General features: G+C 37.8%; 1 protein-coding gene, 1 long non-coding RNA gene and 2 other non-coding genes across 9 annotated transcripts; 1 reads left to right on the forward strand and 3 right to left on the reverse strand.

Moving 5' to 3' along the window:
• The first annotated feature begins 24,430 nt into the window (after positions 1 to 24,430).
• EPB41L4A (erythrocyte membrane protein band 4.1 like 4A) lies at positions 24,431 to 116,511 on the forward strand. Of its 3 annotated transcripts, none has more exons than XM_032213079.1 (23): positions 24,431 to 28,315; positions 28,939 to 29,262; positions 58,871 to 58,975; positions 68,075 to 68,126; positions 68,636 to 68,714; positions 75,364 to 75,461; positions 78,672 to 78,792; positions 81,242 to 81,329; positions 82,366 to 82,454; positions 83,288 to 83,351; positions 87,607 to 87,698; positions 89,556 to 89,633; positions 93,559 to 93,680; positions 97,959 to 98,049; positions 99,521 to 99,604; positions 101,962 to 102,072; positions 102,722 to 102,799; positions 104,137 to 104,256; positions 110,269 to 110,316; positions 110,401 to 110,469; positions 113,796 to 113,906; positions 114,837 to 114,915; positions 115,005 to 116,511. In XM_032213079.1, exons 2-23 carry the CDS (start codon positions 29,164 to 29,166, stop codon positions 115,131 to 115,133), a joined length of 2,007 nt encoding a protein of 668 aa, XP_032068970.1. In that variant the 5' UTR covers positions 24,431 to 28,315; positions 28,939 to 29,163; the 3' UTR covers positions 115,134 to 116,511. The 3 variants fall into 3 exon arrangements, with proteins under 3 accessions (XP_032068970.1, XP_032068971.1, XP_032068973.1); XM_032213082.1 differs by lacking the exon at positions 24,431 to 28,315 and adding an exon at positions 46,369 to 46,555 and having other exon boundaries at positions 29,175 to 29,262; XM_032213080.1 differs by having other exon boundaries at positions 24,431 to 29,262.
• A 3,786-nt stretch (positions 116,512 to 120,297) lies between these two features.
• On the reverse strand, positions 120,298 to 128,113 carry LOC116505999. Of its 4 annotated transcripts, none has more exons than XR_004254999.1 (4): positions 127,626 to 128,100; positions 127,025 to 127,223; positions 125,546 to 125,597; positions 120,298 to 124,271 (listed from the first exon to the last, which is right to left on the reverse strand). It is a non-coding gene; the product is annotated as an uncharacterized LOC116505999 (long non-coding RNA). The 4 variants fall into 4 exon arrangements; XR_004254997.1 differs by having other exon boundaries at positions 120,298 to 121,119; positions 121,459 to 124,271; positions 127,025 to 128,099; XR_004254996.1 differs by having other exon boundaries at positions 127,025 to 128,113.
• LOC116506897 lies at positions 125,327 to 125,453 on the reverse strand. The gene has a single exon (XR_004255105.1). It is a non-coding gene; the product is annotated as a small nucleolar RNA SNORA13 (small nucleolar RNA).
• On the reverse strand, positions 126,309 to 126,450 carry LOC116506896. Its single transcript, XR_004255104.1, has one exon. It is a non-coding gene; the product is annotated as a small nucleolar RNA SNORA13 (small nucleolar RNA).
• Positions 128,114 to 144,179: the final 16,066 nt, after the last annotated feature.

Here is a 144,179-nt window from a genome sequence, read left to right on the forward strand (position 1 = left end):
AAAATCATGTGAAGCATTAGTACCGCTTTATAAATCTCTAGTAAGACCATACCTGGAATACCATATCCACTTTTGGTCACCACATTACAAAAAATATGTTGAGACTTTGGAAAAAGTACAAAGAAGTGCAGCTGAGATGATGAAGGGCTTGGAGACAAAAACATATGAAGAACAGTTGCAGGGCTTTGGTGTGGCCAGTCTAGAGAAAATGACTAGGAGTGACATAGCAGTATTCCAGTATCTGAGGGGATGCCACAAAGAAGAAGTGTCAATTTATTTTCCAAAGCACCAGAAGGCAAGACAAGAAACAATGGATGGAAACTAACCAAGGAGAGAAGCAACCTGGAATTGAGGAGAAACTTCCTAACAATGAGGATTGCTGGCCTTCAGAAGTTGTGTGTGCTTCATCACTGTAGGTTTTTAAGAAAAGACTAGACAGCCACCTTTCTAAAAGGGTATAGGATCTTCTGCTTGAGCAGGAGATTGGGCTAGAGGACCTCCAAAGTCCTTTCCAGCTTTATTCTAATTGAAATAAAGCTGATGACAGAAGAGTAAGTAAACTAACCTAAACCTAACTACACTTTTAAAAGCAAGATGCTATGTTTTCTTCTTTTGAGCTTCTAAAAAGGCTTTTGGATTCATATTGCATTTGAAATGTGACTTATGCTGATTAACAATTTAGAAATACTATAGAGAAGGGGAGCTGATGTCACGATGACATGGACGTGCGATCTCGGAGCTCCGAGATCGCAGCCGATACTTTTACCGCTGGGTGGTCCATCTGGACCTAGACCGTCCCGAAGAGACGGTGACAGGAAAGAGTACGTCTTGCTGATCTCTGGGACATCGCAAAGTCCCTGATTGATCCAAAAGAATCTCTTCTAGCTGGTGATAGAAGCGCAGCCCCAAGCTGCTGAAGTCGGGACAGCTCCGCAACCAGAGGAAAGCGGAAAGAGAAAGTGTGTCCATCTGGTGAGGAAATTTTATTTTTACAAAAGAGACTGCCCAAAAAAGATTAAAACCAAATTAAACTTGTAAAGAAAAGAAAAGAAGCGGCAAATTTTAGCTATTTTGGACAGTGTGTTATCCTTTTTATTAATTGTCTTCTATGGATGGAAGTTTTGCAAACACTTCCTACTTTTTAAAGTGAAAGTATTGGTTTTTCTTCTACTTTTTTTAAACCTATGGATTAAATCTTTTTTTTTTCACAATACTGGCTTGGATGGGTTTTTTTCTTTTTATTTTGTTCCATTTAAGAGCCTTGTTTCTTTTAAGCTTGGAATATAAAGAGGATATAAAAGGAATATAAAGAGAGCAGTAACATCAGAGTTACACTTTTCTTACAGGAAAGAAGCTACACTGCCACTTGGAGGTTGGAGGCTGAGTTATGGAAATATTTTTCTCTCTCTTTTCTTTGATCATTTTGACCTTGCACTTCAAAGGTTTTAGCTTGCAAAGAGATAAGGGGTTATTTATGCAGGTACCCTTTGGATGTCTCTTTGGCAGCGGGAGAGAAATGAAAAACAAAGCTTTGTTTTCCAACCAGAGTGACAGTGTTTATAAATTGGACAATGACACAATACCAAGAAGAAACCATAACATTACAACAGATTATGTTTGAAAATCAAAAATTATTAGAAACATAAGAGAGAGTTGAGAAGAAATTGGAAAATATAGATGTAATACAGCAAAATTTGATGAAATTGAAGATAGCAATAACAATAGCAGTTAGACTTCTATACCGCTTCATAGGGCTTTTAGCACTCTCTAAGCGGTTTACAGAGTCAGCATATTGCCCCCAACAACAATCCGGGTCCTCATTTTACCCACCTTGGAAGGATGGAAGGCTGAGTCAACCCTGAGCCGGTGAGATTTGAACAGCCAAACTGCAGAACTGCAGTCAGCTGAAGTAGCCTGCAGTGCTGCATTTAACCAATAGCAATAGCAATAGCAGTAGACTTATATACCGCTTCATAGGGCTTTCAGCCCTCTCTAAGCGGTTTACAGAGAGTCAGCATATTGCCCCCAACAATCTGGGTCCTCATTTTACCCACCTCGGAAGGATGGAAGGCTGAGTCAACCCTGAGCCGGTGAGATTTGAACCGCTAAACTGCTGATCTAGCAGTAGCCTGCAGTGCTGCATTTAACCACTGCGCCACCTTGGCTAGATAAGCCAGCAAGTGGAAAAAGCGGAGGTTAGAGTCTCAAATACGCAAGGGAAAAATAAACAAAGAGGCAAGATAACTGAGGATATTGACAGTGATCTGAGCATGGTTGGAAATGGAAAGAATGGAACATGGAAAGGGAAGAAAGATGGAAAGGAGCTCTACCCCAGATTTAAAGGTATAGAAGAAAAAAGAGAAGAATTGATGGATTTAAGGAGAGAAACTTTGACAAAAGCATTACTGATAACCAAAGATAAGCTGATTAAAGAAGCTGATGGAGGGTTTCGAGAATTTATAAGACATGCAACAAGCAACAAGGTGCGAAGAGAAATCCACACAAAGTTGATTAAGGAAATAACCAGAAGATTAATCCCACATAAGGCAAAAGAAATAAGACTGTACTACTACTGGAAAGACACAGGTTGAGATATGAAAACTATTAACAAAATACTAGCTAAATAGTTAAAATTAGAGCATTATGTTAAAAATGAAGTGATAATGGATATAGCTAGATAGACAATTGATGATATAATGTATACATATGTATTGGTTTGACAAGAGAAAATTTGGTATAAATTTTTAAATGGTGACCATGAAAGGAAGTTTTGAAACTTAGTTATGTATGAAAGCCTATAATATTGAAATTGGATATAAATTGTAAACAGTGATTAAGAAAGGTTAGAAACTTTGTTATCAAACATAATTAATTTTTATTTAGAACGTTTCACAAAGATAGAATGTTGTTGGATGATATTGAAAATAGACAATGGAATGCCATTATGAGGTTTTGCTTTGAATTTTGGAATATTTGTTATGAATGGATATTAAAACAACTATAGTCATATGAAGGAAGAGGTATAAGGTTATATATATATAATTTGATGTAAAATATATAATTTGATATGGATTATAGGTGATGACTGTGGAAGGGATGCATGAAAGTTCTTTGCAACCAATTGACACACTTTTTATAATTTGTAATGGAATATGTTTTTATGGTGTTTGTTGTGTCTTGTTTGTGTCTATTGAAAAATAAAAAAATAATAAAAACAATTTAGGAATACTATAAATTATCTGAACTTCATTCTGAATAAAATAGAAGGGAATCTTGAGGAGGTACTTCACTTATATAAACAGATCCCAACCAGGTGAAATTTTAGTAATTTGCAATAAGCAGACTGTGGAGCCACATAAAGTACCTTAAGCAAATGTACTAAAATATAAATACTAGTAAATTTCTATTTTACTTAAAACAGGTTTTTTTCTGGGGATCAGCATTTGTTGGTGACAATGTTTGGACATGCTGTAAATGTATTGCATTTCTTTTCTTAGCATTCATTTTCTCTGAATTACAGGAATTACATCATCTGTTTTATGAGGATGATTTATTGTACTTTGTTTTGAGGTTGATATATCAGCCTGTCAAAGACAGGCAAATTATTGCTTCCTGTTAAATATGGCAGAGAGTCTGAAGAGGTGTTGTCTTTTTGCTGCAACAATTTCATGGGAGGAGAGAGGCATACTGACATTACAGCTTAGCATCATTTTCTTATAATGAAAGAGAGATCTTGAAGAATACCAAAATCCAAGAAATTATTCTCAACAGGACTGCAAAAATGTGGACAACTACATGATAGCAGCAATGATACAGAGAAAAACTTTTTAAAGTTTTACTATCATGAAGTAGTTGGACTGTTGCAGCTCATACTTGTAGCTCTGGAGCACATAAGCTTTAATACACAAGGGACAGTGACTGGGGATCTCACAATTATACTTAGCAGGAAGCCATAACGCATGAAATCTTGAAGATAACATTGGAATGGATTTAGGTTGACCAGGACAAATTGTTATAGTTACGATAACATAATCTTAGTTTTGTAAAAATATTAGCTAAAACGTGCTGTGTGATTCGGGACAGTCATTATCTCTTAGTCCACTGTAATCCCAGAGATAAATATTGTTAAGATAAAATGAGAATTGATCCCCACCTAAACTGCTTTGAATAACTTTGCTATTTAACTATGATAATAAAATAGAAAATGCAACATACCACTTGTTTAATTGTTCTGCAGAACCTTTTTTTAAAAAAAATCCTTTCTATCCATTTTCAGAGACACAATGCCTCCGCTACACAGGAAGTTCTATTCTTGAAAATGCATTCTCAGCATATGATGTTAGTCAGTCTCTTGGGTATCTGAATTAACAAAGCTTCCTTCCTGAACCTCTCCAATGTCTATTTTTCTGGACAAGATTAATAACAGGAGACAAGTTATATTTCAGCAGCCCCCAATTAAACTTCCCAAGGATTTCCCTCCCCTCTGTAATTCCCAGGAGAAAATGAAAAATCTGTCTGCATGAATTTGCTGCTGATTTCACCGAGCACAATTTATCTCAGGCACTTTGAATTTATGGATCTTGCACTAAAAATGAGTGATAGTTTACATATTGGCATTGATTAGCTTCTTTCTTGAGCTCATAGCAATTTCAGTGATAATCATACCACCACCATTCAACCAAAGTGCATTAAATTGAGATATACCATATTGTAAATATATTCAAGTGTAATATATGAAATATTTCTTTTCATGTACATGCGTTATTAAAAAAAACATTGATAACAGAACAAGTCCTAAGGCAATTTATAGCATGCTTTTCCAAAACATATAGCATTAAAACTAGCATTATGTTTGAAAGTAATTACAAACCACGGGAAATGAAAAAATAATTTTAAAAAGTTTGGAATTTTTATCACATTTGTAGCATTGATTATAATTCTATATGCATTACTATATAAATCTCTAATAAAATTATTCTATTCCTTCAATTGTTTCAACCCAAATCATTTCATAGCTTTTTAAAATTCTTTTGAAGGCTTCATGTTTACTCCTCTTCATATTCTTTCAGCAAAGAGATATTGGAATAGAATTCATATCTTAATACAGAAGATTCTTAAATGAATATAAATATAAAACTGGGGCCTTTGTTTTGGGTCTAACAGACAAAAAACTTGAAAAATGGAACTTTGATGTTATACAGTATATGCTAATAGCAGCAAGAATGCTCTATGCATAAAAATGTAAAGTTACTTTAATTCCCACAATGACTGGCTGCAAAAGCTGATGGGGTTAGCCAAGATGACTAAATTGACTGATTAATTAAAGAAAAGAATACAACTAACTTTGCTTTTACTTGGAAACTACTTTTTAACTTCATGCTTAAAGGAGAAAAAAATGAAAATTCAACTTTGAGTTTTGTAAATTAGTTACGTTTGTTGTTATACAAATGGCTAGTAACATATTACAGGTAGTCTTCAATTTACAACCACAATTGAGCCCAGAATTTATGTTGCTAAGTGAAACATTTAAGTGAGTTTAGCCTCATTTTATGATTTTTCTTGCCACTGTTGTTAAGTGAATCATTGCAATTGTTAAGTTAGTAACATGGTTGTTAAGTGAATCTGGCTTCCACATTGACTTTGCTTGAGAGAGGCTGATCATATGACCCCAGGACACTGCAACCATCATAAATATGAACCAATTGCCAAGCATCTAAATTTTGCTCGTGTGACCATGGGGAAGCCACAATGGTCATAAGTGTGAAAAATAATCATAGTCACTTTTTTCAGTATCATAACTTTGACTGATCACTAAATGAACTGTTGTAAGTCGAGGACTACCTGTACTATGTAAAAATAAAAAGTTGAGCTTGTATGTTATTACCTTATTCTACTGCACTAAAAAGAATTGGAAGTCAATGTTTTTGTTTTTCTATCATTCATTTTACACATTTTTCTATTTCCTTTTTCCTCTCCTACTTTCCTATTATTTTCATTTTTCTTTGTATGTTATATTTTGATAACTAATAACATTTGTAAGATAACACACTTCCAAACAACTTATTTCCATCAGAATTGCTCTGTATTTTTTCTGTCACTGTGCAGCATTTATTCTCATGCAACCTTTTTTCGATCCACCACTTCCTTAATTTTATCGTTATTCCATGCATCCTTTTCCTTATTTCCCATCAGCACAATTTTCTGCATTTCAGTGGTGCTAATATAATTATTTCCAATTATGTTCCAAGCAACTTCTGCATTCTTTTTCATTTTGCTCATTTTTCATTCATTCTATTAAGAGATTAATTTTAACTTCAATACTTTGCATACAGAATATATGCACCCTTTGCCTGCAGTTACAATGCAATACCATAGCAGAGTTGGAAGGGACCTTGGAGGTTTTCTAGTCCAACCCCCTGCCTAGGCAGGAAACCCTATGCCATTTCAGATAAATGGCTATCCAACATCTTAAAGACTTTCAGTGTTGGGGCATTCACAACTTCTGGAGGCAAGCGGTTCCATTGATTGTTCTAACGGTCAGGAAATTTCTCCTTAGTTCTAAGTTGCTTCTCTCCTTGATTAGTTTCCACCCATTGCTTCTTGTTCTACTCTCAGGTGCCTTAGAAAATAGTTTGACTCCCTCTTCTTTGTGGCATCCCCTGAGATATTGGAACACTGCTATCATGACTCCTAGTCCTTCTTTCTATTAAACTAGACATACCCAGTTCCTGCAACCGTTCTTCATGTTTTAGTCTCCAGTCCCCTAATCATCTTTGTTGCTCTTCTCTGCACTTTTTCTAGAGTCTCCACATCTTTCCTACATCGTGGTGACCAAAACTGAATGCAGTTCTTTCATTCTAATTTCTTTCACTTTCCCCCTGTTCTTCCATGCTCATTCTTTCCCAAAGCCTAATACCACAAATAATGGTCTCTCCCACATTCAGAACCATTATATCTTTGTGCTCTTCACTAATTATCTCAGCCCTTCATAATAAATGATCAATTCTATCTTACCTTAAATTAATAGTCATTCCTTTGCCATATTTACATACGAATATATAATACATGAAAAGACATATGTTTATGTATCAATAGACTTTCTTTTATGAAAGAAGCAAACCTTTATTTAAACAAAAATATACCAAAATGTTATCTATTCTCATTTGTTCTTGGGTTACTGAATGGAATAGTAACTTTTTCTGTGTGTTTTCCGGAGATATAAAAAAGACTTTGTTCTGTTTGATGGCATAATTACAACAGACAACAGATTGATGTAGAAATGAGACCATGATACTATCAAAGGAAACAAATGGTAAACAGCATAGCAAAATAACTGAAAGTAAACACAATAATAAAGGGATGTTGATGACAGTTTATATTTTTTTCTCTTTTTGTTACTCAGTGTTTGGAATACGATTGTTCGTAATAACAGTCAGAAGATCAAACTCTTTATACAGTCTGTGAGCCTCATGCATATTTCTCTGTTAACTTCTAGTAATATCAATATCAATTTTAATTAATAATCTGGTCATAATAAAATCTGACCAATTCTTCATTTTGTAATTTGAGGCAAGAGTGACATCTTGTGTGCAGAATGAACAGTACAGAACAGTGATTTTTGCTCCTTGTTCTGAGCATTACAAATCCACAGAACTGCTTTTTGGGAGAGATAATGGGAAACGTACTATCAGTCATTCATATATATATATATATATATATATATATATATATATATATATATATATATATATATATATATATATATATATATATATATATATAAACAAATTAATGAGAATAAATATTTTTAAGCATCAATGCAACTACAAAAACACGAGTGGCAATGTAAAGCATTTTGCACTGCTTAGTTTTATTTGTAGTGACTCTTGCAATAAGAGTAACATCTTCAGAAAAATTACTCCTTCCCTAAACCAGGAAAAAAAGGGGGGGTATTAAAAACAAGAAAGGAAAAAGGGGAAAAAAGAGGCAGTATAAAGTACAGTGGTAGTAGAAATAATAGGGCTTTAAAAAATAAATTACACCCCCAAATGAATAAATCTCAAGCCATGATAGGTAAACTATTTGAACCAATGGACCCATCTGGAATTTTGAGAGCATGTTGAAGCACAACTATGGGGAGTTGCTATAATGGTTAATTTTACCATAGGGTTAAATTTCTTAACTCTTAGCAAAATGTCAAAGAGGGAAATGATTGTAAAAAAAAAAAAATAGAAGGGAGAGAGGATCAGGATGTGTTCTAGCCCGGGGAGAGATTTAATCATAAGATTTTAATGAAAATAAAGAATCAAAAATGTAGACTCAGTGAGCAACTATTTTTAGGTTGGTTCATTAATATGTCGGTGTAGTTAAGTATGATAGCTTCATCTCTGGCTTTTACATGCTTGTAAAAACAAACACAGTAGCTATAATGATTGACACTTAGCAGAGCATGCCAATGCTGTTTTTAAAGTATGTCATCAGTTAGATCCAGCAAGTTTTTATAATTTAATTTTACAAAGCTAGAAATCATATTATTTGGTTTTTGCCTACAGAGAAAAGTAAAACGACAGCTAAAATACGACAGTCTAAGCATGAAGGAGAAAGCTGCTGTATCAGGAAGATGCTGCCTGGTATTTTTGGTTGGTACCTGGCCTGGGGGGAAAAAGGGAGGGGGGCTTTTTTACCCAGCAGCCTTAAACAGATGCACTCCCATGCATACACCAGCTGGAAATGAAGCCATCTTAACATTTCCAGTTTGCTGCTTTGACCATAGTGGCCTGATTTCCTGTCTGGATCCCATTTACTGTGGCTTTGATCGGTTGATTTGTTGTCTTGTTTACCCCTCTTGGACTGGCTGAAAATAAAAAAGAAGAAAATATCAAAGTTTAAAAATGTTTGTTCCCTCAGTGAACCTGTAAAAAAAAAATACACACACACAAAACCTGCCAGCTGTTTGCAGTTTCACTGATGAACTTTGTCCAAAAATGAGGAAAAATATGCCATGAAGGATAGTGACTAGTAATCAGGAGACAGGGAATGTGTCTTCCACAGCACACACAGTAGCCAACAGAGTTGACGGTTTTTCTATAATTAAATAAAATGAAGTAAAGAGAATTAGTTGTGTTGGTAGAAGTAACCCCCCCCACTATTACTGACATATAGGTAGTACAGGTAGTCCTTGATTTATGACCCCAATGGAGCCCAAAATTTCTGTTATTAAGTAAGACATTTGTGAAGTGAAATTTGCCCCATTTTGCAAACTTTCTTGCCACAGATGTTAAGTGAATCACCGCAGCTGATAAATTAGTAACCTAGTTCTTAAATGCATCTAGTTTCCTCATTGACTTTGCCTGTCAGAAAGGCGCAAACATTGATCACATGACCTTGGGATATAGCAACGTTCATAAAAATGAACCAATTGCCAAGCATCTGAATTTTGATCGTGATGGATGCTGCAAAGGTCATAACTGTGGAAAATGGTCAAAAGTCACTTCTTTCAGTGCTGTTGCAACTTTGAGCGGTCACTAAATGAACTGCTGTAAGTTGAGGACTACCTGTACTTAACTCACAAACATTTATTAAGTGACCGTTCAAAGTTACAACAGCACTGAAAGAAGTGACTTACAACTGGTCCTCACACTTAACAACCATTGCAGCATCCTGGAGTCATGTGGTCACCATTTGTGACCTTCCCAGTCAGCTTCTCACAAGCAAAATCAATGAGGAAGCCAGATTTGCTTAATGACTGTGTGATTCCTTTAACTATGATTGGAAAAAGTTTGTAAAATTGGGTGCAACTCACTTAACTACTTTGCTTAGCAATGAAAATTCTGTTCCCAATTGTGGTTGTAAGTCGAGAACTTCCTGTATACCAGAAAAATAGGCAAAATTGTTTTCCCCAAGGGTCTGATGTGGGCAAAGGATTACACTGCATATTTTTACCCTCAAGAAATGGTCAGTGGCCAAAACTCACTCTAGGACAAGTAGGTTCTACAAACCAGACTAAGTGCTAAATACTATATGTAAAAGAGGGAAGATATGGGTGGAGTTAACTCCTTATACAGAAGTTAAAAACAGACTGCCATGATGATGTGCCCAGTTGCAAGGCAAAAGATAGGCTAATGGGATTGCCTCCCTCCCCTCCTGACTCCAACTATCCCACAGTATTTTACTTTCTTCTCTGAAGCAGAAAGACATATGGCCAAATCTTGGGGGTGGGGGCTTTTAAAGACTTTTTAAAGACTTTTTCCAGTTCAGTTAGCCATCTGATTACCTAAATTAGCCAGGAAAATCAGAAAAAACAAGACTAAGTGTTTATGTGATTCCCATAGTCTTAACAAAAAAACACAAAACTTGTAAGAAAAAAGTATGAATATAACTAACATAGCTTTCCTCTGAAAAACAAAAGAAAACCACAAAAAGACTGTTGGTGATTTTTATCTACACATTTTTGCTAATCTACACGTTTCCAAAAAAAGATCACATTTCCTTAGTATTATCAAGTTCTTCTTCAATAATCTAGATTTTAATTTATAAGTACAGTGTATTCTTTATTGTCATTGTACTTAAATAAAATGAAATTGGTTAAGAGTCTTTCTACAGTGAGAATTTACAGAATGACAAGAATGGCTTTGCAACCCTAATTTACACACTCACACTCAGCTCCTATGTGCTGACTATGTCTTTTCTTCTCTAGGCTATTATTTTAAAGTCCTTATTCTGTACTACAAAACACCAGCCTGTCACAAAATTCAAAGAAGAATGAGGAGAGTCAGGACAATGGCCCAAAGAGAAAATGATAGTACATAATGAACCCAAGGACTGGGTTCTGCTAAGGATTACTAATGAAGAAACTTTTGTTAAGCTGACATTGAATGAATGCAATTGGTTTGGAAAAACAGAATTGTTTTTCATATTGATTTATTTCATATATTTCCCAGCTTAGGCAGATGGGTTGGTTCCTTTTGTGAACCCTACTCTCCACACAAGATTTTCTGAGACATTACTTTTTTATGTATGAAGTTCCTAATGATGCAAACTCCCTTCCTATGCCAGTCCACAGGAAATAAAGTTTGCACAGAGCTTTGTATCTGAGGAAACACTTGAAGTTCACCAAGGAGGGGCTCCTTGGATTTTGGCCAAAATACTTTTCTCTGTTTTATTAATAGCTTTCAAAAACAGTGGTTTAGCTACAATTGAACATTTCACCTTTGCATTTAGCAGAGATTTTAAAGGTGTTCAAATCCTTCTCCATCACAAAGAGAAGGTATATATTGGGTTCAGAACAAACAAACAAACAAAAAACAACAAACTGAAGCATTTAGAAAATGTGAATACCTCCAAATTATCCTGGAATGTCATTTTTGTACCTAAGTAATCGCATAGGAAATGTCAGTAATCTGCGTAAATCAAAATAATTGCATGAATGTTACAAATCTGCTAACAATGAGTAAACTAATGGTTATCGGCTATCAATTATTAACCCCAGTTAAAATCTCTTTTTATACTGCAATATTTAGCTTACATGGTCTCCCTCCTTTTTTTTATTTTTTTGGAACAGTTCTGAGCTGTTCAGTGTTTTACAGGAAATGCAAATAATCCAAACTAGAGAGACCACAGAAAAGCCAGTTATCAATTCTTTTAACCATAGTTGACAGACTGCCTTGGTTTGCCACTTGTATATACATTCTTATAATGTATGTGTCTGTTCCTTTCTCTCTCTCTAGGTTTCTTTTTTCAATCTTTGCATTCATTTGACCTTGGGGATATAAATCAAAGTTTATGCACATAATCTTTAAAATCCTGCTAATACGCTTGTCTAGCTGTTTGTCTGTCTATTGTACATGTGCACCTCTGAATTCCAAGCAATGGGATGCAATTGCTGATGGGAACTAAGTCCATACCTGCAGTATAGATTTTTTTTATTAGCTGTTCAAAGCACAGAAGATAAATTAACCCTTTTTAAAATGCTTTAAGGTAGAGGAAAGTTACATCTCTCCACAATAGCCAGTATATCACCTTCTTAAAACTAGAACAAGTAAAGAAATGCTGGTTTTGATATATGAACACTCCCACATTTTAAAAATGACTGTTCAAAATACCACAATAAAGGGGATGGGAAGAAAAAGTATGTTTATCTATTGTGACATTATATTCATTAGTTAGATGGTCATGTATTTATGTCAAAGCAATGGAAACACATTGCCAAAGGAAGCATATAGTAAATACAAGCTAAAGTATTGCTTTGCAAAAAGAAATCTGGTTCTCTTCCACTAAGATTCATACTGTATTGAAATGTATTGCAATGTGTGTGTATAATGGATCATACATGCTGTTTTATACACATGAATATGCTTTTTTGTCCATCTATGGTCATTCTGGTTTTTTGTTTAGATAAGGAAATACATTTGAGAGGATGGCCAAGTTCTGTAGTTATTCAGTAAAATGAAACTTTTAAGTGCTGATAAGAAAAGCATACCATGTGACAAATTTCATAATTTTGCATCTTCTAATATTGTCCAAGTCAAGTGTTGGTAAAGTATTTTTTTAAAGAGGGGCAGCCAGATGCTGCCTCTCTTCCATGGGCATGACTGGAACATCTACATAGCAAGTCATGTGGTAGACACTGCATAGTGTTGGATCACAAGTAAGCAGGCTGCTGATAGGATACTGCCACAATTCAGGGTAAACCCCACCTCTGGCCTTCACCTCCACCTTCCATCCCAGTAATCGATACCATTCTTAGCAAAAACAGGTGAGGGGGCAAATTTGGCCCATAAGCCAGAGTTTGCTAACTTCTACTCTAAGAAGTAGAATGTTAGTCAGAAGATGTAAAATGGTGTTAGAAGTATCCCTTGTAACATGTATTATCATTTTCTACTTTAAGCACATCTCAGTGTACAAAACAACTAAAATTTAGAAATAGCATTAAAATATCAACTATTAAAAATGATAAACATGAAAAAGAGAGATAATAATGGATCAAACTGAATAAATATATAGCCCACAGAATGGTGGGGCTGGCAGAAAGGACTTAACATTTGAAAGACTTCGCTGATATTTCCTAAACATCCAAGTAGAAAGAATTTCAAATAATGGGTGACACAGCAATTGGCCAGAAGGCACTCTCTGATGCTTACCTTCAAGGATCTTCCAATGATTTTAGAGAAGGTCACCTAATAACCAAGATTGGGGGCTGAAGGTAAAAGGTGATGACTCTCTCATTTCCTCTCCCAGAAATCCTTGTACACACTCTGCCCTGCTTTCCTGCTTCAGCACAACCACTTTGTATATTACTACTTTTGCTACTAACACTCACTATAAAAGAGTATATCCTCCAGCCAATACCAAATCACCAAACTGATAAAAATAAACTAAAATCTATATTCCATTCTGTAACTGTGGCATGAATGTGTATAATTTACACAATTATATTATAAAACTGTATTACAAACAAGTGAATGACACAACAAATATTCCATAATACTGCTAAAATAGCAGGCAGTATTCTAAAACAATCTCTCATAGAATGGTATGTAGTAGAAAACTTCAGAGCAATCATGATTAGTAGCTTGTTGTTTTTTTTTGGAAGCCCTCTGGGGTAATGAGGCCCAAATGCACAAAAGGAGAAGGACTATACAAATCACTCCATATATATATGCAGAGAATATGTCACCGCAGACAATAACAAACATTAAAATTTTAGAGACGTTAGCGTGTATAATTAGCAACACACATTGCAATAAAATTTTAAAAACCTGAATTTGGTTACAGATGAATTTGGCTACCTACATTTACCTAAACATCAATCTCTTTTATAAATCTCTTTCTGGTTCAATATTACCTTGTCTTGCTTTTTTTGGAATATCCTAGTTTATGTTCTAAAGTTCAGGATAGATTATAAAATCTCATTTCTTTCAGCCTTCCCTCCAGGATCCTTTTTTCAGCGCTGCTGCCGAGCTCGCTTAGGGGTTTAAATGCCCCTCTTTTTCCTTTGGAGGAGGGAAATGCTGACGTGCTTCCTTTTCGCAACAAGTCAAGTCTGAACTTGTCTCTTTGGCTGTCTGCACGTGACCAGCCACTGCAGGAGGGCTAAAGATAAAACTGCAGATTCCAGGTCTAGGTCTCTGTCAATCTTGAGATAGTTGAGTGAAGGTGGGGGAGGGAAAGGTTTGCCCCGCCTTGGCTTGGAGACTGGGGGTATGTATGTTTACATACAGTCTTCCAGCCAGTCTTTGATTCCTGACGACTCCCTGAAGGTTTCTTCACAAGGTTTTTCAGAAGAAGTTTGCTATTGCCTCCTTCCTAGAGCTGAGAGAGAAGCAGTAACCCAAGTGGCTTTGAGCCTAAGGTGGGCCTAGACCAGGGGTCTCCAACCTTGACAACTTTAAGCCTGGCGGACTTCAACTGCGAGAATTCTGGGAGTTGAACTCCATCAGACTTAAAGTTGCCAAGGTTGGAGACCGCTAGTCTAGAACACCTAGTTTCTAGCCTGATGGCTTAATTACTACCTCAAACTGGCTGTCTTCGTGGCAGTTCGCTCTCCCCAATCTCTTAGGGTAGTGATAGCGAACCTTTTCGCCACTGAGCACAACTTCATGATATTCACCATGTATGCCCTCCTGCCAGTTTCCTAATTGACTTTGCTTGTTGGAAGTCAACAGGGAAGGTTGCAAATGGTGATCACATGACCACGGGATGCTGCAACTGTTGTAATTGGGACCCGGTTTCCAAGCAGTCAAAATGTGATTATGTGACTGCAGGCTGAAACAATTGAGGACCAATCATAAACCTCATTCAGCAATGTCATAACTTCGCATAGTTGTTGAATGCTGAATGAGTGATTGTTGAGACTACCTGTATCAATGTGAAGGAAAAGATAAGGTAAGGTAAGATAAGCTTTATTGTCATTTTTTTTCCATGAACCACTGGCAAACATTAAAAAAGGAAAGTTTGCATACACATACACAAGTTTGATATTATATCCATGATGGCGAACCTCTGGCAAATGGCACGCGTAGCTGTCGCCCAGCTCACCTGCACCTGCCGCCAGCCAGCGCATGCGGGAGAGGCACGCGCATGCATGGGGGAGCATGCACATGCGCAGGGGGTGGGGAGAGCATGGGATGGTGGTGGCACCCTGAACCTCATTTTTGGTCCCAGGAGGCTTCAGGGAGGCCTGCTAGGCCCAAAGGGGCCCCAAGGGGGGTGGCATGCATGCACAGGGGAGCGGAGGGTGTTCATGTGCATGCATGGGGTAGGGTTGCACAGAGACACATGTGCATGATCAAGGGCGCAGGGCACATTGCATTATGGATGTGGGCATGCGTGTGTGATTTCAGCACACAGGGACAAAAATGGTTCCCCATCACTGTACTATATGGTACAAAGCTATTTCAGAATGTAGTTGTTTTGCTTTGGATACCAGAAAGCTTCCTTCCAGAAGATAACAATAAATTCACATCAGTAACCCTGAGAACATTCTTGTGTATATTTGCCTTCTTTCTATATATTACTGAAAATATATTATTTACTTCTATTTTTCTTCCATTGTGAGGTGCTTGGACAGGTAAAATGTTCCTCCATTCTAGCTCTACTCTTCTATTAGAGCTTCTGTTCTATGATTTTTTCATTCTGTTCCTTGAATCTCTGGTACATGAAATTGGGCTGCAAACATGGACACAGCCTTACCCCATTTTTAATTCTCTATATATTCAGGCAACTGTCTGAAGGAAGCTTGTATGTGTATCTATTTCAGGTTTTGTTTTTCCTGACACCCATACTGAACATTCACAGGATGTAAGAGCCATTCTGATACCCAGCAGTGGCATATCTCTTTTGATACAGCAGTATAAAAGGCTGCTTTATAAAGATATATAATCTTTCTTGGCTATTTCTGTCCTCAGGGGTAAAATAACCAGGAAATGTGAAATGGTCTGTATTATCCATAGTGGTGCCTAGTTGTAAAATGTCCACCTTCAAAGAAATGAAAACTAATCAACTTAACTAAACTTTTAATGAGCAATAAATCTTACCCTATCACCACTCTGATGTATAATTACCATTTTATTGATACTTTTATCATTATTATTTTGGCTTAACTTTTAAAAAGATATTAAAGGTTAATAATGCTGTATTGGGTTTTAAAAATAATTTAGAACTTTTCTCAACATTAAAATATGTGCCATAAATATGTCAAATAAATAATCAAAGATCTTGATTTAGAAGAAACATCTCTTAATCTTGGTAATTTTTCTTTAACAGAAGTGGAAAGAGTAGCTTCTTTTCATTTGCTTTTGGCATGCAATACTGCACTGACAGCTCATCATCAACCTCTTTCATATAGTTGAGGGCAATCAGCAGCTTTGAAAATAATGCCTCTTTTGTCAGCTAGATAACAAAGACTACAGTAGCTAGAAGCATCAATTGTCTGACTAGCTTTTGCCCATCTGGATGTTTGGCATGTATGCATATACATTTCACATGCTGGAAAATATTAATGATTTACTGTGATAATTTAATAGTCAAGAAGCACATGTCTGAAGCAGATATTAAAGTGCAGCTTCTACTAATAGGAGTGCCATCTGTACTTTGTATATATACCAAACTTCACCAAAGTGAGGAAGACAAGTTTTGTGACATTATCTATGATAGTTAATGAATCAAATATTTTGGAGCGATTTAAAAAAAATTATACTGGTGTTACAGGTAGTCCTTGACTTACAACAGTTCGTTTGGTTCAAAGTTACAACAGCACTGAAAAATGTGACCTATGACTGTTTTTCAGAGCTATAACATTTGTAGCATTCCCACGATCATGTCATTCAAATTCAGATTGCTTGGCAACTGGTTCATATTTGTGACTGTTGCTGTGTCCCAAGGTCGTGTGATCACCTTTTGCAACTTTCTGACAAAAAAAGTCAATGGGGAAGCCAGATTCACTTAACCAGGTTACTTATTTATCAACTGCAGTGATTCACGTAATAACTGTGGCCAGAAAGGTTGTAAAATGGAGCAAAACTCACTTAAAAATCTCTCACTTAACAACAGAAATTTGAGGTTCAATTATGGTCATAAGTCAAGAATTTATGGGTTGCCTTATCCATTATTGCTTATCTATAACATGAATTTCTAAGGAATTAGTTTAGATTTTTCTCCTCATATGATGATTTTTTTCTCATTATCTGTAGCTAACATTACAACCACATAACTCATCTAATCTGTTACATGCTCAAGGCAGCATCAAAAGACCCTCTTTCTTAATATTCCAGAAATTATCAATTCAAATGTATTACCTGTTTTAAATTTGCAATTGGCAACAATATAATATTCTTTTTGAATGATTTTCCGAAAGGCAAAAAATATACCAGTTTGTGTACATTTTGATACAGTTCCACAGAAAACACAAAATGTGGTTTTTTTCCTCATATGATGAATTTTTTCTCACTATATGTAAGCGTAACAAAACCAACAAAAATATTATAACAAAATTTAGCTAACATTACAACCACATAACTCATTTAACATGCTCAAGGCAGCATCAAAACACCATCTTTCTTAATATTCCAGAAATTATCAATTCAAATATATTACCTGTTTTAAATTTGCAATTGGCAACAATATGGTATTATTTTTGAATTATTTTCCAGAAGGTAAAAAATGTACCAGTTTGTGTACATTTTGATACAGTTCCACAGAAAACACAAAATGTGGTATTTTGTACTCTACCATATCCAGCTAAATGTTTAGTTGCCTCAAAGCAGCTGTGGAGAAAAGATTAGTCTGAGCCATAATAAACATTGATTATATTCCCTCAGATGTACAGCATAATCACTGCTGTGAGAAAAGAAATAATTTATTTGCAGATGTACAAGGTTCTTTGGCAGTGCAATTACCACACAATCTGTATGTAGGCAGTACTCAAGGCGAAGAGTTAATGTTTGCTTTCAAAGGTCTGTTTCAAAATGATTGTAGAAGAAACGAAAAGCATTTTATTTTAGAGACTGGCAGCAGATCTACTTTTAGGATATTCTGGAGGAGGTGAAATCCAAGAAAACTTATAGGAAGCCATTCTAAATGAACTTTTCTAACTACGGTATGTAGCTGTACAGCCTACAAAATTAATTAGAACATTTCAGATATTATAGACTCACATCTGGAAGTTAAAAAGATAGTGGAAAAGGAAAACAATTCTGCAAAAACATGATCACAAAGAGAATTGGAATATTACTGATTTTCAAATACCATATCAAGTATTCCCAGTACTAAAAAAGTTACAGGTAATCCTCAGTAACCACTCATTTAGTGGCTGTTCAAAGGTGTAACAACATTGAATAAATGGTACAGGTAGTCCTCAAGTTATGATCTCAATTGAGCCCAAAATTTCTGTTGCTAAGTGAAACATTTGCTAAGTGAGTTTTTCCCTCTTTTACAACTTTTCTTGCCACAGTTGTTAAATGAATCCTTGCATTTGTTAAGTTAGTAAGATGGTTGTTAAGTGAATCTGGGTTCTCCATTGACTTTGCTTGTCAGAAGATCCCAAAAAGTGATCACATGACCCCAGGACACTGCAGCCGTCATAAATAAGAGCCAGTTGCCAAGCAGCTGAATTTTATGACCACAAGGATGCTGCAACAGTTATAAGTATGAAAAATGGTCATAAGTCACTTTTCTCAGTGGTGCTGTAACTTTGAATGGTCAATCAATGAACTGTTGTGCTTATAACAGGTCCTCGATGTTCTAGCTGTTGCACACTCTCGTGGTCACCTGATAGTGATCTGGGTGCTTGGCAACTAGCTCACATGACAGTTGCCACACCCCACAGTCATATGATTGCCTTCTGTTACCTTCCCTTCCAGCTTCCCACAAGCAAATGGAGAAGCCAGAAAGGAAGGTTGCAAGTTGCTCCTGCAATGTTTTCTCCTGAGGAACTCCCTACCAGGGATCTCGTGCTCTGTAATGAACTTGTCCCACAGGACCACCTCCATAGTCTGAATGCATTTGCATGGCAACGCAGCCTCCACACACGTGTGTGACACAGCAACAATTCTCCCAATCCAAATGCATTACACAACAGCAACCCCTCCTGGGCCTGCATGCACTTGCAGTAGCAGCTGAACCCCCCAACTCCAGAGACTTCACCCACCTTCCAGCCTGCTTGGGTGCCATCTGGGGTTTGTCGGAAGCCTGCAAGAAGTTTCAAATTATAGTAATATGAGATCTTCACTTAACAACCCACTCTTTTCGATACAGGTACTGCTGGGATTGCTGTCACTAAGCAGTGCGGTAATCTGATGTCCAGTTTTATTACTGCATCACTTAATGACATACAATTCAGTCCCAATTACCTTCATTAAGTGAGTTCTATCTGCAATCCACAACTGTAAATCATGTATAGATTTGGGGGGAAAACGATTGAGGTACAGCAGTATCTGCAGCTGGGCCACATCAGTTCACATGAGGCTGTTTGTCTTTGTTCCATCCTTTGGATGGTGTCTTGGCTATATACCACTGCTCCCAAGCTGTAGAAATTTGCCTTAGATTTTTCTCTCCAAGAACACTGAAGACTAATATTTCTTTCTGTTTTGATTCATACGTATGATAGTGTCAGCTATCTTTAAAAGAAAAGAGGTTTTAAAATTATATTCTAAAAATATTTCATAGTAGGACTATTTTAAAAAAAGAAAATATAATGGAAATTCCTAAATACATTACAGCTAAAAGTTACTTATGATACCAGTTTGTTGTTTTTTGCAAAAGGATCTCATGCAGCCTTGGCAAAACACACAGCTAATTAATCTTTCCATCATTCTCCCACATAAACTAATCATGTGTTACTATCAGCTTAATACAAATACCATTTAAGTGGAAATTAAACATTAGGCAATAGTGCTTTGGTGGAGAAATAAGGTTTTCCCCCATCCCAGAACAAATACAAGAATTTGATAGTATCAGTCATTATCTTGCAACTCTATTTTCCACAAAATCAGTTAAGAAAATATTGGTGTTGGGCCAGTGTGAGATTGGTATTTTGATATACCAAGGGAACTACAATATACAGTAGAATACAGACAGATTCTTGCTTATTTCATTGGCAGTGAAAAACTAATCAGTTATGGGTTTAAAGAATTCTTCAAATTCTGCATGACTGCAAATACATTTAAATTAGTATTAGGTTGGCAAAACAGTTATAGTGGTAGACAATTTGCACAATAACCACAAGGACTAAGCAAGAATGGATTGTAAAGTTTTAAGGGACTTGTGAGCGATATGACAATGCAAGCTTAACTACACACACTGTGTATTATATTTATTTACTTTTTATACTGCTTTATTTTACAAACTCTGGGTAGCTCACATAAATATTATAAATATCTCAAAACTATCTATTGAAAAAACAAGTATAACTAAAATAGGTAAAAACAGTGCAGTAAAACAAGGTCCTCAGCCAATTAGTTCAGCAAAGAAACAGTTTTTATCACCTTCCTGAATTCTGAAAGAATGGGAGTCATCCAGACATTGGTGGGTGGACTATTTTAGAATGAATGATAGGGTTACTACAGAAAAACCATGCTGTCAGGCTCCCATCTAAGCAGCTGTGAATTCAGAAAGAATCCTCAACTTACACTGGTACTCCTTCAGGGAAACAGTGGAGATATTTAACAACAACAAAAAGAACCTTTTATATTTTAAGAATACAAAATAACTTCAAATACATAAAAACATGCTTTGAGAGCCAATTTGGTCTAGTGGTTAAGGCATCAGGTAGAAACCAGGGGATCTGCGTTCTAATTCCCCCTTAGGTATGAAAATTGGCTGGGCACTTTCTCTCAACCCACAACAACAGGCTTGGGTAGTAAGCTGGTCAATCAATTCCTGTTGCAGCCAATGAATCAATACATCATTGATCGGGAAAAAGTAGACCCTGTACTTGGAAGAAAAAAAGGCAGAATGTTCTAACATCTTTACTTTATATATTCTTAGCATTCATAATGGCGCTGAAGTGACCAGCGGTTCAACTGGTAATTCAAATTATCCATCCTATTATGGACATTTGACCAACTCTATTGTATATGTTAAGTTTTGTGTTTAAATGGCAGATTTTTTAAAATCTTAATTCTGTTCCGTATACATTAACTTATGAATAAATCCCAATGGATATATTTTACTCAAGTACTCTCATATATTAACAGTCTATTCATTGATACAATTCCTTGCACTATGGAAGATTTCTGATTTTGTTTTTGAATTATAATTTCACATTATTCCTTATCAGGAGAGTTTAACAACAATTAATACTTTAAAAGAAAGAATTCATTCCCAAATTCTTAACAAATAAAGCAAATTTGTAAAAAAAGTTAGAATTTATAGATGCTAAATAATTTAAAAATCTGATTGTATCACAATTATCAGTCAATATCCTATTTTCAGAAGGATAAAATAAAACATGTCACTATTCATAATCCTCTGTGTTTTTAGACTTCGGTTATTCCAGTTACAAAATATAGGAATTTAGTCTAAAATTCACATACATAGTACAGTATTAATTTATCTCATGAAGAGTTTAATAATTGGATGGTTAAACTGAAAAATTAATGATATTTTAGCTCTGTGTTTTTACAAGGAAATAATGTGCTAAAAGGTAAGCCTGTTAATAAACTGAACACAAAGGACATCATAAAGTATTCATTGCAATGTTTTGCCTCCAGCTATAGTTTAAACATCCATTCAAGTGACAGGTCATTTTAGCATTAGTATGAATATGTGAAAATGATAAGTAAAGTGCTTCACTTTGGGAATAATAATTGAAGATAATATCTCACCAATGAATAGATGCCTACTGACTTCAAAGAGTAGCCTCTTGAAATAGTTGAAATTAATCCACTCTGATTTCCTCTTGGCTAATTTCTGCAGCCACTAGAATGCTAACTATGCATTTTAAGTACAGAGGAGAAGTTTGTTTGTAAGACTAAACCTACAGATTAACACTCTCCCTCCCAATATGGAAAAAATAATTACCATTTTATAAATTAATTGCTGTCAATAGCCAATGTCAAAACTCTTGTTCTAAACATAATATAAAGGTAAAGGTTTCCCTCGCACATATGTGCTAGTCATTCCCGACTCTAGGGGGCAGTATTCATCTCTGTTTCAAAACCAAAGAGACAGCGCTGTCCAAAGACGTCTCTGTGGTCATGTGGCCGACATGACTAAATGCCAAAGGCGCATAGAATGCTGTTACCTTCCAACCAAAGGTGGTTCCTTTTTTTTCTACTCGGTGTTTGAACTGCTAGGTTGGCAGAAGCTGGGACAAGTAACAGGAGCTCACTCCATTATGTGGTGCTAAGGATTCGAACTGTTGACATTTCTGATAGACAAGCTCAGCATCTTAGCCACTGAGCCACTGTGTTCCTGAAAAACATAATATAACTACCAGTAATTAATCTTGAGTGGAGCTTCATGATGCCTCTACATTACCTGAGTGCAGTGGTTAAGGTGTTGAAACAGAAACATGGATGCTATAGGTTTTGGCCCTCTAGCCCTTCATTAGACACAGAAATTGACTATAACTTGGGACCAGCTTAAACTCTTCATAGGTTCTCTTGTGGGGAGAGCACCAGGAAAAAACTGCTTTGAGCTGTATATAATAAAGCTGGGATATAAATCTAATCAATCAATAATCAAAAAATCAAAAACTACTTGGAATCCTATCCCACATAAATTTTATTAATGACGCACGCAGTGGAGGCATTCATAAAGCTGCTATATTTTCTGATATACAGTATAGTTTTAAAATTAATCACATAACTAAATGTGCATAATATTTTCACAGCAAATAATTGGATAGAACTTAATTAAAATTGTATTAACTTGATTGAATACAGAATACTTCTCATTAATAATTAATAATTTTGATAGCATTTTTGAAGTACCTCTAAAAGGATCACATAGGTTTACAGAAAGACACTTAAAATATATATATTACATTTACCTCTTAAAATGGTTGCAGCCCTCAGCATCCCAGATTGTTCTCCTGATATTTGGGAGAAAAATACTGATTTTTCATGGTATGATTTCTTTGGCCTTTCTGCTAAATACAGTAAGAGTGGTAAAGAAAGTGAGATACACTGAGAGCTAAATTGCTTTCCTTTTCACTCCTAACCTGAAATTTCTGAGTCCCTCTGGGAATAGGGCGGCATACAAGTCTAATAAACTAACTAACTAACTAAATTTTACTTTTGAAATTTCACTATTTTGCCTAAAAATTTACTTATGGCATTGATCAATAAATCAGAACTATTTCTGATAGTGCATTGGTCCAGGTGAAAGATTTCAATGTTTAGCGACCTCTCTTTGCTAACCTAGCAATAAAGAAGTCACTTCTTTTTCTTTTTAAAACTAAGGTTGAGCAGAGAAAAAAATGCTTAATTCACACTTATGAACTCAAAGAATGAAGTTTATTATAAATCCCTTAGCCATTTCCTACTTTCCCTGGAGGTAAGGTGAGGCAATAACTATATCTCTCAGTGGCCTGTTAGGTACCATCTTCACAGTCACTCCCCTTCAGAAATGCAAATATTTTAATACAACTGCATAAGGCAAGCTTGTTGTGGACAGGTCATAGCATGCTTCTACAAAGCATAAACTTCATTAGTTGTATGTGAGCCAAATTTCTAGAAGCCTTTGAACATTTCACTCGTGCTTGGTGGAACTTCACTGTGTACTTTTATAGTGCAGATTTAAAAACCAAAAGGCCATTTTTCTACTATAATTATTAGTGGATAAATGAATCAGAATGAGATTTCCAGTTGAGGAAAAGAATATACATTTATTTTAAAAATTTGTCATATCATGTTTCTTTACAGGAGTTTCCAGAATGGTACCGCATATAATTGATTTATGGGTTGATTAAAGGGTATCTATATATTTTAGTTTCAATTCTGTTGGTTATATATGTTTTATTGGGTTTGACTTATTATTGGATTTATTATTGCAACGTTGAATTTAATGCTTCACCACCACTTGTCTTTCTTTAAAAATATAACAACTAAATGTTTAACATTTATTGTAGTGGATAAAATATCTTAGAGCAACGCTATAATTTTAAAATAATAATCAAAATAAATTACACATAGTCCTCAACCTACAACAATTTATTTTGTGACTGTTAGAAGTTACAAAAAAAGAGTAACTTATGACCATATTTTTACACTTACAACAGTTGCAGCATTACCATGATCACATGAGCAAAATTCAGATGCTTTGCAACCATTCATATTTATGATGGTTGCAGTGATCATCTTTTGTGATCTTCTGATAAGTAATGGGGAAGACAGATTCACTTAGCAACCATATTACTAATTTAACTGCAATAATTCCCTTAACTGTGGCAAGCAAGGTTGCAAAATAGGGCAAAATTCACTTAACAAAGGTGTCACTTAGCAACAGAAATGTTGGGCTCAATTGTAGTCATAAGTCAAGGATTACCTGTATGAGCTGAAAGGTGCCAAAAATAGTGTCAAAATTATTGTAAATTAAATGTAGCATTTTAGGGAGGGCATTTCAGAAACAGACAGTCCTGTTTTGAAAAGAATTTAAAAATAAAAGTGTACTGATTTAATACTGATTATTGAAACAAGTCTTTGGGGATATCTTGTTCACATGCTTTTAGAATAGTTCCTTTCCCTAAGAAGTATGATAACAAATGCTTTTTTAGGTTCTTAAAAAGCCATTTATTTAAAGACTTATCTACCAGTTTTCATTACTGATCCCAGGAGAATTCATCACAGACCAATGAAACGATTCCTGGAATAAGTAAAAGACCAAACCCTCAGCAATACTTTGAAATATTTTGTATTCTGATTGCAAAACCACCAAAGTATGTTTAAATAATGTCATATAAAAAAGAATGGAATTGGCTATGGCCCAAATTCTTTCATTTGTGACTAAGAATGTAGTTTCAGAAATGTACATTGCACCATGCCCTGGAAGAAGTATGAGTCAGTCAGTCTCCCCCTCCCTCCCTCCTTCTTTCTCTCCCTTCCTCCCTCCCTTTATCTCTCTTACAGGAGTCAATTGGATGAGATTCTACGTAAAATTATTGTATTTTGAAATATAAATGTTAATATTTTAAAAACAATTTCAAGTCTGTACATTGAACTGATTTGTAGCTTATTTCATAATTGATTGTTGAATTAAGGACTATTCTAGATCATTGTGTTATACTGCTACCTACCAGTCTCTTACATTTTCAGGCAAATATGCTAATGTAAATACTGTGGCCCTCCTATTTTGCCATAATAGTGTTCTTAAATACTTGTCACGTACCAAACTGAGAAGCAGGAGAACTGAATTTGCTTGGCTTCATTTTCCCTTCTATTTCCGAGTAGATAAAAAACCAGCAACTACTATCCGCAGTTTGGGATATGGTTGGGTGAACGGAGATGAGTCCTTAAAACAACAAGTTTATCCATCTGTCAAATTGTCTGACTAACACATTGCAAGGGCAAAGGGGTACATGAGGTGGAGTGGGGGGGAATGCTCCCACTGTTCCTACTCATTGCAGCCCCTCATCTGTTCCTCTCAGCCCAGCTATTACTGAAGAGTGCTAAACTCATGTCAAAACAATCCACCTGACAGATTACAGGTGGAGAAGATGGATATGGAGTCAAATGGATGGTAACAATAACAACCATGCTCTGTTGTTGACTAATGTAGTAAGATTGTGAATTATCAGACAGTTAAGTTCTGCCTAGTCACCAGTGCCAAATTTGAATTAGAATGGGCAAGATAGTGTCACCTTCTCCACAGAAGCTCATTGTTGGTAGAAGCGGCAAAACTATGGTTGCAGCAACAGTTGGAAAAAGAAGCTCTTTTTCATGCTTTAAATCAACTTTCTCTGCAGTTTAAAAATGAAGGGCTGCTTAGAAAACAAGTCTAACACTCTTTCCAAAAGGTACTAAACCCATGTTTGTAAAGAACCCATTGAAAGCATGTCAGGCGTTTAGCAGGCAGATATCTCTACAGGGGCAGGTGCCTAATCTTTCCCGTAGACCAAGCCAATATGAGCACAGAAAGCAGCTCCCAGCAATGGGAATGGATGAAACATGTGTGCAGCAGCATAAAGTAGCCACAGAGAGTTAAGTTAACCCTTGAATTACATCATTAGTGTAATGCAGTATTTCTTGGTATTTCCTTGGCATGCTGGCTGGGGAATTTTTGGAATTGAAGTTCGCACTTAAAAGTTGCCAAGGTTGATAAACAGTCAAGTCTACCAGATTGTATTCATACCTAAAATTCTATTTTAAAAGGGAAAATGCTTCTTTTTTGCAAATTGGAGCCACAGATGAAAATATTAAGTTCCCCACTATAGCATGGGCTTAGGGTAGCTGAGGAACCATCTCACTCCAATGGCACTAGCCTGCCCCATTTTCTTTTCCAGTGGAAAGGGCCTATTTTGGATCCCATCTGCCAAAGAATTTTGACTGGCAGGGTCCATGAGAAGAGCATTTTCTGCTGTGGCCCCCGCTCTGTGGAATATTCTCTTGTTGGAAGTGAGGTCGTCCCACATATTCCTGACCTTCTGGAAGAGCCTGAAAACTTTTTTCTGCTGCTTGGCTTTGACCCTAACAAAGGGCTGCTATGTTGGGGGTGGCTCACCATGTAAAAAAGATCTCCATCCCCAAACTGTCCATCACCTTTGTTTTTAGATTTTCTATTTAATTCCTCTAATTTAAGTTTCTTGCAGGACTTTGTAATATTAAAAACCATCAAGAGTTGCTGCACCATATGATGTAGAATAAAAATTTAATAAAAAAAGAAAAAGATAGGCTACCAATGTGTCATGGATGTTGGATAATGTCATGAAGAAATGAAGAAAAAGATGGTCACCAAGCATATTAATGCTATATTTCGGGATGGGAGAAAGAGCCCTTAATCACAAACAAACCGCATCATGACAGTGTAAAATTGAACTCAGCCTAAAATTAAGATTGAGGGGGATGACCTTGTGTAGCACAAAGCACATTCATAATTACTTTGTTAATTTTGCAGCATTTTGGTTACCAGTTGAATGCTATGCTGTCTGGTAATATCTGGTTGCTCCATTCCCTGCAGTAATACAGGCGTACAGTACTGTACAGTTGAAAGGTGATTTAAGTGGAATGTGCACAGGAAAGGCCTCAGGCAATTTTTATAAATTGGAAGCAAGTTCAAATCCCTTCTTCCAAACATTTAGGTAAAGGGCTTGTAAGAACATCTATGATAGACATTTTTAAGATGTGTTTAAATCCATCTAAAGCAAGCAGCAGTCTCCAGCAAATGATGCCTCTCTCCTTTTGCCAAGACAACTCTTGATGACAGACGTCTGGCTCCATAAGAAATAGTTTGCATGCTAAAGCCCTCATGGAGTGGTTATTCATCTAAAAACACACGGTACCGTTCCCTCTCTGAATCGTCACGTTCAAGTCAGGCTTGGCGGAATCGGCCGGTAGGGGTCACTGCTGTCCTTGCACAGTTAACGCCTCCTCCGCCGGTGCTGCTAAGGCAGGGAAGGTGAAAGGTTGGCGGGAGCAAAAAGGCGGAGGGAGACAAAAACGCCGGTTGGACAGCCCAGCTACAAGCCGGCATCGCGGAGGTGCCGGAGGAGGAGGCACGCCGGGAGCTTGAGCGGAGGCGTTGCTCGCCTTGAAGGTAGCGTGCGCGGGAGCCGCGGCTGCCTCTGGGCTGGGCAAGGAAAGCGTTCGCCGGTCCTCCCCGGCACCATCCCGGGCCATGTTGGCAAAGGTGGACCGGGAACCCGAGCCTCACCCGAGGAGAAAGACGAGGAAGCGAAGGTCGGGCAAGGAAGCAGCGTTGACACCTCGCACGCTCAGCTTCTCCAGCTGGGAAGGAAACTAAGCGGCTGGACCCACCCCGGGGCAGGTGGCGTTTGTTAACTGCTGCGCCCGGGGCTCGCTCCGCTTTTCGCGGGGAACTTTGCCGGTGGAGTTGGGCGGTAAGAAGAATCCTGAATTCTTCGCGGTTTCCCTCCGACGGGAAAAGCTTACTCGCGGGGAATGGAGAAGGCCGGGAGAAAACGGCAATAGGAGCCGTACGGTGTGTCTCTGCCGCCGCCGCCGCCCCCTATTTCAGCGCCGCGGAGAGAAGGGCGTGTGTGTATGTGTGTCCGAGGTACACGGGCTTGCGCCTGACTTGGAAAGCGCAAGCTGGTTTGTGCTTTAAGCCCGCAAGAGTGAACGGTCCGTACCTGCCAGCCCGCCTCTTTACGCCCTAGCAGGAGCAGCGGCTTCTTGGTTTGGCTTTTCAGCTCGTCCAGGTAAGCCCCCGTATCCCCTTATTTCGGGTAGGAAAAGGCCGGGGGTGGGGGTGAGGGTGCCCGCTGAAGGCGGGGCGGTTTCCCTTCTGCCCGGATCCTTTCTTTTCTCTCGTCATACAAAAGAGCAATCCCCGAAGGAGGAGAGGAAGGGGGAGGGGAAACGTGGGTAATTATTAATCCCGGGGACGCGACTTGGAGGAGCTTTCGCTGGAGCGCCCGGCGTTATGCAGCCGAGAAGGAACTGGAGCTTTTTCCCTGGTCCGGGTGCTTTTCTTAAGTTCTTTTGCGCTTGAAAGGGCTCGGCCCCTAGTAGGCCTTGAAGGATGACCTGCTTCTCTTGCGGTTGCCTCATATTGGTATCCAGAGCAAGCTCGCTAACTACTCACTCATCCACAGCACCCGTCTGCTTCAGAGGCCAAGGGAATCTCCTAGCTGCATTGTGAACAAAGAAGCCTATAAGGGCTGAGGAGTGTGTGAAACTTTATCATGGATTTGCCTCTGACAACTTTCTTCTTTCGAATTCACTCTTGCAGCTTGACAATGAATGTATAGATATTCCCCCCCCCCCCTTACAAGGTGGTTAGAAGGATTTGGGCTCTTTTCCCTCTTTTTTCTTTTTGCAGGATGCCTGATGAAGACTTAACCTTTGGTGTAAGGCACCCTCTTTAGTAAGCTGGTTGAAGACAAAGACTAGTCCACTTTCCTTCTCCACCTTTGATCCTTTGAGTGAAATTAAAAAAAATTGCCTGATCAGAACAGAGTTATTTGGTTTCCCCCCTGCTGTGCTCGAAGTTACATTCATCTCTTTTTATCATTTGCAATCTGACATCCAAGACACTGGAGCAGCCATGGGCTGCTTCTGTGCAGTGCCTGAGGAATTTTATTGTGAAGTTCTGCTTCTGGATGAATCCAAATTAACCTTAACCACCCAGCACCAAGGGATAAAGGTAAGTGCTGCCTGTTCTATTTTTACTACCTTGTCAGTAGTGCTTGAAATGCTTTGTCTAGTGTTAAGCAATAGGGGGCAAATCGACATGGAAACCCATTTCTGAAGAGAGCACTTATCAAAACAAAGTGGTTTCTAATTACAGGGATAGGGCCATGTCAAGTGGCATTTAACTTTACATCACATTCCATGACCCAGGAAGGAGTTGTAGTAATAACAAACAAAAAGCAGAGGAAAGTGTTAAAAATGAGCACTGATTTGCTTTCCTTAAATCACGTATTGTGTATAAACGAGACACTGCAGCAAGGGAAGAAATTCTCAAATTTTAGTATGTCTCAATTGTATAAAGTTTTATATTAAAACACCTTTTTTTTAAAAAAAAAATAACCTCATTTATTTCCCGTAAGTTTTAACTATCCAGTAAGGTCAGTGGAGGTAAGGGTGCTTAATTTTCCTTTGAAATACCTCCGGGTCAACAAAATGATGAAAAATATGAAATTGACATAACTGAGTTTTTAAAAGGTGTAAAGACTTGCAATCCCATATTCTTGAAAAATTCTCATTAAGTTTAAGGGAATTGTGATTTATATACATATGGGGTAGAAAACAATAATACTAGACTGACTTGCCAGTTATATGGGTGCTATGAGAATTAGTAGTATAATTAGGTTTAAAGATATATGTAAGATAATTTCAGTCCAGTGAAACATACAACTTTTCAACTACTATGTTTGCAAACAAATGGACTTTTAAATAAAATTGTCCAAGGAATCAAACTTGATAAGAAAACTGAAATTGCCATTTTGTAGTATAACTGAAATAAATTGAAGTAAGGTACATAATAAGCAATAACAGTGCAAACTTCTGAATGTTTATATCCTAAGGGTTTCATTGAAGCTTAATTACAGGTCAATATGCAGGGATTTAAATAAATTCTATATGTGATAATGGTTTTGATTGTCACTAAATTAAAGGAATTTATTTTTAAGCATTCTGAAGTTTGGTGAGACACATAGAATTCACTGGAGATCTTTTTTTGTCTAGTTAGGAGAGTTTTGATAATTTAGTAGGCTAGTAGTTAAGGTGTATAAAGTGGGAGACTGAGTTCAAGTCCTGCCTTAGCCACGAAAACCAGATAGAGAACTTTGGGCTGGTCCTTTTCTCAGCCCAAATTACAGGGTTGCTGTGGGAAAATAGGAGGAAAGGTGTGTTTCATATGTTTTCTGTCTTGAGATGTGTAAAAATAAAGGTGGGAGATAGATAAATAACTAAATACATCTGATCAGGTATCCTAAGCATGTTCAACAGAATAAATTTTACATATTTTTTTAAAAAATGTGCAAAGACTAATTCTAAGTGCAAAGACTAATAGCTTTTGTTACAATTACTTTTTACTAAATATAAAAATAATATAAATAGTTAAAAGCTAATTGTGAAAACACTGTATAAAATAACTTTTTAAATATAATTAGTCTTGCACATTTTATTTTTTCTTTGCATTTTGAACATAATGGCTATTAGAACTGGGCAGTGTTTTAAGTTCAATTCCAAAAAACTGCTTTGAAGTGCACATAAATGTGATTTGCAATACCTGTTTGAAATACTTTCAAACAGGTGCATTGTTTATCCAGGATTTCATGGCTGCTCTGCCTTGTGATCTAGATAATATCTGCCATGTTAAAAAAAGTTGGAAGTTGTTATGCTTATGACCCACATACGCCAAACAACTTTTCAGAATTGAATCCAAAGTTTTGTACAGGACCATACCATAATAAAAAACGTAAAGGGGATCTAAATGATATCATAGCCGAAAATGGAGCTCAGAAGCCCATTTTTGCTGCCTGAGTGCTCAGACCACCACAGATGTTCCCAACACGAGTGACGTCGAGCTGGCCATGACCAGCTTGGCCATGTCCACCCCAGCCCCCCAAAGTCAAATACAACCCTTGGCCCTCAATGAAATTGAGTTTGACACCCCTGGTTTAAGTTTTATATTCGCAAGTAATAATTCCATCAATTCATTAGAGAAACAGTTTTTTCTAAACTGGTTTAGTTTGTTTAATATTAGAATATTTCTGAAGGTTTAATGTCCATAATTCTAGTTAGGAGCTGTTATGTGAGAGCTTTAATGGCTTATTGGGGATAAAATAATTAATCCCTTTACCGTTCTTTAGAAGAGACTGTGGAACCCATAACATTTTTGATCTTTAACTTGCATCTATATGGTTGGTGAGCAGCAGTGGTGGGTTTACAATTTTTTTACTACCGGTTCGTTCGCATGCAACATTTCTGCGCATGCGTCCAGGTGGGTGGGCGGAGCCTCTCACCACTGCTACTACTGGTTTGTCAGATCCGTGCTGAACCGGGAGCAACCCACCTCTGGTGAGGAGGAATTATTAGAAATGCAGTTAAGAAATTGTAGTGTGCCAAAGCGTTTCCACCTTTGCCAATATTTCTGTCATGTAGATGATTCACTTCCTTTCCACTTTGGAATGTCGTAACATTCACTTAACATACATGTAAATGGATAATGACAATATATATTTTCACACTACTAGAAAACATGCACATTTTTTTGAGCAATAGTAAGACTTATATCATGATGATGATGTCATCCATTCAGTCAAGTACAATTCTTGGTGATTCTGTGAACCAGGTCTCTCCACATCTTCCAATCTTGTAGTACTCCTTTGAATTTTTCTATGTCCTGGATGGTGTCAGCTTTGATAGTGTCCAGCTACCATATTATTTGACAGCCTGGCCTCCCTTTTACCACTAACCCTTTCAAACATTGCTTTTTCCAGTGAATTCCTCTGCATGACATGGCCAAAGTAAGTGAGACACAGTTTTGTGATTTTGCTTTCTAGTGATATGTCCGGTGTTATGCATTCTGGTACTTGCTTATATCAACAATATATCAATATAATTGCTTATATCAACGAATAATACAGACTTACACCAATGATCCCATAAATGTATTTGCTTAATTACCACCCAGATCCATAGTGCTACTGTTTTATATACTGTATTTTTCGAGAGTATAAGACACACTTTTCCCCTCAAAATCTGGGTGCGTCTTATACACTGAATACAGCATTTTCTGTCTCCCGAAACCCCGCCCCTTCACCAAAATGGCGGTGCAGAGCTTTCAGAGAATCCTGGGGGCTTGGAAAGGCAGAAATGAGTGAAAAACGGACTGTTTTTTGCTCAATTTTGCCCCCCCCAGCCCCCAGGAGTACGCTATAAGCCTCCTAAAGGATATGCATGCAATTTTTTTGATGAAAAATGGGCTGTTTTTTTTTCTTGTTTTGGGGGGGGCACCCCCCAGGTGCACTCTGCAAGCCCCCTAAAGGCTATATGCCTTTTTGGGGGAGGAAAAAAAGGGTCCATTTTTGCACTTTGGGGAGTGCAAAAACTTTTTTTTTAATTTGCCTCTTCAAAACCTTGGTACGTCTTATACTCCCAAAAATACGGCTGTGTTTTCAAGTTTATCCACAATTTTGTCAATAAGGTTATCCATATTATACACCACACAACTGTCTAGATTCATACTAGGAATCTTAAATTAACTATATAAACTGAGTTTGCATGTTCTAGTCTATAAGAGGATGATTATTTAATATTTCATTGTGTTATGTAAATACAGAAATTGAAACAGTTTCTGTTTTGCAAATATGAATGAGGCTTTGGTCTACTCATTTCCACAGAACTTTCTTCCATTAGTTGAATTTATAGGTTTTGATAAGTGCAGAATTAAATCTGAATCTAAAACCAGATTATATTTCAAGCATAGTTTATAGGTATAATATACAACCATTCATTTACTGACCATTTGAAATTAAAGTGGCACTGAAAAAAGTGATTTATGATCATTTTTCACACCAAATTAACTTAACTGCAGTGATTCGCCTAATAATCAAGGTAGGAAAGATTGTAATATGGGTCAAAATTCACTTAACAGAAATTTTGGGCTCAATTGTCATTGTAAGTTAAAGACTACCTGTATAAAAACATAATGTTTTCCCCTTATGTTAATAACAATAGCCTTGGGCTTTGACATTCTATTCAGGTATGCTATTTTTATTTATTCATTTACATCTTGTTACTTTATAAGCTGAAAGTGGCACATATAGGAGTCTTCCCTATTTTATTTTTGTAACAATAACCTAAAATTGGAGGTTGAATTAATAATAGGTTGGATTAACTGAGACATTTTGGTTGAAAGTGACTGATAGAGTTCTGTGTCATTTGAACAGTATAGCACAAGCTTCAAAATGCATCACTGGAAAACTTCGAGCAGGGGTGTCAAAACTCAAGGCCTGGGGATCCACTCCACAGGGTGCTTAGATCTGGCAAATGGAGCCACCCTGGAAACAGCGAAGGACTGGCCTGTGATGTCTCTGCCAACAAAAACGGAACTCCATTTTTGGTTGCAGGAGACCAACGTGGAGCACAGAGGCCCGTTTTTGCTGTCAGAGTGCTTGGGCCACCACAGTTGCCCCTGACATGAGTGATGTCAAGCTGCCCATTCCCACCTTGGCCACGCCCACCTCATCCCCCAAAGTCAAATACAACCCTGATGCAGCCCTCAATGAAATCGAGTTTGACACCCCTGGTTTAGAGAGTCAGTCTCAGAAAACCTGGAATAGAGTCAGTAACTCTGTTTATTGTTGTTGCATAACAGGGGTGTCAAACTCAAGGGCTGCAGGCTGGATCCAGCCCATGAAGTGCTTAGATCTGGCCCACGGGGCTACCCTGGAAACAGCAAAGGACCAGCACGCGGTGCCTTGGTTCTGCTCAGGCCGAGTGGGTGCTGATCTACAGCCTGATGGCATCCATTTTCATTGGCAGAGTGCTGCAGGAGGCCGTCTCAACTGAAAATTTTCTTTATCTGAAAGAAATATCCAAGGGCAGCCAGTGAATGTGGAATTCATAGGGCAGATTGATACCATGAGAATACTAAGAATTTCATGCAACAACTTAGTTTTCTCAGTCAGAAATTTAAGGGATGAAGGAATCTTATATCGTAACAATATGGAACATAAGCTTTTATAAAATAGATTATTAATGTGGATATGCTTATGATGAAACAGAAATGTATGTCAATGTATGCGTATACACACACACACACAAAGTATATACCATAAATTCTCTTCATATTTCTGATACTCATTTATAAAAAGCTGAAAAGCAGAAAAGATTTTGCAGAACTTTTCATAAATTAACCATTCTCTAAAATCCGTCTTTATTTTGCACAGATTACTAATTTTTGCTGCATCTTTACAAATGAGACCAACCATTCTGAATTCTCAAAGGAATTACTATGTAATGAATGAGTATTAAGTCATGTTATTTTCCCAGAATGCCTCTAACTAAATTAATGGAACTGGCATGACAATGCGGTAGAAATCCATTAATTTTTAAACCAAGTTACCTCCTGGCCAGTCTGAGGTTTGTACAATCAACAATCAAGTCTATTATTGAATAGACTAAATTTCTGGCTTCTTAATGATTGTAGACAATACTGTATTTAAAATTTTAAGTAATTTTCCTTTAGCAGGCTTTATTTGGACATTTGTTGTAGAAGTTGTAAGTATAAACTGGAACTGTGGGACTTATTCACTTTACAATACAATATGCTTAGCTTTGTCTCATAAAAATTACAAATGGTAAAGAAATTACCAAATACAGCATTGTAACAGTTGGGAAACAAATTTTGCAATATTTTGTAAAGTGAATTAAGTGTAGAGTGAATTAAGCCAAATATATCTCTTAGTTGTCAGTAAATTGCCAATTCAGTATTTGATTATTATCTGTCCCTTGCTTAATAGGAATCAACATAATTAGTAACAAACTGACCAGAGATGTCAAAAGTAATCAAATGAAATCTGCATGTTTACAGCCAAAAAATGTAAAATTGAGAAAGAAAAATTCATCAACATATTACCTTAGTTCATTCTATAGCAGGGGTGGGTTCCTGCCAGTTCTAACGTCTTCTGTAGAAGAGGTTCCACAAATCTACAGAGCCATTTAGAACCAGTACCAGTTCCTTCCCCCCGCCCGTCCACACATCACCAAGATGAAGACTAAGAGGAGGAATTCTGGGAGATGAAGTCCCCAAGTTTTAAGGCTGTCAAGTTTGAACACTCCTGGGTTTTTTTTCTAAAGAGTTAGGGATGCAAGGGTCTTGTAACTTGACAGCTTTAAGACTTGCGTGCTTTAAATGCCAGAGTTTCTGAGCCAACATTTTGGTTGCTAAGCAAGAGCGTTGTTAAGTGAGTTTCACCACATTTTACAAGTTGGCCACATCCACCCAGTCACATGGCTGGCAAGCCACTCCCACCCAGTCACATGGCTGGCAAGCCACTCCACAAAGCAGGCCACACCTACAGAAGAGGTTCTAAAAAAAATTGAAACTCACCACTGTTCTATAGCCATGATGCAGCGGTAGTAAATGCTCTACTTTGAACCTCAGAAAGAAAAAACTAAGATTCCTACATTAGCTATAATCCTCAATTTTTAATTTTACTGTTATTTATTCTTTTGGGGAAGTAGATTCCATTAGTAGGATTGTTGAATAATCGAATACCTGGATAAGAAAATATAAAAAAACAAATGGAATTGAAAATGAGAACACGAGAGATATGGGATTCTGTGATTGCAACTCCTGTCATTTTTAAAATTCTTATAACTCAGTGAACTATTAACAAAATACTGAGTAAATATTCATGGGATTACAGTATTTTGGGGAGTATAAGACACACTGGAGTATAAGACACAGCAAGGTTTTGAAAAGGAAAATTAAAAAAAAAGTTTTTGCAATCTGCAAATCACCCACAAATGGCCTGTTTTTCGCAAAAAATGGACCCATTTCCCTCCCCCAAAAAGACATGAGTAGCCTTTAGGGAACTTGCAGAGTGTATCGGGGGGGGGGTGCCCCCCCCCAAACAAGCAAAAAATGGCCTGTTTTTTGCAAAAACATGCCCGTTTTTCATTTAAAAAGGGCCTGGATAGCCTTTAGGAAGCTTATAGAATGGGCCGTTTTTTGCTCAGTTTTGCCCTCCCCAGCTCCCAGGAGCTCTCTGAAAGTTTCCATAAGGCTATGCATGGTCATTTTGGTGGGCAGGGTTTCAGGAAGCAAAAAATGCTGTATTCAGTGTATAAGACGCACCCAGATTTTCAGCCTCTTTTTTGAGAGAAAAAGGTATATACTCCGAAAAATACGGTACATCTGCCCAAAATCAAGAACATTCTTACAAGCTAAAACAATATGGCACCAAATTTGGAGTGGTGGGAGAAACCAAGAAAAAAAAAAGTTTGAAAATGGGCAGGAGTCATCTGAGTGCTGTGGTGGAAAAAATCTAGAAAAAACGTTTTCAATACATCAGTGCAGCTAAAGCTGTTGGCTAGCAATTTAGAACCTTGCTGACCAATCTATTCTATGCCCCAACCTTCCTCAGATGACCTCAAACAGAGTGTATATAGCCTTGTACTTCCTAGTTCCTGTATGAATCAGACACAGAGATAAGCACTATGAGAGAATAGCAGAAACACATAAATGATTATTATATGCTACAATGGACACATTCTCCTGATTAGATCCACCCTTTCCTCCAAGAGATGGAATGCATGCACTTAACTCAGAGGCATACAGGCACATGCATACATAACAAATAAACCAAGATAATATGATTAATCCTTGGAGAGAAAGTGTGTGTGTGTATGCACAAGCACAGAGGATGTTATTTTTAAAAAGGAAAATGAAGAGTATTTCTTTGGTGATTTCTAGTAAAAACACTAGAAAGAATTCAGGCTTTTCCCTTGAATTAAAGAAAGCAGCAAATGGGTGCCATGGTGCAGAGGTTTGTGTCCTTTTTGTATTAGTTACATGATTTTTAATTTCTCTCCTTTTTATTTCTTCATGCTGTTTTAGCTTCAAGAAGCAAAACATACAGACCTAGCAATTTTTGAGAAGTCTGTTATCTTTCAGTATTTTTAAGAAAAAGTTTTAGATTCTTATGTGAGGACAAAAGATGATAATAAATCTGGTTCCATTATAATTTATATAGTTCTTCTCTTTCCGCAACTACTCTTTCAGTAAAAATGTATCCAGAATCCTGCCACAGATTATTCACATCACATGTACTCCTTAGTTACACAGTGGATCAGTATAAAGGGAAAAGTCCAAAAAGTCACTTAACTTTTAGCAATTAACAAGGTTAATTTGTATGCATGCTTGCTTCCTTGGTTTTATTTATTACATTTAAAGAAAAACATGCTGAAAAGTTACCACTTCAGTCTGAGTATAGCCATATAATGCTGCCAAGTCGAATGCTACTATTTAGTGAAATCTATCTTGATCTGCATCATTATTGAACACACCCAACCTTTCCTAAATATTTTTGAAACTTACTTGGCTTCCTTCCTGACTGCTTTGTGGAATTTCGTTTCTGTTAATGTGTAGCAAAACTTGTGTTTTCAAACATAACAAGGATATTTCACTGCTGCTAGATCACAATCAGATTCTTTTCATTGAATCTTGTGAGGAAACCTTATTGAAATGAAAGACCATAAGCCAATGATGGTTTCATATATTATCTCTAATGCTGTGCAAATGTTTGAATGTCTAAGAAAAGTATAATTCTTCTAGATGCATGTTTTATTGGCAGCCCAGATATCATACCCCCAAATGGTACACCTTTTTTTTTGGCCTTCAGTTTGCAAAGTTCATGCAAAGGCTTTCTTAATTAATTTTATTCTCCCCAACAAAAGGATTGAAAATACTTGGGCATTTTTTATTTATTTATTGATTAAATTTATATGCTGACCATTTTGCTGTCCAAAAAGACATTGGGAGTTTAGAATATGTTTAACAAGTCTGTTAAATGTCTGAAGGAGAAGGAATATCAATGAGAGATCATTCTAGAAGAGGTGACATCAGTTTTATATTTTATGTTAAATCATTGTAAGAATATTTGGCCTAGTTATCTGTATGACAATTGAACAAATAAAATCTAGTTATCTCAGTGATAGTGAAAGGAATTCACCCAAGTTCAGAATCATAGCTACTATATATATTTTGAAAAATAGTAATTGTGGGATGTGCTGTGGCCACAGTATTTTCCTATTTACCTTGTCAATCCTCTGCTAATTTTGGGTGGAGACAGTTAAGACAAGTCTTGAGTTGTTTCTCCATTTGTAGACCTACAAGTTTGACTCCTGTCGCTATTACATTCATTTTCAGCATGCTCATATTCTCCTACTGTGGTGTACAAATTTATACTTGCTGTGGGAAAAAACTGCATGCAGTATCCTAAAAATTAGAGGGAGCATTGTTTCAGAATCTAAAAATAAATAGTTGTGACACTCTCCCACACTTTCTTGGACTGGTACAGTCCTATGCAAAATAGGCTTTCACTTTCCTATTGAGAAATGTATCTCTGTTTTGCTTGGTTCTAATTCCAGCTTGCTTACCATTATCCAGCCCAATATTGTGCAGGCCCTGGCTAAATATGTTAACTTTTCTTTGGGGATAGATATCCAAAACAAGCAGTATTAACTGAGTTTAAAAATTAAATTAACTGGGCAATCATATCTCCTTTGTTAGATATGCTACAGGGATTTTACTTAATGCCAGAAAGAGTCCAGCTAGGGAATACTATTACTCCATCCTATGCATCATTGGTGGGTTCTGGATCCCGGTGCAACGGGGCCGGGCGTCCACCACATGCATGCACACAGCACGTGCGCAGTGTGCCCATGGGTACTTACCGCCCGCGATGCTCCAGCTGCTTGGCAGAGCATCGCGCAGGCCCTGTACGCTCTGTGCACGTGCGCATAGACCCTGATCGGCTCAAATACAGGTAAGGAGGACAGGCGGGCAAGTGGGCCCTCTGGAGCACTATACCGGAATGGTACCTGGTGCTCTCAGCAGGCACTGGTATGCCCGTACCGGGGCATACCGGTTATATCCCACCACTGCTACGCATCCACACTATATAGAAGTTACAGGACTATTTTGTTTTGGAAAATTTTGAGTTCAGAAGCAATTTATTGATTCCTCTGGAGTAGAACTTTATAATAATAGCCATCTAATATTGAGTGATAAAGATTGTATTAAGTTATAATTCTAGAATAAACACTTCTGAGAAGAACTGCTGAAGTATTAGTGGGTCATTGCTTTGTTAATTGGGCATTAATTAGCTACCCTTGGTTCTGCTTTGATTAAAGATCACCATTTTGATTTTAGTGTAGCAGAATCATGTACATCTAGAGGTTGAAATAATGATTCAGGAGACCCTGATTCTCACCCCAGAATAGATGTCTTGACATCTTGGAAAAGGAAAAATAAGCCAAAATCTCAGAGAGAGGGAAAGAGCACACGAGAGACACAAACCCCAGACATATGGATTCAGACATTTGACACTTATAAGATCATTGTGGAAAGAACCTATTTTCTGTGATTGCTAAGAGTCGACATTGATTTGGTACCACATAATCAGTCAATAAATTAGTTATTAGCCTGACATTCCCCTTGTTGATATTTCTTATAAAATCATCTCATGTTTGGCTGTAGGAAGTTTAGAGAAATTTGTCACAAGTATCTTGTCTTTCCCCTAAATTTAAAAAAATAAAAAAAATAAAATAAAAAAGCCCTTCTGGATTGTAGTCAGTACGGATAGTCTTGGGGTTATGTCATGTGACCATATTACTTAGTGATGACAATCCAGGTTGTCTAACTCAAGGTACTTGGATTATTAAGTGAAAAATGGAGGAGCACAGGAGTGCTGCAAGGGAGTGGGGGAGGCCCAGTGTATGCCATTTGTGAGTTGGGATGCTGCAGTATAGTATGAACTTAGGAAAGCCATTGAAAGTGTGGGTGGGTGAGTGAAAGGTGTGTGTGTGTGTGTAGGAAGTCTACAGAAAGGGGATGGAGTTTGTGCAAGCTAAGAAGCTGGGGGGAAAGGTGGTGGGATATATGTGCATACTCAGGGAGCACAGGGAGGCTGGGGAAAGGGGACAAGGTGTGTGAGCACAGGGAAGCTTAGGGAAAGAGCATGCTGGTGTGTATGCTGTGAGCAAACACATGTTGGAAATGAAGGGCACTCTTGGATGTGTGTCTGTATACAAATGCAGGGAGGCCCAGGGAAGGACAGCGTTTCTGGGTGTGTGCAGGTGTGTAAATGCTAGAAGGCTCAGAAAATGAGGGCGCTGTTGAGTGAGAAGGACAAAGAGCAGAGAAAGGCTGGTTGGGAGACTTACCCCATTATACCCCCAGTTTGGAGGAAATTAGCAGAGAATGTCAGCAATGGGTGAGTCAGTCAAATTTTGTTCACATAACCATTCAACAGCCAGGACTTCAAAGACTGGTCCTAAATCCCTTCATTCAGTGCCATTGTAACTTTGAATAATCACTGAATTAATGGTTGTAATTTGAGGACTGTGTTTTGAAATGGTATGTTCTACATTTTGTATATATAAGTTAATCAAAATAATAGAGTGGATAACTTGAAAATTGATGGCTAATAGGTGAGCAGACAAGTTATATTTTGTTGAACACAAAGAAAAGAAATCTGTTTTTCGTTCTATTTGCTTCTTTTTACTTATATGAGCTAGCGGCGAAAATGGCATCTGAACTAACAGCTTCTATCTTCTTGCAGGCAAGCGGGAATAATTTTAATTTTTTGTTTTTTGCTATATTCAGTGAGGATAGAAATGCACATATTGATAATATTCTTGTCTTTGATTACTTTAGCAACTGATTTTTTTGTAACATCCAAAATCCCTTTCTTATTCAAGGGAGAGTTTCTAATAGAGAAGTTTACTTCTCTATTATATTGAATGATGGTTTTGATTGTGAAAAGTTATTTTTTCCCCAATAACTTTATAATTAGTTGCCAAGTTTAGTAGTATAGCAGATGCTTGTCATTACAGTTGTAAAAACTATTTTAAGCACTATTTTTAATTAAGTTTATATTAAATATATTCATCTTAATTCTCACTTTAAAACATGGTTAAGCTGTGAATGCAGTATTGATTTTAATGGAGGTACTCTTTACTTTCAGAGAGTAAGGCTGGGAATTTTATACACTTTCTATTTTTGAATGTCTTGATTGTTTTGAAAAATAATTGTCATCTTTTCTGTGAGGTGGTTGTTGAGAGTGACATCCTTTGACTTACGGTTAAATAGAAGTCTTTCAAAATTTGCATTCTAGTACCTTTATATATCAGCTTGGTTTAATTTTACAATTTAGTTTGAATTTGTACTGTCATTTGTTTAACCTTTCTTTAATTTAATATTTATCTACATAGAATTGAAGTAGAGACTATCAGAATTAATTTTCTGAGTTCTAAGCCACTACTATATTTTCTCAAATTTACTTCTAAAGTTTTATAATTGGTTTGACACTTCTGACTACTCAGTGGTATGAACAGAAATTAGGCACTATAATTACGCCTTTGCTAATGTTTCTATTTCTTCCCTGATTCAGAATGCGTTATAAAGTCTCATAAACTTGCAAATTGGAGACATTACATGTTTAAATACTGTAATAGATTATCTCAAGAAATACATTCAATTGCTATTTTTCTCTCATATTCTCACTTAAATTGCTTACAAATTACAGTAGTTTATGATCCTGTATTGTTTCTTAGGTTATCTTTATGTTAATAAGGCAGTTGACTAATTCTTGGTTAAATTAGAAGCATAAACAATTTGAGTTTTATCTATACCTATAAAATGAAGTTTTAGATTATTAGTTGCTTATTTGCTTCCTTATTAAGTGGTTTATTTAACAACGTGCTGATTGTTGCAATTTACAATGGAATAACAACTGCTAACATAATTGCAATCAATTATTATAGTCCTATAGTTCAAATCCTATAGTAGTTCAAGTCCATAGTATTACATTAATATGTATTAATACATTTATTTAGTAAAACTCTATATCAGGTATAGATAAGAGCCAAGGTGGCGCAGTGGTTAAATGCAGCACTGCAGGCTACTGCTAGATCAGCAGGTCAGCGGTTCAAATCTCACCGGCTCAGGGTTGACTCAGCCTTCCATCCTTCCGAGGTGGGTAAAATGAGGACCCAGATTGTTGGGGGCAATATGCTGACTCTCTGTAAACCGCTTAGAGAGGCCTGAAAGGCCTATGAAGCGGTATATAAGTCTACTGCTATTGCTATTGCTATGTGTGTATGTGTGTGTATGTATGTATGTATGTGTGTATGTGTGTATGTATGTATGTATATATATATATGTTGTATTTGTGCTGATAAATAAATAAAGGGAGACTAGTATCGATCTATTTCAAGCTATTTAGCTCTCATCAGCTTGAAATAGATCTAAACTAGTCTCCCTTTATTTATTTATCAGCACAAATACAACACAAATGTAACAAAAGGCAACAGTAAAAATATATACATACATACATACATACATACATACATACATACATACACACACATATATAGATAAAAATATGTTCACTTTGTTTTACTGAGTTGAAGAACTGTAAAATTTTCCACCCAGGTTAGTGATACAAAATGTGTGAATCCCTGTCACTCAGCTTGTGCATTGTAATAACAAACTATTGTGAACAATTTGAAAAGATATTTAATATAAACTTTCTGTTTTATATTTTCATATGTGAGGTAAAGAGATAAATATCATATGCATACATTTCCTTTTGCTACATATTAAAGATGTTAGTATCTCTTGGAAAGTACACTTGGAAGTATTTTTGTATTTTTATTTTGTAATGCCATTTCTGATGTTATTACACTGTGCAAAATCATTCTTAGAAATATTTGTACCCAAGGGGTGGGTTCTGCTCACATTTGCTCACACACGCACTGGATGCACACTGCGCGCACATGCGCAGTTCAATTAAAATTAAAAAACCTAAAAAACAAGATGGCGATGGCAGTGACGAGGGAACCGGTTGGGGAGGGCACCATAACACTATCGGTTCAACTGAACCTGGCCGAACTGAGAGGAACCCACCACTGTACCCTAAATTTAAATGCTGAATCAACAGTTTGAATAATTTGTTCCATACAGTGTTTTAAAGAACATTCTACAACAAAACAATACATTGGTATACTCCCAATGTTCACTTATACTTTCATTCTTTTGTTTGTTGATATTAGGGCCTCAATATTAATTAGCAATATCACCTAATAAAATAATGTCTAGGTTTATCTAGTCAGTTAGAAATGTTGTTATTTAATTAATAAATTTTGCCATATACTACAAGTTTTTCTATGATTTGAGGAAAAAATATACTTGCCTAGAGCTTTTTATTAATTGATCCCAAGTCTGTTGGTTTGAACATTGGAAAGTAATGAATTTTTCATTAGTGATGTCTGTGCAGACAATAAATTTGAAGAAGTTAGGCTGACTTAATTGTGTTGCAAACGAATGAGCCTGAGATAGCAGTACAAAGTTAGACAATTACGTTTCTCTTTGCTGCCACTTGGTGATCATTTAAGTTTTGCATCCCAAATATGTAACACAAGTTAGGTAATATTTTAATAGTTGCTTAAGATAACCGTGCATGTCCAAAGACATTATGTTATGCTTCATTGTTAATTATATTAACACGTATTTTTGCTGATATTTTTTATGTAGTACATTATTTGAAATTTCTCTCTCAGCATTTGCAAAATATTTTTATATACCTCTACTTGGTATATTATCTTTCAAGTATCATGACACTGTATCACAGAATTATTTGTCTGTGTTTTCACAAAAACAGTTTTAAAACAGATAATTGCATGCATTGTATCGTTCACTACTGTAATATTTTCTTTTCTTTAGGAATTATCAGATTCTTGTATTGCCTACACTTTGAATTGATTTATTCTTTATTTTAATAGATTTGTATGGCTGTCCATCTAAACAGAACTATGGGAGGCTCACAATAAAAATATGAAAACTATAAGGATAAGGAGAGGACAGGAGATCACCTACATGTATTTTGGATGATTGCTCATTAGAAAGAGACTGCAGGACAGAGGTTTTCTGCAGATTTGAAGGCCAGAAGATGAAAGGATTAGTTATTTTGCTTGCAACAGTGGTAGCAATTTTAAAAAGACGCTATTTTTACAAGTTTCTTTTTCTAATCACTTTTGGAAATAGTCTTTAATCATCTTAAATCTATAAGAGATCTTTAAAATGACAAGTTTGAAAATTTGCCAAGTGAGTTTAGTTTCAACTTTGAACAAAAGGAAAAGTGCAAGCTTAAGAATTTAAACAATTTGAAGTAAGCAGCAACAGCAAATAAGATTTTGATCTAAGGAATAGATTTAAGGGTCCAGTTAAATTTTGAATATTGATTTTTACTATGAGATTTTGGAATCACAGATTTCAGAAGTAATGATGCAATATCAATAACTTCTCATGAGAACCAGTTATTTTAACTATCTTGGTTATTAACAAAGATAAATGACTTTGTGATTTTAGAAATTGGATATTAAAGGGAATGGAACATTCTAAGAAGGAAAAAAATACAAACCAACTTTAAATGTCAGTTAACTGAGACTTTAAAAATGACACAATCATTAGAAATATTAAAAGAAATCATTGAACAATAGCGCCGGAAATTAGTAGAAACAGTATCAACAGTGTCAGTAATGATGTCTGATTCTTTAGATAGATTATATCAGATGACAGATGTGAAGCAATTCTGTCTGACAAGACAGAGAAAGTACCGAAAGGGAAATTACAAAGAACAGGCCAACAGAATTATTTGTAAAAAGATGATTTATTGGATATACAAAAGAAAGTTGGATGAATGACAAGCCAAGAAAAGGATCCATACATAATTCTAAAATTATTCAGGAGAGGTGCTTTGGAACACATGAGTATACTACCTTTCTGAAACAGCTGCCTCCTTTTTTTCAGGCATTGTAAAAGCCTGAAAATCGACACAGATGTTTTAAAGAGTGATAATATAGTGTTTTTTTCTATGAGTTAACTTCTGGTCTGAAAAAATGTCAGCTGTTTTAAAGAGTCATGCTTGTAGTGCTGAAAAATATTATTTTCAGATAGTTTTTAAACCATACACCGCTATATAAATCAGGTCTTTCATAATTGAAGAATATTCTTACCCTGAGATTGTCAAAGGATCACTTTTATATAGAAGGCTAACAAAATGAAAACTTAGAAACTACAAAGCTAGTGAGAAATCCCAGAAGAATTTCTATCTATTTCAGTAAATAGGCCATATAGTCCAAAGTGTAACCAAAGGAATAGGTTGATGGATAGGCATGGGAGAGGAAAAAATAATAACTTATGTAAATAGGAATAAACAATGAAATAAATTATATTTTAGTATCAATAATGTATGATGTCAACAATAGGAAGTAAAGTGTGCTTGGTCATATATATACGTACATGATATGGAAGGATTATATTACAGGTATGTCAAGTTTAGCTATGGTGCTGAGTTTATTTTATGGTTTTTTTTGTTGTGGGTCCATATTCCCTCTTGGAAGTAGAAAACAGCTCTGCTAACACAGCAGGAGTACCATATGTATATTAGACATGAGAAATTTTACATTAATGTTGTTATTTCTTCTGTTAATCTGATTCTAATCATAAATATATTTTAGACAAATATGTATTTGTATTGTCTTTGCTAACAGTTATAAATAATCTCTGTAAGTTTTGTTTATCAGGTTAAACATGTAACTCACTAATGTTTGTAAGTTTTGTTTATAAGTTTAAACATGTAACTCACTAATTAAGTTCTACCTGTTTGTCTTGGTAAATATTTGCAGAAGCGTCCAGTTTTAAATGAAATCTATTTGCTTGAACATGTATTCTTCAAATTGAGATCTGCTTAGTTGTTGGCCTTGGAATCAAACTTTGATGTTGCTTTTTTAAATATTTGCCTGTGGCATTATCTGTAGTTTGAAAATCTGTAATATTTGAGTCAGTTCTTTCCAACAGTCTCAAATATATGACAATGAAAAGTTCAGTCTTAGGTATGATTTCTGATATGGTCTGGATTGCCAAAAAGTAGAAAGCTTCAGCAAAATTATTAATTTTCATTTATATTCGGTGAATAATACAACAAAAATTGTTTTTTCCCCTTAGAATGCTTCTGAGATCTTTTAAAGCATCATGAGAATGAGTGCCATTCTCCAAAGAGCACACCCATTTCACAAGACTTAGAGAAGACCTCAGAAGCTTTGCAACGTATTGTGAAAAGAAGCATCACTCTTTGGAGAGTAAACCGCTCATGCAATTTGAAGAATGGCATAATTTGGCCTTGGGAAGAAAGGTTGGCATGATTAGCAGTTGCCTCACATACAGATACATTACAGTCAAACTGGGCATGCCATATCAGCAGGAGGAGGAAAATGACCAGATCAGCTGGGATGATGGAGTGCAGAGCAGTGAGGGTAACTTTGTTGGGCTGCACTGCACCACACTGCACCACATTACTAGGCTTCAGCTTCACACTGTTGGAGCTTCCTGGGCATTTGGCACTTCCCAGAGTGCAGCAACAGTGGCCCAGGCTGGGACAGCGGAGACTTTCAAAGGTGGCTTTGCACTGCACCGCAGGCTTTGCACTGCACCGCAGCTCAGGAATTTGTGTATTCTTTCCCTGTGGTTGCACTGCAGCAACCCCCCCCCCCCCACTTACATGTGGCCTATGCTGGACCTTTTCGTGTACACACACACACACACACACACACACACACACACACACACACACCAGTGGCATTCCTGCAGTCCATTCACTTAATGATGCACACATCTGAAGTTATGGAACTGTTGGTATTGTGGTTGCTGAGTGATTTGATCAAGTGATGTCTTATTTTATGACCATAGTGATAGAAATTCCAGTGCCAATTGTGGTTGTCAGTTGAGGAATGCCTGTATTGATAAAAATGTTACAAATGTAACAAAGGACATATATGAGCAATATAAGTATTCTTAATTCCGATTAAAAGAATGAAGGCGTCTTTAAAAAACACACACACACACACACCACTCTCTCTCTACTGTTGTATTAACAGAATCACCTGCTATAATACCACATTATACTTTCAAAGGGAGGTTGCAATTACTATACAATTGGTGGTGATGCTGGCTTAAATTGACTTGGAGTGGGCAGCTTTCCTAGTAATTGGATGACAGATGACTCTTGAAATAATTGGCTTTTGAATGTTTGGAGGATTTAGTGATATTCTGCCATTTGGCACTGGGAAAGAGGAGTATGATCACGTCACTGGTGAATGACTTGTAAATTCTACTTAAGTATTTTAATTAGTGATTGTGTTTAGAAGATAAATCACCAAAGAATTATAATTTGTAAAAGCAGTTGAAATTAGAATATCAGCTGGTCTTTTCATTTTTTTTCTCAGATAAATATTTCTGTTTCTGACATCAGAAATTCAGCAATAGAATTTTCCTTTCAACTCAGTATATATGCCACAAAAAGTTTCACACTTTATGATTGCCCAATATCAGCCAGTTAGAAATGTGAAGCTGCTGTCAGGAAACACATTTGGCTGCTTTAATATTTTAGAGATTTGCCATATTTCTAAATACTTAAATGCTTAGCCTAGCAAGCTTGTTTTATAAATTTTTCCCCTTTTCAAAATATTTTAAGTATGTTGCCATATTTTACTGTACAATTTTACTCCTGTCAAAGGAAAAAAATATGTCTCTTTTATGAAGGTTCTAGCTGTCATTTTATGAAGCTGGTAGAAACCTGCCTTTCTGGTTTTTACTGCTGCTGCATTATAAAGCATAACTTTATGACTCATTTTGAACAATTTTTTGTTTGCTGATGATTTTTCAAATCTTTCCCTAATCATAATGTAAGCCTTTATCAGATTTAAAGATAAAGCCAGCTCTTTAAATTTTAGAAATATTCCCAGTCCAAATTGGTTATTCACTATTTTTCTCTTCTCCCACTGATGGAGTTTTCCACCCGAAGTGTGCGTAATGATCAGGATTGGACTCTGTTTGGAAGCAGGATGTCACATTCTTCTTTAGTTTTGCTTTTGAGTCAGCTTTCAGCAAAGCAGGGCACTCTCAAAAATCTATACAGCCATGTTATGCAGTCAGTGACCTTGTTTATATAATTTGTTTAACTCCGTCAAAGTGGGGGAGGGATTAATGTGTCATGTGCGCACTTGACTGCAGTGATAGAGTAGAAAGATTAATAGAGATTTCATTGGTCAACCCTGTTCATACAAAGTTAGTGGATCTTGAACCCTTTCTCTTCCTACCACTCAAAAATAAGATAAGCCTTTGGATAGTGCCACAAAGCTGTGGTGTCTCTAGACACAGTATAGCTCTGTTCTAAACCCATCACACACAACCAAAGAAAGTGGAAGAAGAGCAGAAAATGTTTGGGATAGGTATAGTGTTGATTCCCATTGAGCCACTAGTGATTTGCATATTTTTTTTCACTGATTCTAAAAATAATTAGAGGAAATCCTTTTTGTAGGGCCTGGGAAGATACCTAAAACAAGCAATTCCTGCTTGACTTCATCATTGCTGATCATGCTGGTAGTGTTGAGTTTGTTACTTTGAGAAATTGATGACTGAGTCAGTTGTGTTATTCAAACCAGTCTAGGATTTTTGCAGAAAGAAAATATCACACCTACGCAAATGTACACATATGCTAATTATATTATTACATGGTTCTTGCTATCTACTATCTATGCGCGAGCGATTGTGGGTGCACCTCGGTACACCCACGTTACACCTATCCTCCGTGAGCTGCACTGGCTGCCTATTGGTCTCCGGACACTCTTCAAGGTGCTAGTCGTTACTTTTAAAGCCCTACATGGTATCGGACCTGGGTACTTGAGAGACCGCCTCCTGCCAGTCACCTCCCAAAGACCTATTAGATCCCACAGACTAGGCCTCCTCCGAATTCCATCTGCCGGCCAATGTCGGCTGGCGCTACCTCGGGGGAGGGCCTTCTCTGTGGCTGCTCCGGCCCTCTGGAACGATCTCCCCATGGAGATCCGGACCCTTACTACCCTCCTGGCCTTCCACAAAGCAATTGAGACCTGGCTGTTCCAGCAGGCCTGGGCTGTTGAACCATCCAGCCCCATTCAAGGTTACGGCTGTTGTATAATTTTAAATTGTTGTTTATTTTCCTTTTTTTTGTATCCCTTCCCCTTTTTTACTATGAGCCACCCTGAGTCTCTCGGGAATAGGGCGGCATACAAACCCAATAAAATCCCCAAAAAATCCTAAAATCCTTGCTGGGAATTCTAAGACGTTATAGCCATCAGAGGTCTATCTTACTATGTTCAGACATGTGCCTTACTCTTTTATGAGTAATGCAAACTATAACAGTCTTAACATAGGGCGAAAAAAACTCTGGTACTGGTTGAATATGCTTTGCATTACAATGTCGACTTGATAGTCATCATGACTCATTTCTGAAGTAGCTTTAATTTCATGTAATAATTTCACTGATTCCTGTAAGTGCAAATCAAGTGAGAGGTTCTGAATACCAATAGAAACATTGAAAAATATAGGATACCAACATGGATTGCATATGAAAAGTATCTTTGTAGCAATTATTATATTTCTATTCTACTAATGTAGAATATGTTTTAGTTGATTTTCCTTTAACTTATTAAGGAAATGGAACCTTATAAAACACAAGCTCTACTCATAAAGATAAGTAAAATAAAATATTGGTCTACTAAAATAGATTCAGAATTTTCTTTTCCTCCTCTTTGTATCTGAACTGTTTTACAAAGATAGAATTTTATAGTTATTTATATGCAGAAGCTATAGCTTAGTGGAGCAATACAGTATAACTGCACAGATAAGAATTAAGAAGTATTAGTGTCAAAGATTTCTTCCTGGAATATTTGAAAGCTATTGTCAGTCAAAGCTAATCACACTAGGTGGCATGGGAAAATAAGGCATCTTTCTACAGTAATAATTAATGAGCTTATGGTGATACTGCTTCTTCAGAAAGTATAACCTAAATTCAATACAGCCACAGTTATACTAATAAATATAATTACTGCAAACTTGGGAACAAATGCATGTTCATGACAAAGAAATGAAGCAGTACAAGTTGACTTAGGACCATAATTGAACCTGGAATTACACTTATAGCTTGTGGTGGTCATTAGGTGGACCAGCATTTGAACAGGCTTCATTTTATGACCTTTTTGTGATGATCATTAAGCAAATTCATTTTCCCCAATGGGCTTTTTTTTCCTGCCAGAAACTGGACGTAAAAGGCAGAAACTAGCAAAATTGCAGTCACATGACCGTGGGATGCTGCAATGACTAAATGCAACCAGTTGCCCATTGCCCAAACTGTGACCACATGACTGTAAGGGGTGTGGCCATTGGAACTTCAAAAATGGGTCATAAGTAGCTCTGGGGAATTCAATTGAAATTTTGAATGATTGCTAAGCAACCGGTTATTAAACAAGGATTACCAGTAATATTTTTTTGCCCAACTTATTGGCCTTGTCATTTTCTGACTCTACTTGGGCATGGATTTACTAGGTTCAGCTTTGTCTCATGGCAAGACCAACAGAAAAATCAGTTATTGTGAGCAAGCAAGGACAGTTACAAATGCAAACAGTGAAAAAATATTGTAGTGGAAGTGGTTGGTTTGTTGCTCTTCAGTTGTTCTGGACTGAAAGCTACAGTGTAGTCAACTATGAGCAGTCTTGAAAATTTTAATTAGAAAATCTAGAGGGCATTTGATTGTATACCACAGATGTAATTCTATGGTATAGCTGCTGCACTTTTAAAATGTTATATTGTATATGCACATATTGGTTAATACTACTACATTTTGGTACAGGCATCCCCTATTTACAAGTTTCCAAGTTAAAAACTTTCTCCTATGTGAACAAGCTTTTCTGCATTCCCAACCTAGAAAATTGCACAAGGTGGGAAAATATAGGAAAAGGGTTTGTTTGTGGCACACTGCAGGGAAGGACAGTTGCGCTCCACAGCCAAGGAATGCCTTGGCCATGCAGAGTGGAGGTGGGCTTGACCATGCCTGAAAGAGAGCCCAAGTACCCTAAGGATGGGGGTAGAGGGTTGCTTAGGCAGGGATGAGTCTGCTCCAACCTAATGTCAAACCTGGGACGAGGGTCAATCAGGGGAGAAAAAAAGTGTTGAGACATGAGCCCGAAGAGGTTTGTGGTAGAGAAATGTGCTGCAAGAACAGCCATTGGAACCTGGAGTCTGGCATTCCCTGCCACTGTGAAGCCTCCACCAAATGTACTCCTACTTATTCCTCTGGAGAATGGAGTAGTGCACTTCAATCCTCCCTCAGGTTATTTGTGGTGGCAGCACCTGATTGTCTTTCCCTAAAAATGGTCCTAGTAGCCTATGGAGGGACACGATAGCTCAGTGGCTAAGATGCTGAGCTTGTCGATCAGAAAGGTCGGCAGTTTGGCGGTTCAAATCCCTAGCGCCAGGTAACGGAGTGAGCTCCCATTACTTGTCCCAGCTTCTGCCAACCTACCAGTTTGAATGCATGAAAAAAATGCAAGTAGAAAAATAGGAACCACCTTTGGTGGGAAGATAGCAGTGTACCATGCACCTTCGGCATTTAGTCATGCCGGCCACATGACCATGGAGACATCTTCGGACAGCACTGGCTCTTTGGCTTTGAAACGGGGATAAGCACCACACTCTAGAGTTGGGAATCACTAGCACATATGTGCGAGGGGAACCTTTACCTTTTTTTTTTAATAGTCTTTATTGGTTCTACATTTTTTTTAAAGAATAAGACATACAAATACAAATACAATTTTAAACATACAACCCCCCCCCCCCCCCGCGGTGACAGTCATTCACAGCCCAACTTTTTTTTTCCTTCCTCATTGTTTAGTCTCTAAGCAGCATCTTCTTGTTACAAAGTTCAGGTCTATTACAATACCCATGTTCACTTTTAGTTCCCATTGTTAACAACTGCTATTTAACTTTCCCCATTTTAAGTCCCTGCTGTTCTCCTTGTCGCCCTCATATACCATAGGTTCCGGCTAAGATTATGTTCCGTTTCTCCTTTGTCCCTCAGCCAATCCGTCATTCTGTCCATTTCTGCACATTCATAAATATTTTTAATTATGGCATCTTCCGGTGGTATGGTAGTAGATTTCCAAAATTTGCATAGGTTATTCTTGCAGCTACAATTATATGTAGGCTCAAATGCCATATAGATTTACTCATGTTTTCTGGTTTTATGCTTAGTAAAAAATTCTCGGGTTTCCATTCCATGCTTGTCCCGGTCCACGTCTTTTAGCCGTTTTTGAATCCTTCTCCAGTATTTCGTGGCCTCAGTACAAGACCACCAAATATGGTAGAATGTGCCATCCCTTCTTCCACATTTCCAACACAGTGGAGATAACCCAGGAAACATTTTGGCTAACCTCATTGAGAGGAAGTGCCATCTATAAACCATCTTGTATATGTTTTCTTTAAACGCTGTAGATATTGTAAGTTTAATAGTCTTACTCCATAGATCCCACCATTTGCCCATTTCAATCTCATAACCAAAGTTTCTCTCCCATGTTATTAGAAGGCTTTTATCCATCTCTTCTTTAGCATCTTGACAGGTCAAAAATTGATAAATCTTCGATAACATTTTCTTATCTCCGCCAAACAAAATCTTATCTAGCCCCTGAGGGTTTGGGTAGATCCCAAACTGTACCTTATTGCTTTTAAACCTATTTCTAATATGTAAATATTCCCACCATTCCAGATTCCTGCCCTGCTGCTCTAATTCCATCTTTGTTTTCATGTTGCCATCTTCTATCATAATGTCTTTATATGTTATGTTTCTTGTCCAATTAAATACACTGGGATGCGTTAAGGCCTCCAACGGTGCCAACCAGCACGGAACCCTAAGATAGTACTTTTTCCTCATCTTTTCCCACACCCCCATCAAAATCTTCCAAATATAATGTCCCATGAAGTACCTATGGGGGGTATCTCTTTCTTGCCAGAGGGAGACATGCCATCCCTGGGGGAGGACATGTCCCTCTATAGCCAATAGGCGCCTTCTACTCAACGTCACCCAGTCCTTCGCCTATGTCATAATTGCTGCATTATAATATGCTTCCCAGTTGGGTACTCCGAAGCCTCCCAGTTCTTTACGTTTTTGCAACGTTTGAGCTTTAATTCGTGCTTTCTTGCCTTGCCATATAAATCGAGCCACTATTGTCTCCAAGGATTTAAAAAAAAAAATTGTCCAATTTAGTCGGTGCCGTTTGAAACAAAAACAAAAATTTCGGTAGTACATGTCTTAACTGTCGCAATCCTGCCCATCAAAGACAGTTGTTTACCACTCTAATTAGTCATATCCTTAGATACCTGTTGTAGTAATTTCATATAATTATCTACCTTGATAGAGGAACATGTCTCCATGAGCCAAATTCCCAAGTATTGTATTTTATGGGCCATGTTAATCCCTAACAGGCTTTGTACTTCCCTTTTCTGGTTCAAAGTCATATTCTTAATTAACAGTTTTGTCTTCTCTTTATTTATACGTAGCCCTGCTATCTTACCATACTCCTCTATTTTACATAAAAGTTGTATCCCAGAAGCCATAGGATCCTCCAGGATAAAAACAAGGTCGTCAGTAAAAGCCTGGACCTTAAATTCCTGAGCTTTAGCTCGTAACCCTTTAATTTGTGTATCACTCCTCACTATTCTAAGGAGGGGTTCTAATGTAAAGATAAACAGTAGGGGGGATAATGGGCATCCTTGTCTTGTGCCTTTACCAATCTCAATATCACCCGCCTCTTCTCCATTTACCAATAATGTTGCAGTTTGTCATACATAAATTGCCCAAACTGCGTTTAAGAACTTTTCTCCAAACTTCATATTTTCTAATTGTGACAACATAAGCTTCCAATTTACCCAATCAAAAGCCTTTTGTGTGTCGAGAAACATAAAGGCCACTTGTTCGTCCAGCCGGGCTTCATAATATTCTAAGGCATCCAAAATAATTCTAACATTATCTTTCAAATGCCTTGATGGCAGGAAGCCATTCTGATCAGGGTGTATAAATTTGCTAAGGAAGAATTTAAGTCTATCTGCCAGGATAGCTGCAAAGATTTTATAATCCACATTCAAAAGTGAAATGGGCCTATAGTTTTTAATTTGGGAACCTTTACCTTTAATAGCCCATGGGAAGACTGGCCGTGCCAGCAACCAAAGCCACAATGGATCAATGTGGTAGAGATCCTCTGTATCCAAAACCAGGGTTTGCGTTAGTTCTTGATTGATTGGAGAAATGTAACTTAATTTATATAAAGTAGGAATTGTACTTGATATGGGTTTTTTATACCTGTTTATGAAAAAAATGGACTTACAAACAGCTTTGTAAATAGAAAGCTGGCTGTACAAATGTACATTTTTTTCTCCAAAATATTTATGTTCAATATAGGTTGAAATTGATCTTATACTCACACTTTTAAGTCTTTGTTGTTTCATGCTAGTTTTCTGATTACATGTTTTAATTTTGTCTTAAAGTAATTTAAAGTAATTAAAAACAGGTGTTGAAATTTATTTTATATTACCTGCTAGCTTTAAGATTTTTGAACATTAAATTAAAATGACTTTGAGAATTCTCTTTTTTTTTCTTGGCTATTTTACATTGAGATTTTTCTCTGATTTTTTTTTTTTACATCTAAACTGTGAGGGTGCTTGATTGTATATTCAAAGCCTATATTCTCTTTTCATGTTGTTGGCACATTAATTACTAAATACATGATATCTCTCATTTCTTCATGTTTAATTCTGCTGTGCTTTAGCCTTTTTAAAAAACTTGTTTATGAATGTATCATAAAGAGAAACAAATGTGTTATACCTATATTTTAATTATAAAGCATCATATAACATACTTCTTCATTGTTTAGGACATATATTTTTTTTTAAATTGTACATTTATAGGCCGCCCTTTTCCCTGAGGGGACTTAGGGCGGCTTACAATAAAAGGGGAAGGGGAGTGTAGGACAAATACACAAAGAAATGTGAACAAGAATAAATTAAATAGTAAAACACAACATTCACTCAACATTCGGGAGGGGCGAAAGTAAAACTTATCCCCAGGCCTGACGGGCTAGCCAGATCTTGAGGGCTGTGCGGAAGGCCTGGACGGTGGTGAGGGTACGGATCTCCACGGGGAGATTATTCCATAGCGTCGGAGCCGCAACAGAGAAGGCTCTCCTCCGAGTAGTCGCCAGTCGGCACTGACTGGCGGATGGAATACGGAGGAGGCCAACTCTATGCGATCTGATGGGACGCAGGGAGGTAATTGGCAGAAGGCGGTCTCTCAAATAGCCAGATCCACTACCATGGAGCGCTTTATAGGTGGTGAGTAGGACCTTGAAGTGCACCCGGAGATCGACAGGTAGCCAGTGCAGCTCACGGAGGATCGGTGTTATGTGGGCGAACCGTGGTGCGCCCACGATCACTCGCGCGGCCGCATTCTGGACTAGCTGAAGTCTCCGGGTGCTCTTCAAGGGCAGCCCCATGTAGAGCACATTGCAGTATTCCAGCCTGGAGATCACAAGGGCTCGAGTGACTGTTGTGAGGGCCTCCTGATTCAGGTAGGGCCGCAACTGGCGCACCAGGCGAACCTGGGCAAATGCCCCCCTGGTCACAGCTGAAAGATGGTGGTCAAAAGTCAGCTGTGGGTCCAGGAGGACTCCCAAGTTGCGGGCCCTTTCTGAGGGGTATAAATTTTGTCCCCCCAGCCTGAGTGATGGTACGTTGGTCAAATTTTTGGGAGGAAAACACAACAGCCACTCGGTCTTGTCTGGGTTGAGTATCAGCTTGTTTGCTCTCATCCAGTCTTTAACGGCCTCAAGACCCCGGTTCATCACGTCCACCGCTTCATTGAGTTGGCACGGGGCGGACAGATACAACTGTGTATCGTCCGCATATTGGTGGTATTTTATCCCGTGCCTCCGAATGATCTCACCCAGCGGTTTCATGTATATGTTAAATAGTAGGGGGGATAAGACCGACCCCTGCGGCACCCCATAAGTTAGGGGACTCAGGGACGATCTCTGCCCCCCCACCAACACCGACTGCGAACTGTCCGAGAGATAGGAGGAGAACCACTGCAAAACAGTGCCGCCCACCCCTATCTCCCGCAGTCGTCGCAGAAGGATACCATGGTCGATGGTATCGAAAGCCGCTGAGAGGTCAAGGAGAACTAGGATGGAAGCATGGCCTCCATCCCTAGCTCTCCAGAGATCATCGGTCAATGCGACCAAAGCGGTTTCTGTGCTGTAACCGGGCCTGAAGCCAGACTGGAAGGGGTCAAGATAGTTAGCTTCCTCCAAGGTACGCTGAAGCTGGAGAGCCACCACCTTCTCAACAACCTTCCCCACAAAGGGGAGGTTGGAGACTGGACGGTAGTTATTAAGGACAGCTGGATCCAAGGACGGTTTCTTCAGGAGGGGTCTCACCACTGCTGTCTTAAGCGCGGTGGGGAAGTACCCTCCCGAAGAGAGGCGGTAACAACCGCCTGGATCCAGCCTCGTGTCACCTCACTGCTGCTGGCAACCAGCCAGGAGGGACACGGGTCCAGTATACAGGTGGAGGCACTCACAGCTCGCATAGCCTTGTCCACATCCCCAGAGGCAACTTCCTGAAACTCAACCCAGAGATGGTTTGCCAAGTCTTCCCCTTGTGTCCCGGCTGGATCTACTGGAGTGGAGTCCAGGTCCGCTCGAAACCGGGAAACTTTGTCCGCCAAGAACTGGACATACTCCTCAGCCTTACCCTGTAAGGGGTCCCCCGTCTCCCTCCTATTTAGGAGGGAGCGGGTTATCCTAAACAGGGCAGCTGGGCGGGACTCGGCGGACGCTACCAAGGAGGCAATATATGTTCTTTTTGCTGTTCTTAGAGTCCGAATATACTCCTTGGTGCATGCTGTTAAAAGTGCCCGCTTCGACTCGGACCTATCGGACCTCCACGAGTGCTCTAGGCGTCTCCTCCGGCGCTTTATCTCCCGGAGCTCCTCAGTGAACCAAGGAGGCCTCCGGGGGCCGCTGACCCGGAGGGGCCGTAGTGGCGCAATCCGGTCTAGAGACCCCGAAGCTGCCGAGTGCCAGGCAGCGACGAGGGTCTCCACCGAACTGTGGGCGAGGGTATCAGGAATAACCCCAAGCTCCGTCTGGAACCTAACAGGGTCCATAAGTCGCTTGGGGCGGAACCAGCTGATCGGTTCCTCCTCCCTACGGTGGGGGTTTGGCCTCCGGAAGTCTAGCCTCAGTAGGTAGTGGTCTGACCACGAAGGGGTATGATCTCATTACCCCTCAGACCAAGATCGTAACTCCACTGCTCCGAGAGGAATACGAGGTCAAGTGTGTGACCCGCTGAGTGAGTTGGGCCTCGAATTACCTGAGTCAAGCCCATGGCTGTCATGGAAGCCATGAACTCCTGCGCTCCATCAGAGTGTTCACCGAGCGAAGGCAAGTTGAAGTCCCCCAGAACTATAAGTCTAGGGAACTCAACTGCTAGCTCGGCTACTGACTCGAGGAGCGAGGGGAGGGCTGCTGCAACGCAGTTGGGAGGCAGGTACGTAAGCAGCAGACCCACTTGACCCTTGAGGTCCAGCTTCACCAGCAGGGACTCACACCCGACAAGCTCCGGAGCAGGGATCCTACGAGGTACTAAAGACTCCCGGACTACGATAGCCACACCGCCACCCCTTCCCTGGGCTCTCGGCTGATGCAGCACCTGAAATCCGGCTGGGCACATCTCAACGAGGGGGACTCCTCCCTCCGTGCCCAGCCATGTCTCAGTAATACATGCCAGGTCTGCGCCCTCATCAGTTATCAAGTCCCGGATGAGGGGAGCCTTATGAACAACAGACCTGGCATTTAGCGACAGCAGCCTGAGACCAGGGTCCTGATTACTCGCGCCATCTGACCTTGGAGTGGGACTCCTAGGGCCGGAAGGAGGGATCTCTATGACACAGCGAGCCCTCCTTCCCCGATGATGGCCTGCCCTAAAGTCCCCGCCATATCTGCCTCTCCCTGTTATGACCATTGTTCAGCTAACAATGTATACTTATACAGTACTACTAGCAAAGTAAAATAAATTGCCTTTTTCCTACAGGTAGTCCTTGCTTTTGTTGTCTAATAGCTGTTACCACTGTATACTAATGCCCTTACAATAAACCACAGTATTACTGGTATCAACTAGCAATGCATGCATAAATATGCGAAAGTTGAATTCATTAAATCATGGATTTGCCTGATGTTTTCACTTCCCTTAGGGAATCTGAAATCATAAAGTGTTGAGGAGAACGTTTGAATATGGGAAAGAATGAATAATGAGAATTACTGCAGATCACAGTTTGAGTACATAATTACGTGACCTCATGATATTAGAGAAAACTTGTCAATATAATTGCTCAACCTTTTCTGTAAAATGACTGGTGAATATGAGAAAAAAAACCTTTTCTTGTCATTGCAATTTTTGTTAAAGACAGTTCTAATAATGCAGTCTCCTCTGGTAGACTTATCTAGCTGAATGCATGAATGCCACTGTGTAGCTAACAAAAGAATGAACATTTGTATGAAAAGTCTCTGCACATTCTTTCCCACAGAAATCAACGAAAGGGTCGGTTGTCCTGGGCTACGTATTCCGGCATTTAAACCTCATTGAGATAGATTATTTTGGACTGCGGTACTGTGACAGAAGTCACCAGACGGTGAGTAAAGCTACAAGAGATTAGATATTCCAGAATAGATAACAGAATGACCTTTTTTTAACAGTTCTGTTTTACACTGTCACATGCTGTCTCAGCAAGTTGTTAAACAGATAAAATCTATATCCCATTAGTGCATGCAAATTAATATTAAGTCAGGAATTCTTTTAGAGAGGAGGGTTAGTCATTAACTGTATAAAAATTGCCTTTCCTAGTCAGAGGAATAGATCCAAGTCTCAAAAGACTAACATATCAATAAGTAAATGTTCCTAAGAGGAAGCTCACAGCTGAAATAAAATTTATATTAATGCTGAGATTATTCAGTTTCCTGCATGTTATTTTTGAGTATCTCCAAAGTCTCAGTGCATAGTTAGATTAGACATCTTTTAATTTCATAATTTTTGATGCTAAATATGTGTGGAAGGATAGCATGTATGGGGCTTTCCCTGTTCAACAGATAGTTGCATCAGTTAGGTTTTTATGGCAATGGAAGTCAAAAGTGCACATCCTGTCCTAAGTTCAAGGCTTTTTCTAGATGAAATACTGGTACTTGACAATAGGGAAATAAATTTCATATGATGCAATTTATTTTGTGAACTTTTTAAACTGGGACAATTGTCCATATATATTACAATGACGAAAAGGAGTCTTACAGTTGGAGCGATGTGAACATGATTGTGCATGTTACACATGATTAACCTAAAAATTAAGCATGGGCTTTCCAAATTCTAAATTAATGGTTTGATACTTTCCAGTTAATTAAAACTTCATTATTCAAAAGAAATCTCCTCAAACAGTTTTAACAGCATGATTGGAATATTGTATTAATTACTGGAAGAACAGGCCTAGTTTTGATTTCAAACTGATTTTATAGGCTAGATTTAGATGTTACAGTCAGAGGTGGATTGCTCCCGGTTCGGCTGAACCAGTAAAGGAATTCATGCCTGGGTCATAGAACTGGCAGCAACCCAGGCTTGCCATGTCCCCGAATTGGTTCCCTCGCCGCTGGGCCACCACCATTTTGGTTTTTAGTGACTGCGTGTGTGCAGCTCACTGTAAATTGTTCTGCGCATGTGCAGTGCACGTCTGGCGCGTGCGGGGATTGCGAACTGGTAGTAAAACCGGCAGCAACCCACCCCTGGTTACAGTGTAGGACATCCAAATTAATATATGTTTATGCTGCTGTTCATCTGTTAATGCAGTAAAATGTTCATAGTTTTCTCCCAGAAAATTATTAGAATAGCTCCATATTTTTTGAGGAAATTGGTTTAAAATTATATGACTGATACTTGTAGTCTTGCAGAGAAACAAATATATTTGTATCTGACTGACAGAACTAAATAATACTAATATTGATGATAGTTGTCATGGGGAAAAGAAGCAAAAATAAAAACTGATCTTGACTTTCAAGTTATATAAACAACTGAAAAAAAAACTGGTTAAAAGACATTTATTATATGCATTCATACCTGGATATTATATGTTGAAATGAGTTATGCGTTCTAATGAAGATAAAGACTTTTGTGATTAACATACATAAGATTAAAATGGAATATTCTATGAAATCAGATGAAAAATTATGGAAGTATAATATACAGATCTGCAGTTTATAATTATGCACCTGGGAAAGTATTCTAGTAATGAAATAGAAGCTCATTGGGGTGTGCAGATAACTTCTACTTGTCTACCTATAGAAAAACCCCTATATGAAATAATTATAATTATTATATATCCCATTTTTGTGTGCATACATCTGTTTTTATTAATATATTAACTACACCATGGTAATTGAGAATCTTTCTTATAGAATGGGCAATATTATATGAATAAAGATATAGGAAATAAATAATTGCATAATAAGGAAACTACCCTTTAAAGTTGGTTACATCCCCTGCTCTATGAATGGCATATGCAAGCATTATTGTAATCAATACATATGATATTTTCTTTAAAGTTTAGTTGAAAAATTGTGGGGTAAAATCGTTTTATGTCTTTGATTAAAACAGCTATTTTCTTACTCACTTTACCTTTTACATGCATTCTTTTATTGCATAATTTTTAAGCTGCATTTCAAAATACAATTAAATATAGATCAAGAAAGTTGATTGAAGTAACTAAATGATTTTAATGAGATACGTGGGCTGGGTTTAGCAATATCATGTTGCTCATATAAGAAGTCTCTGTGTGTGTTGAAACTAGTTTAAATCCCAAATAGGGTATATAAAAAAAACAAAGGTGTATTTGTATTTTGGCTTCCTACAGCAATGTTCTAAATTTGTAAGAAGTCCTACCTGGCCCTTGAAAACCATCTGGAAGCTTCAAATGATTCAAATTGTAATGATTCAAGCAATAACAATAATAGCTACACTACTGTGTCATCACCGCTACATGAGGTGCATGGGGTTCTAGTTGACTCTTGGGTGCAGTTCAAGGTGCTATAAAGCCCTTCATGGTATAGAGATTGCCATTTGAGAGACTGCCTGTCTCCAGTTGTTTCTGCCCATCCTGTGCTTTCAGGATGGTGTGTTTCAAGTCCCATCAATTAAATATTATCCTATTGGGGATAAGACAGTGATGGTGCATTCTTTCTCTGTTGATGCCTGGATCTTCAGGAACAGCAGAAGACATAGCTCCTACTCTCCTTGGTTTCTGGAAGTATCAAGATCTGACTTGTTCCAAGACTGCAGTTAGAGACCCTATTAAGTTTTTGTATGTTGGGGAGTTTTGTTTGGTTTAAATCTATGTATTGGAGTTATTGGATGCTGCCCAGAATCTTCTGGGAGTTGGGCCACTTTATCAAATCCAATAAATCAAATCATATTCTTTTCCTGCTTTAATGGGTAAATAAATTGGACATTACAAAAAGATCAAGGGGAGAAAGAAAGGAGGGTTTGTATTTATGAGTACTTAAGTGATAGAACAAAATACATTTTAATTATGACTGACATGATTAAAGATTTTTTTTTATCTTAACTAAAGGTCTATTATAAACATGTTTAATATATTGAGTTTACATTTGAATTAATAATCATAATAGTGAGTCTCTACATCAGGAATGTCAAACTGATGTCCTGCAGGCAGGATACATCACATGCAGGCCACACTCACTCCAGCTCTGTGAAGGGGAAAAACATTGCGATATGTCTTGTGATGGCAACTTGATGCCGCGAGTTTGACACCTGTGATCTACACCATAAAATAATCTACTATAGCTAAATATAAAATGTTTCAGTGATTTAGATTGGTCATGCAATATATTAGAAAGTTAAAATCTCACCTACATATTAAAATCTGGCCTATTGCACAATTCTGTATTCCATTAAAAACGACGTTCAGAATGACATTGTACTGTATTGTCTTCCTTTTGTCAGAATCCCATTGCAAGATTGGTTTGGACTGTTTCATATACTTTGACCTTTGATATGATGGGTAAAGTGAGAAATGTAAATGTTGGACATTTCTATATTTTCACCATATTGAACCATTTTTTATTGATTAGAGGGGGGGAGATCATAATTTGTATCTTTATTACAGTTAGATATATGGGTCTGCATGGTTTTATTGCTTTTACTGTTGTAAGCCACCAATAGTTGTCTTCTAGAAAGATGGGCGGCAAACAAATATAATAAACAAATAAATAATTGATATTGCACAATGACATATGAGTCTAAGATCTGATCCATACGATCAGTGAGTCCAGTGGTGGTTTAGGCTAATAAGCATTTTTCAAGGTCAGGCATGTGCAATACTGTCTTCTATCTCCCCCCCCCCCCCCGGGTATCAGGTAGGCAATTTTTTTTCTGCTACACACATTAAGCGTACTATGCATGTGCTGGTACAAATGACACTGTTCAATTTACCTCTTATACTTCATTTTATAGTAAAGAAATATGTCCAATACTGTACTCTGTGGCAAGAACAACCCATCTGCTCCAATGACTGGTTGCTCACTTCCATGGCCAATTTATGTTGGGCTGCCTGCTCTCTTCCAAAAGAACTTTGATCAGTGAATCTATGTTTATATGCTTGCTTTCGTTCTATTCCTGATGCACTGATGAAATGCTGGAGTTTATTTCCTTTTATTTTTATATAAACTCACACTGCAAAAGTGGAATGCTAAGCCTTTTTGTACACATTTCCTGATTTTTAAAAAATGAAAAGATGGACCCACTTTTTTTAAAAAAAAAACCACATAAAATTGACAAGAATTCTGGCAGTTTCTTCTTCAATCTAGGCTAAATATCAACAAATATCGTTAAACTGAATTTTATTTTTCTTCCTTCCTTTTCTTTGTTTTTTTTTATAATTTCACTGATGAAATTTTGAAATGGTATATCTTTTTTAACCAGGTGAAATTAACAAAATTCTGTCAGTTTCATCATCCCAAATGATAAGCAGAATTGTAAAATAATAGGAATTTTTTTAAAGAAGGGATTTCTTAAGTCTTTTCCACCTCAAGTAGCTTAAAGATGCAGTGCAGAAAAGTCCCAAACATCTGTTGAGATAAGGCTGTGATGGTGAACTTGTGGCATGCGTGCCCGAAGTAGAACAAAGAGCCATGTTGCCTAGCATGCGTGGCGTCGCTTGTTCCTTTTCTGGGTTTCTGCTTTGCAATATGCATGCGATGATCAGCTGGCCTTTGTGCGTACAGCAGTGTTGGAAACTGGAAGATGTGGTCTTCCATTTTCTGGCATGAGCAATGTGCTGGCCAGCTGATTGGCACATGCACAGAAGTAACTGGAAGATTTGCTGGCGGACGTTCATTTTCCAGCATGTGCATGCCCCCGGGGCAGCTCCTCTTCTGGGTCGCATTCCAGATGAGCATGCGCATGAAGCACTCCCTTTTCAACACTTGGTGCCAGCTGTGCGCACTCACTCCCTTTTCAGCACTCAGTGCTGAAAAGCTTTGTCATCACTGAGATAAGGAATACTACTGGAAATCTATCCCTTGTGACACCAAAGGATGAAAATGTTTATGGTCAGATTCATAACCTGATCAGTTATAGATTCTTCTGCTTGAAAAAATCATCTGACATTTTAGTCAAATGGCTCTGGTTTGCTATAGCTATATTTTGTCTCACCTCTTCGGTACTCTTTATTTTATTTCTATCTGTTTACTGAAGTTTACAGCCGAAGAAGCTCTTTTTAAATTAATCGGTATGGAATATGCTCTGCCTCTTTTCTTGCTGAGGATAAAAGTCTGTGTTAGGATTCTGTATATGATATAGGTAGGCCTGCAGTTACTCATACAAATTATACAGAAATGCCTTATTGAAGCTGCAGTGTTGGTAAATGTATTTTGGTACGCTTGAGTATTTGTTTGAGAGGCATGTTCTTTCATGTTTCTACTCTTGACTGAGCTCTCTAATGATTTGGCATCTATATTATTTATGCATTATTTGCCTGAAACAAAATGTATATCCATATGTATTTAAACAGTATGCTTGGAATCTGCAATTTGATGCAGGAAAGAGCTCAAATATATATATTTTTTTAATCAATGTTTTGCTGAAGGCTGTTCTAAATTTGCTGTATCTCTTCTAATTTTTTTGCTTGGTTTCAGCCAATATGGAATTATGATACATTCTACTAATTTGCTAGTAGTGATATATTTTCTAATATAATTTGTAAGTTTTTCTTGCAATTTTGAGAAATAAGTCATACTAGTGATTATTATTGGCATGAAGATAATCACAACTGCCACTTAGAATTATACAGAAAAATATTTGGCTTTTACAAATGTACCTATGCACATACTTAATTGATGAAATAATGAAATAGCAAATATGTTGTTAATTTGTATTTTTAAGTTTATTTACTTCTTTGAAATATTTCAACTCTGTATTTTCCGACCATGTTTCCTTTTTTGGTGGGGTTTTTTTTTGGACTCGTTTATTATACAGGATAAGTTATTATTTCGCATTCAAGAACAATTGGTAATTTTAACTCTGATTAGCTCTGATTTAGCAATATTGATTTTATTACCCATGAATTGATACAAATGAACATTAATTGGCAGATAATTTTACTTTCCCTAAAATACTATTGTCAGAAAGCAATTGGGAAGTAAGGTCAGACCTACTCTAATTATAGTTTATGTTAAAAATACTGTTTCATTTATTCATATAACTTATTTTTCTATATTTTTAAATAATATATGCTCTTCAATTCTCAGTCAACACTAATAAATATTGAGACACAAAATGCTAAATAGAAGGCAATCTGATGAATAGTTAATGAAAGTTGTAGTTTAGCAGACACTAGGTTGAAAAAGGTTGGACCTAATGAGTTGAAACGCAATGTGTGCAAATATTCTTAATATCTGGAGAACATTTATTTGCAATAGTTGCAAATATCTGGTAGCTCGGGTAGAGGATGAGGTGAAAGTTATGGGTTGGTGTCCAAATGTTTTGTTAGCATGCTAGGTAACATCATCAACGGAGTTTAGGGGATGTCAGTGTTCTTTTGTTTATAAGGGCTTTGTGTGGAAATGGGTCTTACAATGAATGTGGGTGTGTCAAGTATGGATGTTGTGATGGGTCAGGTGTGAGTCATCTGTGAGAGTCTTGTGATGGGGAGGTTACATGAAGTGAGGGTCATTGGGAGGTGAAGTGCTAGTTTGGGGGCAGGGCTTGCATGGGTTGGTTGAAGGTCGGTGCTGTCTCTAATTAGTTGTGTGGTTGATTTGGATTCTCAGAAGCTGTAAGATGTTTGTTGATGGAATTGTTTATGGAGTGCCAAGCTTCAATGAACTCATAGTTCGGGTGGTATTGTGGCCAATGAGCTTTGTGTTGCTCCAATCAAACTGGTGCTATTTGGTGTCAGTGAGAGTAGAGATTAAAAATTTGGGGTTGTGCATTCGACTCCCAAACAGTGTTCATGGATCCTGGTTTTTAATTGATGTCCCATATAGAATTGATTGCAATTATTACAGTTGATTTTGTAGATTACATTGCTTCTTTCATCCTTGTATATCTTGTATTTGGTTCTGGATAATTCCTGATGGAGTTTAGCTGTGGGTTTGTGGGCTTGTGCTATTACTAGAGGTGATGGCTTGTGTGGTGGTTGGCTGTGTGATGTGTTGTGGTTGGTGCTGTGTTCTGAACTCCCCCCTCCGACCTGCAAATCACCCAGACACAAGCTTGGCTGTTTGTCACTCTTCTAATCATAGCTTTATCAACTCCTTTGGCTGAAGGCCCAGACACGACTCACATGCAAGACTAGTTGAAAATCCAACAGGCACAGATACACGACAGACAGATTATTCCAATACAGTTTCAAATGGTTGTGTCTTGCAAATGACTCCTCTCCACTTCTTTACTTATATACTCTCTTGGGAGGGGCCAAGCCACAACCACCTGGGCTTAATTATCGTCTCTGAGTCTGCCTCCGCAGCTGTTGCTTCCGTTTTGCCGCCCTTCTTTGTCTGGTGTCAGGAACAAACTGCCTTGAGTCCTCCCCACTGCTCCATGCCTCAGGCGCCTCCTGGTGGCCAACCAGCCTCTCTGGCCCCTGCTCTGAGTCTGAACGCTGCCCAGGGTCCTCCACATCTTCCCTGGCAGACTCATATGATTCCTTGCTATCTGAGTCCATCAGCAGCTCAACCGGATCCTGCTGGGCCACAACACTACCCTTCCCCCGGGATGCGGCCTTGAGGGATATCGGGCATGGTAGGCCCGCATCAAAGCGGGGGCATGCACGACTGTCACATCAGCCCAAGTCCCCCCATCCGACCGATTGTCCTTCCAGTCCACCAAGTACTGGAATCGTCCCTTTAGCTATCTCGAATCCCGAATCCGGGCCACTTCATGCATTAGCTGCTTCTCTGCCTCACACAGTGATGGCTGGGGTGGAGACGGTTGGCAGAGAGGACAAGCCGACCGCTCAGGGATCAGGAGCGAGCAATGGAACATTGGGTGCACTCGCATCGAGCGTGGCAGGGTCAGGCAATAGGCCACAGGGTTGATGACGGTCTTCACCGGGAACAGCCCAAGATACTGGTGGTCCTTAGCCAGCCGGTGGGATGGAAGATGCCGTGTGGACAGCCATATGCGATCCCCCACAGCGAACTCTGGCACCGCACGCTGAGACCTATCCGCCACCCTCTTTTAGTCCTCATTAGCTTGGTGTGCTTGATGCATTGGAGAAATTGTTCTGGGCAGTTTATTAAGACGATTGAGTTGTTGTCCAGGTGTCTGAGTTTCCTCTGCAGGCTTTTTGCTAGCTTGTATGTCGGTATTCCAGGTAGAGACACAATTGGGTGTAAGGGATCCCATTCTTGTCTATTTTGGGGAGTTCGTAGAACCTGGGTGTGGAGGAGTCTGGTGATTGCATGTCCTTTCTCTCTAGTGGTGTTAGCTGTTTTTCTTTTTCCATTTTTCTTAGGTGTCTTTTATATTGTTATCACAAGACCCATCACAAGACACTCACTTGTCACACTCATACCTGATCTATCACAAGACCGACTGACCACACAAAGACCTTATAAACAGAAAAACACTGACCATGATATCCCCTAAACTCCACTGAAAATATTAATTAGCCTGGTAATGAAATGTTCGGAAACCAATCCACAAGCTCAGACAAGGAACCTTCACCCTTATTTATTTATTTATTTGTATTCCACTTTTATTATCTTTGTAAATAACTCAAGGTGGCGAACATATCCAGCCCACCTTCCTTTTTCTACTTTCTCCATAGCAGCAACAATCTAGTGACATGGGTTGAGCTGAGAGAAAAGTGGCTGGTCTAAATCACCCAGTTGGCTAAAGTGAGACTGGAATTCACATCCTCCTGTTTCTTAGCATAGTGCTTTAATCATTAGACCAAACTGACTAGTGATAGACATTACTGATTTTGGTGCAGTTTTCTATATTTTTAACATGGGCAGAATAGAGGCATTATTTTTTTAATCTTAAAATACATATATTGCACCAAAATCTCTTCAACAGCAATAAAGTAGTGGGGAAAACTTATAGGAAATTTTGTATAATGTTTTGATTTATTTTGTCTATGACAAAATCTTTAAAGTTTTGAATTGTAAGTAGCATATATGTTGATATATATTTTTAATAACTTAACCATTTCTTTATATAATTACAGTTCTGGCTGGATCCTACAAAGACACTTGCAGAGCATAAGGAACTCATAAATAGTATGTATATAATTTGAACTTTATAAATATTGTTTAGCGACACAGAGGCTTAGAAAGAACATCTATAAATCCAATCTTTTTGAGAAATCTGACACAAGTTTATTTTGTATGTAGAAATATTGATCAATCTCAAAACTGAACATACTGATTTAAGTGCTAAAATGTATTTTTCAACCTGTGTACAAGCATTCTTATTTCAATCCTGTTTCTGTTTTATTCTGGTATGTGCATGAATAAGTTTGAAAGCTTATGGTTCGTGCTGAAAAAATTCAGTGGGGATATTTAAAATTTTAATATCTGAAAATTAATTGAGGCACTCCAATGTAAATTATTTTGAATTGTGTTCTAAGAAAAAAAGGAAAGAGCTGTTATATAACTAAAATCACAAACAAAAGCGGGTGAATGCTTGACTGAATAAGGTATCAAAGAAAAACAAGGTATCAAAGTATATTCAGATATACATTATATCCTTATGATTTAATTTTATATAGTTTTCTTATTTCTAACAGCTGGTCCACCTTATACATTGTATTTTGGTGTTAAATACTATGCAGAAGATCCATGCAGACTAAAAGAAGAAATCACCAGGTATTCTTAACAACATTAACAAAAAAGACTTAATGTGATTTTAAGTAGATTGAAAATTGACTATATTTCAAGGCAAAGGAAAAGTAGTGAAGCTTTAATTTATTCAGTATTAAGCAATATGGTATTTTAAAAATAGTGAGAAATAGCTTACTCAAATCACTTGAGCCTTAGTGAGAGTCAGTAATGTTCAATCTAATGTGTCTTAACTTTATATATGCACAATCCAACATTTTGTACTGCTTGTTTTGTGTGTGTGTGTGTTGGTTGGATACTCTGATGAGAAAAATGTTTGGGAAAGGGAGGAAGGAATTTACAAAGCATAAAATGGAAATAAATGGGGAATCCAAAAACTCATGTTTCAGTATATGTGTTCACAATGTGTGAAAAGCTGGCATTGCATATAATGGAAATCTATAGAATGTTTGTTTGTTGGTTGGTTGGTTTTGTCAAACATGTATGAGATAACAGATATAAGTATAAACATGGACATGAACACAGGAAATAGGTATGAATAAATGCGGACAGTAGGACAGGGATGGTAGACACGCTGGTGTGCTTATGCATGCCTCTTTACAGACCTCTTAGGAATAGGGTGAAGTCCACAGTAGACAGTTTAAGGTTAAAACTATGGAGGTTTGAGGATGTAACAACAGTCAGGTAGTGCATTCCAGGCATTGACTGTTCTGTTGCTGATGTCATATTTTCTGCGAGTTTGGAGCGGTTTACCTTGAGTTTGTATCTATTGTTTGCCCGTGTATTATTGTTGTTGAAGTTGAAGTAGCCATTGACAGGTAGGACATTGTAGCAGATAATTTTGTGTACTACGCTTAGGTCAGACTGTAGGCGGCGTAGTTCTAGGTTGTCCAAGCCCAAAATTTCAAGCCTAGTGGCATAAGGTATTCTATTGGAAGCAGAAGAGTGGAGTACTCTTCTCGTGAAATACTTCTGGCTCAATTGTATTAAATTTGTGAAGATTATATGCGAAGTATAAATTTCCGTGTTATTTTAATATGCTATATATTTTCCCTAGGCATTGTATATAATACCTACCTAGGCATTATGCAGAATAACAAGAAGTATTTAGGCAAAGTATGAAAAGAGAGTCATGAAAAGGTTTGGGATTATGATTAGAGTTAGGATTAGCCTAAAACTAACCTTAACGCTTTCTAGAAAAGATGTATATGAAAATGTAAGAAGAAATGCAAAATAAAGTACAGGACTTTCTTAATGGAAAAAAAATAACCAAGAGAAAAAGACCAGTATTGACCTACTCGTTGCAACAAGGAAAACTAGATGGCATTTTAGTGGAAGTATTTATATTTGGGCAGTTTGCCTTTTGGTATTGCATAGAATTGTGTGAAATATTAAGCATTTTATACTTTGACATCCCATTTTGATATTCTATAGTTAACCTAGGCTTTCTATAAAATGTCTAATTTCACATATTGAAAGTAACATATACATCATTTTTCTTTGACAAAAATGTATTAAGGGCAAAAATAATTAATTACATTCATAGCATTACTCACTATCCTTCTAGAAGCAAAATTGACATTTCAGATTTATATTTTATATATTTTATTTTTGTATTTTATCTAAGAAATATTTTAGAAACATTTTATATATTTCTGTAATGAAAGATCAAGTCATATAAACACTTGTAAGTTATTTATAAAGAATGTTTGATCATCAGATTCTGTATTCATTTTAAATAGACCTGTTCAAGTGTGATGCAACTTCCACCTTTGTTCCAGTAAACATAACGTGCATGATAATTTATTGTTCTGAATGCACAAAAGCAGGTTTCATGGATGACAGTAGATCATGTCAGAGCAATGTAAAATCCAGAATAATTGATGTATTTCTATATTTATTGCCTATCTACCCATTTACAGCTTTTCTGCCCCAGCACATAGATTTGATGGAGGAAAATATGGCTGTTGTTGCATTTTATATGTGTCCTCTCTGTAACATAATGTGACCTTTTGCATTTTATAATTATTATACTATTATATCTGGTTTAGTAGCTGATAAATGCAACAGAGTGAGAAATATTCTACATGAAAAAAGTATTTGTAGGTGAAATTTATTAGCCCATATAGCCATCTGTTCTGCTTTAATTAAGAAAGATGTTAAACAAGAAATGTTTTTAAATGTACTAAAAGATGGAAACATGTTCTGTTGAAAGAAACATGGATTTCAGAAAAAGAAACCAAGCATTCTTTGCAATAAACTTTACAAGATTTGCCAGGATTCTAAATGCTAAGTCATTTTAAGATTTGATCCTTTGTTAAGTAAATCCAGAATACTCACTAGATGAGTATATACAATGAATCCTATTCCTTACAGCATTATTCAAACTATGTTTGGTTTCTGCAAACAGTTGTGATTTTTGTGCAGGTGTTTAGTAAGGGAAAGCCTTTTATAATGTGGTGTGGTTTGAGTTTAGCATAAGCCTTGAAACTTAGCATTATCAGGGTCAACAACCTCACAAATGAAGATTTTTATTCTGCAGATAGTTATGGTTGAATGCATGAATATATGTAGGAACCAGTGTCATTTTAGTCATCTTAATTGAAGTTAGGCTTATATGGAGCAGTGACGTGCGGTGAGGATTACCATTGGTGAGGCAAGACCGCAGCAGCGGCGAGAAGCAATGTCCCTGCCACTGTGTCCGACAGGCGTCTTGCGTTTATGGCGGACATAAACGCGAGATGCCTGTTGGACACAGCGACGCGCTCCACCACCTTGCCCCCCGCCTCCTCCAATGAACAATCCTGCTGCCCTGGCCTGCAGCCAGCCCCCCCCCCCGCCCGACCTGCTCCCTGCCTGGACTCACCGCTCTTCTCCTCCTCATCCTCCCCGCTTGGTGCTGGGCTGGCTGCAGGCCGGGGCAGCAGGATTGTTTGTTGGAGGAGGCGGGGGGGGGGGCAAGGCAGTGGAGTGCGACAGCGGCGAGAAGCATCTCAGATGGAGCCGGGACACCCGGAAGGCAAGCCGGCACTTCAGCATGCCTTTAAGTGACGGCTTGCCTTCCGGGTGTCCTGGCTCCATCTGAGATACTTATCATTCTCGCTGCCGTCGCGCTTCACCGCCTTGCGCCCCCGCCTCCTCCGACAAACAATCCTGCTGCCCCGGCCTGCAGCCAGCCCACCCACCCCCTGCCCGACCTGCTCCCTGCCTGGACTCACCACTCTCCTCCTCCTCCTCCCCGCTTGGTGCTGGGCTTTAAAGGGCTCCCCCCTCCCCACCCAGCCAGCCCACCCAGCCCATTCCTACCCCCGCCACCACTGTGTCCAACAGGCCAGGCGTCTCACGTTTATGGCGGACATAAACGCGAGATGCCTGGCCTGTTGGGACACAGCGGCGAGAAAGTCCCTGCCGCCTCCGCGCTCCGCCACCTCGCCCCCCCTGCCTCCTCTGACCTCACTGGACCGCTGTGAAGAAAGAAACACACACACATACACTCCACAATAAAAAAATTACATATTTAATTACAATAAATTTGAATCCCCCCCCCTCCCACCGTCCGATCCACATACCTTTTCCAGCTGTGGAAACTCTCTCAACTCTCCTCTTGTCTGCCCAATGTAAGCGTGCTCAACGTAAGCGTGCTCATAAGTCATGATTCGCTGCTCCCCGATCAGGAGGCGGGAGAATCAGTGCCTCTTTTGCATATGAAAGTTTTCGCTTTTTAACTCTTTCTTAACTTTTAAAAGGCGAAAAATTCCTTATGCAAAGGAGGCCCCGAGTTTTCTGGCCGCCTCCTAGTTAATACTGAGAGCAGACACCAAGCCATTGTGACTTGAAATCTGGTAGCAACTACCCTGGCTTTAATTATTTTTTTAAAAAAAATTAAAATTCTTTCCTTTCCCTGAGGAGACTGGTGAGGCCCCGCCTCCCTTGCCTCTAGTGACTGCACGTCCCTGATATGGAGTGTGTATTTTGCAAATGTTTCAAACTTAGTAATGCAGACATGTTTCAAAGTGATCTAAATCGGTAGATGCTTTTTATGGCTCTTCTCTATATACACAACTTTCACTTCATAATGTTAATCGCATGGTATTCATAGCATACAATACCATAGTGCCATATCAATCAATCAGTCAGTTAAATCCTTACTTTAATCATAGACCAGCATAAAATATAATAAGGAAAGATTACACCCATTTTAATAACAAAGCTGAAACTTATAAGACATAAAAGATCACTAAAAGCTAAGGTTGTCAACACAATGCTATATATAATACTATGTTATAGTTAATATGATACTATAATATTAAAATACTAACATCTCTCTATAAAGATTCTTAATACTAAGACTATGGACTGATAGGAGCACTCCTGAGCCACAAAAAAGATGTCAAAGCAAATAAAGATTTAAAATTAATAACAATAAAAAAGAATTCTCAGTAAGTATACCCAATATATAAGTAAGTATGTAAGTAAGTATGCCTGTACATTTGAAAGGGGAAAATAATTTGAATCTGAACTAAAGATAAATAAACCAAGCATTCATTAATTGTCTACAATAGATGAAATATGACCTTTAAATAGGCATATATAGTATAGATTACAAACAAAAATTTTTCATTTGGTCTGTGTTTTCTGGTGGCAATATCAACGTTTGTCTGTCTTATGGCCTTGGTAAGGACTCAAAAGTAGACAAACATTCCAAATCCAGTCCAAAGATTTGTCTGATTGGGTGACCAACCAACCATAATAGTTTTTTGTAGGTCCCACTACAAAAGACTCTCAAGTGGTTTAGAATATTCATTGTACAATTTAAAACAACAGCATTTTGGATCGGATATTGATTCAGGAAGGTCTTCAAGAGCAGTCCCATGTAGACAGTTTGGTCCAGTGGTTAAGGCACCAGGCTAGAAAGCGGACAACAATGATTCCACTCTTGCCTTAGCCTTGAAAGCCTATTGAGTGACCTTGCAGCAGTCATTCTCTCTCAGCTCACCTCACTTCACAAGGTTGTTATTGTGGGAAAAATAGGTGGAGGAAGGTAGGTTGGATGTGTCTGCTACCATAAGTTATTTGTAGCAATAGCATTTAGACTTATGTTCGACTTTACAGGGCTTTACATCCCACTCTAAGCAGTTTACAGAGTTAGCATATTGCCCCAAACAATTTGGGTCCTCATTTTACGTACTTCGGAAGGATGGAAGGCTGAGTCAACCTTGAGCCTTGTTAGATTTGAACTGCCAAATTGCAGGCAGCTGGCCTGTAGTACTGCACTTTAACCACTGCGCCACTGAGACTCAACAAAGGTGAAATAAATACATTTTAAAAAAACATTCTATTTGTCCAGTTGTGAGATGACTAGAGTGAGAGTAACCAGCTGAAGTACTCCTGGTCAAGGAGCAGGCACAACTGGTAGGTGAGATAACGCTGTTCATGGAGAAGAAACTATGTGTCCAGGAGGACAACCACATTCTGCTTTAGTTCTTGCATGAAGTGCAACCCCATCCAAAACTGAAAATAGAAAAAAACATCCAGAAACCAGGGGGCACAAATAGCCATAGCCACTCAGTTTTGTCAGGATTCAACTGGAGTATGTTCTTCATCCAGACCAAAACAGCCTCCACAGATTGGATTAGTACATTAATAGGTTCAGCTGTGTATCCAGGGTTGAGATATACAGTCAGACATCATCCACATACTGATGATACCCAACTCTACACTTGACAATTGATTTTACCCAGTTAGTAAAGGGCGAGGAACGCAGCGAAGCTCTGGTAGCGCTAGGACGCACATCTCGCTTCTCCCCCCCCCACACACACCTGCCACCTCTCGTTAAAGAGACGCGGGGAAGGGAACCAGGCAGGCTGCCTTTATCATTGGAGCAAGGTGGGTGGTGTTGGGCCGCGAGGCGCGCCTCTTACCTTTCCAGCTCTGTCGCGTTCCTCGTCCTTTTGCCCATTGAATCCCCTTGTAAAAAAAACCTCGCGAGTTGAATTAATGAGGTTTTTTTTTTTGTACAAGTGGATTCAATGGGTGAAAGGGCAAGGAACATGATGGAGCTGGAAAGGTAAGAGGCGCACCTCACTTCTCCCCTCCCCACCTGCCACCCCTCGCTAAAGGGACAGCGGGGGAAAGAAACCAGGCAGGCTGCCTTTACCATTGGGGTGGGCGGTGTTTTTTTGCGCGAGAAGGAACAGGCGGGAGGGGGTGATCGCATTGCTAGCCTGCTGCTGTTTTTGTGGTGAGCCCTCTTTTTGAGTGGGAGGAAAGGGCAGGGGTTGGAAGCACTTTGCTTTGCCTGCTGCTGTTTTTGCGGTGAGCCCTCTTTTTGCCCGGCAAGGTGTACCGGTAGGTGGTACAGTGGTAATGGCGGGGACAGGTTGTGCATGCGCTTAAATAGTTGGGGGCGGGCTTATTTTCAGGGGAGGGCTTATTATGGTGCATGGTCTGAAAAGCCCGATTGAGCTTATTAACAGGGCATGTCTTATTTTGGGGAAAACACGGTACATTTGAATAAACGTGGAACTAGCTTAAAACACAATCCCATCTCAAATTTAAATGAACAATACTAGTATAAATTAAATAGTATAAATAAATAAAACTGTTGCATAGAAAAATGAGCATGTTAAGCAGTTTACAATTGTATGTGCTAATGCTCATTTTGCTTTTGTTTCAGGTATCAGTTCTTTTTGCAGGTAAAGCAAGATGTCTTACAGGGGCGTTTGCCTTGTCCTGTCAACATTGCTGCTCAGTTGGGAGCTTATGCAATACAGGGTATGTCCTAATACAGTATTTCCCTTTTTAATACTGCCTTTTATTTGCAGTACAGGGTTGATTATATCTTAAAGCCTGTGTTTCTTTGAGTTGAAAGTAGTGGATTGTTATGAATTTCTTCTCCTTCAAGAGGCATTCCAGAGGGATAATAAATGCATGCATTGGGTACCTATATACTCAGGGAAAAGGGCGGCCTATAAATGTCCAATAAATACAAAATACAAAATACAAATATATTCACACAGCATTTTTAGTCATGGTTTCCTAAAAAAAATATTGATTCTTGTTTCAAACATAATGGTTTAGGTTCACTAAACCTAATGCACTAGATTAGCTTTGGGGCAATGTTCAAGATTATCAAAACTTGCTGGTGCATGTACTTTTGCACACTAAAAATGGTAACTTTATCAGAGATCCACTCCATATGAAATTTTCAGTGGGGAAGGGAATGTCCACAGATAAGTTAGCCTTTAAAAGAGCTGTGTCTTCTTTAGTATTTACTATGCAAAGTGAATATATGTACAGTTTTAACTCATCCAAAACTGGGTTCAGTTTATGTAGGACCACATCACAAAATGTTCAACTATATTGAACTTGTATATCTTATGGTAATAGTATGTTTCCAGACTACCTTTGTAATGATTTCATTTTATTTAGAGTCACTTGATGGAGAAATGGGCAGGAGATAAATTTAATAAATATATAAATAAAACAAATTTATTATTTTATTCACTTACAAAATTATATAACCATCCAATTCCTTCACATTCTTTTAAATGAATTAGGCAATGGTATTTTTGCTTTTTTAATATTGTAACTTTTGGGCTTCCACTTAATAAGACTTAAGAATCATCACATCACTCTTTTCTGTCTTCAATCTAGAATCCAATATTCTCTTTTCAAAGTATCATTCTGAAGAATTGCAGAACTGGGGGAGATATTGAAGATAATCGGGGATCGGGAGGGGGGCAGGAGAGGCTCAGGCAAAGATTGCCTATAGAAATTGCTTGCTCTACTTCCACCAAGAGATTGGAGAGACATTTCAAGAGAGTTCTGTAAGCTGTTTGCATAGCCTGCCTGCACCTCCCAGTACCAGTTTGCAGGAGTAATTGCATTGCTTTTGATATGTACAAGACAATAAACAGGCACTTGAGCATTCCAAAGGGTGAAGGGAATGGTTAGTAGGTGGGGGTGGGTTCTGGCAGAGACTACTGCCAGTTTGTCAGGGATGTGGCTCGTGCATGCGTGCTTGATGCGTGCGGTGTGCAGTAAAGCGCAGTACAAGTAAAATTGCTCTGCGCATGCTCAGAAGCAAAAAACAAGATGAAGAACCGGTTCGGGGCGTGGTAGGCTGGGTTGCTGCTGGTTCCAGCAACCCAAGCTGCCAAGCTACAATCGGTCCGGGCGAACCGGGCCGAATTGATCGGAACCCACCACTGTTAGAAGGCAGATTAAAGCCAAATGTGAAACTGAGCAGTTATGTCTCTTTCCAACCAGAAAGCACATGTGCTTTGCTTAGTAGTCTGTTGCCAGTTTCAATTAGGGTTATTAAGAGAGGACTATCATTACTAGGTTGCCACCAATCTTGGTGGAGTGTGACTTCTCCCTTGACTGTTTATCTGCTGCTATTTCCTGTTAATCTGGGTGTTGGTTGCTAGAGAGGTTATATTCTAGGCTATTTCTTTCCTTCCTAGACTTGGTTGTGTCTTAAATAGTGTGTAAATGAGATTTATCTCTATGTGTCTATTGATGGTGGAATCATCTGAATGCCAAACTCTCAGGAATCCTGTAGGATTGTTGGAATTTGGCTTGATCTAAAATGTTGTTTCCCAGTTGAAAATGATGGAGGCTGTCCATGTGTCATCATTAAGCGAAACAGTCACTAAGTTGGAAACCATATGACTGTGACTGTGTTTTCCTTCTCCATCCTTTGGAAAGCTCATCCCAGCAATGGGATAGCCAACTAGAAGCTCCTATCTATAACGGACCAGATTAATTAGTTTCATGCTTTAAGCTTTTGTTTGCCACCTAATAATTTTATTTCTGAGCCGAGGTGGTGCAGTGGGTAGAGTGCAGTACTGCAGGCTTCTTCAGCTGACTGCTAGTTCAGCAGTTCAGCGGTTCAAATCTCACCGGCTCAGGGTTGACTCAGCCTTCCATCCTTCCGAGGTGGGTAAAATGAGGACCCGGATTGTTGTTGGGGGCAATATGCTGACTCTGTAAACCGCTTAGAGAGAGCTGAAAGCCCTATGAAGCGGTATATAAGTCTAACTGCTATTGCTATTGCTATTTCTGCTTTCTCCTCCCCCCCCTCCATCATTTGGAATGCTCACCACAGCATTGGGATAATTAATAAGGGAATTAATGTTGATATTTACATTCACTGGAAATGAATAAATTACAAAATAGTAAGGAGACACACAAGGCGGAATATATATAAAAAGGAATAAAGTGTACTGGTAGCTGTGAACATGCTATGCAAAAGCTTGGTATGTTTCACATCATGTGTACAGTTACTCTCTTGTAATCCATTACTCTCTAGTCTCCACTGGAAGGGAGACATGTCAAATGCAGGAGAGATTGCTTACAAAGATTGTTTGTTTTTTCCCCTTCTCCCCTCCCCCCTGCTGCTTTTTAAGCAATTGTTTTTGCAAGACAGGAAGGGGGGGGGGGAAGAGGCTCTCTTTGTAAGCAATTTCTCCTATGCCTGAACTAATTTTTTCTCACCGTTCCCTCACAGAGCAAAGATATTGATGAAGAAATAATTACAAGGGAGTTAGCAGGCATCCTATGGGGAATACACTGAGCTTGGGTCTGTTAGCACCACTGCATTCCTTACAATATATATTCACCTCTATATACGAGCTTACTTTCTTGTAATTTCCTTTTCTCTTATTTTTCTTCTCTGCAAGGGGGTACAAAATAAAAATAGGTCAGGCACAGGATACCCCATACTCACTCTAATGCCTGTTTTAATACAACACCTTAAATGGGATCCATACTTATTTTTTTCTGTATGAATGTTTCTGTTCCCATTTTCTCTTCCATATTCTTATGTTCCACTTTTTGAATTAAATGCTATAATTTTGTTTAATTTGGCTATTTAAGATTAGATAATTTTTACTTGGATAATTTCAATTAAATATTTAGGTGAACATCTATCCAAAGGTATGCAATTAAAGAATTCATATTTTTGTGTGCATTGTATAGCTGAACTTGGAGACTATGATCCATGCAAGAACACTGCAGGTTATGTTTCAGAGTACCGTTTTGTTCCTGACCAAAAAGAAGAATTAGAAGATGCCATAGAACAAATACACAAGACTCTGACGTAAGAATTTGGTTTTATTAATTAATGTCAAATGACAACTTGTGCAAAGAAGAAGCAGTAAAGAAGCAGCTCTCTCTGAGAAGGACCTTTCCTTTGATTGTTTTTTAAAAATATACTTACGTGCTGGATGGCTTTCTTATCCATCCAGAAAAACAGAAGTACGATACATTTTGGCTTAGTGTTTTCTATGTATTGTATGTATATTACAGCCAGGATATGATTGTGATTTCTAACTGGAAATGTTGGTCTGAATATCTTACTAGTTTGTTTTTCAAAATTATGGTTTATTTAGTAAAACACAGATAGCTAGGTCCATAACCATAGACAATTATCTAGGTGGAAGCATCTAGACAACTTTGTCTTGAGTTGGAAGCTAAACAGGTCTTGGCTTGGCTTATATTTAGATGGGAGACAGTCAGTGACTATTTGGGGTTATAGAGTAGAGTAGGAAGTTAAAATACACCCAGGGATAAGGTAGTGAAACCACTTCTTTGCTGGTGCTGTTGCTGCTGCTGCTGACAAAATTACAGAAATTGCAGCAACTGAATTGACTTGAAGGAGGTTTCATGCTTTTATAATGAGAAGTATATTTTACTAGGCTTATAAACTATGGTTTATAAACAAATGGATTCATTTACATTTCATGTTATGCCAGACATGCATGCCACATTATGATTTAGCATATGCAAATCTCACCACTAAATAGTATAGATAAACATAAAAAATATTGGCAGGAAATCCTGTATAATCTATAGATTCAGAAGCATGACACGTTTAAGCAAAAGTGGTGGGGGAGGGAAAAAAAGATGAAAGCAATCTATAAACTACTAAAACTCTTGTATCTGTAATCTTCACCTGGATGAAACAGTGCATCACAGGGCAGTGATCATGGGGAACATGATAACTGTCTTCCAGTACTTGAGGGACTGTCACAAAAAAGAGGGGATTGACTTATTCTCTAGGGCGCCAGAATGCAGGACAAGAAGTAATGGATGGAAGCTAGCCTAGAATAAGGAGGAATTTTCTGACAGAGCAATGAGTGGAATAGCTCACCTCCTGGGGTTATAGGTGCTCCACCACTGGAATTTATAGACCTATTTGGGGGAGGACAAACACAATTAGAGGAAGCCCCAGTTTGCCTGTTGCCACATTTGTATATTGAAGGATCTATGAAAGAAACAAAACTTTTGTGACATTTTGTCTGTGAACAATGAGTAACATAAATTATTCTATTAGGACAGTTGATCACATGGACATAGTAGCAATTTGTTTTTCTTTGTATTGAAAAACAAGTTCAATATGTTCTGTGAGCAGTGTTCCACAGAATCACCATAAAATAAATGCTAAGTACAAATAACTATAAAAGAGGAACTTTATTGCACTGTAGTCAATTCATAGGGACTTCTATAAGCAAACTCATTTTTGCCACATTCAAAGAAAGAGAATTAATATATTACATAAAATAGATCTGAATGTCCTAGAAAATTTACTGAAAGAGGTGTACAAAGTATAAATATGTATTTTTTATAAAAGGTGCAATTACAACTGAATATGGATATAGATTCAATAGTCACTGCGCCACAAAGGCAAGTCTACCAGACTTTTAACATTTTCCTCTGAAGAAAAGCTGTTGAAAATACATAAGAATTTATTAAGGTTAGAATTCTTCTAAATTTGGAGATGATTATTTCATGTAAATATCTTGCTGACCTAAAAAAGAAGATTAACTTCTAAAATATATGTGTCTAAGGAGAACACACTGATCTTGTTGCCCTTCTAAATGCATAATGCTATTTAAGAACTGACATTGCCTGCCCACAGTACGTCATCAGACTTCATCTTGTGAAAACTCCTAGTACAGTTTTTGCTGGAATAATTTTCAGTATCTTTCAAAATTATCTTTAAAGTGAAAGAGCATAAACCCAAAGGAAAAGGCAGTAGTGTAATAAGAAAACATAACCATATATTAGTCTTTACTTTGATCATTCCAGTCTCTTGATGAAGAACTGCACCAGACACATCTTTAAATATATTCCTTAAAATATTTACCCTATCTTCTTTGAAGAATCAATGTTTCTATACAGTCACATTTAGGCTCCAAATAAAAACTCTGCATAAGCTTTAGCTGAAAATACTTTTCATATAGTTAGTACATGTATCTCTGAAATGGTAAGATGGTAGCTGGACTTACTTTGTTCTGAATAAATACATCTAAGAATGTTATGGTGGTGCAGTGGTTAGAATGCAGTACTGCAGGGCTAACTCACTGCTTGCTCCAGGAATTCAATTCTGAACGGCTCAGGGTTGACCCAACCTTCCATTCTTCCAAGATTGTAAAATGAGGACCCAGATTGTTGGGGGCAATATGCTGATTCTGTAAATCACTTAAGGAAGGCTGTAAAGCACTGTGAAGTGGTATATAAGTCTGCTATTGCTATTTATTCAACAGGGGCCAAGTTCCAGCTGAGGCAGAACTGAATTACTTAGGAGTAGCAAAGACACTTGAAATGTATGGAGTGGATCTTTATCCTGTCTATGTAAGTAATATTTTTTAAAGTTAAAAGTCCCCAACCTTTTTGGTACCAAGAACTGGTTTTGTGGAAGACAATTTTTCCACGGACGGAGGAGGAGAAACGTGCAACCTAGATCCTTACATGCACAGTTTACAGTAGGGTTAGAGCTCCTGTGGGTATATAATGACTGATGATCTAAAGTGGAGCTGAGACAGTGATGGGAAGTGGCTGCAAATACATATGAGCTTCACTCACTCACCTCTGTTCACTCACCTTCAGCTGCGAGGCCTGCTTCCTTACTGTCCATGGACCAGGACCGGTCCTTGTCCTGGAAGTTGGGGATCCCTACGTTAATAGAACTCTTGACTTATTTTCCTTGAAAAGGAAATTATAGGGCTGAACCACAAATTTATTTTTACTTCCTTCCATTCCAAAAGCAGTTTAGAAGACATTCAAGAGACTGAGCCTACTAGGTTTGTAGTCTGAACTGTATAATTCTCTGGATCCTGGACAGGGTCAGCAATCCTAGATTACCTGTTGCAAAGCAGTAATTCTGTTACTCTGGAACAGGATCCTTTTTTTAAAGACAAAAGTTAAATCTTTCAAAATTCATATTTGAGATAAGCATGGATTAGGGAACTTTCTGTTAAAGATTGTGGTGGTGTTGCCATACAAAAGGCAAATAATTATAAAAAGTTTAAGATTATAAATCTGAGGGGTTTATTTTAAGTGTCATTAGAAGATAAAAGGTATATGTACATGCAACAGATATGTTCAGGCAAGAATTATAAAAGTAACACAAAATCTGAGTAAAGTCCTTAAGAAGTTCAAAATAACAGGAAATAATAGATAATTAGTAGGCTCAGACTTAAGTGGAGAGAGTGGAAGCTTATTTAATAGTGACAATGGAATTTTTTTTTGCAACTACTATAATGGAACTAGCTTAGAAAAGGTTATTCTTTATCTCTATACAGTGATCTATATGAAAAACATTTTTCTTTTGAAAACAGTATCACATTAACAAATACAATTTAACTTAATTTAACATTTTTTTCCCCAGGGTGAAAACAAATCTGAATATTTTCTGGGACTGAAGCCTGTAGGAGTAGTTGTTTATAAGAATAAAAAGCAAGTAGGAAAGTATTTTTGGTAAGTAAAATCTATAGCCCATATCAAAATGGATGGCAAGCAACAATATATATACAAACTTTATTCCTTCTTTTCCATCTATTCAATATTCCAAGTACTGTAAATATTTTTCCTCAAATTGGTAAAGAAAAAAGTCCCTTTGATTGAGATGTGAGTCCTGATGATTACGTGAATACACCCATGTATGCTTTGATAACTACATACATAGTCCTCGGTTTATAACCATAATAGAGCCTGCTCATTATGGTCAAAAGTTGTGATGATGTAAAGCAGGTGATCACGTGTCCAACCTGATTTTACAACCTTTTATTTCAATTGTTGTTAAGTGAATCACTCGGTCATTAGGTGAATCAGTTGTTAAGGAAACCCATGGTTGCTCTAGGGCATTTTTGCAAAAACTGGAAATAAAAGCCGGTTTTTGGCAAAAAGTCATAAATTGTGGTCATATGACTGTGGGATCCCACAATTCAACCCTATGCTAAAAATATTCTCTTCTATTGATAACAGTGTTAACGGGCTCTCTTTGCATACACACCACTATATTCAGTTATTACCTGCATCTATAATGTATTACTTACATTTTCTACTGCAATAAAACAGCTTGGGGAAAATACAGCTTAGGGTCATGGTGGACTATGGAATGCTTATTTCTAATTTAGAATTAATTTCTGATCTGTTATAGAGAATTGGTATAGATATACTTATATATTTCTAAGGAATTAAAGAATGGGTATTGTATTAACTTTTTATAGTTAGAGTGATTCTTTCAATATTTCCTGATTAAATGCATTTCTATATGTGTTTTTTATCTTTTTTTAAAAAATATATTTTAGGCCTAGAATTACCAGGGTCCACTTCAAAGAAGCTCACTTTGAACTTAGAGTTTTAGGAAAAGATGTAAGTTTATATTTTTATAACTTTAAATTAAGTGTATTATGCAACCCTGTAAAAAGTGTGAAAACAATAAAAGGCATTAATAAGCGGGCAGCATGATTGTGGGTCAGACCAACACACTTCACAGTTTAAGTGTTGTGGGGAAAATAGGAGGCAGGCAGGAATATTTACACTAACTTGAGTAGTACAAAATAAAGGTAGGTTATAGATCCAATAATTTCAGAATATAATTAATAATTGTGAGATTTATGGGTAAATCTGCAATGAATTGTTCTGTAAACAATTATAAGTAGTTAGTTAAGGATGGTAATTGATGTAGGAATTTCCATCACCAAGCAATGTCATAAAGCATGACATCACATGACTACTTAAAAATTGTTAAATGAGTCTCAGGCAGCTCACAAGCAGGCAGCTGTGTAAGGTATGGGGCCAGGGATAGCTGTTGTCAGGTAGGGAAGGTTGTGTGAGTGGCCTGAGAGACATGCAAATATAGAAGGCTGGAGTAGTTGGGCAGGGAAGGGTGTACAAGGAATAGTTCCAGGGTGGAAGGATCAGGACTGGGTATTTCCAGACAGAGGAGAATGCAAACAGTGATCACATGACCATGGGATATCGCAAGCCAATTGCCAATTACCCAGATTGTGATAATGTGACTGCAGTGGTTCTGTGATGGCCAGAATTTCAAGGACAAGTAAGTCTCCTTTTTCAGTACCATTATAACAAGATGATGATGAAAAATTGTAGAAAATAATTAGTAATACCTCAACTACTGCTCTTTTTTCTGTCTCTTAAATTTGAGGTGGGACTTTTAAAGTACTTATAATGTAGCATTCCCTAACATGATACTCTCTGGATCATAGCTGGTAGTTATAATTCCAACACAAGAGAGCCAGTTTGCTCTAGTGATTAAGGCATCAGTCTAGAAACCAGGCGATTGAGTTCCAGTCTCACCTTAGGCATGTAAGCTCAGTGGGTGACTTTAGTCAGTCACTCTCTGTAACCCACAGTATCATGCATGGGTGACAGGCCAATCAATCTGTTCCAGTCACAGGTAAATGTTCTATTTTTGGTTGATCCAAAAACGGATGCTGAACTTGTAGGAAAACACTAGGAAGAAGAAGAGTTGTATTTCTAACACAACTGTTACAGTAGGATGTTTGCCTTGCTTGTAATGTCTACATAAATGAGGCGACATGAAAGTAAGGCAATCAGGAGTGAAATGCTACCAGTTCGGGCCGGTTTGCCAGAACTGGTAGTAAAAATGCTACTGGTTTGCCCAAACTGATAGTAAAAATATGTTTTTAAAAGTTTTTTAAAAGTTCCGAAGCTCGCGCAGCACAGCTGATTGTCACACAACTGATTGTCGGAACTTTTTAAAAACTTTTTAAAAGCATTTTTTAACTATTCGTTCTCCCGAACCAGTAGTTAAAAATACTTTAAGAAGTTGGGAGTCCTGTGCATGTTTGGAGGTGATGCAAGCGAGCGAAGTGACCATGCGTGCTCACATTTTTTAGTGGATTTCACCCCTGAAGGCAACTAATGTATAATGTATGCATATAATAAATGTGCCTGTATGAATGGCATGGTGGCCTATAGGTGGAGCTCACCTCACAGTCAGGAGGCCGTGATCCTAGATAACGACAGATATTTACCTAGGCACAAAGAGACAATATCTATTGTGAGCTGCACAAAGGAATCAGCAAGGGCATCCAGCCAGTAAATGCTCAGCTTCATTCATTTGCCCGACTTCACCCCAATGCAAGGAATTGCAGGGTCAGTAAAAGAAACAAATTGTGCCTGTATATGACTTGACTTTTTTTACTAATCCTGATTAAAACCATTCTTATTTTAATTAAATGATGAAATTATATTTTTGTACTACAACTGGGATTGTATACTGGCCATCACAGTAATTCAGTAATGAAGAAACAAAGAGATTGGGACAGTTTGCCCAAAACCTTTTGGTATTGGAAACATTCTGCATACGGTAGAAAAGTTAGCTGGAGTGATGATTGAGTCTCATTTTAAATGGCAGTAAGGTAATATTCATATTTGGTGATTGCAAAATAAATAGACCAAACTACTTGGCAATAGTAACTTGAGATCAAAAATTCAACTCTTATTCTTCCAAGGTCTGTGTCAAAGTGAACCAATAAATATCTAATACCTGATATCTTTGTAGCTTTATGGGCTACATGGTATATAAGTGTTTTGCAATGACTTTCTTCCAGGACATTTCTTCAGTTTATCAATCTAGCATGCAGCTCTGTTATTCTCTCAGTCAAATATTTACAGGTTCATTCTTGTTAGCTTCCAACTTACCTTCCAACAAGATCAGCCAGGTACTGATACCTGCTGAAACATGTTTGGGTAGATGGACTGTCTAAAATTCAGTCCTGAGGGATAAAAAGTAGCAATCACACATGTTGTTGATAAATTACCAATTGAAGTGTAAGGTGAAATTAGTTGGAGAGATCATCCCCAAAACACATTCTTAAATTGGAATGTATGTATGTATGTATGTATGTATGTATGTATGTATGTATATGTATTGTGTCACAACCCCTGGTATGCCCAAATATGGGAGGAAGCATACTGCTTACTTTCTCTGTCTATCGGCTCATCACAAGAGACCATCCAGATAGAAAGCCATTATTTTTACTGTTGCCTTTGTTACATTTGTGTTATCAGCACAAATGCAACACAGATAATATATATGATGAGTTGATAGACAGAGAAAGGAAGCAGTATGCTTCCTCCCATATTTGGGCATACCAGGGGTTGTGACACAATACATATGCATATATTCATTATTATTTTTAAGTAGTTTTATAAGTCTTGTTGACTTATTTCAAATATTGTATCTATTTTTCAGCTGAAAACCTTACATAGCAGCTCATAAAAACCTGCTTTAAAAAAAGAATCCTTTTACAATCTTGCTGTCTAAAAACCTGAATATACACACTTGCACATGTGAACATGTACACACACACACACACACACACACACACACGTTGGGATAGAGCAAAAAGAAAGAAGCTCCCTTAAGCATAATTTCCAAATTAGAATATGTCTAGCTGCAAAAGAAAAAACCCGAGGACTACAAACATTTAAATCCTAGCTGAGCCAGTGGTCTGGCTGATGAGGTCTCTCAACATTGCTGATAGAAGATACCTACTGTATATCTTGTGTGAAATATGTAGATTGTATGAATATTGCTTTATAGTAATTCAGCAATTTAATTAACATTCCCAAATTGGAACTCCAGAGTGATTCAAACCATCAAAGTGTACATTCCCAAATCAATTTGGAAAGATTCAAACCTTATTAGAGATGTAACAGACTTTTGTATATGTGCAGATGTATTTTTTCTGTATCTGTCTGAAAATCCAAGTATATTCAATTTCTGCATTGATATGAATGTCCAAACTGCATTGCATCAATTTTCCAAATCTATTCAGATTGATTTTAATGATAATTTTCCAATGAAATTCTAGTAGAAAATAGGGCAAAATGTAGACTGATCTATGCTATCTTTAAATAATTACAGAGCTAGTTGAACAGTTATATCCAGTTAGTATACGTCAAGTGACTTCATACTGAAATAGAAGGAGATGTCAAGTGGAATATTACAGGTCCTAGTTCTAGGCCCTGCATTCAACATATTTATAAATTACTTTCATAGGGGATTACAAAATATGTTATCCAATTTGTGGATAGTAAAAAGTTAGAGCATCTATTTTGCTAAGCATCTATTTTGTCAGTCTCAAAATACAGAGTTTTGACAAGCTGGAACAATAGAGAGAATCCACAAAGAAAAATTTAAATATGTTGTCCTTCATTTGAATAGGAAAAATCAAAGAGATAAGAGAGATGTAACCTTAATATACAGTGGTACATGTGTAAAGGATCTGAATCTACAAATCAATTTGTATTTAAAACAACTCTGGTTCATATATTTGGTTCCCAGTTAGTGAACCAAAGAAAAATATAAAAGCCCTACCAACATTCAAATTGATTTAGATAGTACTTGAGGTAATGGCTGATCTCTCAGGGTAAAGTGATTAAAGTTCTACACTTATCAGTAGGCATAACTTCAGTGAAATTCTCAATGATCACAAATGGTGTTTGATCCAGGGGGAGCAGGGGGGATAGACATATAAAGTGTATTTAGTACTTACATGGTCAGGTTATTACCGTAAGTGCAAATACTTTACATCAGAGTGAGCCCCATAATAATATCATTTTTTTATTTCAGTGTAATGAAACTTCGTTCTTTTTTGAAGCACACAACAAAACTGCATGCAAGCATTTATGGAAATGCTGCGTAGAACAGCACACCTTCTTCAGGTAGGTGAGCTGAAACTCTGCGGAATCTGTTACTGAACGACAGTAAAAAGTATATCTGAGTAGTTTAGGGAAGATATATTTAAATCTTATCTAAAGTTTAAAAATCAAATGTTTTGGATTCTTTTGCTTGTCTAACTGTGTTTAGGATAAGTGTGCACATTTCATTAGACTAGTTTGGATCTAAAAATAAGAATGGAAGATAAGTGGCCACTGGTTTTGGTCTGCAATTGCACAAGCAAGATTTTTCCAATTACAGTAATGAGTAAATCTGGGATGGCTGATCTTTACTTTACTTAATCTCTCCTCCCCCCTGCTTGTCAGGGGATCCATTTTTTGTAACCCAAGAGGACCTCAAAGGCCCCTTCCAATCCTATAATTCTATGTTCTATGAATATTAGCCCTCAGACATGAATGAATCAAAAAGAAAATACAGGTAGTCCTTGTACCCACAATTGAGACTAGAAGTTCCATTACTAAGAAAGGCAGTTGCTAAGTGAGTCATGGCTAATCTTGCAATCTTTCTGCCACAGTTAAGTGAATCACTGGGATTGTTAAGTGAATCACATCATTAAGTGAATCCGGCTTCCTCCATTGACTTTCCTTGTTGGAAGTTGACTGGAAAATGGGTGGGCTGCTGGGGGTTCGCAGGTGTTCAGAAGAACCTCTAGCTAAGATTCTGCAGTTCGGAGAACCCCCAAAACACACTCCTGGTTGGCCCACCCCACACTGCCCCTCTCAGGAGTCCCCACGTGGTCTGTTTTGGATGCAGGTAAGTGTGGCGGCTCAGGGAGGGTGAAAAACTGGCCTACCAGAAGTTCAGGAAGGAAGGAAACGGGCCCGATTCCAGCCTCCCAGAGCCTGGGAAGGCCATTTTTGCCATTGAAGAAAGTCAGGGAGGGCAAAACACACCCACCCACACACACCTGCCGTGGTGCAGGAGACTGACTAGGCCACACCCACGATGGCCATACCCACCCAGCAATCGGGGAGATAACCCCTTACTAAAATTTTTGAAGCCCACCCCTGCTGGGAAAGTCTCAAATGGCGATCATAGAGCCCGGAATGCTGCAACCATCATAAATAGATGCTGGTATTTCAGTCCTGAAAGAAACATAGGCACTGTGGTCTCTGTTCTCACCTGAGAAAACCAGGAGCCATCTCTGTGTAAATACACTGCCAAGGATCCGACCTGCAATTGAATAAGGTTTGCCAGTTTGTTCAAGAGACTTGTTTTTTTAAGAGAAAAATGACGAGGTTTCTTTGGGCTACCCTCAAAAAACATCCCCAATGAAGATTTCCCCTTCCTCAGTCTTGTTCCTTTCTCAAAGTACCAAATATTCAGCATCCAAACCACAACTTATTGTTATTTCTTCTGTGGGGAAGGGGAAAATTCGTGTCATTTTTAAAATTAATATTTGTATGGATCTATTTGTATGAACTTTTTAAAAAACTATGTGATTTCCAGCTCCCAAAGAAAATAAAATACTGCAGTGAAAAATCGCCCTTCAATTATGATTGTGAGGGGAGGGGTGGGTGGGCTGCTGTGTCTCTTTGGTAGCCACAGTGAAAATAGTCATGGAAGTGCAGAGCCTGCCAGTAGAATGGAAAGTTTTTCAGTTTGTCAACTGTGGCCAGCACAACACAAATAATCTTGTGGCAGGTGTTTTTCTGAAATAATCAAACTTTATCTCAGACCAGCTTCAGCTTATAGAATGTTGGTGGAAAGATGGAGGGCTGGTTCTGAGCATGTGAGCCCTCAGTAATAATAGAGAAGGAGATTATGTGCGATCTATATTTTCTTTCATTTATGGTTGGTCTTTTAAAGACAAATGCACTCTGTGTTTTAAATTGAAACAGAATGCCAGAAACTGAATCTAATTCTCTATCAAGAAAACTTGGCAAACTTGGATCTCTTGGTTATAAACATCGATACAGGTATGAATAAGATAATATTACTATTGTGACTTGAAGCTTTAATTTCAAGATGCATTTATATGGTTTTTTTTTCTTTGTTCATGGAATCTGGAAGTTTAGGTATTGTTGCTGTGGTTTTCTATCCATTTTTTTGAGACAGGTATAAGCACAGCTTTAAAGGGGATTTGAGGAACTCATCTCCAGCCTTTTATTAAAATTACAGCTGCAGAGTTTGTCAAGCTGAAATATGCTTTAATGTTTTAAGAGTTCTGTTTACAAATATATAGTTTGCTTGCTGATTGTAATGGCATGTGGTAACTTATTTGAGTCAAGATTTACTCCTAGTAATTTCCTGAATATTCTGAAGAAGGGGTTTTTTTTAGCAACTGTATAAAAATAAATTACTGTTATCTTCAAGAATTTTTTTTTCACCCAATATTGCAGTCTAACTTACATCTCTGGAACTTATTGGTAATATCCCTTCCAGGTATTAACCAATTTCAGTTTTGCTTAGTTTTTAAGATCCACCAAGGTCCATTAAATGTTTCTACCTTGCTGGACTGCAGTATCATAAAAAATTGGATGGCTTTGTTTGTTTGTTTGTATGAGCCAAGGTGGCGCGGTGGTTAAATGCAGCACTGCAGGCTGACTGCTAGATCAGCAGTTCAGCGGTTCAAATCTCACCGGCTCAGGGTTGACTCAGACTTCCATCCTTCCGAGGTGGGTAAAATGAGGACCCGGATTGTTGTTGGGGGCAATATGCTGACTCTGTAAACCACTTAGAGAGGGCTGAAAGCCCTATGAAGCGGTTTATAAGTCTACTGTTATTGCTATTGCTATTGTTTGTGATGCGGGACAATGTGTATGTACCTGTATATTGTTTCCTTCATGTATACTTGGAGTAGATAAGTTTCTTCTACTTGGAAAAAACAATTACTTGAAATATTATACCTAGCATATTTTAAATTTATATTCTGAATCATTAGGACACTTACTGTTATTTTACATTCAGTGAATAAGATAGTTAGGAATGTAACTCTGTTATATTCTTGTGTAATATACATGAGAATAACTAATATACTCAGTTACTTAAAACTGAATATTTAGAAATTAAGCAAACTTGGTGCCAGCAAATAGTATTTGAGTTTTTGAAAGAGTCATAGGACACTAATGGTAATAAAAAACAAAGTTGTACAGCATTACCTTCTCCTGGGATTTCTTAATTTAAGTGTGACCTAAATAAAGTATGTATATTATGGTAGCTTATGAGAATCATGACTCTTCTTCTTTCTTACCCTCATAACTGAGTAAGCAGTTGAGTGCCACTCTGAAAAGTGATTAAATTATGATTTAAAAAAATGTTAGCATGGACACATATTTGAAGATACATGCCTAAGTTTTATGTACTGTTAGACCCCATCGTAATTGGGACAGTAAAATACATATTTATATACCACATTATATCTCTGCCTGATTTGCCTTGACAAAGCCTTGAGTTTGTTTTGTTTAACCTGAAAAAGTCATTAGATTAGATATGCAACAATAAAGAAGAAAGCACATATTAACAGTAGAATGTCTCTTTGTTCTAAATTGTTTTGTAAAGTATTTTCAGAACACATTGTCATTTGAATTCTGAAATTCTTATAGGTTTTTTTTACATTAAGAGTCTAAATCTTGAATCTGGGCAATATAATTGACATTTGTTTTACTAACTGTAATTGTATGTGGAGCGAATTGTATACAATACAGTGTGTGCAGAATGTGGAACTCTGTTCACTTCATCTGGTGTGAACACATTAATCTGCACTAAAGAAGCTACACTTCTTGACTATTAGCCACTTAGTCAAGTTCAGGGTTTTGTTTTTGGTAGATAATAGTATTTAATAGATTGGTATTCCAGGCCTGATTTTTTTTTAATATGCTTAATTTGTACAAATCATCTTAGATCAGGGGTTTAAATTGGCAAACTTCACTCAATTTCTGTAGTTTATACACCCAAAAGAATATTTGTGTATTTAGGCCCTTAACACAAGATTTATGCACTTTATGTAGATTCTTCGTTAACTTAAGAAAAGTTCAAATGGAGAAAAAAATAGAAGTGTTTAACAGAATTATGAATAATATTATACAGTTCTATAAACAGGAATATTGGGACTTTAAGGTTCCCTAGTGAAGGCAGTTAGTTTGGTTGCTACTTAAGTGGAGTAATTAAAGGGTACTTTTAAGCTGAAGGTAAAGATAACATTACTAATGAGCAGAGCACTCCTTTGGAGGGTGAGATGGAGAATCCAAGGTGAGAGAAGTCTTCGGGAAGGTAGCAGGTTTTATTTTTATTACCTTATTTTGTTACAAACGGGGCCTGTCTCATTGATTCATATGGCAGGAAAATAAATGACTCCATTACTGGCATAGCTTTCTGTTCTTCTAGAGCCATATCAGAGGAAAAAAGGACTTTGGGTCCAAGGGGAGCCTCTTTCTCTCCCATCATACTCCCTTTACCTTCTGTTTGGAACCAGAGATCTATCCATAGACACATGGAGAAAGCTTCTAAAACACCATTTCTGAAGGCAGATCTCGGAATTCTTGAATCTTTGAAAGCCTATCTCTAGGACACCCTCATAGTTATCATAGTGTATCAGCCACACTGATTATTATGAATTGGAAACAGGATGGCATCAGCAGTTTGTCTTTCGGAATAAAGAGGAACCATACCTACTGATATTCCACTTGTCTATCTTTTAGCCCAGCTGGATGGCAGTATCTAGGTAACCTTGACTGATCTTGGTAGGAAGTCAAGGAAACATCTTGGAAGAAGGCAACAACAAACCATTTTTCTATTGGTGCCAAGAAAACTACATAGTAATTGCTTCAGTCTGCTTTGCAACATGTTGATGTGGATACATAGTTGTGTGTAAAGACATAGTTACCACTATAAAAGAAAGCAAGGTAAAGTAAGGGTAAAGTACTATGAGAGATGAGGTTTGAATGCCATGAGAGTAAATTGCACTGATTCTGAAATTCACTACGTTTCCTAGGATAGGTAACCAGTTTATACTCTTGGAAACAGTCCTAGTTTAAATTTATCATACTAGTGGCCTGCTTGCAATAATAGCTTGGAGTCCTAAGGTCACATGCCAGATTTTGGATAAATTTGAAGACAGGTTTTTCACCAAGTGACCAACTGTGGCATGAACAAACTCAGATGTTGGATTAAATAAGTGAATCAGGGAACTCCATATTGTATTAAATAATAATTGTTGGGTTGAGATTAGTTTCTTAGCCTGAGAGGTTGATAAGGATGAACGGGCTTTTCATAGATATACACATCAGCTTTTGAAGGACAATTGATTATAGTGAAGATGGTAACTTTTGTCTAAAGGCACTTTATAGGCACCTTGTTCCATTAATTCTAATCAGTTTGGTTAAGTTTTGAAAGATGTACTGCATACTAGTTGAAATGTTGCATTCTTCCAAATGTATAAGCAATACAAACTCAATGGCAAAATAATCTGGTATTTCTAAGGAATGGCAGCAAAGACTCAATGAAATTGTCTAGTTTTTTTCAGCAAGTATTTTTTGGGGAAAAACTCACTTTATGCCTCTTCCTTAGAAATAATCCTTTTGAAAATCTGTTGTTATGGAATAGCTAGTTGAGAAAAAGAAAAGGCCCAAGAAGCACAAAACATGACATTGGTGTGCTTTTTCAATACCATATACACCATAAAGTAAAAATGTGAAACAGAAGTGCTTTATGTTAAATTGAGAAACTGTAAGAATAACAAAAAGTCTTATAATGGCAGGCCAATTGGGCATATTTTTGCTTCTTGCTGATACTTGAACTTTTAATTCAATTAAAATCTCCCTTCCCCCAACTAGAGATAAATTGAAATATTTTACTTTGTAGTTTTCAGTTAACTTATCATATAATATTTATTGTATTTTCTAGTGGGAAGACAGCTTTGCAGATGTATAAAGATATTTCTATCCAGCTTCCTCGACCCAACCAAACAGTTGAAAGAAGTCGTAGTAAGACATATCCAAAAAGAACATCAAAAGTGAAACAATTTGGTAAGAAATGTTAAAGCTCCTGTTTGAGTTAGAAATTCAGCAAAGGGAGGATACAGAGGAAAAGCTAAGAAATAAAATAAATCTTGTTGGATCAAACATGTAATTAGAAATAACTGACTTTCTGAAATCTATGCTAATTCTTATTCAAATTATACTGCATTTTCAGCACATGAAATTTGTAGACAATTCTGAATGAATGCCTCTGGATTTAGCAATAGCATAAAGGCTACTAATCTCTGGTCCAACTAATCACTGGCCCTTTGAATCAAACTATATTTTATATCGTGGCATAATCTTGATAGCTACCAGATGGGAAACCAAAAAGATCATCATACTGAAATTGGCGTATTGGCTTCATTGGTCATAAATAGTGCCGAATGAACAGTGGTGGGTTCCGGATCCTGTTGCAACTGATACGCTGCAACAGGGCCGGGTGCCCACCACATCCATGTGCACAGCATGCGTGCAGCACATGCATGCATACCCACCGCCTGCGACACTCCAGCTGCTCAGCGGAGCGTTGCGCAGGCGCTTCTCGGCTCAAATAGCAGTAAGGAGAACAGGTGGATGGGCGGGCCCTCCAGAGCATTGTACCGGAACGGTACCTGGTGCTCCCAGCAGGCACCAGTATACCCATACCAGGGCATACCGGTCGTATTCCACCACTGCTACTGAACCAGTCAGACCTATTCACTATTTTTTTATATTAAAACAATATCACTCACATTTGTCTAAATCACAGGCCTTCTCTTATAAACTGCAGATTTCCAGATTGCTGCAAATTTGTAAAATATGAAAAGATTTTAAAATGTCACCAGTGGCATAAATCTAAACCATCTTCATAGTATGGAGAATCAGACACATCTTCCATAATGCAAAGATGTATATCAAATTAATGGAGTAAATTTATTTCATTAATGTGTTGGTTGTTTTAAAAGTAGTACAATAAGGCTAATTCAATTTACCGTGTAGGATATATATGCCATTAAATTATTTGTAAAACTTCAGTTGTTGATAGAGCTTTGACAAGCAATTCTCAGTCTTGTAAGATAATCCTTATTTATACTGGCTGCTTTATATTTAGTTGTTTAAAATAAATCATATCCATTTGGAGCCTTTCCAATTTCTTAGTATGCAATTTATAAATTGCAGCCATTTACAAATTAAACCACAAGGATTTATATAAATAAATGGAAAAATATTATTTGCAACCTTTATGGTATGTGGAACTGAGAAAAGAATATTGTGTTTTTGAATGACTTTTGGAAGGCTCTTTTTTCTAATACTTTACATTTATCAAGCTATAAAAAAATAAAGTCTCCTCTTTATGCTATGTCTCATTTACCAGGTTTTTTTTAGTTTCATACTCAGTAAAACAATATTTATCTTCTAATAAAAAATGAATCCATTTAATTGTTTTTGCTGTTTAGTGTATGTTTTTGAATAGTTCGCTAAAATTATAAAATTAAAGTTGACTTCTGTCTGTAGAGCTACTCCAGTTGATCGACTGTAACTCATCTCACCTCTGATGAACGGTTCAGCTGGCTGAGTTTTTGGAAAGTTGGAATTTAGCTATGTCTAGAGGGCAAAAATTTGCCTAACCCAGCACTAGCGAATCCTTTTAGTTTTTTTAGTGATATTATTTAAAGACCCCAAGCTAAAATAACATAATAAATGCAGTTTTTAAAATATGCACATTTCTTTTCCTTTTCTGTGGAATAAAGTCAAATATATTGTTTGAACAGAATTTTAATATGCAAGATGCTATTATGTACCTAATGAAATTATTATTAGTATTTACTATTTTTATTCAGTATGAGCTTGTAAATACAGTGTAAATCCCATTTTAATGTTAACTATTTTGAAAAGAGAGGCTGATAAAACGAAACTTAAGAGATAAAAAAGAAATGTGTGGGATATAAGTTTGCAGGATATATGGAGGAAGAAAAGTCAGATTTAAGATAATTCTGCAAAAAGCATCATTGAGGACTATAGCAAAGTATGAAGAGCAGGGCATTAGATAAGCTCTTCAAACCTCTCCAGATAAGGAGAGCACTTGAGATCACTTACATGTTCTCTGGCTTTTGAAAGGACATTTAAGTTTGCATACTTCCTTTTCTTGTCATTTTTGGAAATTTGTTTGTTAACTGCCATTTTCACTTTGTATCAATAAGTTTGATAACACCAAGCGAGTGTTCCTTTACTTGTTAGCAAAATCCTCAATTTAACAATGATTTGTTCAGAGTACTGTTTGAAATTATGTTGCTGCTGCAAAATGGATGTATGACCTATGCCCAAATATATGGTATTGTAGCAGAGGTGGTATTCAGCAGGTTCTGACCAGTTCTGGAGAACTGGTAGCAGAAATTTTGAGTAATTCGGAGAACCGGTAAATGCCAACTCTGACTGGCCCCGCCCCCATCTATTCTCTGCCTCCCGAGTCCCAGATGATTGGGAGGAAATGGAGATTTTGTAGTAACCTTCCCCTGCAGTGGGGAGGGAATGGTGATTTTACAGTATCTTTCCCCTGCCAGGCTCACCAAGCCACGCCCACAGAACCAATAGCAAAAAAAATTGAATCCCTCCACTGGATTGCAGCATACCCATAGTTACATGATAAAAATGTGGCAGTTTGCCTGCATTTACAAACACAGAAATGATGCAATTCATCCACTCTCCCCCCCCCCCAATTTATTCCCTTTTGGCCACCCTGCACAATGTTTTTGGTAGGAGCTGGGGATGAAGTAGAGGCCCAGGACTTTCAGCAGTGTCAGCCAGCTGCCACTGATCAGTAATGATCAATAATCATGTGTGGGTTTTCAGATTGGACTAAGCCAATTTGTTTCATTTTAGCTGAACATATTGTACAAATACAGCCAATTAGATAAACTATGGCTTAGGTGATATAGTAACATAGCCACTTTCTGGTTTTGGAGCATGTTGATTTCTAGTTTTAGGACTTTTTTAAAAATTTGATAGCTTTGGAGATTTAAGTACTTATGCAAATTTTGGATAGTTTGATTTATTTATTTAAATTTGTTTGCTGCCCACATCCACTGGACTCTTTTTTCTATTGCCACTACATCTGATAATAGTTTTAGTAACTATGGGTTTTTTAGTAATTAATCACTTTGGACAACATCTACTAAATGTATTATACTGACACATATATTTTCTACTTTCTGAAAATTTATGTGCCACTTTTTCATATGCATGTCTCTTTGAAATGACTGGGTATTTACTAAATGACCTTTTGAAACTGTATCAAGTGTTTATTTTTAATGATCTGGAAATGTAGGCAACCCGATACCCTCCAAATATCTTAAGCTGTACTGTAGTGGAATTTTGTGTGATAGATTCATTCTTATGAGTAGAAGGCTGTTTTAATGCTGTTAGCAACTCTATTTAATATAGCTTGCCCCTGCTTATTATACAGTATTGCTATGTCTTGTGAATTAAAATATTTCAGTCAATATTCTATAGCTGTGGTGGCCTACAGCACCCATGCCAGAGGTGGCACACAGAGCCCTCTCTGCTGGCACACACGCCGTCGCCCCAGGTCAGATCTCTGAGGTGTTCCTTTCGTGAGCTTCTGTTTCCCTACAAACGATGAAACAGAAATTCACAAAAGAAAAAGATCTTATCTATTGCCGCACTGCCAGTGTTGGGATGCCCCGCCTCTTGCCTGCCAGCTGGTCTTTGGGTGTCTGTTGCGCATGTCCGCACATGCACGCACCTTTCAGCTTGGGCACAATTTGGGCACTTGGTGTCTAAAAGGTTCGCCATCACTGTTCTATAGAGCTAAAACAAGGTCCTTAACACCATGTGCTAAGCTTTAAGGAGGATGCAACATTATACACATAAAGAGCCTTTTACATAGTGTTCAGATACTTTTTAAAAAATCTAATCTTTACCTATTCAGTATTGTTATTTTTGTGTTCTCCCTATTGTTACAGTGCTGAAGTGCTTAGTTTATAATTGCGTCTTATGTGAGAAATAGAAAAATTATGTTACATTAGTATTAAATATTTTAGTTTTTTAAAATCAAAACATTATGTAGGGAAAAAAAGCTATCTTTGCTGGTATTTTTGAAATATCAATAGTTTAGGGTTTAATTGAAAAACCATCATTCTGGCTAATCTGAGATAATTGCATAACAAATATGTAATAGTTGTGATTTTAAGAGAATTAAATGAAAATGTATAAAAAAGGTGTACTCCAAAGTGCAAAAGAATGCTAACAATTTCTAACATTAGATATTTTCTTTCTTCATTATAGAGACACATTGCACAAGCCAGGTTATTACATACAAAGAATCTGGGGAAAATGAAGGAAGAGCCAAAATCATTGCTCCATCACCAATTAAAAGGTATTGATAAAAGAAGTGGAAAAAGTGGGAAGATAAAGCTAAAATAATGACCTGTGGGAAAATCTGTGGGAGGTTTAGGGGCTTTCGCTATGATATACAATATTGTGGCACAAGAATGTAAGAACAAGAATTAGCGTTTATGTTTGCTTTCAGGAAATGGGCAAAACTATATGAGAAGTAGAAAAGTCTTCATTAAATATCAGAAAAATACAGATAGAAAATAGAATAGAAAATAGAAATAGTCAAGTCATGATGGGAAAAGAGTCTAGACAATTCTGTCTTCCTTGAAGAAGGGAAGATATGCCCTTCTTCTTGAAACAATGACTAAGATCCAGCAGTATTGGACAATGTTTGCCAGTCTCCAACCTTCTTCCCTTTTCAATGAAGATTGTTGAGAAAGTTGTCTGCTTGCATGTTCAGAGATCTTAGAGGAAGTGGATTATCTGGATCTCTTCCAGTTAGGATTTAGGTTGGGTAGTATGGAGACAGCATTGATTTCACTTCTAATGACATTTGGAGAGGCAGATTAATGGTGGTGCAGCTATCCTAGTTCTCTCAGCAACCTGCAAGACCATTGATCAACCTTCTGGACTGATTGTGGAGATTACAAGTAGGAAACAGTGTGTAGTCTCTGCAATATAGATTTATACTAAAGAGATAAGAAAGCTACTTTGGTCAGTTCTTTGCTTTTTCTGCCTATCTATATATGGATGCACATCAGTGGTGGGTTCCGGATCCCGTTCCAACTGGTACAATTGGAACGGGCCCAGTGGTGTCCACATGGACGTGCGTAGCACGCGCATAACTGCATGCAGCATGTGCATGCATCTTACTGCCTCCTCAAGCCTCCGTGATGCTCCAGCTGCTCAGCAGAGCATTGCACAGGAACTGTACATGCCATGCATATGCGCGGAAGCACGGAAGCCTTAAAAGACAGGTAAGGAGCTTGGGCGGGTAAGCCCTCTGGAGCACCATACCGGAACGGTATCTGGTGCTCCGGGAAGGCTCCGGTACGCCCATACCGGGACATACCACCAGCGCCTAACTCCAGATGCCTAGCTTTCATTCTGATACTGACAGTTATCTGGATTGGATTATATTTATGTAGCCTATTGTGTAGAAGAGAGTAACTGTTCATCCAAACTATCTTATAATATTAAAATTCTAAAAAAAATAAAGTGACAAAGTTTGCAAAGATGATTTAAACACATTAAAAACTTACATATAGAATACATAGATTGCATGGAATGTTCTGCTTCACTCGATATATAGCATAAGAAGCACAGATAGTATTTTCAGCAATCATTTCAACTTGAACAATATTTTACACTTGTGCAGTCCTCAACATAATTATGGCAAAAGTGCTTCATTATGAAAATTCCCTAGAAATAAATGTCTAAGCTTGTGATGTGAGATTTAGGCTTACTTATACAGCTTGATAGTTCTAAATTTTTATTTTTATCCTTACCAGTTTTAAAAAGTCAAGAAATGAAAATAGCCCAGAAACCCAAAGAAGTAAAACCAGTGCACCATGGGAAGAAAACTGTCCTCAAAGGTAAGCTTGTGCTTTGAACAAAGTACACACATTAGAAGTATAATGTATTTGCAGGCATCTTTGTGCTAAAATGCTAACTCTAAATCTGCTTAGATTAATGTTGATTTCTTAGATTAATGTTAATCTAAACCTTTAGTAAATACAAACTGAAGGCATTGCTTGACATTAGTTGACAGGTCCTGATTTGTTTCAGCCCATTGTTTTTTAACCTAGAAACAAAACCACTTTTTCCTTGTTTCTGCATTGTCCAACTTCTCAGATTTAAACAGTTCTTGAATTTCCCCAAACAATAAATGCTGGCATTCTTCCTGGCAGTGAATCTTTATCAATGCAACTCCTTTATCTAGAGTTCTTTCCATACCAGAGTGCTTATATCTTTTGCAAAGAGAAAGGGGGGGAAAAACAACATCCTTGTGAAATCTCAGTAAACATTGTTTTAAATAGGATTTCCTGATGGTTGCACCCACAGAGTATAAAATAATACACTCTGAAGAGAATAAAAGATGACTAAAATAAATTATTTATGGTAATCCCACCACAGTTTAATGTTTTGTTTTGTTTTTTTCATTTTTACTGCTAGATCTGAAATTTGTTTTGATTCTTCTTTTTAAAAAAAAGCTTACTTAGCTTGTGCAAAGAAGTTCCTGTGACTAAGAGCATTTGGAATGCTATCTACACATTTTGGCAGGGCAAAAGCAAGCCACATTTTATAACAAATCTTGATTATTACAGACTTAGTTTCTTAAATCATTCACAGTCTGTGTTAAAAAGTCTTAGTGTTATATCCAAAGGCATGTTAGTTAAATGTTGATGACAATAGAAAGGAGAGGTTATTGAAGCAAAAGGAAGCTCTCTGTATGATAGAGGGGCCTTACTATTTAATAAGAGCCACAGGTTGGAAGAAGGGCTGTCATATTTCCAGTGTCTTAAAATTAGTGCCTTTTGATCATTATCTAAGATCTGATATGGAGATTTGAAATGGGTTTACTATACACAGTAGCTAGACCATCCTCAAGAGAAGTAGCTGTACTTCCTTACCAGTTGTTGCTATTTCCAAAGGTTAAAAGTGTGAAAATATATTGACTTTTCTGAGATAAAGGAAGAACAAAAGAGATGGAAGCCAAGCCAGTTATAATTCCTTTCATTTATATGTGAGATTCTGTACGAAATGTGGGTAAATTTTGGTTGCAGATAGGATTCTTTTCCACTCCATCACCTCTATGGATCCGCAAAGAAAGCTTGGTCAACTATTTTACAGCTTTCAGTTGACTTAATACAGGTATGGACTCTGAAGAAATCAGTTTCATAGATACTACATGTTGACAAAAGACCATTTCTGTCTGTGAAATGAAGACATTGGTTAACATTCAGGAATTATAAATATTTACAGTTTTGTTTGGAGGAGACAAAACAGTGCATATTCTTAAAATCTTCAGCATGACATTGGAAAAATAAATTCCAAGGGGTCTTTTCTCAAATATTATTTCACAAGTCTGTTGCTAATTGCAATTTTTTCTTACCCTATTACCATCAATAATTATGGAAAATTGCTCTAATGAAAGCTAACTGTAAGAAGAATATGCAGATTGTTAAGTCTGTTATTCCTGCATAGATGGTCAGGAATGGTGAGTCTTTTCCTAATATTATAAGGAAATCTTGCAATACAATGCTATTCTTAATGAAGAAATAACTTCTATAATGTTATATATATATGAAAATATTTTTAATGTTCTGTCTTCAAAGCTGCATAAATATGTTTTGGAAAAGTTTAGTGCAGTGTATTCATTTTCCCAAAATAGTAAAATCACCATCTTCAACTTGACTGTGCACTTTTTAAAAAGGGTATTTGTTAGGATAGAAAATACCAATATTTTCTGCCCATAAAGTAACTGTAAAATAAAACTACAGGTAATCCTCGACTTATAACCAGAGCTGAACCCAGAATTTTGGTTGGAAGTTGAGTCACCATTTAACCAGACTCAATTTTACAAACATTTCTATGACAGAAGCTAAGCAAATCATGTGGTTGCTAAGTGGATCACGTGGTCATAAGTCCAAATTCATCTTATGCAATATTTGTTGTTGGAAAATAGCAAAAAGGTCGGAAAATGTAATCACATGCCCCTGGGATGCTGCAGCCGGTCGTAAATGTGAGCTGATTGCCAAGTACCCAAAATGTTATTTGCATGACCACAGAGGTAGTGCGGCAATCATAACTCTGATAATGGATCGTAAGTAATTTTTTTCAAGTCCATCATAACTAAATAGTAACTGGTCATGAGTCGAGGACTACTGCAAATGTTCTATGATAGCTACTGTAAAATGGCATGTTTTCTTTTATTCTTCTTTGACCCTAGTGGGCTTTATAATTCTCCCAGCGACCGAACTAGATCACCAAAGTTTCCTCATTCACGACGGCATCCTTCAGGCGGAAGTGAAAATGAGCCTGTGCAGCCTTTCAGAAGAAGGTGGGACCTGACCCTAAATTTTCTATGACTGTTCAACAGGCTTCTTTAACTCTGCTGTTTTTTTCATTTAGGTTTTCTTTCTACTTCCTAATGCAATTTAGGGTTTCTTTATTCTCTATTTTGGAGATCGAGAATAATAGAGAATTATTCTCTATTTTGGTTCTTTTTTTTTCTCTTGACTGTCATCAGCTATGTTTGCATTGTGCAGTTTATTTGAGGGACTGTTTCTCCCCCAATTACATCCACTCATCCTCTCAGATTTTGCAGCAGGGGTATGCTGCAGACAAATGTCTACTAAGGGGTTCCCACCTGATGGAAACTAGGAGACAAGCCTTTTCTGCCAATGCACCCTCCCATTAGAATATCATCCTCTCTGAAGTAAGCTTGGTCCCTACCGCCTTCTGGAATTCCCAAGCCTGGGAATCCCCGGGCAACAGGGAACTCACACAATGGCTGCACCATATATAATTGTCTTGCAATCTTGTTCTTATTTATGTTTACTTAGTGAAGTGGTTTTATACATTTTAATTGTTGCTTTTGTTGTATGTCACCCTTTGTGAGGTGGGCGATCATATGAAATTGGATGGATGGATAGAATACCTCTATGTTTTATTTTTTGCCAGTGTCATTCTGTTTTTCTTCTTCATAGATCAAGATCCCGTTGCAATACCAGCAGTGGTAGTGAATCAGAAAATTCTAATAGAGAACATAGGAAGAAGAGACACAGGTGATAAAAAATTATACACAAATTTTGGAACCAAATGAATATTATCATATTATACTTATTTTACAGATTATGGTGAAAAAAATGAGATATTGTATTTCTTCTGTGTAAATAGGAGAGTTTGCCTAACTCCCTTTTGTTATGTATTAAAAGCAGTCCAGAATTATGAGTAATTTAAACTCTGGATATTCCCCATGAGCATTATGGTTATATTCATCTTTGGAGAAAAAAAATTGCCATTTTCTTCATTTAAAAAGCAGAGATGAAAGCAGCTTGCAACTTGCTCAGGCAAGGTAAAGGGATTAAATCTCTCCAGACTCCAGCTGATTTCATGTATTAAAAAACTAAACAAAAAGAAATCAGAAGCGATCAGTTTTTTTTAAAAAACAACCAGAAATGTTGGTTGCTATTTAATAAACCTGAACCTTTAAGAATGTTTTATCAATGCAGGGAAGTAACCTAATATGAAGATTGATTCCTTGCCTGCAATTTGGAGACAAAATCCAGATGACATTTTGGGTAGGAGGGAGGGTAATTCCTAATGAAGGAATTCAAACTGAGTAATCAGTATCTTAGATGATCCGACCTGGTGTCTATGAATTTATTTCATCAATGGTTTTCATCAAGGATTTAAATGTTGGATCATTTGAAAAATCAGTCTAGAGGTATAGATTTGATGTGGATATGCCTGACAGATGGAATTGGGTTTAGGTTTGTCACAACATGACAATAAACAAACAATGTGTCTTTGATTTTGTTGGGTTTTTCTGTTTGGATTTTTCTCTCCTTTTCTATTCATTCAAAATTAGAAAGGAGAGTTAAAACACTGCTGTTCTGCAGAGCCTTTTGGGGATGAATGTTATTGTTATATCCAGATTAGTTTTTATTTGTTACCTTTTTAAAAATTAACAACTGGTTTCTAGTTTGATAGGTATTGGTTGTTATTCTACTGGGTTGTAAGCCACTTTGAGTCTGTGATTGAAAGATATATTTGTTTTGCAAATAAATATAATTAAATGTGATGCCTGGTTCATTAGAGTAGTACATTTATTTTTCTTAAACCTCTAGCTACTAGAATCAGTCATCTTAAGACATTGTTACTTTTAGCATTCAGTTTGTGAATAAATGCTCAGTAGCTCAAAAGAGCGTTAAGACAGAAGCAAGTATGTCAAATAATGAGCTTGATGTAAATTATACCATGAAATAGAACAGGCCTCTGTCTTCAAGATTAAATTTGCAGAATATTAAGGTGCTTATCTGATTATCTTCCCAATCTGACATCTGTTGAACTGCAAGTTTCATAATTTCTAATTGTTATCATTATGTTAATTTTTGTAAAGGTTACGACAAGAGAATGACATGGTTGATTCAGCTCCTCAGTGGGAAGCAGTGCTGAGGCGACAAAAGGAAAAAAACCAAACTGAACCCACCCATCGACGTTCCAAGCACAGATCACGATCGTATGTTGAAAGCTAAACTTTTTGGACATCTAAAATGAGAAAAGTTACCCTTTTTTAATATCATTTTTACTTGTTAGTTAAATACAATAGGAGAGACTCCCTCTTGTGGTCAATTTGCACATTGTAAGTCAGACATAGTTATTTTATTATATTGCAATAAATCTTAAGGAAAAAGAATAACAAGAAAATTAAATGCTACAATGAAAGAATAGTTTGGCCTAATTTAAAAAAAATTAACTGCCCTGTTTGAGAGGGTTGAATATAGGAGAAAAATAGCTTGTGGATGTTTAAGAAAAACACATAAAACTCCTCCATTTTCTATTTCTGTACAAGTCATCTGTATTGCCAAAGGATTTTTAGACTTGAGAGCCATAAAAATTCCATAGTTAAATATTCCAAATAATATCTAGTTGTATCTTATTGGTTTATATTGAATTTGATTAGGTATAGTGACAGTATAAACACACTTGCTAGTTAGGAAAAGTTAAATATGTTGTTAAAAATAGAATAATGAACAAGATTTTAACCCCATAAAATGAATTGCATCTATTCAAATGTTCTGAAAAACAAGCCCGTATAATTTCTGAGCGCATCAACTAAATACAGTAAAACCTTGAGTTCTTTGGTTTCCATTTAGCAGATTTGGCATATAAATTTCTGTGTGGACATCCTCCTGAAATAGCAAAGTCCAGTGCATCTGAAGTAGTCTGCACTAACCAATTACATTTTTTTAATTCATGGAGTTTGTTTGTTTTGGTATAGGAACGATGATATCTAGGTGGAGAAGGCATAGTTTGCATAAATGTATGCCACCCTTATGAAAATGAAATGAATTGCTGCAGAATGATAGTTTGTAGTTTAATGGACGTTTTGGTGTATCAGATACCTCTCCAATGATTTGGATTAGCCATTCTGTATTTCTACCTGCTAAAATGTTGTTCCTCTCCGCCACCTTAAGAAAGCTTGAATTCCTGATGTAGCAACTGTATTAGGCAGAATAACATACAGCTGCTTTAAGTTAAAAAGAAAGTCACAACAGATTGCAGCTAGCAAAGAGAGACAACTATAGTATGACTATACACCTACAATGCCATAACATTTTCACCTAAAATGGAAATCTGTTGTTAATTCAAATGCTTAGCACTCATTTTGGCTTATCAGCAGACTCAGATCACTAGGAAATGTAAAATAATTAGATTTTGATTTTTCTTAAGAAAATCTTTAAAACTATCATTTCTCATATTATGCAAGACATGGGTCTCTCTATAGTCATTAAAGGATATATTTCCTGGAATAGTTGTCTGCTTTTGTTTTACAATGGAACCTAATTCTTCCAAAGCAAAAACATAAGTTTTAGTGTTTCTTCTGTTAAATAGCCAATTTGTTCCATTGAGTAATGAATGCAAGGATGAGTGGAATGTATCCAGCCATCACAAACTGTCTTTTTTAATCAACTTCTTTGTTGTTTGTGAGCTTTCTGATTCCATCTAGTTACCATTATATGATTCAAATTCCAGGATAGACAAGCCCTTAGTATGGTCCAGCAGAATTCTTGCTGTGTCTTGGTTGGCCTTCTCTGTGTTATAGCTTCCACTCGAAACAGCATGTTGGACAAGATTCTTTCCATTCAACTATAAGCAGAATGGAACTGCCTTCTAGTAGCTTCAATAAGCACTAAGCAAGACAAAAGCTGGTTAAGAGCTAGTAACATTGTGAGAAACATTTCCTTTGATCAGAAATCTTCATTAGCAAGAAGTTAAACAGTGATAAGTAAGATCATGTTAATATTGATGACTGCCTGATTTATAGTGGAAAGTAACTGTTTGTATAGGACTCCTAAACACATTTTCTACATGGTTTGCAATAATAATAATAATGATAATAATAATAATAATCCTCTGATGATGCCAAATGCAGACTTTGCAAAGAAGCTGATGAAACTGTTGATCACATACTCAGCTGCTGTAAAAAAATCACACAGACTGCTTATAAATTGCGGCACAATTCAGTAGCACAAATGATCCATTGGAATTTGTGCAAAAATTATAATATTAAAACAGCAACAAACTGGTGGGAACATCAGCCTGAAAAAGTCACCGAAAATCAGATGGTCAAGATCTTGTGGGATTTCCGTATACAAACGGACAAAATACTGGCGCATAATACACCAGACATCACACTGGTTGAGAAAAATAAGGTCACAATCATAGACATTGCAATACCAGGTGATAGCAGGGTCGCCGAGAAGGAACATGAAAAAATTGCAAAATACCAGGACTTAAAAATCGAAATTCAACGACTATGGCAAAAACCAGCAGTGGTAATTCCAGTGGTAATTGGCACACTGGGTGCTATTCCAAAAGCACTGGAATTACATTTAAAACAGTTAAAAATTGACAAAATCACCATCAGTCAAATGCAAAAAGCCGCACTGCTTGGATCTGCACACATATTACGAAAATACGTTACGACGTCCTAGGCCCCTGGGTGGGGCCCGACTAGTAACCAATGCCAAATCCGGCGAAACAACTGGCCACTGTGATACAATTGTATAATAATAATAATAATAATAATAATAATAATAATAATAATAATGCTGTTGAATTTTGCTGTTATCACTAATGTGAGGGGGATGACATTTATTTTCTGTGCATTGTACTGGATCTATATGTGACCTAATTAAGCTACTTATTCAGAGATGCATAAATAAGATTACAGAGTTTATTATAAATCTGAGTATCTTTTATCTATTATTTACTTGTAACTTCCCCCCATTGTTCTTCAGCAAAAAAGCCTAAAAAGTCCTGCATTGGGAGGCGGGGGGAGGTTCATATCTTAAGGATGCAGTTCATGACTACACTGAGGTCTGAGCTACTTATTGACCTGAAGGTTTTGTTTTGGATGAATAATGGCAGCTGCAGGCAATTCACTGAAGCTTTCTTTCCGTATGAATTGTTTATGCTTAGTTCCCAGTTATATTACAAATTCAGAAGAGGATGCTGATCCCTCGAGATGAGGGCAGCTGCTGCTTTGCATGAATGGGTCTCAGTGAAAAAAGAAGAAATTTAGCATTAGGGATTGAGAAATACTATTACCCCCCCCCCTTTCCCTCCTCCACACTCCTGCACTAACCAATGTTCCTTAGGCAGAGAGGAGTACAGAGGACATAAAGAGGAGTATACAAAGATTGGGGTGAGGAGACCAAGGTTGAAAAAAATGCAAAACTGTGAAGAATATCTCTTTGCCAAAGAAGAAAATTTGGGCTGCAGCTCTCTGGGATCCACTACCTTTATTATGTCAATTGAAAGTACAGATAACACTGGTAGTCCTCGATTAACGATCACAATTGAGCCCAGAATTTCAGTTTTAAGTGAGACATTTGTTAGGTGAGTTTTATCCCATTTTACCATCTTTCTTCCCATAGTTGTTAAGTGAATCTGGCTTCCCCATTGACTTTGCTTGTCAAAAGGTTGCAAAAGGTGATCATACGACCTTGGGACACTGCAACCATCATAAGTATGAACCCACTTGCCAAGCATCTCAATTTTGATCACATGATCATGGGAATACTACAAAGGTTGTAACTGAAAAATGGTCATAAGTCATTTTTTTCAGTGCCGTTGTAACTTTGAACAGTCACTAGATGAACTATTGTAAGTTGAGGACTACCGTAGTTTCAAATTTTCAGGAACTGTTTCATGTAGCAAGGTGAAAATCAGAAACAATAAGGTGAGCAGAAAGAAAAATGTTGAGATTATTTATTTATTTAACAAATGTCTACACTGCCCACCTCACCTAAGTAAATGACCAAATCATACAAGCACCTTAACAAAAGCTATATCTTTCTTTTTCCTCTTCATTTTGAATATTTTCCCTAATATACTATGTGAAACTATAAGATTTGCAGTTATTTAACATATTTTTCATTACAGGTATTCCTTAACTGTTGTTAAGTGATTTAACAACCAGTCATTTAATGACTGTTCATATGATCACTATTTGTAGTCTTCTGTGCTGGCTTCCCCAGAAAGCCAGTGGGAAAGCCAGCAGGGAAGGCTGTAAGTAGAAGCGATGGAGGATTTTGTGTCATTCTTGCAGTACTCCAAGGGATTTCTCTTCCCCACACAAAATTTTTCAGCACCATGCAAGAACAAATCCCAAATCCTAAATATTTGTTAGCTTTCTAGCCTTGAAAACTAGTGAATGCCATAATTCAGAACAGTGGTGTTTGCTAGCTTTCTAGGCTTCCTAGCAGTGGTGGGTTTCAAAAACTTTTAGAACCTGTTCTGTAGGTGTGACCTGTTTTGTGGGAGTGGCTTGGTGGTCATGTGACTGGGTGGGAGTAGCTTGGAAGTCATGTGACTGAGTGAGAGTGGCTTGGCAGTTATGTGACCGGAAGGGAGTAGCTTGGCAGTCATGTGACTGGGTGGGAGTGGCCAAGTCAATGTCACTGAATTCTTTGCCACAAAGAATGACCTACAAAAAGAAGATATATAAAAAAGGAAATTTATTATTTTGTGCACTTACTACTTAAATAAGAATAAAATAAGTATACAAAACAATAAAATAGCTCTTACAGAGTTTATGGCTGTCCTTGCTGGTCCTCAACGTTACTGACTACCTTACACACACAGTTTTAAAAACTGACAACCTGTGCACAGCACACACTCCTCCAGCCCCTCTGCCTCTTCCCTCTTCCCTCTTCATGGATTCACTCAGACATTTTTAAAAGAGTGGAAGAGTGTGTGTGTGTGTGTGTGCGCGCGCGCGCGCTTGCGCACAAGCTGTGAGTTTTAAAAATGTCTGAGTGAATCCAGGAAGAGGAAGAGGCAGAAGGGCTGGAAGCATGTGTTCCTATAGTATCTTCCAGCCCCTCTACCTCTTCCCTCTTCCTGGATTCACTCAGGCATTTTTTAAAACACACAGCTTGTGCACAGGCACACACTCTTCTAGCAACTTCTCTGCCTCTTCCCTCTCCCCCAACACCCCCCCCCCCATTTCAGCCACTCACCAGTTCTTTCTTCTTCTAGTTCTTCTTCTGAGAACTTTTTGGCAGCATGGTGAGGATTGGCGGGGCAAATGAAAGAGCGAATGAGGGAGGGAGCGTTCCGGTATGGGGCCTCCTGACCAATGGGTACGGGAAGGCATGCTAAATTTCACCATCCGCTATGGCCCTACTGGTCCATACTGGTTGAAACCCACCCCTGCTTCCTAGGCTAAGAAGGCTAGCTAACATAATCATTCTCACAATAGTTTGGAAGGTCCTTTGTCCAAATTGTGCAGTTTGCAGGAGTCTTCATATGATTGTGAGAATGGAACACACTGGCAGGATGATGCAAGGTGGCCTTGAAAGGAAGGCTGTACTTTGAATTGGGTGGGTACATCTGCAAAAAAAGGCAAGGGTTAGTGGACCTGGGCATAGTTGAGCAGGGAGAAGGCCCTCTCCCCAGCACTCAACTTAAAAGCTGGCACAATCAGTTAACAACCGCAACTGGGAGAGCTGGAATTGTGGTTGTTAAACAAAGCATGGATGGTTCACTTCATGATTGTTCACTTAATGAATGACCAAGATTCTGGTCCCATTTGGATTGTAAATCAAGGACTACTGATAATTTGCTTGGTTGCTTTGAAATGAAAGTGATAATAAGCTGTTAATATGGCATTTTTTTCAGAAACATTATTTAACTAATAAATAGAGTCAACCCTGATTGTACCATTACTTGTTCCCACTTTTTAACTTTCCCAGAACTTTGAGAAGTAGGAGATACCTTAAATAATTATTTTTTAAATTAGAAATTTTGTGAATTTTGGAGGAAGACAAATAGCGACTCCTGTCATGACTTTTCTACTCATAAGATGCCATTTCCACGTGTAAAATTTAAAGATTATTCCTGTTCTTAAGTATTGATTGGGTATTGACAGCATTGTCTTGGCTGTCATAATTTAAAGATTTTGCATTTGTTTATTATATATACTGATAAAAAATATATGTATATATTTGAATGCATATAGGAGAAGCCCAGATGTTCAAGCAAAGGAAGAATTATGGAAACACATTCAGTAAGTATTTCTGCAAATATACCTATTATTAGATAATATTTTTTATGCATGTGATTGTTTAACTTTTAAACTTTTCTTTTCCAGAAAAGACCTCATAGATCCATCTGGCCTATCTGAGGAACAACTAAGAGAGATTCCATATACTAAAATAGAGTGAGTTTATTTATTGGACAGCAGTTGTGATGTAATGTAATGTTGTTATCCCTATACAAATTATGAGAACATAATTTGAGGTTGAATCATACAAGATTAAATAGGATGGCAAATATCAATCTAAATTTTAAAAGGCACAGATCTACTCTGTTTCTAATATCTCAGAAATAAATAAGAATGACTGATCTTCTAATTATATACTAATACATCCAATACAAGTGAAATAATTACTTATTTTGTTTGAGTTTCACTTGTGTGGGAAAAGTCCTGAAATGTGGTATTGCCGAAATCCCTATTCCCCTGTAACTTAGCTGGGGTTGGTTGTGATATGGGAATTGTAGTTCAACATTTTGAATGGCATCAAATTGAGAAAGTCTGTCAAAGATATTCCTGCCAGCATCAGGCATAGAAATGGGCCTTGTTTGGAGACAGTCATATTTTATTTATGAACTTGGTCATTGCTAAGTATTTTGAGACTTGAAGTCCATGCATCCAGAGTATTCATTAGTGACAAGTGCCTTTGGCAGTAAATTGCATGATAAATCTAAATGTGAGAGGAAACTGAGGCACTTGAGTTAAACATATCAACTTTAGTCCCCTCTGTTTTCCATATGACCAGAACAGATAATGGATTTAGATACAAGTGCATCAAATTTAGTTTTAAGTGCTCTAGTTTCCTGTGATTTTGTTAAATACACTGTTGGATAATGGAGAATTTTCATTTATTAAGATTTGGGGGAATACTTTCAAGCTACCTTTCATTTTAAAGTTTTTAAAATGTACTTTACTCTGATCATCCAAACCGATTCTTTGACTTCCTTGACCTTCTTTCCTCAGCATAGCATCACTAATTGCCAAAGCACAGTTGGTCTTTCAGATCAAGCTCCGGTCTCATTCCGGTAATTGGCCATCTGGGATTTCCATGTGGCGATGTGAACAAGTCCTTCTGACAGGAGTTGAATCATGTTTTGCATCACAATGTGATTCTGACACACCACTCAGTAGGAATAAAGAATAGTAGTACAGGCATGAAAGCTAGACATGAAACATTTCCTTCAGCATATTTATCTTTCAATGTGCATGCATGCACATGTTGTTTTGCAAGGCTTTAATCTCAAGATAATACTATTGAAAATGTGTGAACAACAAGTGACTTTTAAGGCCAAAATAAATTATAAAAGTTTCTCAATGGGTCTGCTTTAAAAAAAAAATCATGATCAAAATGTCAGGGAAAAGTCTACTGGTCTGTTCTCTCTGCCAGAAACATGTTTTGTGAGAGATTAAACCTTCAGAGTTTACAGAATTTACTCAATTTCCTTGGGTATAAGTTTTGGATCAAAGGTCTTGTAAAAAGAAACATTGAAACCTTTATCCCAACAATTTCATTTCATTTCATTTATTGAATTTCTAGGCCGCCCAATCCTGAAGGACTCCAGGCGGCTTACAGAAATGAAAAATTATTAAAGAAGAATTAAAACAATGAGAAACAACAAAGTTAAGAAAAAACACAACATGCACCCAATCAGAGAGGGGCCGGACCTCAATCAAGAGGTCAACGGCCCCAGTCCTGCCGGAAAAGCCAGGTTTTAATAGCTTTGCGGAAGGCCATGAGAGTAGGTAGGGCCCGGATCTCTGGGGGCAGCTCATTCCATAGGGCCGGAGCGGCAACAGAGAAGGCCCTACTCCTAGGTGTCGCCAGCCGGCATTGTCCCGCTGAAGGCACCCGGAGAAGGCCCATCCTGTGCGATCTTATTGATCTAAGGGAGGTACGTGGCAGAAGACAGTCTCGCAGAAGACTGTTTCTAATGTTATAACATCTGCATGTGTAAAATTCTAACCTTAAAACAGATAATAATATTGCACTTTACCCAATGTTAACTAGTAAAAAGGATACTGGTGGAATAATGTATAAATAAGTGAATGAATAAATCAATATTTATATGGCTTCATTGATTATAGGTGACTTATATACATTAGATTTTTTCCACATTATCTAACCTCCCATTATGTAACTGCCTGCTTCTATAATAAACTGGGCCCAGGAGGTTCAAGTTGTATAGAATGGAAAAAGAGTTCATAGACCCAGTTAGCTAAATCCAAGATCTAACTCTAAGTACACTCAGCCCTGTACATCAGTTCACACTGCCAATTACGGAATTAGTTAGTCCTTAGCTTTTCAAAGAGACCTTGCAAAAATGGGGATCTCTGGGCATTGCCTATCAATGGATGCTTGGTCTTCATCTTCCTGTGACTACGTGAAAAGAAAATTAAATTAGTGGGTATTGAAAAGGTCAACTCCCCAAATCTATCTAAAGTGATGCTTTAATTATACTGCCAGAATTTATTTCCATCCTAGCTTAGAACAAAAATGGGGATAGGAAGCAATAAGCACCCAGCTTGCTCTGCAAGATCTAGAATAACTGAAAATATTTGCCACAACACAGACATAATTCTGCCGGATTGTATGCTTTCTGTACATAATGACAAGAATGAATGATTTAAAACTCCCAAGAGAATATTGGAAGAAAAGAGGTTGGGAGATCCAGGTTCAAGTTCATCCTTAGCAATGTTCACCATCTATCCGTCAATTCATTTTATAGGTGTTAGGGAAACAAATTAGATGTTTTCAACCTAAGAAGAAAGATGGGCTATAAATCTGAAGATATACTTTACTTTTTTATAGTGTCCAAAGCTTTTTTTATATATTCTTTTTCAGTAATTTGTATAGCTGATCTGAAAATTGAGATTCATATGACATTCTGTGTGACAAGAGGCTGAGAGAATAGGCATCAATTGTATTGTGTGGCTCACATTTCCAAACTCTTAGAGTTGCTCTATAGTTAAATATCATGGAGAAAATATCTCTGTGATCCTTTAAGAATTGACATGGACGATGGCACAACATCAATTATTGGTAATAGTTAAGTGGGAACTCAAAGATGAAAGAACTGCCTTATTCAAAGTCCTGCTCCCTTCATGGTAAGGAAGAGAAATTTTATTTTCTGATTTTATTATTTTCTTGTAGGGAAATTCTATAATTCTATACAGGACTGAGTGCATTTTTTCTAAATTCAAAATACATGATACCATGACACAAGCTATATTGCAACTAGAATGCAAAGTCTACCCTTGATTAACCTGTGTGCATTTTCGCCTGCCAGTTTGCGAACACTATGTCCCTTTTCATAGCATTTATATATATAATTTATAAATGAATGTGGCTGTAGACGTAATACTTTGAAGAAATGCTTTTTCTGTTATAATAATCTTTGTAATTCTTATGAACAAATAATTATTTGGTCTTGGAAATTTGATTTCTTCATTAGGACTCAAGGTGATCCTGTTCGCATTAGACACTCACATTCTCCTCGAAGCTATCGCCATTATCGCCGATCCCAGTGCTCTGATGGGGAGAGATCTGTTCTGTCAGAAGTGAAGTATGTTAATCACCGAGAAAGGTGGATGGTTGTTTGATAAACATTACAATGCCAGTTACAAGGCATACAGCTTATAACAGGATGCTCTGGGAATATTTGCTAGAATATTTAGTTTTCTGGGAAATTATTCAGGACCCCTCTGATCTAGTAGTTAAGGTACCAGGAGACTGTGAATTTTAGTACCCCTTAGAAGGGGTGAAACCTACTTACCCGCGCTACCGGTTTGCAAAGGTGAGTGCATGCACCACCTCCACATATGTGCAGAACTTTCCGTGCATGTGCAGAGCGTCAAAAACAGATGTGATGATGTCTGGGCGGGTGGGTGGAGCCTGCTACCAAGCACACCTGAAAGATAAGTAGAACAATAGGGGGGAGGGGAAAATCTGCTATGCCACACGATTTAGATTAGCTAGAAAAGCAGGAAATCCTGCCCCTTAGTCATTCAAGATGGCTGCATGACTTTGGGCCAGTCCTCTCAGCCCAACTCACCTCACAGAGTTGTTGTGAAGAAAACAGGAGGAGGAAGAAGTATTACTAGATATGTTTACTGGCTTCAGTTATTTATAAAAATAATAGACAATTTAAAAAAAATAATCAAATCTAAAAACCTGGGTGGAAAAGGTAAGTGATCAGTACGTTGACCTGTCACTGAATTCTTTATTTTGTGATGACTAAAAGGGAATCTATACCCTTATTGGATATAGATCTCCTTGTTTTCAAAAATAACACAATCTGCTAGACATTCAAATTAAAAGGTAGGTCTCCTCATCAAGAATTTCTAATGGAACCAAGTAAAAAGCATGCAATTATCTTTGAAATATAGTGTAGATAACAATCAGCAACTGAATGATTTATACAAGGGCAAGCATCTTTGTAGTTCCTTTTTACTCCATATGCACTGTGGATTTTGAAATTTGCTTTCTTTTCCAGTGCCAAAGCAGACCTTGTGCCTCCACTCCCTGTTACCCGCTCCTCGGATGCTCATTGTCTCACTGCAATATCTCAGCAGGTTAGTAATGGTTTTTAATCATGCTTGAATAATTAAAGTGCAAAGATGTTTTAAATGGTTTTAATTTGTTCAATATTTGTTTATTTCAGCGGCGAAATGGATCTAAGGACAGCCTGTTAGAAGAAAAAATACAAACATCTATGAACAATGTGGATGGAAAACACAGTGCTAAAACTATAAAAATTGTTCCAGCATCAAGGCTCAAGATAGAGACCTGATTTTTATCACATACAAGACTGGAAGGATGCAAATCCAAAAATCCAAATAAACACTTTTAGTTGAGGATCTTTTTTTAAAAAAAATTAAGAGACTATAAAATAATTTTAAGAACATTCTGGATTGCTGTGGAGAAGCTGCTGTTTGAGTTTCAGTAAAAAAGAGGACTGCTACCGCCATGAGAGTAAAACTAAAATGCAAGTTATCTAGATTGTATTGGATGCACAGCATAAATACATGGTTTCAAAATGGAAGCATCAGTAAAAAAAATTCAAGGAACAATGCATTTTCAAAGGTGCAATAGTAGATGTTCTTTATTATAAGGGCTGTAATTCATATGCCTATACTTGCCTAGCAAATATACTACTACTTTATTATTCAAAACAGTGTTGAATCTTTTGCTACCTAATAGAGCATTCTTAATACAAGGAATTAATCAAGAATATTATTCAGTTATGCAAACCCAGGTGCCCTTTTAATCAAAATCGATTCTCAGTAAAATAATGTTTTAAAATACAATTCAGAATATTGCCAAAGTTTATCTATCAGTATAGTTACTTGGTTCTCTAAGCACTGAATAGTAGTAATCAATACAGAAAACATGATTTTGTTTGAAATCTATGGCAGTTTTAAAAATCTTCAAGGTTTGTTGCAGTCTTCTAAACAAGTTGCTATCATATTTGAGTGAAATGTTAAGCCAGTCTCCTTTTTGTTGATATTTGCAAAACTTTTCAACAACAGACCTGATATGAAGTTATTGAAGAAAAGGGAGTGAAATTTTGTTGTTTACTCATTTGGAGGGGTATGGGAGGTGATAGACATGTAATGTCTGCAATTAATTTGATTTCCTACTGAGAATCAGTACCTTGCTGTATTTTGGTAGTAGTTTTGTAGCACTTGGAAATAGGAAAAAGACTTGGAAAACTGTGGATACTTCATTCCTTGCAATGATTCTGTTAATTCACAAGACCACTTTCAGCAAAAATGAATACGGTTATTACCTGAAGGGACTGAAAGAAATAGTAGATTATACAGGCTGTGAAGTCCTTGTGGGTAAGATGATAAAAAAGCAGAGAACATTTTTCTAATTTCCTTGAATGAATGGATTAGTTACATTGTCTTCCTTTTCACAGGAAAGAAAGTGAGCCAATTAAAAGAAAAAAAGAAACCAAGAGAAATGCAATTTAAAATTTCTGCTACCATATGCACCTATTTACATTTCTGGACTGCTTTGTTGATGAGCATTTATAAATACAATCCAACTGGAAGACATGTTGAATGTAGGAGAGAACATAGATTTAGATAGATCTGAATATAAATTATTTCTAAAAAGGAAAGTTCCATCTGAAAGGGATATCATAAAATGCTGCTAGAGCAGCAAATTCAAGATGGCCATCACGAAAAGTGCTCCCAAAATGGTTGAACAAACTCAATTCTTGATGTTGTGTCTCCAATTAAGAACTTTAAGATTTGAAAAATGCATCAATTTTGACAGTGCTGATTTGAACAAAATTTCAGTAGGCAAAATATATAAAATTGATCTGTCATTGCTTTCTATTAAATACGATTTCATACATTTTTGTAGATGTTTTTCTCTATGTTTGATCATTTATGGAGGATCTGTATTTAACATTTGTTTTTTAAATGAATGGTTACTTGTGCTGTATACATAAAAACAACATGATAGACAAATTGAGAAAAATAAAGCTCATAGTTTTCAATCTTTGTTCACTAAACTCGATCAGGAGTAATATTAACTGAAGGTGAATTGAAACTTGACACTATATTATTATAGGTAATTACAGAACGATATCCAGTTATAACACTGAAGATCCCTGAGGGGACTTTTTGTACATTCCATGGCATCGAGGAAATCAAGATATATCGAGATTATGCTTGATAGCTTTATTGCAAATATTGCAAAAGGAATGGGCTTGAAGAACCTCCACTGCCAAAAAAGTTTTCAAGATCATATGTAGTAGCTAGCAGATTTCTCTGAGTGTATTTGTGTTCTTTTTGATTACCCATCTCCCTTTCAACTTAAGCATTATTGAAGTTTTTTTCATGGAAATCAATGAAAGGTACAGCACTGATATCAGTGATGTGGCTAAGATGCAGAATCTAGTCTATCCATAGAAACATCAGACAACTTCGGCCAGTAACTTATCTGAGCACAAGATGATTTAACAGTTGCTGCTGTAAGAACAAATGGTCCAAAGGACCTTATGTCCCATCTTGATGTTTTTGTCTTGGAGATGTTATCCCATAAATCTGGCTACCAACAATTGTATGGAATAATGAGCTCTCATTACTCTGCAACCTCAGTGTAAGTTTTCCTTTTCCAATAACTTTACTTTAGCAGGTGCTTTTTTTGTCTACCTGTTTATGTACAATGCATACAATAAACTAACAGGAATATTCAAAATGCTCAGCCATAAAGCAGGCAAGCTACGGGTGACCCTTGTCCAGGTCTTTTGTTGTTAATTACAATTTTTCAGTACAGTAATATACAAAACAAAAATAAGATAGAAAACAAATGAAATGAAAAATGAAGAAAACATGACTTCTGTCCTATTGAGGAATTGCCATCTTATTCTTTTCTCCATCTTCTTTGACAGTTAATCCCAGATGTGGAAATCATCGATTCAGACTTCTTTCAACAAAAACTCCATATAGGGTTTCCAATCTTTAAAAAAAAAAGTCCCCATTTTTTTCCCTGACCAAATTGGTAGCTTTGCCATTTAAGTTCATTTTATAATCCATTTTGCATTGGCCAGGTCTGACTTGTACCAACTTACCTCGGGATTTTTATCAGCCTAAACTTGGGGCTACCAGGATGTTCAGGTTCAGTTAAACTTTCAACTAACTTCTGCAGGAAGAAAACAAAATATATTTTCTACTTTGTGCATGCTCCTCCAAGCCGGTGATAATTTCTTATGATAATTTTTTTTCTTGCCAGCTATTCAGGCCTTCAAAACAAGAGACAAAGACAAATCCACTTGTATTTCACAACGATGGAACCAGATGCTGAAGAACAGAGATTATAGTTCCACTATATATAGATTCCATATCCGAGATGCCTTTTGAATATGCTTTCTCCTATTCTTTCACGTAAACTAACAGAATGAAGAGATGTTTCAACTACTTTTAACCCCTTTCTTTCTTTGAAAATGAAACAGATTTGGCTCTGCATCCAATGTAGGGGAGGGGAATCTTCTCAAAAGGCACCCATGAGAATAAGTGGTATAAAGCACACCAAAGGCTAGTAGGAAAGTTCTTTTGTCCCCATCTGCTTACTGATTTGCTGTCATCACAATTAGCTGTACCATTGTTCAGTCACGGTACAGATACCGTTAAGTCATCAAAAGGCACTTGAATCAGGAATAGAGCAACAACAATAGTACTTAAGACTTATATACTGCCCCATAGTGCTTTACAGCACTAAGTAGTTCATAGTCAACATATTGCCCCCAATAATCTGATTCCTCATTTTATCCTCAGGATGGCCGAGTCAATCTTGAGTCAGGAGCCAACTGCTGGCAGTTGGCAGTTAACCTGCAATACTGCATTCTAACCACCCCACCATGGCTCTTACAGCAAAATAGGATACTAGGAGGGAGGGATTCAGGGCTGCCCAATAGATGAAGAGAAACCTGCTAGATAATTGAGGAAAATAATGGCTGCTGCAGCCTCATGAAAGTTTTTAAAGTAATGAGATTATCTTGCTTTCTATGTTGCCCTATTTAGTACTTTCCTTTTTATTCACTTGACTGCAAATTACATGGTGGAAGACCCAATCTGAAAAGGGGCTCTGCTTCTGAAGGACCTGACGTCTTTCCTGAAGTTGCCCTGCCAGATATTTAAAGTTTCACTGGATCGGATAGTTGGCACTGCTGCAGAAGCCATTACTGCCTGCAGCATTACAAAAATAGCCTGCAATGCTTGCAGGTCAATTTGTCACAATTTATAGGGACATAACTACCTAGATCACTAGAGGCTTTAATAAAAAGAAAAAAAAAATGGAGCAATGTTAGAAAGCAAATTGAGTAAGGCTGGCATGTATCATTCCTTTTCAACTCTGCATGGTATGCATGTCCATCTTTCATCTTGTAATTCCCTCAATGCTCTGCCACACATTGGCTGAAATTTGTTACTGCAGTAGTCTCAGCATTAAGGAGGAAGATCTCAGAATAGCATATCCACACTCAACCTTTCCCAGCCATTTCCTTCTGCCCCAAGCTGTCACTTATGCCTGCACACATTGTTGTCAAGGAAACCTGTCCTGGCTTTTTCTCTGCACTCACTTTCCCCTTGGGTTAGTTCTGCCCAGAATAATTGCATTTCATTCTGCATGCAGACTAAAAGATGTGACATGCACTTGTTTTTATTTGGACAGACTACCCAATGCTAGCTGTTGTGTGTACGGAGACTTCATATATAATCATCTGTACATTTATATTTCCCTACATACAACAGATGTGCAGTTCTGGAAATACATAGCCCCAAGTGACTAACGTGGATTGACACTGCGGGTCATCCACATGCTTAGTGTAATTAGGAGTATATGAGATCACAGCTTGCAAACAGTCACCCAGATGCTCCTCAGTTAATGTTTTCCATTTTCTCTCTAAATTTTAATGCCAAGACAAGTGATTCATGCAAATACGCTGATCAAAAATAAAATTACATATTTGCAGCATTTCCTAATGAAAAACTTTTATGATTTAACTAGAATCCAAAAATCATGGCTTGAATGTTTTCACAACTGAGCCATTTTAAGAACTAATTTCCAGCTCTATTTCTTGCAGTGACAAGAGATACAGAGTCTTTGACTTACCACAATTGGAACCAGAATTTTTGTTGTAAGCTATTAAGCAGACATAATTTCATAATTTTTACAGCAATCAAGTGAGTAACATGGTCATTAAGTGAATCCAGCTTCCTAGAAATTGGCAAGATTACAAATTGTGATCATGTGACTGCAGGATACTTCAACCAGTCGTAAATGCAAGCTGGTTTGCCCAATTTGCAATTATTTGATTGTGAGGGGCAGCACAAGTACAAGGAAGAATTTTAAATCACTTTTTCAAAGAACATAACTTTGAACTCTCATTAAATGGGCAGATAAGTATTAACTTATTATAGTTACCAAAATTCAACAACAGATAAAATAAAATAGTTTATTTCAGAATCCTTAGTGCAATCAAAAGTGGTTTTATAAACAGTACTGCAACCTAAAGTAGCCATATTCATAGAAACCTTTTAAATTATAGAAGGCCACCAAGTCCAATAGCCAAAATTGTTCAGTGCTGAAACCTGGTATACTTTTTTCATCAATCAGTTTTAAAACCACAGCCAAAACAATTGGCTATGTGCTGTGGCTGCTGGAATGTGAAGTTTTTTGGATAGCCATTAGAAAGAAAGACACCTATCAGCTGTTTCACTTCTGCTTTTTAGTATTGAGGTGCTGCAGTGTGTCCTGGCCCTTCTGAACAGGGTCTGAACAGTTTCTTTTGTGTGAGATGGGGTGGTTGGGAGGATGTAGTCTATGTGTATAGGTTTGCAGTAGACACAGGTTTCTAATGCTCTGTTGTCTAGTCTCCTTATGTTGACATGGAGGAATGATAGTCTATTGTCTGTTTTCTCTTTGCATGTAAATTTGGTCCCAGGGAATATATTACTGAGTAGGTGGTGTCCCCTCCTTCAATTTGGGAGCGTTTGATTATGATGAAAGGTGCCAATGACGTAGCATGTCCAGAGTTTTGGTTGGATACCACTTTCAACCGGATGCCATTTTCAAGTTTCCCCGCCTTCCCCTTGGGTAATGAATTTGTAGGTTTAAAAGATGCCACAGTACTCTTCTTGCATTGTGTTGTAGGTCTAGGGCAGAGTTGCTGTGAAGCTGCCTCAGAACAATGGTTCTTTTGCCAGTATTTATACAAAAAGTCCATCTTCTCTCTTTTACTTTCTGGTTCAGTCATTCTACAACTACAGGGAACAGGAAAAAATATGCATTTACTCAGCAGCATCCAAAATATTTATTGAAAATAACCAGTAGATAAATAAGCGGTTTGTTTAAGTATTATTGTATTGAGATCAATTTTGAACTTGATTCCAGTTAAAGATAATGCATCACATTGGTGTTTGAATCAATATCCCCCCCCCAAAAAAACCCCCACAAGTCAATCACTAAAGCATGGCAAGGATTACTAGTATTGGTGGTGGGTTCCGATAGGTACGTCCCAGTATGGGTGTACTGGTGCCTGCTGGGAGCAGCAGGCACCATTAACGGAACTGTGCTTTGAAGGGCCTGCCCGCGTTCCTTACCTGCATTTGAGCCAACTGGGTCATTTGCGCATGTGCACCGAGTGTACAGCTTCTGCGCAACACTCCACCGAGCAGCTGCAGCATCACAGGGTTGTGGGTGTGCATGCGTGCGCAGCATGCATGTACATCCGGCCCCATCGCAGTGTACCGGTTGCGATGGGATCCGGAACCATCACTGACTAGTATGTGTGTATATGTATATACACACTGCCCTTGTCCCACAAGGTTGCCACATTTTCCTTTTAGTTGTCCTCTGCAGTAAGATACTTGTTCTCACCAAGTCCTAATTCTGCTTGTCTATGTCAGTAGAAACAATGGCAGAATGCAGCAATGAACTCAAAGATGCTGGTGTTATGTCTGCAGGAGTAGCTGAAACCAAAGGCCATCTGCTTCCTTCACAAGCTAAAGTAAGAATGAGTAAAGTAAAGAGTAAGAATGGGGAATCAGTGACTCTCAAAATGCTGCTGAATTACAAATTCCAGCACAGCAAAATACAATAATGAGAGATGCTGGAAGCTTTAGCTCAACAACTTCCAAAGACTCAGATTCCATCTTTCACAGTCTTGCTGCATAATTTAGTCACCTTTTGTTGTCTGCTAGATTCTTTTTCTTGTCTTCCTAAAGGGCAAATGTAACAGCAGTTTTAACCAAATAGTCTCATAGGAGGCTTTGCTGCATATTCCATCCCAAGCATGATACATGCATAGATTGATGGAAAAAGAAAATTTGTGATGTTACTTGAAGCATAGGGAGTGTGTGCATGTTTAGAAAAGGATTATATTTGCAATGGAAGACCAAAATGAGAAAGACAGAGGCAAGGAAATAGGTAGGCAGAAATGGTTAAAGCTAAGAAAGAACTGACGGAGAATTTGTAAAGCTAAATTCAGCTGATTGGAAAGACTCTTAAGCTTACAAAAATGCAGCAAAATGATGCCACTGTTATATGGCAGTTCTGCAGATTTCAATGGCATGTTTGCAGATTGTCTAGAACTACAACTAGTGCGCTATAGGTAAAGCCAGCAATATAGAAGAAGCACCGCATTAAAGTAAAACGTTTTTAAGCAGAATACCTGAAAGTCAACAAAACTGTATCCTGACAGTATCCCATGCATATTTTAATATCATTGTCTCAAATAGCACAAAAAGGTACTGTATTTTTCGGAGTATAAGACACACCTTTTTCTTTCCAAAAAGAGGCTGAAAATCTGGGTGGGTCTTATACTCCGAATGTAGCATGAGCCACACCTGATGGGAGGAGTGAGAGGTATGGTGGCGGCAATCGATGGCAAAAGTAGGTAGGATGACCTACCACCCGAGCTGCTCCACTGCTCCTGGGCAAAATTTAAAGCCACCGCTGCCTCACTGCTGCCCCAGGAGCCCCGCGCTACCTCGCTACTGCCCGAGGAGTCTCACCTGCTCTGGGGCAAAATTTAAAACCGCTGCCACCACCTTGCTACTGCCCAAGGAGCCTGACCTGCTCCTGGGCAAAATTTAAAGCTGCCACCGCCACCAACCCGCTGCTGCCCAAGGAGTTTGACCTGCTCCCGGGCAAAATCAAAGCCACTGCCCCACCGCTGCCTGGATAAGCTACCTGCCTCACCTGCTTCCTGGCTGACGCCCCAGACAATGCTGCCTGGCGAAGCCTGCCACCTGCTCCTGGGACACCACACAGGTAAGCACTGGTTAGGGTTGGCAAGGGTCTTCAAACGTGGCAGCTGTAAAACTTGTGGACTTTACCGGTAAGTTCCAGAAATCCTGAGATAACATGACTGGAGGAGGAATTCTGTGAGTTGAAGTCCACAGGTCTGAAAGCTGTCAGTACTTTTGTAATGGGTTTGGCTTATTGTTTTAAGGTTTAAGGCTTATTGCCTGTTTGCAGGTTGGGGTTAGGGTTAAGGCTAAGGCATATTATTTAGGGGGCGGGTGTAATGATCTAATGCGTGTATGAATGTAGTTTCAGCTACAGTGCACTGTACTGTTATAAATGACACATTATTGTTCTTTCTTGCAGAAAAATGTCAAAGCCAAAAAGGCAGGCATATACAATCTCTTTCAAGCTGGAAGTCTTGAAATATGCCGAGGAACATGGAAACAGAGCAGCAGAGAAACATTTTGGACCACCTCCAACTGAAAAGATAATGAGAGTAGAAGAAACAGGTGGATAGGCTGTAAAAGATAAAAGCAAGCACAACTTTTGTGGACTTCCTGCAAAGTGGCCACAGTTAGAGGAGGAAACAAGAGACTGGATCACAAGTCATCAGAACAGTGGTTTCGCAGTCACCACAAAAATGGTGATGTATGAAGCCAAATGCATTGCTACACGGAAAGGCATTCAGGATTTTAGTGGAACACCATCGTGGTGCTTCAGATTTATGAGGCGATGTGACCTTGCTATGCGCACCAAAACTAGAATTGCGCAAAGAATGCCAAAAAAGTATGAGGCTAAGATTCTGTCTTTTCACACTTTTGTGATAGATTCCAGAAATAATTTTGAGATTGGCCAGATCGGGAATACGGATGAAGTCCCACTAACTTTTGATGTGCCATCAAACAGGATTGTTGATGTCAAAGGGGCCAAAAGCATAACTGTAAAAACTACAGGACATGAGAAGACACATTACACACTTGTGTTGTCCTGCTGTGCAGATGGCACCAAATTAGCATCAATATTAATATTTAAAAGGAAAACCTTCCCAAAAGAAGTGATTCCAAGAGGTGTTGTTGTGCACATCCATGAAAAAGGATGGATGGATGAGCATGGCATGAAAGTATGGATTGTGGTCCAAGTGTGATCCAAACATCCTGGAGGGCTTCTGAAAAAAACAGCTTTATTAGTGCTTGACCAGTTTAGAGCACATATTACTGACAACACTAAGAAAAGATTCAAAGAAGTGAAGACCAATTTAGCTGTAATTCCTGGGGATCTTACCAGCCAGTTGCAACCTCTTGATGTTTCCATCAACAAGCCATTCGAAGGTTACATGCGAGAAGAGTGGAACAAATGGATGGCTGCTGGTAATCATGCTCTGACACTAATGAGGAGGCCCACTATCACTCAGTTTTGTGAATGGGTGAAAACCTCATGGAACTCAGTGAAGGATGAAACTGTTACATAATCCTTCAAAAAATGTGGCATTAGCAATGCCTTAGATGGAACTGAAGATGATATCATTTATGAAGGTAGCGAAGAAAATGATTGTGAGCAACTGAGCTTCCTAAATTCTGACACCAGTGACGATGACGAGTTTTTGGGGTTTCCAAAAAATTAGAGGAGTGCTTGAACCTTCAAATCTACCCTCTTTTGTTAATGACAGTGATGATAGTTCTTAATACTGCTGTTGGCTTTACAGAATTGTAAAAAGTATACATTGTTGTAAAAAGTATACATTGTTGTAAAAAGTATTCATGGTTGTAAAAATTCTGCTATACTGGCATTTTATTAAATAATATATTACTTCACCATTTGATTCAGAATACTTTTTCCTTGTTTTCCTCCTCTAAAATCTAGATGTGTCTTATACTCCGAAAAATACAGTATATATTTAAAAGATAGAAATGTCAAAAGAATCCATGGTCACCTTAGCTGTACAATGTTCACAAAGAATCATACATGTTTATAACGGTATAAAAGCACAAGCTGTCAATGTAAAAATAATTTCCAAACATGGATATTCTTTGAAAAAAATTACAATGTTATTAATTGCATGCCAAAATATAAATGAAATAAAAACCATAGGAACAAAATAGACATATTTCAGATATATTTTGACTTGAGACAAAGAATAAAGATCATATAAATCAATGAAGTAATGCAAATTTTAAATATGCAACTATCCCCTGCAGATGCTGAATGAGCATTTTCAAAGGAGTATGTTCTAGCTGAAATGCAGAGAAAAATGAATAATCCACTCATGAAACATGACAACTAGAGTTGATATATGCCTTTTCTGACACCACATTCACCAAAGGCAGTGTGAATGGGCAACACAAAGGCAAAATTTTACATCCTGAAATTCTAATTTTTAATCTATTAAAAATTAATCTATTTATTATCTGATAATAAATAAAGCTTCTGTAAGATCCATACCTGCATCCTAAGAATTGTTTTCATTCAAAATGGCAGCTTTTTCTGCTAACATCTGAAAAACACACCAAAAAATTGAATATTTAGGTCATTACTTGTATTGCTGCAAACATTCTATTGTAGTAATAAAACCTCATAGTTACAACCTGAGCTAAAGAGAGAGAAGAGAAAGGAAACTTAGACGTAGTTGCCTCCTTAGCTGTGGAACCCCAAATATTAATATAGAAAACAACTATGGAGTGCTAAGCAAGTAGCTTACTATGAAAGTAATTTCTTCAGGGACACAAATTTGTTTACTATTACAGCTTTCTTCTGTGAACAGGTGTTCTACATGAAGCACTTCCATAATTTTCTCTCAACAACCCTTAGATAAACTACATTAATAAATGGACCACTCCAAAGCTATATAATTAATGTGGAAAATAGGTTCTTGAATCTACGGTTTCAAAATTCTAATCACAAAATTTTTCAGTAAAAGTTGACAATTGCTTTCCCTATCATTTTCTGGCTCCAAAATGAATGTACAGTGATCCAGATTCAAAGTGGGGAAAAGTGATTCAAGCAATGTGAAATGCTGAGGATTGGCTGGGGATCTTTTTCAATCATCTGTCCCTCTCAGTGATCCTAGCATGGAACAGATTATACTTTTATCAACTGCACTAGGAAATGTTTCCAAAAGCATTTTTTTAAAATATACATATAGCATTATTTTTAAAGCAACTTACACAATAGCGCAAAAAGTTATCTTTGGTTTTAGAATAAACAGATTTGTTCCATACGCAGCAAACTCCAAAGGAATAATCCTTAAGTGTTGTAAAGAAAAAGGCTACAATAGGGGAAACTTGCTTTATGCCTTTTCTGACACCACATTCATTAGCAACCAAAATGAATGGGCAACACTAAAGGCAAGAACAGAAATTAACTGCACAAATACATGTGTACTTTACATGCTTGCAAATCATGCAGTAAAGAAAAAAAGCCATTGCTTTGTGCATGGAATTTATCAAGAATGCCATACTCACTGCCAAGAAAATGTGAAGCTGTAGCTTAATGTTTCTCAACTCTCTTAAGACTAAGGGATATTCACTATTCCCAGAATTCCTCAACCGGCATTCTGACTGTGGAATCTGGGAGTTGGAGTCCAACTATCTTAAACACTTGTTAGGGTTGAGAATTATTGCTGAGGCTAAACTCATCAGAAAGGCATCAATTTAGGTAAAAGGCACTTGGAATAATGTCTGCCCAAGCCAAAAAATAAAAATAAAAAAATCACATACATGCATTATACATGCAGAGCCAAGGGTCTAAAACAGAGGTCCCCAAACTTGGCAACTTTTTAAGGCTTGTGGACTTCAACTCCCAGAATTCTCCAGCCAGCATTCTGGGAGTTGAAGTCCACGAGTCTTAAAAGTTGCCATGTTTGAGAATCCCTTGGTCTAAAACCAGGCGGACGCAGGGTCTTCCCGTTGAGTTCAGACTCACCACGTGCTTCTACGGGTCTCGCGCTTCACAATCGGCGGCCACGCACGCGCCTTTCCAGCACAGCGTCACGAGGGGCGCCGGAAGTTGTCCTCGCGCTCCCACTTCTGTCCAGGGAGCCGCCAAGGCTTTCGCGCGCTTCTAGCCCGGGGCGTTTCGTTGCTTTAGAGCAGGGTGGTCTCCAATCTTGGCCACTTTAACTCTGGAAGTTGAAGTCCACAAGTGTTAAAATAACCATGGTTTGACACCTCTGCCTTGGAGAAACGGAAGCAGGTTTTTTTCTCTACATCAGGATCTGCCCGCCCGAATTTTTTTCCTTCTCATTTTGCGCCGATTTAAGATTTAATGGCACGCTGCATCGAGCGGTTCAAGCGGCAGCGGGGGGGGGGGCGATGTGTGCAAGCCGCCTTTCCCCGATCCCGAGGCGCCAGAAGTTGCAGTGCAAGGTTACCAGAGAGGTTTCTTAGCTTTCCTCGGCCCTAAAGACAGTCTTGCTCTACGCGCTCTCCTCTCCATCTTCTCTCAGGCTCCACCAGTTGGGTGGCCAATGCAGGTTGCCCGCCTCATCTCTGCTTGCATATCTTTCCTCGCCCGCTTTGCTTACCTCCATAACCGCCGAGACAACCCCGCTGCCCTCCCGCGCGCCAGAAAGAGAAGGACAGCCTCCTCTGCCTTCGGTTTCCTTTATGCTTTGCTCCAGGCCGTACCATTGCCAGGGCGGCGGGGGTGCAAAGGCGAGAAGTTAAAGGGGAAGAAGACCCTTGGCCCTTTCCTCTAAACTTGCACGTGGAGAGTTGTGCGACTCCTCCTTCCCTTTCCTCTGCAATAAGCGAAAGAAGACTAAGGACTGTACCAGCTACGGATGGCGCTCTCTCCGCCCCCTATTAACGGTCGACGAACCACAGAACAGAACAGAGAAATGCATATAAATTTTTTGTAATAGCTGTAGTTCTTGCATAGATTTTTTCCCCCGTTTGTTTAATAATTGGAGTCCAAAGGAATTCTGGGAGTTGAAATCCACACATCTTAAAAGTTTTGACGTTTGAACAATGCTGATTTAAGCCATGTATGTTTTCAAAGTAATATAACGAGCGCAAAATCCGGTTTCCAGCCTTTTTTGTGATCATTTCTCCTTTGATTGCATGTTAAAAACAACATTAAAGGCTTTCGGGGATAAAACAGAACAGCTCTAAGAGCATAAAGGATCATAAAAATTTGAATTGGAGCCTATACTCCTTTTAACATCGTGTAAATTTTTTGGTTAAAATAAGTCCCCTGTTTAATGGAACCTGCTTACTTTCTTTCCAAGGTTGAAAAATTACCATGGCAAAACTGACTATATTTGTGGGGACTTCATCACTTGAGACTTTCAAAAAGAGATTGGACTGCCATTTGTCAGGAATGGTGTAGGGTCTCCTGCTTGAGGGGGTGAGTGGGTGGGGAGTAGGTTGCACTAGATGATCTACAAGGTCCTTTCCAGCTCTGTTAATCTGTTAAATCTCTTTTTTAAATGGAAAATCTATGAGGATCTTGAAGAACCCAAAAAGAAAACTACTTCTGGAAAACTAGCAAAAGATGTCCTAATTCCTGGCTTTAAATGTGACTTGCAGTCATGCCAATTAACTTATGTTGCACAAAAGAATGGTTTTGATTAAAGAGAACCTCAGATGTATGTTTTGAAAGGAACAGTCTCCTTTCAATGGAAATTTATGATCTGGGGAAACAACAAAGTGTTTTGTGACTCTTTGATGATTAACATGCATTATGGAACAAGCATAATCTTACTTTAATTTGGCAAATGAATATAAGACAGAAGAAGAAGGAGTACATGCCAAGCAAAATACATGTTTTGCTGAAACAGTTCTAAACGTTTGTACATGATAATGCAAATCTTGCTTTAGGAGTAGAAATGCATATGGGTTTCAGATCCTTATTTAAATTGTTCCTAGTGCTTCAAGTAAGAAATACCCCTCAACAAAATCATTTCTTGGCTATGAAACATTTTATTTTTTTTCCAAATATGTTCAACAAACCAGTAAATTGATTGTAAAACTGGCAAAACTGTGGTGGATATATGCAGGAATTATTACTAAAGCAAAAGGAGTTGAAGGCTTTTTAAAGACTGGAACTTGAAAATGTTATCAGATGCCTTCCTTATTCACCAAATTATTAGAAGAATAAGGGACAGCACAAGAAGGTACAACACAATCAGACTCACAAGTTCTGTTATAGTCTGTCTTAATAAAAGTAGTGTTGGGAGCAGTGATGGGTTACGATCGGTCCGCCACGCTACAGGCGTACCGGTGCCTGCCGGGAACACCAGGTACTGTACCGGTACGCTGCTTCGGAGGGCTCACCCACCCACCCGTGCTCCTTACTGGTATCAGACGTTTTTGGGGCTTCCACGCACGCACACACAGCGTACAGTGCCTGCGCAATGCTCCGTCAAGCAGCTGGAGCATCACGGGGCGGTAAGTATGCATGTTTGTGCTGTGCATGTGTGCTGTGCGCATTCATGTGGTGGACGCCCGGCCCCGTTGCACTGTACCAATTGCAACAGGATCCGGAACCCACCAATATCCATCTGGGTTCAGTTCCAAGTGGGGAGAAAGACACTGGAAACATGGAGGCTGATTAGAACGATGGTTTATTGATGAACAGGACCACATGGGCTTGAAGTCCTGGTGCATCGGAACACATGGAGTAGAGCAGGGGTGCCAAACTTAAGACCTGGGGGCCGGATCCGGCATGCAGGGTTGTTAGATCTAGCCCGCAGGGCCGCCCTGGAAACAGGCAAGGACTAGACCGCGGTGCCTCTGCCAGAGAAAACAGAGCTCCGGAGGGCTGTGGATGCCCCTCCCAGGCTCTGCTTTCTGCCACGACGGTCTCCGAGGAGACCGAGGTGGCGCAGTGGTTAAATGCAGCACTGCAGGCTACTGCTAGATCAGCAGTTCAGCGGTTCAAATCTCACCGGCTCAGGGTTTACTCAGCCTTCCATCCTTCCGAGGTGGGTAAAATGAGGACCCAGATTGTTGGGGGCAATATGCTGACTCTCTGTAAACCGCTTAGAGAGGGCTGAAAGCCCTATGAAGCGGTATATAAGTTTACTGCTATTGCTATTGCTATTGCTCCAGCCCAACGGAGCTCCATTTTCGCTGACAGACGGCTGCAGGAGGTTGTTGCGGCCAAAAATTGGGCCTGGGGGTGGTACGTGTGGCCCACCCAAGCTACGTTTGTGCTGGTAGATGGTCGTAGGAGGGCATCACACCCCAAAACGGAGCTCTGGAGCAACCCTCAAACACAATCCTGATGCGGCCCTCATTGAAATTGAGTTTGACACCCCTGGAGTAGAGAGAAAGGGTATTTACACCCGCTCTTGGGCCTTGCCCTTGAGCGTCCTGCTCCTGTTCAAGAAATGTATTTTATTGGCTGCTGTCAGACTCCCATGCAGGGGTCATAGGTTGTCTGAGCTCCCAGGTTTGTTTGAAACTTGGAGGGTGATGTAATGTTCCCAGTGGTGAGCTCTGCTGATAGATAATCCTATTATGTCCTGGTGGGTCATGTCTTAATCCATCACCCTGGAGCTGAAGATCTAATTGTCTTGTAGATAGGCTGGCCCAATCTATCTGGGGGGAAGGAAGCTGCAGGGAGCTGCTCTTTGTCTTTAAAAATGTGTTTCTCCCTTTTTCATCTAGGGAAATATAATATTCTGCCTTTTTAATATTTCCTAGAACATTTCATTCTTCTAGGAAACGGGTGGGTGCTAACTTTCTACAGTAGCTTTAGCTTTCCTATGATTTCCTGACCTGGTCTTAGTGGGGCTGACAGCTAGAATTGGCATTGGCCCCTACTAGTGTTCTAAGTAAATTCTGGCAATTTAAAGTACTGTTGTTGTGTTTCAGTTGCAGCACCCACTTCCCTGATTGAAATTACTTTGATTTTGTTTAATAAAATGTTAAAATCAAAGTCTTCCAAAGACTAAGGAACATCTGTGTTGAATGTGTTCTGTTTTTAAAGGGGATTGATTAAAGCTTTGTGCCATAAATTGGATTATTAGTATTTACATCCATGGTAAATATAGTAAACTACGTATACACATACAGATGTTTTACCACACCTATATTAATTTCAAGAGTCAGGACTGAAATGTTGATGTATGAAATACATACAGTATAGTCTCAACCTGAATACAAAGCAAATTTAAACTTGATGGTGGAAAAAACAAAGATAATAGTTTTATTTCCTTCCACTCATTAATAAAGATGGTTAGGGAAGAAGAAGATAGGTGGGTGTGAGTCTCTTTTTGTGAAATGGGGCCTTGGAGTTCAGGTGGGCCTTTTTGTTACGTACCTGTCTCCCTGCTACGTTTCATCAGCCCTGCCAGAGCTGCTAAATGTGTTAGCTGGTTTGGCGGTTGATTTCCCCAGGCTTATGATCCTGGGGGATTTCAAACTGCCTTCCATTGGCGAGACATCCGAGTCAGCTCTGGAGTTCATGGCTTCCATGACGGCTATGGACCTAACTCAGTTAATTCAAGACCCCACCCATAATGGGGGACACACGCTCGACCTGGTTTTTGTCTCTGGGCAGTGGATGAATGATCTAGATTTAGGGGATATTTCTAGCCAACCCTTGTTATGATCGGATCATTTCCTCATCAGGCTTGACTTCCATACTGCTGCCTCTCACAGCAGGGAGGCGGAACCCACTAGATACTGATGATACCCAACTTTTCATCTCTACCCCAAACCACGCAAATGATGCCCTCGATGTGATGTCCCGATGCCTGGAGGTTGTGCAGATCTGGATGCGGAGGAACAGGCTTAAGCTCAATCCTTCCAAGACTGAGTGGCTGTGGCTTTCATCATCCCGAATTTGTGCATCTTGTTCCATCTTTGATGACAGGGAGAGAAATTTTAGCCCCCTCAGAGAGGGCCCACAATCTGGGAGTCCTCCTGGATACGCGACTTAGTTTAGAAGGACATCTGATGGCCGTGACCAAGGGGGCCTTTTACCAGGTTTGCCTGGTATGTCAATTGCACCCCTTCCTGGATCAGGATGCTCTGTGCACAGTCACTCATGCCCTCGTCCTTTCTCGCCTGGACTACTGTAATGCTCTCTACATGGGGCTGCCCTTGAAGAGCACCCAGAGGCTTCAACTGGTCCAGAATGTGGCTGTGTGGGTTATCATGGGGGCACCTAGGTGCTCCCATGTTGCGCCCCTTTTAGGCGGCCTGCACTGGTTGCCGGTTGTCTTCCGGGTGTGATTCAAGGTACTAATTATGACCTTTAAAGCACTCCATGTCTTAGGCCCAGGATACCTGCGAGACCACCTACTGCCACCGATAGCCTCCCACCATCCAGTGTGATCCCACAGAGTTGGCCTCCTCAGGGTGCCGTCAGTGTTGGCTAGCGACCACCAGGGGGAGAGCCTTCTCTGTGGGAGCGCCTTCCCTCTGAAATGAGCTGCCCCCGGAGCTTCGTATAATCCCCAACCTCCGGTCCTTCCGACGCGCCCTAAAACGTTGGCTTTTTCTGCAAGCCGGCCTGGCCTGAATAAAATAAAATAAATGATTGATTATTGTTAATTTTAGTCGAATTTTTTAAAATGTTATTTTTAATCTTAATTGGGTTTGTTTTTTGGATACTCTATCTAATTTTTTAGAAAACTTTTGTAATATGTGTTTTTTTAATGTTGTACGCCGCCCTGAGTCCTTGGGAGAAGGATGGCATATAAATCCAATAAACCTAACCTAACCTAGATGAACAAAAAATCCAAATGAAGAATGTCAGTTATACAAGATTTTAAAGGATAAGGACATACCAGGGAAACTAAGTTTAGAACAATTACAGCAATTATTTCTACCAGAGGAACTAATCAATCCATACTGGACCGAATAAAGCTGATTTCTCCTTCCCCCCTTATTTATCCGAAAACGAAATCTAACCTATGTTCAATATTTGATGGGGCAGACTACAGGCTACATCATTGGCAAAGCAGGAAGAAAGAGGAAGACAAATAATTGGATGAATGAAATGAAAAAGATTTAAATTGTTTCAGGCACAGGTGAAGATGATTACCATCTTGTCCTTATTTGCCAGGAGATAAGCTTGATTCACTGGCACCACAAATACAACATAGTTACAAATATAGGATTAACATTTCCAGGTAGACTTGCATTATGAAGTAAACAAAGGACAGTTTAGTATGCTTTGTGAAACAATTCAGCACATACCGTATATACTCGAGTATAGGCCGACCCGAATATAAGCCGAGGCACCTAATTTTACCACAAAAAACTGGAAAAGTTATTGACTCGAGTATAAGCCTAGGGTGGGAAATGCAGCAGCTACCGGTAAATTTCAAAAATAAAAATAGATACCAATAATGTTTTTGAATATTTATTTCAAAGAAAAACAGTAAACTAGCGGTGTATTCAATGAAATACTTCACTCACCTCATGATGCTGATGTCCCGCTGTGATGATGATGTCCCGTGCAGCCGCGGGAGCGATGTCCCGCCTCCTATGACACACGGCACAGTGATTCCTATCATTGGATCACTGTACCAGAGGAGGTGGGACATCGCTATGTGGCTGCTTGCCATAACAAGGAGGAGGTGGGACATCGTTGCAGAGCGGCAGGAGGGGGAGGAAGGGGAATCGTAAGACAGCCCTGCATTACATTAGAACGTGAGGAGGGGGGATGGTGCGGTGCGCGCTGCGTGGCAAACTGACACAGAGGGAGGGGAAACTCACAGGGGCACTGGGCCATTCACGAGTATCACCCAGCGGCATGGCCCCGCCCCTTTTTCTCCTCCATTTCGGGCAAATTTTTCACTGACTCGAGTATAAGCCGAGGCGGCTTTTTTCAGCCCAAAAAGTGGGCTGAAAAACTAGGCTTATACTCGAGTATATACAGTACTTTTATATGGTTTTTATAAGGAATAATTTCAGTTTCATTGTTTTACATGTAAATGAAATGTAAATGGATCCAATGTATAGTTTCTTAAATATAAATCCCACTTTCAATAATCCTTATATATACTAGAACGGAAGCCTTATAATTGCATTCTGAAATAATTAGCTTCTTATGTAATTAATAAAAAAGTAATGACTCAAATGAGTAGAGGACAAGCACATACAGTATGGACAAAACGTTCCTAATTTGTAAATTTAAGTTTTACTTGCAAAACCACCAGGGGTCTCCATAAGTCCAATATTTAGGAATGAATACTGGAAAATAACCCTAACTCTCACTTAAAAAATAGAACAGCTTCTTATTTTAAAAAATTTCCGATAGGAAAAATGTATTTATAATTCACTTTATTTTATGCAAATCGAATCATGAACAAGTTGATTTTGCGACCATTGCTTATAATCAAAAGTACACTGAACATACTGTCCATTGTGTAGTTCCTAAGCAAAATGGAGAAAAAGCATGTTTGGTTACTTACAGGGCGTGTCAAATTTTTCAACTTTCAATTTTCAAACATTAGGGGTGCTCAAAAGTTGTGACATGCATTGTGACTATAAAGATATATTTAATACATTGGTTTAATATGATTTAAATATGCTTGATAAGTAACTACATAAATATAACTTTTTAACATTTTCTTTTATTTACCGGTACTCCATTTCACAAGGTCAGCATAAGTCCCCATACAATTACACTGTTACTTTACAAAAATCATATACAGTACTCAAAATGGATAATTATTTATGGAAACATTTAATTTTGTTAGGATAACGTTTTATTGCTTGGGTAGACAGTTCAGTTTATTTGCAAGAAATTGTATCATATTGCAAGAATTTATTTCAAGCATATATTAACATCCATGTTGGATTTTTACTTGTATGTTATTATCCTTATTTCACAAAGTCAATAAGAAAATGTATGTTTTTGGATGACTTGTGATGCTCAAATATACAAGGGTTAGTTTCATTTGAAGAAGAATAATCACTATCCATGTTTCAAAATATCTTCTACAACTTTATTGAATGCTGCTAGAATTTGTTCTTCAGTCTGTGCTTGCCCTAGGCTGTCTGAATCTGTGTTATTCCACAAAGTTATTGGATTGGATTGCAACGCCTAAGCCAAACATGTGCATGTTTGTTACACATATGGTTACCATTCTGGCTATAAAGCAGACATTTATTATTGAATTGAAAGGAATGTGAAGGCTGAATAGGAATAAAACCCTTCTCCCCCTTCTGTCGTCTTCTGTCGTCTTCTTCTGTCGTCTTCTTCTGTCGTCTTCTTCTGTCGTCTTCTTCTGTCGTCTTCTTCTTCTTCGTCTTCGTCTTCTGTCGTCTTCTGTCGTCTTCTCTTCTTCTTCTTCTTCTTCTTCTTCTTTGTTCTGCTTGGTTCACTTCTTCTACTGGAGCTGGGTTTAAAATTAGGGTTTAAGCAACAAAATAAAGATGTTGGTTTCATTCCTATTCTGTGCGAGCCCAATGTTGTATTTTTATTGAATGTGTAACTGATCTGTTGAGAAGTATTTTAATTCCTTAGAAGTAAGGACTTAGAAGTAAAGAACAACCTGTCCTCTGACTAAGATCAAATCTGCACTTCTCCAGAACTGGTCAGAATCTGCTGAATACCACCTCTGCTCTCACCCTAAACACATTGCAAATAAACTTGTGTCTATGATTTCCAGCTTCAATTCAAAATTCTTTTCCAACCTGAGTTGCCTTGAGCCCTTCAGAGCAGATGGTCTCTAGCACTTCATTCTGTTCTAATAAAGGTAATCCTCCAATCATAACCATTCATTCAGAGATTGTTCAAAGTTATGACAGCATTAAATGGTAATAGTTATAAACCAGCCCTCAGAATTCTGGCTGTTGCAGAATCCTCATGGTCACATTAACATAATTTCTGATGTTATCTATCAGCTTCCCCCAAATCAATGGGGAAGCTAGCAGGAAGTAAGAAGTCATGGTCAATTCAGATCCTAACTTAAAGTCCACATGGTCCTTGCTTAATGATGGCAACTGGGACTGCTGAAACTGTTGCTGCTGAGTGGCATGGTCATGTGACACAATGCTTTATAGGCCATGTTGCTTAGCAGTGGCAATTCCAGTCCCAATTGCTGTTATAGCCCAAGGACTAGCTGTAGTAGACTCAGCTCCAATTGCCTGCACTGCATGACATGCCCTCAGCCCTTTACCCCTGCAGCCATTTTATCCTGGCTTGCTTTGTAGCTATATTCTCTGACAAATAGTAGTTGTTGGGTTTATCCAATGGCTCATTGAGTCAATGAACTATCCTAGAAGGGTATGTTCAATCCTTACTTTACCTAGTGGGTGCCCTTTGGGTTTATGCCTGTCTACATGAAGCTTGCTCCCCTTGCTTTCCCACCCTCCCTTGCAAAGTTTCCTTTTCTCTCTTTTATACATTCAAGTTGCAGCAGAGGAACGTAGTTTCTACAAAGCTGAACTATTGGTTCTCCCTTGCTTTACAATATCCGTTGATCTACCAAGGAAGGATAAGAGGCTAGTGAGGGGAGAACATTTCCTAAAAGAAAAAGGCAGGCTTTGGTAGATGGTCTACACTGGAGCCAACTAGGAAGGTTTGCCTTTCTTGGATGAATGGGAAGGGAAGAAGCAAAGGAATAACCAATCAGAACTTGTGATGGCCATAGGCCAGACTAAGAAGAATCCAGCCCAATTGCCAACCCATTGCAATCTACACTGGGATTTCTGGAATTGGCTTAAGCAGCAGATGGGAGCAGCACTGGAAACAAGCAGCCCAGGTTTGAGACCCAGGCTCCATCTGACAAGGTGAGCTTCCTTCCTTGCCCCAGCTCCTGCCAACCTAGCAGTTTGAAAGTATACAAATGCAAGTAGATAAATAGGTAGCACTATGTCATGCTGGCTACATAACCACGGAAAGCGCTGGCTCCATGGCCTTGAAACAAGAGATGAACACCGCCCCCTATAGTCGGCAACGACTAATGGAGCTAAATCCACAGGGACTCCTTTACCTTTTTACCTATCATATATAACACTGGTTCCCAAACTTGGCAACTTTAAGACTTGTGGACTTCAACTCCCAGAATTCTCCAGCCATCAGAATTCTGGGAGTTGAAGTCCACAAGTCTTAAAGTTGCCAAGTTTGGGAACCACTGATATATAATATTAGTACATCATAAGAGATGGCAGACTATCACCATTTCAACACCCCAACATTTTTTTAACCTTTGGTAGTGAAATAATATCAAGTATCCACTGAGGCCCAGTAAAAAATAAACATTACTTTTACATTCTGATTCTCAGTTGAGCTTGCAGAGATGCCAAATTAAAAATAAACAAATATACAGAAAAAGCAAAGAATAGTTTTAAGGTCTTGGCTTATTCACATCTTCAAAAGTGTATTTTTCCCAATTCAGCTATTAAAAAGAAGTGATAATTCATTTGAGACTTTTGGGAATAGTCACATTGCATCAGAGAAGGAAGGAGCTAGAAGAGAATAGAAATGGGGTATAAATGCCACAAGTATCTCGGTTTCTTTAAGTTATTTAGATTCTGAACTAGACCTTTGATCTCTTGTTTCCTGACAAACATACATATAATAAATAGGTTTGCAGGCATTAAGACATTTTTATTGAGACATCACATTAAAAATTATGTAAAATTAGAGGTATATTTAAAAAAAAAGGAATTTCCTTTGAGATTTACATAAAACAACCAGAGTGTTGTTTTATGTGTCACAATTTTGCTTTAGTCCAGGTTTCTATGGGAAGGATTATCAACATATTTATCTAGTGTGCCTTTCTGTTGCCTTCTCTTGCAACATGTTTGGACACTGCATGGTGTATTAATCTACTTCGTAGATGCTTGTTGCCTGGGCCATCTGTTGTTTTGGCATCTACTGTATCATATCTTTTCCCATGTGTCTCTATAACTCAGGTTTTTCAATAGGTTTTAGTTAAAGAGAGAGAAAGAGGCAGATGGTATTCCTGAGAAGCAGGAAGAAACCTTTGGATAAGTGAGAGAGCTTCCACAATTCTTTGTTAATTACCTGTTACTGGAACTGATGTATCATCTTATAAGTGGGAAGATTGCTGTGACTTTAACAGATGGCCATGCTATAAATAATCAAGATGATTAGAACATTATAATAATGAACTGTGTGGGTGGGATATCTGATCCTCAGGAAGAAATATGACAATTGCTGTTATTTGGAAGTCTTTGAACCATGATCACTTCAGTTTTGTGGGAAGCCTTTTTTTTTTTTAAACGAAAGTGCTTTTCTATAAATTTGTAATCACCTCCACATTCTATGCAGGATGAAGCACAAAAGATTGTTTAAAAATATTATAAGTCTTTGCTTAGATCCTTGGCTGATAAGATGAAGCATGGGACAATTTGGAAGTTGACCTTTCAAGGGTTCTGCATCTGAATTGAGGATGCTTTCTCCAAAGAACCATGCCTGGGGCTTTTGCTGTAATCTCTACGAGAGGGGGAAATTCATTTTCCACACCATTTAGTTATGTATTTTTAGTATATGGATCTTTAGAACTAATATCCTTTTATTACTTTTAAAATTGCCCCTCCCCATCCCTCCATTTTCTATTCTCTTTCTGATTTTAAACGTTTGTGTTAGTCTTATTACATTTTTTTTCTGGGTATCAGAATCTCTGGGTTTTTTTAAAATAACTTACCACAGGCCATTGTATGTGAGAGGCTTTATGTCCACAAACTCTTTTACACTTAGATTTCTTTGATAAGTCTCTCATAGGGCTATATTATCAGGTTGAACATCTGGACAGATTTTCTGAACTGGTCTGTGTTGCAGGTACTTTAGTGTGTTCTGCTTATATGAATATGTTGATGAATGAGGGTGCTATATATTGGGCAAGGCTCCACAGTATACAGAAAAAAGTTACATATCATTCTATATATTTTGTTCACTAAGTATTCATTCACATTAAATTCACAAATGGTAAGTAATTAGCCACATGGAACTACATTTATTATTAATAGTTTTATTTCATCATTGATTGGTTTTAATTGATTATATGCCATCAAGTTGTTGCTGACTTTTAGGAGCCACATACATATCCTCTATTATAACAGGATCTTCTAATGATGCACCTATCACCACTGTAACTGAATCCATCCATCTTGCTGCTGGTGTTCCTCTTCTTCATTTTTCTTTCACTGTAGAGTATTAGGACTTTGTGTAATATGTTCAAAGTAGGGTAATTTGTGCCTAGCTATTTATGCCTTTATTGAGAAAGGGTTGATTTACTCAATAAATTATTGGCTTGTTACCTTGGCTAAGCATGGTATTCTGACCGGCTCAAGGTTGACACAGCTCTCCATCCTTCTGAGGTTGATTAAATGAGGACCCAGATTGTTGGGGGGGGGGGGCAATATGCTGATTGTGTAAACTGTTTAGACAGTGCTGTAAAGCACTATGAAGTGGTATATAAGTAAAAGTGTTATAGCTATTCTCTGAAGTGGTATATAAGTGTTATAGCTATTCTCAGGAGTCTTCTCCAAAACCAAAGTTCAAAAGCATTGCTACACTTTCTATCCTGTCCCTTCAAAGCCCAGGTTTCATTTCCAGAGTGTCATGGGGAATATCACTACTTGCACTATTCTAATCTTTGTTGGTATAGACACATCATGGCATCTGAATATTTCTTCCAATAGATTGATGGCTGCTCTACCAAGTGCTGCATATTTCTTGTTTTGCTTGCTCAATTACCATTGATGGTTGATTCTAAAAGACAAAAGCTATCTACCACTTCAATAACAGGCTGTTGTACTTTCTGTAATATGTTCTTCATATTTAATCTTAGTCCTACTTTTTTTTTTTACTATGCTCCTTGACTTCTATTATTAAAGGTTGTAGACCCTTTTCATTAAAGTCATCAGCAAAGTGTGGGTTATTGATGTTTCATCCTCCAATTTTAAAAACCTGTTCATCTTCTTCCAATCCAGTTTCCCCTAATAAAGATTCACTATAAATATAATAAAACTGATATTAACAGTTGAAATAATAGCTTGATTTTTGTTAATACTGTCACCTTACATGTTCCGGTCTGATAGAGACTTTCAGAGTTTTTCACTCTAGTCCAGACATCTCTGCTGGTTTATAAAAAAAGTCCCAGAAAGCAGAACTATACAAAATATATAGGAAATGATTTCACCATTCAATAATGTAACAGATTCCAAACACTCCTTTGAAATAATTCATCTCATCATTCCTTATGTTTTAAGCATTGTTAGATATCATTGAAATTATTGAGCAATCTTTGGAAAATGATGAAATTGCTAGTTATGAACAGTCACTTAAGATATAAAATTCTTATAATAGTTTGTGTGGTGTTTTGTTTTAAATAGGTTGTATTGGACCATTCAGTTATTTTGCAGTGAACCTTTTATGAATAAATAATTCCCTGTTTATTGTGTACTGCTCTGTATGTAATCTACTTTTTCTGTATATTTTTACCATGGCTTCTGGTGTATTCAAACCACAGATCCATATATAGTTATTTATTTGCATACGCCTAGGTAATAAGCAAGAAATGTTGTCATGGAAACCTGTAGTTAATTGTTGATTAAAATTTGCAGAAATTGGTGTGCAACAAGGTGTACTCTGAGTCCAGTAATCATAATACTTTATTTCTTAGACTTATTGCCTCCTTCAGACATAGCTCTAAACAGGAAAATTTGTTAACAGATATTATCACAGTATAAAATATTAATATTAGCAAGCCACATCTAAAATACCTCGAAACACCCCAGTAAAACAAACACCATCTTGTACGGGTGAGTATCTAGGTTTTACTTCTTGCAGACTTGCTAATGACTTTCCTGAAGTCCAAAACAATTTAGGCTCCTTTAGTGCCCAAAGATCCTGATGAAGCTAAGGGACGTTTACTTGGACAGCTACTCCAGGGTATAGGATTGCAAAAGAATTTTACCTTTCAGAATCAGAGTAAAGGTTTTATATTTATTTCCTGTATTATATAGGGTCAATGTAAATGAAAAGCAAACAGAGCAGCAAGATTTTTGAGGGGCTTTGCAAGGACAGGGATAACTAACCGGCATCTGATAATTTTCTTAAAAGGTGGACCACTGTTTCTTAAAAGCAACGTCCAAGAAATTCTGTAACATATGAGATGCTGTCCTAGGAACTATAGGATTCTGACTACAATAAATAAATTACTTTCATTTAGTCATTGTCAGAATGTTTCAATTGTAAACATTGTAGGCAGGTTTTATTATGACATTTTATATTAATGAATGCAGTACCCTGTTTCCCTGAAAATAAGACCTCCCTAGATAATAAGACTAATCAAGCATTTGAGTGCATGCACTAAAATAAGCCCTCCCCTGAAAATAAGACCTCCCTGAAAATATTGCAAAACAGTAGCCACCATGAGATGACCATGCTCGCCACCTCCTGCACCTCAAAAATAATAAGACCTCCGCAAAAATAAGGCCAAGCACTTATTTTGAGGGGGGTGTCAAAAGAAAATAAGGCCCTGTCTAATTTTGGGGGAAACATGGTATTTATTTAGTTTAAGAGTAGGTTATTTCAAGTGTTTGTTTTTGGACAAGTTAGAATATAGTCTCCAGCTTTTGCTATAAAGTGCTAAACATGACAGTGTTTGTAGGCTGCAGTGCTAAACTGCACGTAGGAGTATCTTTTTCCTCTGCTTAATATATCAACTTTAATAATCTAGTTTGGTTTAAAATAGTATTCATTCTTTAAATGATCAAAGATGCTATTTGCCTCAAATCCTTAGAAACAGCGTTCTTACTGGACCTCTGAAGCTGGATTGAAATTTGATTGTTTAAAAAAATATAAATCTGTTAGTTCTTTCCTCCAAAGTTTTTCTCTCTCAATAATTCCAATATATTATGAAAGAGTTTAGATATGTAGCATTCTATTTGTGTATGCCTTGACTTTACAGCTTTCTTTTTATCCCTGAAAAATACTAGCAAAGTAAATGGTTGGTGGATTTTCTAGAACCTGATTCCTGATATGTGGTGTTTAGGTTGTAGAATTTCCATCACACAGTGTGATGGAAATTCTGGGAGTTGAAGTCGTCATGCCTGGACAACTCACAGGTTGGAGAGGTCTGTGTTAGAACCACAATAACATTGTGTCATGTCCTTCTCCTTTTCCAAATCAACAACAAGTTGTGTAAGTTAACCTAAGGTAAGGTGGTAATATTGAAGAGAGCCTTAATATAAAGCAGTCTGCTACATGAGCTGCCCTGGTGACTAGTAAACTTCTAAGTGTGAATACTATAAAGGTGCTGGTTTTAACCAACATGGTGAAGATTTTTATGGCATATATGGCTTGGCTATTTGAGGGAGAACCTTTCTCCCATTCTTTCCGCTCATGCAGTAACATTTAACAGAGTGGGCATGCTCAAGTTCTCTCTTTAAAACACTGGCATCTGATGGGATGTAGGCAGTGCGCCTTCCTTATTATGACCCTTGCCCTCTGGAACAGCATTCATGCTGAGGGCCAAGTTGCTCCAGCCCTCTCATCCTTAAAATAAACCTTGGAGACATGTCTATTTTTTAAATTAAGTGTTTCTCATCCTTGTTAAGGTTTAAGATGCATGAACTTCAAATCCCAGAATTCCCTAACCAGAATAAGTTGAAGTCCACCCATCTTGAAACTGAGATGGTTGAGGAAACAATGCTTTAGGTGCTCTATTAAATGTACATGTTCTGAGGAAAAGAGGGCTTTTATCAATAAATTGTCTTAGTCTCTTGGTTTTGTATTCTTTTGCACAGTTTTTGTTGCATTGAATGTTGCTTTTAATTTATATGCCACCCTAAGTTGTGATGAGATGGGAAGTTTAAAAATTTTATTCACTGACTGATTGATTGATGATACATCTAATGTTCCTACTTGTTTTCTTATTCTCTGTCCAGGTTATCTAGGTTGGCTGATAATTTGGTGAAATCTTGCTGCTGCCTTCAATCTACAGTTCTTTGCCTAGTCAGACTTGCTTCCAAATGTAGTGTTGCATTAGGCTGCCCTTGAGAAGGGAGCTGCCTACCCCCAAATTTGAGTTTTAATTGAATTCTTTGCAATTTGATAATTCTGCAATAACTGATACAACCACTAGATGGCAGAGGCCTTAAAATTTAGTGCCATATATTGATAATCCAGATTATTACAGATTGGATATGGTTAAAGTTCAGTGTCAATATTTTATTAACGATTTAAGACACTCTTTTTGTTCCATTACCTCTTACATTTACCTCTGATTGATACAAAGCATTTGTTATGTTGTCTGAGTGTCTTTTATTCGGTTTTGATTATAATTGCTACAAATTATTCTGGGGTTAAAGGAGGAAAAACACTGTTAAAATTCGTTTAAAATAACTGTATCCCTTTTATTGGAGAACTGTATCATAAAAATCAGAAATGTGCAGGCACCGAAGGAACGGGGGAAATGGTTCATTAAAATATACATTCTTTACACTGTACATAAAGCTAGTTTTACTTTGTTTTACTTTGTTTCCCTTATACTGCTCTTTGCTTCAAGGAAGCAGATGCAATTTATATGAGAATAGTAAAAATTAACCTTAAATAGGATCCTCTTTTAAAAGAAATATGCCATAGAAAATGAAGAGGCAGTGAAAAACTTATTTCAGGACAGAGTTTCATCACTGGGTACTTATCAGAAGAAGACCCTACTCTTGGTCACAGCTACCTATATCATGTTATAAAATTGAACATAGTTAATTAGATTAAGAAAATTGGAATATAAATTAGAATTTATATAAGATAAATTCCACAGAACAAACTCTCTAAACACTTGAAGAAATTATGTAATAAGCATATAAACTAGAGAAGAAGCAGATGAAAAAGTCCAAAAGTTGGATTTCATTCATTGTGAGATTATTATATTGGTACTTCCTTTGGAACATGCTGGCAGCCAATATGAATCATCTTGAATTTGGGATGCTTTTTATTCAGTGATGATAATGGGTAACCTATAGCAGGATTTAAGATGACATTACATTGTGAAGCCATTTATTTATTTAATTGCAAGTTTAAAACCAATGTGAAAAATATTTTAAAACTCATACTAATTACGAAAAATGCAGAAGAACAAATCACAAACGAAAACAAAAAACAACCGAAGAATGCAATTAATTACAAAGGA

Source organism: Thamnophis elegans, chromosome 3 (assembly GCF_009769535.1).
Source record: "Thamnophis elegans isolate rThaEle1 chromosome 3, rThaEle1.pri, whole genome shotgun sequence".
Classification (NCBI taxonomy): domain Eukaryota; kingdom Metazoa; phylum Chordata; class Lepidosauria; order Squamata; family Colubridae; genus Thamnophis; species Thamnophis elegans.

Excerpts from the sequence above, each read along its gene's own strand:
- EPB41L4A (XM_032213080.1), top strand. The coding sequence starts at position 29,164 with ATGGGCTGCTTCTGTGCAGTGCCTGAGGAATTTTATTGTGAAGTTCTG. Across the intron at positions 83,352-87,606 it reads TTAGAGTTTTAGGAAAAGAT|TGTAATGAAACTTCGTTCTT; the intron begins GTAAGTTTATAT and ends TTTTTATTTCAG. Across the intron at positions 93,681-97,958 it reads ATCAAAAGTGAAACAATTTG|AGACACATTGCACAAGCCAG; the intron begins GTAAGAAATGTT and ends TCTTCATTATAG.